General features: G+C 45.1%; 16 protein-coding genes and 3 long non-coding RNA genes across 26 annotated transcripts; 10 read left to right on the top strand and 9 right to left on the bottom strand.

Moving 5' to 3' along the window:
• Positions 1-483: 483 nt before the first annotated feature.
• Positions 484-5713, top strand: LOC100826740 (probable UDP-N-acetylglucosamine--peptide N-acetylglucosaminyltransferase SPINDLY). Of its 4 annotated transcripts, none has more exons than XM_024458955.1 (12): positions 484-764; positions 1295-1365; positions 1449-1513; positions 1705-1797; positions 1876-1977; positions 2127-2291; positions 2422-2481; positions 2539-2674; positions 2774-2958; positions 4092-4370; positions 4492-4639; positions 4958-5713. In XM_024458955.1, exons 1-12 carry the CDS (start codon positions 586-588, stop codon positions 5296-5298), a joined length of 1824 nt encoding a protein of 607 aa, XP_024314723.1. In that variant the 5' UTR covers positions 484-585; the 3' UTR covers positions 5299-5713. The 4 variants fall into 4 exon arrangements, with proteins under 4 accessions (XP_024314723.1, XP_014754703.1, XP_010232710.1 ...); XM_014899217.2 differs by having other exon boundaries at positions 485-764; positions 1298-1365; positions 2393-2481; positions 2553-2674; XM_010234408.3 differs by having other exon boundaries at positions 485-764; positions 2393-2481; positions 2553-2674; positions 2777-2958.
• Positions 5714-6344: 631 nt separating this feature from the next.
• LOC100826427 (vacuolar protein sorting-associated protein 53 A) lies at positions 6345-15474 on the top strand. The gene is made up of 24 exons (XM_003564825.4): positions 6345-6675; positions 6826-6920; positions 7200-7256; positions 7443-7593; positions 7712-7782; positions 8068-8192; positions 8628-8788; positions 8896-9037; positions 9215-9278; positions 9631-9819; positions 9902-9943; positions 10044-10148; positions 10231-10290; positions 10586-10663; positions 11201-11308; positions 11396-11461; positions 12822-12899; positions 12989-13122; positions 13678-13771; positions 13924-14001; positions 14072-14134; positions 14418-14486; positions 14594-14689; positions 14784-15474. Exons 1-24 carry the CDS (start codon positions 6627-6629, stop codon positions 15108-15110), a joined length of 2502 nt encoding a protein of 833 aa, XP_003564873.1. The 5' UTR covers positions 6345-6626; the 3' UTR covers positions 15111-15474.
• Positions 15475-20162: 4688 nt separating this feature from the next.
• LOC100825278 lies at positions 20163-25298 on the top strand. The gene is made up of 14 exons (XM_003564822.4): positions 20163-20464; positions 21088-21143; positions 21258-21432; positions 21514-21615; positions 21726-21797; positions 22508-22624; positions 22701-22778; positions 23365-23427; positions 23534-23630; positions 23725-23803; positions 23917-24125; positions 24332-24477; positions 24576-24698; positions 24837-25298. The coding sequence occupies exons 1-14, from the start codon at positions 20378-20380 to the stop codon at positions 24984-24986; spliced, it is 1554 nt and encodes a 517-aa protein (XP_003564870.1). The 5' UTR covers positions 20163-20377; the 3' UTR covers positions 24987-25298.
• Positions 25299-31112: 5814 nt separating this feature from the next.
• Positions 31113-33441, top strand: LOC100825584 (fructose-bisphosphate aldolase 1, cytoplasmic). Its single transcript, XM_003564823.4, has 2 exons — positions 31113-31273; positions 32119-33441. The coding sequence occupies exons 1-2, from the start codon at positions 31246-31248 to the stop codon at positions 33165-33167; spliced, it is 1077 nt and encodes a 358-aa protein (XP_003564871.1). The 5' UTR covers positions 31113-31245; the 3' UTR covers positions 33168-33441.
• A 639-nt stretch (positions 33442-34080) lies between these two features.
• On the bottom strand, positions 34081-37147 carry LOC100824973 (E3 ubiquitin-protein ligase AIRP2). Its single transcript, XM_003564821.4, has 5 exons — positions 36861-37147; positions 36471-36639; positions 36285-36351; positions 35962-36187; positions 34081-34585 (listed from the first exon to the last, which is right to left on the bottom strand). The coding sequence occupies exons 1-5, from the start codon at positions 36938-36940 to the stop codon at positions 34375-34377; spliced, it is 753 nt and encodes a 250-aa protein (XP_003564869.1). The 5' UTR covers positions 36941-37147; the 3' UTR covers positions 34081-34374.
• Positions 37148-42238: 5091 nt separating this feature from the next.
• On the top strand, positions 42239-45104 carry LOC104582923 (B3 domain-containing protein Os01g0905400). Of its 3 annotated transcripts, none has more exons than XM_024458469.1 (7): positions 42259-42319; positions 42447-42599; positions 42705-43075; positions 43197-44169; positions 44237-44371; positions 44479-44576; positions 44694-45104. In XM_024458469.1, the coding sequence occupies exons 3-7, from the start codon at positions 42773-42775 to the stop codon at positions 44952-44954; spliced, it is 1770 nt and encodes a 589-aa protein (XP_024314237.1). In that variant the 5' UTR covers positions 42259-42319; positions 42447-42599; positions 42705-42772; the 3' UTR covers positions 44955-45104. The 3 variants fall into 3 exon arrangements, with proteins under 3 accessions (XP_010232708.2, XP_024314237.1, XP_024314236.1); XM_024458468.1 differs by having other exon boundaries at positions 42261-42319; positions 42443-42599; XM_010234406.3 differs by having other exon boundaries at positions 42239-42599.
• A 3792-nt stretch (positions 45105-48896) lies between these two features.
• Positions 48897-50251, bottom strand: LOC112270608. The gene is made up of 2 exons (XR_002962893.1): positions 49924-50251; positions 48897-49404 (listed from the first exon to the last, which is right to left on the bottom strand). It is a non-coding gene; the product is annotated as an uncharacterized LOC112270608 (long non-coding RNA).
• A 3024-nt stretch (positions 50252-53275) lies between these two features.
• LOC100824670 (two-component response regulator ORR26) lies at positions 53276-57218 on the top strand. 2 transcript variants are annotated; one of them, XM_010234405.3, is made up of 5 exons: positions 53276-53515; positions 54427-54579; positions 54695-55081; positions 55187-55260; positions 56007-57218. In XM_010234405.3, exons 1-5 carry the CDS (start codon positions 53404-53406, stop codon positions 57009-57011), a joined length of 1731 nt encoding a protein of 576 aa, XP_010232707.1. In that variant the 5' UTR covers positions 53276-53403; the 3' UTR covers positions 57012-57218. The 2 variants fall into 2 exon arrangements, with proteins under 2 accessions (XP_010232707.1, XP_003564868.1); XM_003564820.4 differs by having other exon boundaries at positions 53278-53515; positions 55184-55260.
• LOC112270828 lies at positions 56997-60232 on the bottom strand. Its single transcript, XR_002963321.1, has 2 exons — positions 58046-60232; positions 56997-57713 (listed from the first exon to the last, which is right to left on the bottom strand). It is a non-coding gene; the product is annotated as an uncharacterized LOC112270828 (long non-coding RNA).
• A 1135-nt stretch (positions 60233-61367) lies between these two features.
• Positions 61368-64264, bottom strand: LOC100824369. The gene is made up of 9 exons (XM_010234404.3): positions 64011-64264; positions 63716-63919; positions 63493-63616; positions 62751-62821; positions 62621-62669; positions 62412-62485; positions 62243-62328; positions 61876-61978; positions 61368-61788 (listed from the first exon to the last, which is right to left on the bottom strand). Exons 1-9 carry the CDS (start codon positions 64120-64122, stop codon positions 61682-61684), a joined length of 930 nt encoding a protein of 309 aa, XP_010232706.1. The 5' UTR covers positions 64123-64264; the 3' UTR covers positions 61368-61681.
• A 1419-nt stretch (positions 64265-65683) lies between these two features.
• Positions 65684-66361, bottom strand: LOC100835325. The gene is made up of 3 exons (XM_010235271.1): positions 66250-66361; positions 65953-66156; positions 65684-65853 (listed from the first exon to the last, which is right to left on the bottom strand). Exons 1-3 carry the CDS (start codon positions 66359-66361, stop codon positions 65684-65686), a joined length of 486 nt encoding a protein of 161 aa, XP_010233573.1.
• Positions 66362-66739: 378 nt separating this feature from the next.
• LOC104583361 (actin cytoskeleton-regulatory complex protein PAN1) lies at positions 66740-71320 on the bottom strand. Of its 2 annotated transcripts, none has more exons than XM_024458470.1 (6): positions 69231-71320; positions 68919-69015; positions 68495-68557; positions 68182-68244; positions 67979-68062; positions 66740-67704 (listed from the first exon to the last, which is right to left on the bottom strand). In XM_024458470.1, exons 1-6 carry the CDS (start codon positions 70775-70777, stop codon positions 67045-67047), a joined length of 2514 nt encoding a protein of 837 aa, XP_024314238.1. In that variant the 5' UTR covers positions 70778-71320; the 3' UTR covers positions 66740-67044. The 2 variants fall into 2 exon arrangements, with proteins under 2 accessions (XP_024314238.1, XP_014753959.1); XM_014898473.2 differs by having other exon boundaries at positions 66740-67737; positions 69231-71259.
• Positions 71321-71787: 467 nt separating this feature from the next.
• On the bottom strand, positions 71788-78230 carry LOC100824058. The gene is made up of 15 exons (XM_003564819.3): positions 77982-78230; positions 77278-77435; positions 76733-76797; positions 76542-76653; positions 76339-76421; positions 76078-76243; positions 75810-76003; positions 74723-74922; positions 74529-74624; positions 73986-74101; positions 73358-73459; positions 73156-73265; positions 72981-73068; positions 72512-72714; positions 71788-72420 (listed from the first exon to the last, which is right to left on the bottom strand). The coding sequence occupies exons 2-15, from the start codon at positions 77377-77379 to the stop codon at positions 72201-72203; spliced, it is 1857 nt and encodes a 618-aa protein (XP_003564867.1). The 5' UTR covers positions 77380-77435; positions 77982-78230; the 3' UTR covers positions 71788-72200.
• Positions 78231-79328: 1098 nt separating this feature from the next.
• On the top strand, positions 79329-83869 carry LOC100835016 (peptidyl serine alpha-galactosyltransferase). The gene is made up of 8 exons (XM_003567323.4): positions 79329-79633; positions 80210-80380; positions 80780-81023; positions 81145-81345; positions 81437-81903; positions 81985-82149; positions 82395-82638; positions 82952-83869. The coding sequence occupies exons 1-8, from the start codon at positions 79329-79331 to the stop codon at positions 83549-83551; spliced, it is 2397 nt and encodes a 798-aa protein (XP_003567371.3). The 3' UTR covers positions 83552-83869.
• A 298-nt stretch (positions 83870-84167) lies between these two features.
• LOC100823747 (structural maintenance of chromosomes protein 2-1) lies at positions 84168-93296 on the top strand. The gene is made up of 21 exons (XM_003564818.4): positions 84168-84624; positions 85758-86438; positions 86543-86686; positions 86773-87063; positions 87189-87374; positions 87690-87854; positions 87942-88001; positions 88223-88285; positions 88404-88495; positions 88944-89040; positions 89487-89603; positions 89686-89904; positions 90269-90409; positions 90511-90678; positions 90756-90940; positions 91073-91166; positions 91251-91339; positions 91451-91676; positions 92458-92532; positions 92650-92795; positions 92882-93296. Exons 1-20 carry the CDS (start codon positions 84307-84309, stop codon positions 92764-92766), a joined length of 3528 nt encoding a protein of 1175 aa, XP_003564866.1. The 5' UTR covers positions 84168-84306; the 3' UTR covers positions 92767-92795; positions 92882-93296.
• Positions 93297-94802: 1506 nt separating this feature from the next.
• On the bottom strand, positions 94803-97069 carry LOC100834708. The gene is made up of 4 exons (XM_003567322.4): positions 96758-97069; positions 95829-95936; positions 95519-95583; positions 94803-95376 (listed from the first exon to the last, which is right to left on the bottom strand). The coding sequence occupies exons 1-4, from the start codon at positions 96875-96877 to the stop codon at positions 95229-95231; spliced, it is 441 nt and encodes a 146-aa protein (XP_003567370.1). The 5' UTR covers positions 96878-97069; the 3' UTR covers positions 94803-95228.
• Positions 97070-97073: 4 nt separating this feature from the next.
• LOC100823448 (uncharacterized protein slr0889) lies at positions 97074-101784 on the top strand. The gene is made up of 12 exons (XM_003564817.4): positions 97074-97341; positions 97457-97585; positions 97742-97936; positions 98124-98171; positions 98263-98391; positions 99142-99266; positions 99894-100004; positions 100261-100369; positions 100466-100584; positions 100844-100997; positions 101169-101313; positions 101458-101784. Exons 1-12 carry the CDS (start codon positions 97222-97224, stop codon positions 101505-101507), a joined length of 1434 nt encoding a protein of 477 aa, XP_003564865.1. The 5' UTR covers positions 97074-97221; the 3' UTR covers positions 101508-101784.
• A 6674-nt stretch (positions 101785-108458) lies between these two features.
• LOC100823143 lies at positions 108459-110493 on the top strand. The gene is made up of 5 exons (XM_003564816.4): positions 108459-108528; positions 109316-109401; positions 109487-109733; positions 109824-109985; positions 110220-110493. The coding sequence occupies exons 2-5, from the start codon at positions 109325-109327 to the stop codon at positions 110328-110330; spliced, it is 597 nt and encodes a 198-aa protein (XP_003564864.1). The 5' UTR covers positions 108459-108528; positions 109316-109324; the 3' UTR covers positions 110331-110493.
• Positions 110494-116254: 5761 nt separating this feature from the next.
• On the bottom strand, positions 116255-119397 carry LOC104582922. The gene is made up of 2 exons (XR_002963979.1): positions 116787-119397; positions 116255-116677 (listed from the first exon to the last, which is right to left on the bottom strand). It is a non-coding gene; the product is annotated as an uncharacterized LOC104582922 (long non-coding RNA).
• Between the last annotated feature and the right edge of the window lie 1319 nt (positions 119398-120716).

Raw genomic sequence — 120716 nt, 5'->3', positions numbered from 1 at the left:
GAAAACCAAACTTAAAAATAATAAAAAAGTAAAAATAAATAATCAAAAAGAAACAATTGTTTTTAGGGGAGAAAAGAAACAAATAAGAAAGGGGCATATCAGAAAAAAAAACCTCTATTCAATGAAAATTTAAAAACTTTCAGTCCTATACCTGATCTTAGATAGCTGGATCTATGAAAAGTGAAACATTTAATCACATAAATCTATTTTATGAAAAAACCCTTAGATTAATCATGAAATAAGTTTTCATATAATTCGTTTGAGTGATTAGAGTTTTCACCTTTTATCTGATTCGCTGAGAGAGACTGTACGTTTCATTTTTTAAACTTTAACAATTTTTTAGGGGATTTTCAAACTTTAACTGAATCACCCACCGATACCCTGCCGACAAAAAGAAGCTAAAAAAAAATGTTATACTAATACATTGGGCCGGCCCAGTTGAACCCACGCACAAAGAGGCTTCAATCTAATAGGCGGCCAACAGGAGAGGACAGCTCGTTGCCACTTCTCCAGTACACAGCAGCGAATCCGGAGGCCGGAGCTCACAAAACCCCCACAGGCTCGCCGGAGACCCGGAAGGAGATTATGCCGGAGGCCCAGCCTACGCCGCCGCCGAGGGCGATGATGCTCGCTGACCTCAACGTCGACCCGCCGGAGAGCGACGGCGAGGATGACCCGCCGACCCCCAAACCCAACCCCGCCATCGCCGCCGCCGTAGCCGTCGCTGCCGCAGTTCCGGTGGTCGCCGGGGACTCCTCCACTAGGTACGTGTACGAAGTTGATATCCGATCTGACTCTGCTGGACTTCTGCTACTCGTGCACCCATGACCCCGCAAATAGTTTGGAATTGGGCGTTCGGTCCTCGCGGGCTCATGGTGGTTAATCTTAGGTTGTAACCCTAGGACGCGATTTTTTTTGCATTTGTTGTGAGGGTGTCTCTGCCATAACTTCTCCAGCGAATTGTGCCGAATTCAACACGAGGTCCGTAGTCGTACATAGGGTGCTGAATTGATTGCTCATGCTCATCCAATGAAGTCCGAAGCTTACTTACCAATTACCAATCTTAGAAGTAGCACACATTTCTACACCAGATAACCTTTAATACTACTTAATTTTGGTACTCACTCCGTTCCATAATTCTTGTCGAAATCTTACATGTATCTAGACACCTTTTAGGAATAGATACATCCATTTTTGGACAAATTTGAGACAAGAATTATGGAACGGAGGGAGTAGTTTCACTGGGTCTCCGTTGAATTCGTAGACATCGATAATTTATAAGTTTTACTTGCAGAAGTTTTATTGAGGGTGGTTTGCCAAAAAACATCATTGCAACGAAGGACCCTGATGCCGTTGAATGTGAAGGTGAGGCATGCTAGTTGACATGCGAAGTAGTGGAGGGAAAGGTTTTTGTTGTGAATTGGTTACTTATGGTTCTTTGTGAACAGATGCTGAGCAACATTGTCAAGGGGCTTCTGTTTCACGTGAGGAGAAAGTTAGCAACCTGAAAGCTGTGAGTTCTTGGTCCTAAGCTCCTAGTGCCAGTGGACAATGAATATAAAACTTGCATACTATATATAAAAACGTGAAATTGTATTAAAAGACCATTTAATATTGTATGAATCACAGTACCTTGATGTGTAAGTTGCTGATTTGAATTTAAATGGTCAATATAAATGTGGTTAAGAGCATAATATTTTGCAGGCTTTGGTCCATGTTGCCAGAAAGATGCCTAAAAATGCTCATGCCCATTTTATGTTAGGTTTGATGTACCAAAGGCTTGGTCAGCCACAGAAGGTAAATGTTCTTCCCCATTGAAATTTTGAACTTATTTAGCATTTGTATATATTTTAATCACTTTCATAAATCTCATAGGCAATAATAGCATATGAAAAGTCGTCTGAAATTTTGTTACAAGACGAACAAGAAGTGCGGAGGCCTGATTTACTCTCTTCAGTGAGGATTCATCATGCTCAGGTTCTTCACTTACCAAATGAAACTTGCCTCATTTGCAATTTGATTTCCATTTAAGTTTTTCTTGCAGCTCTTGGTTGTAGTTGCTTATGTAATAACAATAAACTATCACCCCTCCAACCGAGCCCTGAGACAGCTAGTTTCTCATGCAGTGTATTTTGCAAGCAAGCATGGGTGATAGTTTTGATGAAGAGCTTGACGCTAGTGAATTGGAGGATATCCTTGTTAAGCTGAAGAGTTCAGTTGAATTGGACCCCAGGCAGGCAGCAGTTTGGAACATTCTTGGTTTAGTTCTTCTAAGAGGTAGTCAACTTCAGGTACCAACATTCTGATCCGGTTGCACTTCTTTCCTTTCATCACGAAGCAGTGCCTAAAGTGAAACATCTTGGAGTCCTACCTAACTGTTCACCCTGTCCAGAGTGCTATCTCAGTCTTTTCCACTCTCAGGACTGTTGCTCCAGATTATCTGGACTCGCTTGCGAATCTTGGTGTTGCATATATTCAAAGGTGTGAACTGTGAAATGCCATTTAAATTTTTATTTCCTCATGTTACACTATTAATAGTTCTCAATTTCCAGTGGGAATCTAGAGCTGGCCTCAAAGTGCTTTCAAGAGCTAGTTTTGAAAGATCAAAATCACCCAGCTGCTCTAGTGAACTATGGAGCTCTCCTTCTCTGTAAATATGGATCTCTTGCTGCAGGTACACTAGTAACTTATTTTCCATACTCTTCTCTGCTTTAGTTCTTAATGTCTTATTTCAATGTGCAGTTTTGACTTCTTTTTATACGTTGTCACATAGCAGGGGCAGGTGATACTGTAAGTGCAGGGTCTTATCTGCATCAGAAAGAAGGCTTAGTTGTTGCAAAAGAATGCTTACTTGCAGCTGTGAGGTCTGATCCTAAAGCTGCATCTGTATGGGTTAACCTTGCAAATGCATATCACATGGCTGGTGAACATAGAAATTCGAAGAGGTGTTTGGAGCAGGTAAAAACTGTTCTTATTTTTCCTTTAATTAACATGTCAGTCAGACAGTTAATGTTGCTCAAATTATAGCTGTCATATATACATATTTAGGTTGATAAATCTTGTCAACACAGAGAAATTCAATTTCTAATGACAACCCCCAATTGGCTATACAGCCAGTAATTGTTTGATGACGTTTGCATGCCATTTCTCTATTCTTTTAAGTGAGTGGGGGAAGCAGACTTAAATTCAGAGTTAGCCGTAGCTTAGATCAATATAGAAGCTTGTTCTTGGCCTCCTGGGAGATTGTGTTATGAACAGAAACTGCATGCGTATCAGAATCTGACCATTGATCGAATGAGTCTGAAGTGCAGTTTGCCGGTGCACTGCTGGCTGGTGGTTCTTGGTTCAAAAACTAATACTTTGAATTCCAGAATATTTTAAAGACACGAGGAACTATCCATTCCCAATGGTTTAAATTAACGTTTCAATGACACAGTGTTTACCAGAATCCTCTTCTAAGTTACAACTGACCTGGGCAAGCTCTGTGGGTTCACTAGTTAACAGATCAAATACAATCAGCTTACCATTGCTTTATGTAAATGGTTTTCTCGTGTTAAAATATTAAATTTGTCTACACACTTCCTCAGTTCTATACTACTCTAGCTGTTGAATAAACTTTGTGTAGAAAGGCCGCGGTAAGCTAAAACGGTTCAGCCAAAATTGTTTGGCAATATGGCAGAAAGAATGCGGTCTGTTTAGAAGCTGTGCTTGTGCTGTCAATTGGAGATTCGATGTTAATAGCTAGATTTTTTGTGCTTGCCCTGCCCAATACCTCAAACTGTACCAGGCTCAGAGCCTCAAACTGGTTTAAACCATGGATTCTATCTGCTTGTTATCACTATGAGTTTGTGGTCTAGAAACTTTGATGAAAACCATAGTAGTCAACTTGAAAAGAGCTTGTCAACCAGCCAATTTCCCTAAAGCTCCACCATTGTCAATCACTGAAGCTACTTCCTTTTTGTTCTGGTGCTCTATTTTTGCGAGGATTTTGTTCTGGTGGTGCCAATGTTGCTTTTCTTTTTGACAAAGTTGCGGAGTGTACAAGATGAAAAGGAGATGACATAAACTTTTTTGTTTACTATGCTTCGCAGGCGGCAAAATTTGAACCCAATCATATGCCTGCTCGGTATGCTATTGCAGTTCACCGTATCAGAGAGGCTGTAAGGTCACAGTGTTCTGATGATCAGCTTCTCTGGGCTGCAAATGAAATGTCAACGGTTGTAAAAGAAGGAGACCCAGTTGATGTCCCAATCGCATGGGCAGGTTTGGCAATGGCTCACAGGGCGCAACATGAAATTGCAGCTGCTTATGATGTTGAGCAGATCAGTCTAAATGAGGCAGAAGAGCGTACTCTTTATACACTAAAACAGGTGATGTTCGCTAACTATCACCAAAACAAAGCCATTCACTTCAACCTGATCTCACAAGTGCATAATATGGGTACTGGAAAGCAGTGAAATAAACATTCGTATCTTGACATCTTATCTGCAGGCAATCCAAGAAGACCCAGATGATGCTGTTCAATGGCACCAACTTGGTTTATACAATATGTGCACAACTCAGTTTAGTCGATCTGTAAATTTTCTCAAAGCTGCAATAGCTCGCTTCCCAGATTGCAGCTATGCTTGGTCTAATCTTGGTAAGTTCTGAGCTCGGTTCAGTCAGTAAACAAGTCAGCAATCTGGTGATTATTCTTTTCTGTTTGTCAATGATCATGATATTATATGCTTCAAGTGAATGGTCTATCTTGTCAATATGCTATGCTTACCTGGTTCAAGTTCCAGCAATCCTCTCATTTTACCAATTCATCTAATCAGTTCAGAAATGCTCCAAGTCATTCCTATGAGCAAAAGAACTTAATCACCGTATTGTTGACTTACTGGAGTGTCCCAATTATTTTTCTGTAATCTAACTCCTTGACTAATGAGTATGCACCTTATGATGGCTATTCACACAGGTATTGCATTGCAGTTATCAGATGACCCATCCTCTGAAACTGTGTATAAACGGGCGCTGGTGCTATCTTCAAGTCAGCAGTCGCATGCAATCCTCTCTAATCTTGGAATTCTTTACCGGCAGCACAGGATGTATGAACTTGCAAGAAAGATGTTATCAAGGTCTTTGGAACTTTGTCCTGGATATGCACCTGCCAACAACAACCTAGGACTTGTATTTGTCGCAGAGGGCCGATGGGAGGATGCTATAAGCTGTTTTGAGAACGCAGTGAAATCTGATGACTTGCTTGATGCTGCCAAATCGAACTTGGCGAAAGTTCTTGCATTGGCCAAGAAACATTAGAGCAATAGAAGATGAATGATGACAACCTTTCAGCCTCTGGAGCTACAAACAAAGATGGACTCGTTGCACAATTCTCTAATCTGGAATGTCTCAACTCTTGGGGGACCAACTCAGAAACGATGCTTCGGAGGCATTGGGCTGCTCAGAATGCTGTGGACGCCTGGAAGGTGTAAAGAAGAACGGCTTCTAAGGTTAGGCCTGATATCGAGGGAGCTGCTGCCCTCAGTGTGCCGAATATCAGCGCTCAGTATCTTCAGCGGCCTGTCATCACTCTGGAAAGGGCCCAAATTTGAAGTACAATTGGGTAGCAAATTGCACTGAAACATGCATGTATTATGTGAACATTTCTGACTGCAACTCGACATAGCCTTAGCCTCGTCGCCTTACAAGTTTAGCCTCATACCTTCGCTGCTGATTTGTCTTTTCCGTCTCGTTTGATCTGATAGCCGTGGTCTTCGGCTACTGCAGAGCTTCATGCTCTAACCAACGCAACCAAAAGACCGATCTGATGGAAGGAGCTAGGCTCACGTGTCTCCCGCAGGCCTAAACGTGGATCGTAAGTGCGCTGCAATTTAATTGCGGCAACCGGGTCTTGAACCTCTTGGCTCTGATACCAGAGCTTCATGCGTTAGCCAACGCAACCGGAAGACCGATCTGATGGAAGGGGCTAGACAATCCACTTATACTTCAACAGTTATAAAGCTCTGAAACCGGTATTCACCACACATTTATCACCTCGGTATTGTGTTTGTTTTCCGCTGAAGATGTTATGCAATGCAAACCGTTCGATTCTTGTTACGTACATCATGCGTTTATCACCTTGGTGCTTGTAATTATTTTCTGATGAAAATGTTCTGTTTATAACTCAATTTTTTTTTAAGTTTGGCCATATTTATTGTTACAAATACTAGCATCAACAAATACTAATGTGTTGACAATGAAATATTTTGCGCAAAAAAAGACAATGAAATATAACCTCATAGTGTTTTTTTTTTTCAGTATAACACTTGCAACTTGCAAGTGAAGTGGGGTTCCTAGCTGGAAAAGCGGGAATTGGGGGTCCACCTGCAGCAACCGACTCATAACTCGCCACTACCGGTGAACACAAATCCGGCGAGTAGACGACGCCGACGACGATCCCCCTCCTCTTCCGTTAACTGCCCCGCGCACACGAGGGGAAGCTCGGCGCCGCCACTCTCCCCAGCGCCCGAGTCCCGCCGGATCGGCTCCCTCCTCGTCGCGTTCCCCTTCTTCCAGATCCTCCTGGACCCCTCCAGATCCTCCGGCAGTGGGCGCTCGTGGGGGGGGGACAGAGATCTCCGGGAGAGATGGACAAGTCCAGCGCTCTCGAGTACATCAACCAGATGTTCCCCACCGGTACGCGCGCCGCTCGAATCGATTCCGCTCCTCGCTCGTGTTGCTTGCTGCGGCAATGCGCTCGTTTAAGCTCGATGTTCCGAGATTTAGCAGCGGTTGTTCGAGGCGCGTAGGGTTACAGTTTGCGTTTGGTTTTTTGCTACTTTGCAGAGGCGTCGCTGTCGGGAGTCGAGCCCCTGATGCAGAAGATACAGAGCGAGATTCGCCGGGTGGACGCCAGCATCCTCGCCGCCGTCCGGCAGCAGGTTCGGCCCCGTGTTGTGGTTTCATGTTTTGTTTTGCGTGACACTGTGGTTTGCAATATCAACGCTCTTTGCATTATGACTGATTAATGTGACCGAACTGAGGAATAGTAGTGTTGTATTACGGCGATGCAATATCAGTGAATTCACTTTGGATTTGCACTTGGTGAAAATGTGCGGCCGGAAACTCCAGACTTAAATATACCGAATCACTTGATATGTTCTTATTATTGCCTATTGCTGTGTTATATCTGATCATGCAAAGCTATTGTTACTCCACAGAGTAACTCGGGAACTAAGGCCAAGGAAGAACTTGCTGCTGCAACAAATGCTGTTCAGGTCATATTTTCCCCTTTCGGTGTACTGTGCATTTTACACCCGATGAACTTGCTTGACCAATTCATTGATCGGCATCTTTACTAAGCTATACTTATATTAGCTCTGGGAAGGGCAGGATGTTCATCAGGTACTGGAGTGACCACTTAATGGTATGAATTGGAGTTTAACTCTGCTGCATACTCACAGGAACTGATGTACAAGATTCATGAAATAAAAACAAAGGCCGAACAAAGTGAAACAATGGTTCAAGAAATCTGCCGTGATATAAAGAAGTTGGATTGTGCCAAGAGGCATATAACAACTACAATAACCGCTCTTCACCGTCTTACAATGCTTGGTTAGTTTCTGTACCGTATCTCTATTTGGAATATGTGCTATTATACTCTAAAAGACATGTGCAATATCAAATATACATCCAGCCAAGCTAATTCATACTGTGCATACATCATGTGCAGTTTCTGCTGTCGAGCAACTTCAGGTCATGTCCTCAAAACGTCAGTATAAAGAAGCAGCTGCACAGCTAGAGGTAAGACACATTGTTAGTTGATACACCTATAAACCTTCTACTTCCTCTGTCCAACAAAGGATGTCTCAACTTTGACTAAATTTGAATGCATCTATACACCAAGTCATGTCTAGATACATCCAAATTTTGACAAACTTGAGACATCTTTTGTTGGACAGAGGGAGTAGCATTGATCTTGACGCTTACAGTATTTTACCACTTGCCGCTTAGTGTGACCATTTGGCATCATTCGCATGCGGGTGCTTGTAATTGTGAGCAAATTCCCAACATATTTTCTTTCTCCAGGCAGTAAACCAGTTGTGCAGTCATTTTGAAGCCTACAGGGACGTCCCAAAAATATCAGAGCTCAGAGAGAAACTCAAGAACATCAAGAAAATCCTCAAGTCTCACGTATATTCAGATTTTACAAGGTACACAACTGAACTTTTATTGTTTTGGAAAGCCCCAAACTTGGAGAAGTGAATTTGTCAAGTACTGCAAGTAAGACCTTGGCAAACAGGTGGCCAAACTTGGGAAGTGGCAACCTTTTCATTTCTTTGTCAGTTTTCAAGTGATATCACTAAATAAGTTGGATATCAGCCAGTATAATTGAAGTCCAGTGTACTAGCAGATAACTTGATGGGAACAACAATCCGCTTTATCAATACTGGTCCCTGCTGGACCGACAGTTTGGCCTGACTTGTGTTCCGTGCATGAGAAGTGCGGATACATGGGATTGCAAAGTTGTAATTAGTAGGGAATTGTTTGCATGCTATATATCTTGTACTTTGTGTTGTGAAACAGATCCGCAAATTAGTATACCTCAGTACGTGAACCAGATCCACAAAATTAGTATATCCTTGCAGCTTAGGAACCGGGAAGGAAACAGAAGATGCCAATCTACTGCAGCAGCTATCCGATGCTTGCTTGGTGGTTGATGCTTTGGAGCCGTCTGTGAGGGAAGAACTAGTAAAGAACTTCTGCAACAAGGAGCTTATCTCATATAAGCAGATCTTTGAAGGAGCAGGTCAAACCTTGCATATGCTATTTACACCAGTTTTCTGTTTCATTTTATTGCAAATGTACATACTTGTCTGCGCTATTATTATTCTGAAACTTCTTGGGTGGAAACAGAACTTGCCAAGTTAGACAAGACTGAAAGGAGATATGCATGGATTAAGCGCCGGTTACGGTCAAATGAGGATACCTGGAAAATATTTCCACCTTCCTGGCATGTTGACTATCTGTTGTGTATCCAGTTCTGCAAGATTACAAGGTCTGATTTCGCTTCTCCAGTTTTGCATTTTATGAACTTCCTCCTTGTTTTGAACCTTGTGTGAACTTTCTCCTTCAAACTGAGATTTATATGGAACTAAAGCAACCATTGGTCAACTTGATTTTACATCTTCTTTTATGCATTATACTTCACACTAACAGATTACTCTTTTTCCAGGACCCAGCTTGTCGATATCCTGAATAATCTCAAAGAAAAGCCAGATGTTGCAACTTTGTTATTGGTAAGTTTTCTTGTTTGTTTTTGGAAATATGGATGACAGATGGAAATGACCATTTTGCCCTTTGTCTTGCCATCTTATGCAAATGAATGATGGTCATCATTATATTAATTTGTCTGGTTTTGGGGAGACTTCTCTAGTAGTGGTTGCATCTTGCTTCTGGTCTTCTGTTTGCTTTAATGCATCAAATATCTAGAAAAAACAAAATTATGTACGTCATAATACATTAATGCTGTAGCAGCATAAGCCTTTGAGTGCTAGAGATATTTGTCTAATGTTTGAACTTTTGGTGTAAGTTTATTCATTTGCGATATAAAACTTCTGTACTGAACACTCTGAGATTCTTTATATGTAGGCGTTGCAGAGAACCCTTGAATTTGAGGAAGAACTGGCAGAGAAATTCAGTGGAGGAACTGCAACTGCTCGGAATAAAGAGCTGGAAAGCGATGATGAAAATGAGGGTGTGGAACAGAATAAAATTGTTTCAGATATTCGGAAGAAATACGAGAAGAAACTGACAGTACCCAATGATGAAGCTGAAAAAGTATCTACTGTTTAGTCTCTTTAACTTTTTTCTTCTTCTGTCCATATACATTTCCAATGCTTATGCAATTCACTACTGGCAGGACAAAGACAAACAGAAAGATTTATCAGTTCCTGGTGCTGGGGTTAGCAGTCTATCAGCTATTGTGCAGTGCATGTTTCTTATTTTGATTATGACCCATGCCATATACTCACATATGATATTTATTCTCCGTGTGCTTGCAGTTCAACTTTCATGGAATTATATCATCTTGTTTTGAACCATATATGGCTGTGTACATAGAACTTGAGGAGAAATCTTTGGTGGAACAATTAGATAAACTTATCCAGGTACACTAGAGTACTAGACATTACTTACAACTTAGGTGTCTTTAGATCCGTTTAGCTTCACCTCACCCTTCTATTTTGGCAGGAAGAAAAATGGGAAACGGAGGAAGGGAGTCAGACAAACATTCTAGCAAGCAGCATGCAGGTATAGGAAATAATTCAAACTAGTTCAAATCTTGTTTTTTTGGAACTTTTTGTAAACATTGCAACAATCATGCAATTTCCTGTTTAAATTGGTCAAAAAGTGCTTAATTCTGTTTCCTCGACTTTTGTTGCAAGAATTTATTAACAGTTTGCTTTCTTGAATGGTATGAACTGGTAAACTAGATTAGGTTTCCCCAAAGCTGGCCCTAGAGATCTTATGTGCTAGTCTGCATTTTATGCGTCACAGTATATATGAATGTACTATGTTAATCTTCTTCGCAACTTCACTTGTGCAGGTGTTCTTGGTAATTAGGAGAAGCTTAAAGAGGTGCAGTGCATTAACAAAGAACCAAACATTGTTCAACTTGTTTCAGGTAGATAGTTCTGTATTCCAAATTTTGCTGAGTTTTACTTTTTGTAGACAATCCCACGTTGTTCGTTCCAAATCTTATTCCTGTGAGGAAATATGCAACTTGCATTTCCTGGAAGCTAAGCGTTAGTATATATACACTTACAGGTATGGAAAATATGCAGGAAACCCCTTATACAACAGAGAAAAACACAACAAATATATGGAAAACATATACAGCTCTAGCAATTCCATGGTGCATCATTTTTTGTCGATTCTATTGCCAAAATTGATGCATGAATAATTTATGTTTTTTTTGCAATGTGTGATATTGATTTTATGCGGTGTTCAATTGGTGAAAGAATAATGTGCCTCGAAATAACCTTGAATAATTGACCATATGATTCATCCTACAGATGTTTATCAGTTCAGTAAATATCGAAACAGACTGTTTAAGATTTGGTTACTATTTGAGCATTGACTATGGTTGTGTCTGCCATTTATAAGTCGTCAAAGCTAATGAATTCAAACAGTTCATTACTGATAGCTCATTTATTGTTAGGTATTTCAAAGAATACTTAAAGCCTATGCAGCAAAGTTATATGCCAGGTTACCAAAAGGGGGTACTGGCATTGTTGCAGCTGCTACTGGTACCGATGGCCAGATCAGGGTATGAAAGTCATCATTGCATTGATTTTTTAATCTCTTTTTTCATCAACTGGTAACATCATTTTATATCTTGTGGGAATTACTGCAGATCTCTGACAGGGACGAGAAAATGATATGTTACATTGTTAACACTGCAGAATATTGTCACCAAACAGTAAGTTTAATCTCTCTGAAATTGTATCCGGTAACTGTAGAAGAAAATAGAAGGAAACTATGGTATTGTATTCGGACTAAATTCTGGATCCATGCATTCAAGTAGTGGCATTCTATTCTTAAGTAAAGGTTTACAGCTTTACCGTTCAACAATACATTTATTCCATTTCTGGGGAAAGTTAGCTATTTACGATTGCATTGCTGGTGCACTTGCAAAATGCCACTGCAAGCAAGTATGTAACATTTGCTACAAACATCGGTTACTTTGCAGAAGTCCATGTGGGCTTTCAAACAATTATAGAAAAGGCCCCTTGCATATTTTCAGCCATCTAGCCCCTCTCCACAGTTCTCCATCTCTACCATGTTGTGATGCCCATAACATATCACTTGGCTCTTTCTCAGTCCCTTGTCATAAGATCTCACCGACCATGCCATTTTACAACTGAAAACTGGCATTGGATGCGTGCGGCACTAGAGATAAGCAACACGGTGCTCCCTGGTTAGAAATCTCATCAAGTGCTTAAGTTTCTTGATTATAAGCCGGGACACTCATATTCTGAGGGTCAGCGTACGGAAAGGTCACAGGCTCGCGGCGAGCCTGGGAGAGAGATGGGTCCCGACGTTCGGTTGCGAGGCCATCGAACGGGGATGCCGGGATGCAGTGAGGCTCGCGCGAGAGAAATACGTCGGCCCAGCTTGGACCAGGCAGCCCACCAGGCCCGATTAACGACAGGCATTTGATTTTTCTCTGGGAGCAGCTGCTATTTAGGACGAAGCCCACAAATCAATGGCCAGATTTCGCCCAGATGGTAGATCCGACGACTGAAAGTGCAGGCGGCGTGAGAGGTCTGGAAAGGGGCTCAGTTTTACTGTGCTAAATTAAGCCAGAAAAGGGTATTTATATACTCCCTCCGTCCAGAAAAGTTGAGACATCCTTTGTTGGACGGAGGGAGTATGATGTTTTGTCATCATTGTTCACCAAGCTCTCTTCAGTGATGGCATTTAGCGAGCTGGGAGTGATAGGAGTTGCCACTAGGAGTCTCCGATGGTGTGGTTCATGTTGAGAAGATCTCCACAAATTGGACCTTGCATCATACCTGCTCAGAGGGGGTGATGGGGGGTGGGGGACAGATGAGAGGAGGGAGTGAGGCTGACTGAGGTGCCACATTGTCCTTCTGGGTGCAAAGTTAGGGGGGAATGTCTTGGTACTCCAATGTTTGTGGTGGCAATTTGCAAACCTAGCACAGAGCAGGATGTATCTATTTTTCTTTTATGTGTATGTGCTTGCTTGTGTCTTGTGTGTGACTGAAGTACCTCCCTATGTTCTTTTCTTGTGACTACTTTCTCTGTGTAAATTTCAGTCTGGTGAGCTAGCAGAGAATGTCACTAAGATGATTAATTCTCAGTTTTCTGACAAGGTGGACATGTCTGAAGTTCAGGTGACTGATCATTATGTTTTTTTATTCTACCTTATAAGAATATTATTAGTGGATTTCTAGGGGATGCCTTAATACTTCAATGCTCGCAGGATGAATTTTCAGCTGTGATCACAAAAGCATTGATGACACTTGTGCATGGTGTTGAAACGAAATTTGATGCTGAAATGGCTGCAATGACTCGTGTTCCATGGGCGACCCTTGAAAGTGTCGGCGACCAATCGGAGTAGGATTTTGTTAAATTACATCTTCCATTGATATTTCTTTTTATGTGACAGCTTTATTATGGACAAATAACAAGTCCCATAGCGATCTGATGGTTAATTGAAAAAATTAGTTTGTTCCATATCATCGCAATGATGCCACGTATCTTACAGTTGACGTAGTTAATTTTACTTGACTAGCAAGCAGAGAAGATATGATGCATCCTTAGCTGCTAATTGGGTTCCATCTTGTCAGAAGCTGCATCTTATAACCTGTAAAGAAATGCAAACAAACTAACTCCCATGGTGGAAGCATGGATTGATGATCTGAATGTAACCCCCTAAAAATGAAAACTATGATCTGTCTAGTTTGTGTATCTAAATGCCCATCCAGGGGCACATTTTGAAATTAGCATATCACACAAATATGGATTTGCACTAAAATATACACTGAAAACAGATCTTTGAAATTCTGAAACACTGTTCATCAGTTTATTTCAGGTATATAAATAACTGAGTGGATTTACCAAGTTTTCCCCTGCTTTATTTAAACTAAGTTCTACATTGTTCCGTTACAGGTATGTGAATGGCATCAGCTCTATTTTGTCCAGCAGTGTTCCTGCGCTTGGTAGCCTTCTTTCGCCTACCTACTTCCAGTATTTCCTCGACAAAGTGAGTTTCACCAATCTTCTTTATTATGGATATAAAACCTTGTAGATCCTTATCATCTTGTTGTTGACAGTTAAAACAATTTCATCTATTACATAAAGCATATAAATATTGGTTATCAGTATGGTTTATCCTCATTCATTGTTCTGATGCAGCTGGCAGCCTCGCTTGGTCCTCGGTTTTATCTCAATATATACAAGTGCAAGCATATATCGGAAACTGGTGCACAGCAGGTACATATGAATTTAGTGGTCCTTCTGTCCTATTTAGCCCATTTCTTATCACTTCTCATTGTTTCTTCAGATGCTTTTGGACACTCAAGCTGTTAAGACTATTCTATTAGACATCCCAGCTCTCGGTAAACAGGTAGGTAACCTTGTTTTGTCAGTACAAAATTATTCTGGCATAAATGAGTAGCCTATGTATCTTCAGTTAGCAGTGGAGCATTCGTTGTACTATTTTGGATGAAATTTGGGCCATGAGAATAGTTTTATTAAAATATGTTCAGAATCGATCAGATTCTTTTGTTACTCAAAGAACGCTGTTGAAAGACAGCAGATTCGTAGTTTCTACTTAGTTACAAGATGACAGCTTTTACAGTTATTTTCCAATGCTTCATAGTTTGGTTTATTTGTATTGTATGTAACAGACTACAGTTGCGGCTAGCTACTCAAAGTTCGTAAGCCGGGAAATGAGTAAAGCTGAGGCACTCCTCAAGGTAAATTTGGAAATGGACTTGTGATTTGCTAGTCTACATGAGTACTGGCGGAAGTCACATTGCATGGCCTCCAGATACGATCAAGCTAATAACAATGCTCGATGCAGGTTATTTTGTCACCAGTTGATTCTGTTGCTAATACCTACCGTGCTCTCTTACCGGAAGGCACACCTCTCGAATTTCAGCGGATACTTGAGCTCAAGGTTTCTTCTTAAAAATCTTGACTATTCTATTCCAGGTGCAATTTCCCATCAGTTCGGTTGATCTGATGGTCTTTTGTTCTTTGCTTTGTCACAGGGCTTGAAGAAAGCGGACCAACAAACTATACTGGAAGATTTCAATAAGCATAGCCCCAGCATCAAACACCCTACCATCACTCCGACAGTTGCACCACCAGTTGCTACTGCATCTGTCCCTATTGCACCAGTTGCAACTCAAGCCGTTTCAGTAACACCGAGCATGTCCGCTTTGACGGGTGCTCTGGCCAACCGAGAGGATGTGCTCGCCCGTGCTGCAGCACTTGGACGAGGCGCTGCCACGACAGGGTTCAAGAGGTTCCTTGCATTGACAGAGGCAGCCAAAGATCGGAAGGACGGGCCGTTCCGCAAGCTTTTCAATGCATAAATTTTTGCCATTGTTTGTTTATAGTTCGCGTCTCCCCGGTGCACATAGCTATAGGAAATTCTTCCCACACCATGTTCCTTACCATCAGTGTACAATGGTTAGATATTTTTGACACTCCCCATTTTGTGGAGAACTGATAGCTCAGCTGTACGCCTGTAGTCCCTCTGTCCAACAAAGGATGTCTTAAATTTGACTAAATTTGAATGCATTTATATACTAAGTCATGTCTAGATACATTCAAATTTTGACAAACTTGAGACATCTTTTATTGAACGGAGGGAGTGCTAAAGACATTTGATCGTAGGAATAAGATTCCAGTGTCTGTTCTTTTTATATGTGACGCCTAGAGGTCGCCCGTTTATTTGAGGTCCCTGAGTGCCTTGTCTGCTTGCATAGGAATTCCCTTGGTACAGCACCCTTACATTTGAACTCGTCCTTGTCTATTTAACGTTAATGCGTTCGTACGTAAGGACGACTCCTTATTCTGATTCTTCTTTGGTACGCTTCTGTACCCTACCAACTAGAATAGTTTCAAAAACAATACACTCCCTCCATTCTCTTCTGGAAGGCGTTTTGGCAAGAAAATCGAAGAAAAGGGGATGTAAAATAAACAACGATCAACCATCGAGAACAAATAGTACAGACCACGCCACTGTTATTGGCTGATACCCCATTCTGACATCGTACAGAATCAACAGTGTATAAGGTGCCAAACTCAAGGCAGAAACCTGCTCTGACTGGCCCATTATGTCGTGAACTTCCACGCATGAGAAGCTCAGCACCCCATTTTTTGTATTCTTTTAGCAAAGGCCCGGCACCTAGGAATGGGATATGCTCATATTCACCCTGCTAAGACGGATATTCTCCTCGCAATCATCGAACGAGACGGGCAGTCCACTCGGCACATCGTCACTTCAATCTGTCACGAAGCCTGCAAGCTGGACGCAATCAATCAACAGACCGCGCTGTTTCTTTCTTCGCTGAACAATTGTTCTCAAGGCCGTTTCAGAGTTGAGGACAGAGGATTTGCAGGTAAACATCAGTCGCCATCCACACAGATCTGCAGATCCACATCTCCAATTCTTCTCTCCTTCTCTCGCCAGTCCATGCCCATCAATGCATTTGCGACGTGTCAGTTGGTCGCCCGGAGCCCCAGTGTAGGAGTGTATGCGTACTGTTTTTTTTTCCATCAATCCAAGATCACTCGTTAAATACCAGCACCATCATCTTCTGAAGTTCTCCAAATAAAAAAAAAATCGAGACCCTTTACCAACAAGTTGGCATGGAGAATCGCAGCAGTGCACGCAACTTGAGGGACGAAAAGCAGTTCGTCGTCAGTACTGAAAAAAGGATCGTCTGACAGAAAGGAAGTTCTGGAAAAGAGCCCTTTCTGCGGCACGGAATCGGTTCTATCGTAGCTGGTCGCTCACTCGATATGCAAAGGAATCCACTCAATCCATGTGTGTTTTCCGGTGCTCTGATGGTGACCCGGGCGTCGTGCGCTTGCCTGCCTCTTTTCCATTTCTTTTTCTTTCCTTTCCAAGACAGAGGCCATTGTGAGATTGTTCGGTTCCTCGTTGCCAGAAGAGAAGAAACCGGGCGCACATGGAGGCATGATCCGGCCACATGCGATGCGAGAGACAGCCCGGCTGGCTGGCTGGCTCCTCTGGTTCGTGAATCGCGTGCGCGGGCAGAGCAGGGCCGCAGGGTACGCCTACACGGATCCTACGGCCTTCCCAAACGCAGAGCTTGACATCAATACACACAGAGCTAACTCGAACATAGCTGGCCGGGACAACCGGAGAATTTTAGAATCACTAACGGCATGAATATGTGAGATCTGGGTACAGGTACCAAGTACCAACCTGTGCCGCGTCGTACCTTAAGCCCTGACGTACGGCACTGTGCATGACGCATGGGGCCAGGCCCACCTGTCAGCCACCCCTCACGGCAGCAGCGAGCTGCGTCCATAGTTCACTCGCCAAGACCGAAACGGGGCCCACCGTACAATGAAAATATCGCCAACTCCTCGGAATTGAAAAGGAGAGACTGAGAGAGAAATAACGGAACTAAGGGCTATCATATTTATCTTTGGATTTTCTTAGTGAAAACGAATATGAAAACGATACCATCAAAAATTGAACATAATATGGAAAACAGAAGTCATGGAGCGTAGGGCATCACAGGGTTGGAGGACGGTGGGCAGACTAAGGGTATGTTTAGATTGTTTTCAAAGTGTGCCGAGCCAAATTTTTGGTCATGATCAAAATTTTGAAGTTCGTTTGGATGGTATCCAACTTTTTGACATGTCAATGCTACTTTGCCAACTCTAGTTAATTTTTGCAAAACCTTGACCAATTTGGCAACCAAGTTTTTTATAAGATAACACTAGGCTCAAACCAAACAGGCCCTAAGACCACAAGCACTGCTGCTACGCTGCGAAAGAGGTGTATGTGCTAGTTGGCTCTTGGTGTAGTCACTTAGAAAGGGGGAAGGAGGTTGGTTGACAACACCGTTTTAGAGAACTTCTTTGAGAATCCCTATTTTTCAAAGCTTTTCATATATGTGCCATCGAATCTAAGAAGTACACTTACAACTCGTTTGACAGCCTTCTTTTCATTTGGTAGAAATGAAACGGAATTTTTAACAGGATTTCATTCAGTTGAATTTGAATATGAAATTAAAAGGAATCATGTTTGTATGACACATGGATTTATAGAATGAGAGACAAATCCAAGACAATGATGCCTTTTAGAATGAAATTGAGGATACGTATATGTATGATTACATAAAAAATTGAGATTGATTTTCAATATGTGCCAGCCAAATAAGTTGTTTTGTGAATCCAAAATATATTCCAGTCATAAATGATATTCCTTCCGTTTCAAAATTCTTGTCGTGGTTTTAATTTGCACTAAAACCACGTCGAGAATTTAGGAACGAAAGAATAACTTGTATATTGGATCTCAATATCGCCATTTTGCTACTGTAAGAATCCTCGGCTCGGGTCCAAGTTATTCCTCTCTTTTTTATCCCGTTCACGTCTGATCGAGAGAGAACTGTGCAGCTGTTCTGGCCGGGTTGAGAGAAGTGGGACCAAGTTGCAGCATGATTCCATCTGTCAATCCAGCCATAATTAAACTTTTTTCAACGGTTAAATCATGGCCGCGCACAACCCGAGGGCGATTCCGGCGTATGGCACGGGCACAGCTTCCATCTGCCACGTTCTTTTTTGTTGCCATCAGGCCCGTCCCATGCCCCGGCCCGACGAACACGATTACCTTAATCACGACACATGCTGCCGCCAATTTTCCACCGCACACGTCGCCACGTGACTGCCAAACCACTCGTCGATTTGCTCTCGCGTTAAAGAATTCGAGATGTGTCATAGTTGGGACGGGACGGGAACGCGACTCCTGCACCGGTGCACCCACTCCGTTGGACGTAACCACAACTTCTTTTTTAATCACACGCGACGCGACCGGAACCTCTCTGCACGCAACGGTTATTCCAGGTCCCATGAACAAGAGGGGCTGCGCGTGCATGATGCGCGAGCCTATTTTTCCCGAAAATGGAGAAACACCTGCATACACTGCTGGCGTTTCGGCACGCTGAGATAAGTCCTACTCCCTATGATCAATATTAATTGTCTCAAATTTGTCAAAATATGAACGTATTTATGTCTAAAAAATGTCTAAATACATGTAATATTTTGATAATTAAAATGAATGGGGAGAGTAGTGACGGCCACGCACACTGTGATGATATTGCTCGACGAAGACTCCTCTCCTCGATGAACAAGTGCCCGCGATTCAGCGCTCGTGTTGTACTACAAGACAATGTTTTGCTTTGTTTTCTTAAACTTCAGAATATGATGGTAATATTCTGAATGCAATTGCCTGACGTTGCCCTCATACACAGCTGTCAGTCCAGTACAGCACACGCCCCTTGGCCTGGCACGCAGCTTTCAAAATTCACCCAGAGAATATGGTCATCCGCCGCTCACGCTTCGGGAACCGATGTTGTATTCAGGAAGGAAGGACAAAAGAACACCTGAGACTCCAGTACGCAATTGGCCAGTAGCCCAGTAGTACAGCAGCCAAGCCAAGAACAGAACGGCGACCGAATGCTTACTACAGCACAGCCACGTACAGGTCAATTCTGGCGTCCATTTGGACGATGGAATGTCTGTATTTATAGACAAGCGTTGGTCGTGGGTGCGTTTCTTCTTTCTGAAGGAGGAGCTGCTGGGTCTGGTCTGGAGTGGGGGCAGATCCAGGCGAACGCGACTGGGCAACAGGCTGTAGTGACACCGGAATCAGATAGACTGTTTTGTTTCTTTTCTGAGGACGAAGAGTTTTGGACGGTTCACAAGTAGAGCAAGAGGATTGATTGGGCAGCGCCGGGGATGGAACAGATGCGCATCTACTCTACTGGCATCTCCTTGTCCCACTCCCTGCCTGGAGATTTGAAACCGACGTTTTGCTACGTGCACACATTTATTTGCACATTTGATGCAAAGTTAAGGCCAGAGATACTGTATTTATGGGTGTGCATTAACAGGGAAAAATATTGTTACCCGTAAGACCGCATACGGGGACCCACTTGGCCCGCATTTGTGGAACTCACAATGGATGCCGTTGTTTTTAGAACCTTCTGCATATGTCGAACTCACAATGGCTGCCTTTGTTTTCAGAACCTCAAATTTATACTCTCACAACATCGTACCCTCCGTCTCATATTAAGTGCCGAAATATTACATGTATCTAGATGTTTTTTAAGTGTATATATGCATCCATATTTGAGCAAATTTGAGTCACTTAATATGGCACAGAGGTAGTATTATTTTGAAGAAGTTTTGGAAAAGTTGGTACACAGATTCCGGCGTGTGGGTTACGCGGTGTGTGCCTGTAGCAGTTCCAATTCAAAACGGCGGAACAGCGTGGGGCCAGAGCGCAGAAGCAATTTGGGGAGGCGGGCCAGGGAGGGCCCTGATCTCAAAGACCACCGAGGCCCAAATCAAAACCCGGAACTCCACATGCGTGGAGGCCGAAGCACACATACAAATTTCGGACGGCACGGCACACCCTAGCTTCTTCGATTTCTTACCGCTCAAGAGATCCAGCGAGAGAGCCCTCGTCTCGTCCCCCACGCGGCCTCTCTCTCGCTCCTCCTCCTCCTCCAGACCCCCACAGGGTTCGCCTCGGAGCGTCGTCTAGCAGCTTCCGGCCGCGGCGGAGAGGGGTTTGGGTACGCCGGCCGCGCCAATGGCGGCAATGGCCGCCGCCGACGCGATGCTCGCCGCCGCCAGCCGCGCCGTCTGCAGCTCCGTCGCCGTTTTCTTCCAGATCCAGGTCAGCGCCGCCTCCCTCGAGGTCCCGCTTCCCTCTCCCACGCTCCGCATTTCGGTGGGTTTCGCGGCGGCGGCGCGGAATTGCGTCGGAGCCGCGAAAACTGCGGATTTTTTTTTTCAAACGTTTTATTACTGCTGGTGCCTTTCGAGGAGTAATTTTCTGCGGAGAATTTTCTTCTCCGTACCGATTGGAGCTTTAGCTTGGGGTTTTACCGTCGACTGTGTACGGTAAGGGCGCAATTGTTATGTATGTGGAAGGAAGTTGCAAGGTTTCACAGTGGTAAACTTCTGTGGTGTGCTTCTGGAGTGTTGTAACCTGGAGATGGTGATTTGATTCCTGTGTCTCAAGCTGGCGAGTATGTAATACTTGATGTATATCTGTCTAGGCACATAGGCTTTAACGTCTTGTCGGTTTCGTTCCGACAAGCAATGTCGATCTCGACCTTTCTCACTCGTTTCGTATGCGTGATGTGTTGCCATTTGGCTAACTGACCTTCGTTTGACTCTTGTTGAGTGTCCATGAGAATATAACATGGAACATATATTTTAGTCTAGGTTTAGATTACCTTCTGACATTAAGTGCTTGATCCTTGTTTCTAATGCAATTCCCCATAATTTATTCAGGGGTGTTGTATCTGCTTATTACTTGCTCTTGGTTGGACTGTTGCTTCATTTGTCAGGTATTGTGGACCTTCACGAAAGCACTTTCGTAAAAAGTAAATTGTGGCTATGTTTTCAAGGCCATAAATCCAGCAGCAACTGATTTTATATTGCAATTGATGCTTTCTTACCAGAAAAAAGGAGATACGTAAGATGAGGCGCAAAATGATAGATGGAAATAGTTTTGCCTTTCTTTGTGATGACGTAGATGAGCTTGAGCACTCTGTTCAGGAGAAATTACCTAGGGTCTCTGTAATCATGCCCTTGAAGGGCTTTGGGGAACACAATTTACAAAATTGGAGAACTCAGGTATGGTCAGACTGTAATATATTTTTTACCATTATGAATTATAGTATTAATTATTTTTATAACGCCCATTTAAAAATACAGATTACCTCTCTTTATGGGGGACCAGTAGAATTCTTGTTTGTAGTAGAAAGCAAAGATGATCCAGCTTATCGTGCTGTCTCCTGTTTGATCGTAGATTACAAGGTAAGTAAAAGCCCTGATAGTAGAGTGATCTTATTCTCCAAAGTAGCATATCCAATCTGTCTATAGTTTTCTTCATTTGTTTCAACCCTTTGAATTATATAAATTTTCAGGACAAGTTGGAGGCAAAGGTGGTTGTTGCTGGGTTCTCAACAACGTGTAGCCAGAAAATTCATAATCAGTTGGTACGTAAATGACTTCCCTCCCACATTTGATGTGTATTCTATATTATGCTATCCTTTTATACTTCACGAAGTTGACTCTTCTGTTTAGCTGATGCATCTGGATGCACCATTAATAGTAATCAGAAATAGTGAGCCCCCTATCTGATGGGAAAATACCCGTCAATAACATTTCTGTAATTTTGCTCAAAATTTAGGATGAGTCTGATCTTGTTGAAACATGGATACGAATGTACGATCCAGATTAGGCCCTTTCTTTAGCTCGATAATGAAAGGTGTTATTAACATGAAGTCAATTTCAGGGAAGGGGGCGGGCTGGCAGCTGGTAGAATTTGTCTGGGGACTTGTTGATACTTGATATGCACATATACAGACCCCCCCCCCCCCTGTTTTTTACAATGCATGTGAATGTAGTTGTTACCGATGGTATTTGCGCGTTAGCCGTTTATACATATTTCTTTTTCATTCTTATGTTGTTCGCTTTCACTTTACCTAAAAACGTAAATAATTGTACTTTGTTACTGCTTGTGGGCCCATACCTCCATGATGGTGATATTGAGATCACAGGGTAATGGGCTTGGAAAACTCAAATTTGCTGCAGCCATTAGGCTTATATTTCCCTTATGGTTTAAATATTTTGGTTTGTTGTGTATTTTCCCTACAAGCCCATTGAGATCACAGGGTAATTGGCTTCTATTCGTGCATTGAAACAGATTGGCGTCGAAAAGATGCATAAGGACAGCAAATATGTTCTGTTTCTGGATGATGATGTCAGACTGCATCCTGGGACAATAGGTGCTCTCACGAAAGAAATGGTGAAGAATCCTGAGGTCTGTTTTTATGGCACTCTTCCCTTCCCCTTTACCTCTCGCCTTCCTAACAGGGTGTTTTTCTTGCATCTGGCAGATATTTATCCAAACTGGATACCCCCTTGACTTACCTTCTGGCAGCTTGGGAAGCTATTGCATATATGAATATCACATGGTATGTTGGTTTCATATGAGAACAAATTATCCTGCGAAGTTATTTATTATAGAATGGAGGTCACTTTAGTGCAAAATGCCCAGCTAGAATTGACATCCTCTTGTAGATAATCATTCTGGATCCTGAATAGTACAAACACGCTAGCTTGTGCATAAAAAGCTTCCATAGTGCCGTTCTTTTCACCATTTTTTGCATAATTTTTCTACAGTTTGTATGATTGATATTTGATCGCCTCTGTTGTAAGTTTTGAGATGTTTGACTTCTGTAGATTTGTCTATCAAAGAAAATGCATCGGTTATTTAAAAAATGCCAATAAGGAAGTAATGTAATTTTATCCGAAATTTCTGGGCTTTGTATTTACATTGGCCACTTGGGTGATAGATGGGATTGCTCATGTATTAGATTTAAAGTTTCCTTAACAAGAGTGCCGATATTGTTAGCTGCATCAAATATTTCTTTTGTAAACACACCCAATCATGTCAATCTAGTCTTGAGTATTCGTTAACTAACTATTTTAGTTATGTATGTAATTGATTTTTTTCATTTACTCCCCTTGAAGTTTTACTGATAAACAGCCATATTGCAGCCTTGTTCAATTGGATTTGCAACTGGTGGGAGGACTTTCTTTTTGTGGGGTGGCTGTATGATGGTAGGGTCTACTTTACCCTTCTCCAAAAGGAAAATAAAAATCTCAGCTCTTGCGCTGTATAACTTTAATTTTATCCTTTACTGTTGCTAAGACAAGTTTATTTTAGATGCATGCCGATGATTTTCGACAAGACCTGTATGGTTTAGTCACTGGATTAAGAAATGGTGGTTACTCAGATGACATGACCCTGGCTGCTATAGCTGGTAATGTTCTGAGCAAGGAATTAAATTTGTGCTATGCTTGGTGAATGCATTTTGGCCACACAACCCACAAGTAACACGAGTCCATGGTTTACAGGGCAACATAAAAGGCTGATAACTTCACCACCTGTTGCTGTGTTCCCACACCCCCTTGCAAGTGATCTCAGCTTCTCCAGGTGCTGCAAATTTTATAATGGAAACATATGCATCTCATCCGCATTCAATCAAAACGAATTTATGCATCTCGAATCTGGACTAATGTCACTTTTTCTATGTTTTTCCCATGCAGATACTGGAATTATTTGAGGAAACAAACTTTTGTTCTTGAATCATATGTGTCGAAGGTCAACTGGATGATGAACCGTGCACTATTTGCAACACACTGCTATTTGTCATGGGGTTTTATTTGTCCATACGCTATGGCTTTGGTGCATGTTGCGGCTTTTGTTAGAGCACCATACAGCGCAATTGTAAAGGAAGCATCTGACTCTTCTTTTGGTCAGTGCCCTGTCTCTCCCTCCAATATTCATCGCTGCAGATACAGTGTTATTTTGTGGAAAGTCAATACAATGAACTGTGTTTAATTACCGAGTGTTCTACTCTGGCATATTTCTCTATTCTATTTATAATATCAAATACCCTCCACCTGCCTGTGGTAAAAATTTCTCACCCATCTTCTATCATGCTGTACCATTCCCTTTCAGGTCTGAAACTAGTGAGCTTTTTGTTTATATGCACTCTCACTGAGCTTGTTTCAATGTGGAATTTGACGAGAGTGGAAATTCAACTCTGCAACATGTTGTCTCCGGAAGGACCAAAAGACTCCCTTCGTTCATATAACTGGGGGCTTGTGAGTGTCTCTTCCAATGCCCAAACTTATTTCTGGGACCTCGGGGTTTCTGTGGTCATGAATTACTAAACTCTGTTTTGGTTTGACCTCAATTTCAGGTGTTCATTGCTGTGTTAGTAGACAATTTCCTCTACCCTATATCTGCATTCCGGTCCCATTTCTCCCAATCAATTAATTGGTCTGGCATCAGGTACTACCTGAGAGATGGGAAAATAAGCAAGGTATGCAGCATATTCTGAACACTTTTCTACGACGTCTACTATATAACGATTCTTTTGCAACACTGTAAATTCGCCTGGTAAAATGGTATTTTTTCCAGTTCCTCTATGTGTCTTATTTTGGTTATTATGGTTATGCAGATTGAAAGGGAGAATAGGTCGAAGTACACCGATCTTGGAGGGAAGCATCTATATAGCAAGAGGACATACCCTCCTGGAAAGTCTTTGTTTGGTTGCTCATTCTTAATGAGTTTAGTGCAATGGCACCAGCCAAAGAAGTATGATGTCTAAGAAGGGCAGCCCAAATTATGTCCTCGATTTTGTGGGGCATCTTGTTGTACAACTCCTTTTTTCTTCTCTTCTTCTTCTTCTTCTTCTTTTCTTCTTTTGATTGTTTATTGATTCTTAGGCTCTCATTCTTATTGAATTTGGTGTTCAGGCAGCGTCACATCAAAAGGTTTGCACCTCATAGTTCTTGTAACATTATAGATATATATGTAAGGGGCTGATTGAGGAAGCGAAATGTTCCATATTGGTTCCTTGCTTCCTGTTTATTAACATTATTCTATCTAATTTAGATAATGGAGACAAACTTCAATTTGACGGGCAACTTCTGTGAATGGAATTCAACCCTTCGTGGTTGCAGTTTTGTAAACATTATTAGGTTCATCATTTGGGGGCTGACGGAGTATGCACTCGATATTTTAGTCCTACTGAAATGCATATAAGATCAAGAGGCAGCTTTCAAGTTTTTCTTGTCTTCCAGCTGACATGCTGACAGCCATGGGATGTAGACTGGAAAAAGTATAGACGGCCGTCCTGTATACCATTTTTCAAACCAACTGGACACTTTGGAGTTCAATTGGGCAAAACTCAAACCAATGCTCGGACACGTACCGTGACTATTAAATGTATCTAGACGTTTTTTAAGCATAGTTACATTTTGAGTCACTTAATATGAGAATATGAGACGGAGGGAGTATATTATTTCCTACACAGTCATCTTGAAGTTGCGAAATTCCCGACCGCAGCAGCTTCTATTTAAAGGCACGAGTGCCAAATTGACAATTGATTACCCTTGATTACGTCCCCCGAGTCTATTCTCATCAGAAACATCTATTCGTTCAGATATTAAAAACGCACTATCTTTACTATTCTTTAATTCACAGTTACGTTAGTCCCTCGTACGTCAAATTCACACAAATTGCAATCCCTGCCACCGCCAACGTTCGTGCCTCTCTTCCCCACCTCCGAAGAAAGAAAAAAAAAACCTCGCACCCGATCCAATCCCTCCTCCTCACCGAGCCGCCGCCGCCACCCAACCCTCCTCCTCAACGAGCCGCCGGCCCTATGCCCCTCCCACAGCGGCGGCGGCCCTCTCCGACTCTCCCTCCTCCACACCTCGCCGCCGCCCCTCTGTCCCTCTCCCCATCCGCATTCTTCGTGCGCCCACCGCCGAGACGTCATGGAGGCTCGGCCTCCTCTCCCACTCCACACCTCGATGGGTGCCGTGATTCGCGTCGAGGGATGCCTCCGCCGCCGCCACCTCCTCCGACGAGCATGGCCCCTCAAATGCGGAGCGCAGCGGAGACAAGCACGGCGCGGGCATTGGCGGGAGTCGACGACGGAACCGCGGCGGCGTGTGGTAGCCCGAGGAGGCGCACGACGGGAGCAGCGGCGCGCGATCGCAATTTGGCTGGGTTTGACGTACTCGGGACGGACAAGGCGGCGGCAGCGTTGAATCCTAACTTCTTCCCCGGCGGCATGGGCGTGGGCGTGCCCAAAATAGCTCGCCTTCGACGACTTCCGCGGCCACGTCGCAGTCCGCCACGCCGCTGCTAGCCATGGCGGAAGCAGGGTCTCACACGTGTCAGACGGGGAAGCCTCTACACTTCAGGCAGCCTCAAGAGCTGCACCGTGCTGGTGAGATGAACGACACTGACATCTATGTCTCAATGCACACTCCCATCACGTTTGATACCATGTGTTTGTTGATATCTCTAAGTCTCGTCTCTGTTTGATGTTCTCCACTAATCCCACACAAATCTTGGCGTGCCTCCAGGCTCCGGCCATGCGGCTTTGATTGGCGCAGGTGCTAGATGGAGGCAAGCTACTGGCCGGCATCCCCGATTAGTCGCTCCTCTCCATATATCTCGCTTGCTGGTTAGAAGCGCAATTCGGAGGAGGTATTGGAACTCAGAAACCTGTTGAAAGAGGTCTCATGTAGACTATATTTTCCTAAACATTGCTGAAGAAATGATTTGTTGGCACTTCCATTTTTCACCATGTTCAGATTTTGGGAGTGCTCCGGGACTTGTCGTTCCATCTCCAGATGTGGGGCGCCCCATCCTGCACTCTGCACCATGGTTATGTTTGGTATCTGTTTGAAGAAATGGACATAGCTGAAAACCCATAATTAAGCTGGCTTATAGCTGAAATGGTGGATTATTCACAAACTATCTACATTGTTGCCTGCTAAAGTGGAAAGGGGTGTTCTTTATTCATCTTCGTCTGTGTAATCAATTTGAACTAAAACCACGACTAGAATTTAGGAACGGATGAAGTATTTCTCAAGTTGCAATGCTTTCTTTTTCAACTGTGCAGACGTCAGATTTTGGTTTTAATGCTAGGCAATTCGTAGTAACTCGGTTCTCTTGCCTAGCTTATATCAAGCCTCGTTTTCTGATTTGTAAGTTCAGATTCAGCTTTCAAGAGTTCAGGAAAGAAAATAACAAAGAAAAATATTTGTAGTTGTCCTGAATTCTCATATATTCTTTGTACAGTCTGATGACTCTTTCAACTCGGCATCTTTGTTATTGCTAACTCGAACTAAATTACATTAGAATTACTATTCCTTCTCAATGCAGTGCTCTCTTGGAGTTATTTCTCTTTCCTGCTATGTTCTTTATTCAGGACTTACGAGTTGCTTCTACTTATTGTTGACAAACGAAGCTGAGGTAGATGGACTCAAGGTACGCAGTCTACTAGACTAGCACTGTTGTTGTTGGTCAGGATTCTCTCAATATTCTGTTTGTCCAGCATTTTGCACAAATAGATGCTATCAGATAACCAAGCACTTCCATATCGTATTTAACGGTTTACACTACTCTTGTGTTGTAAAACTTCATTCAAATAGAAAAACAAAGGGCAAATGAACTACGCAGTAGAAAAGAAATGCTCTCAAGAAGCACAAGCAAATTAAAAAAAGAAGACCAGAAGAGACTGAAGTAAAAATACATCAATTTCCGGACTTTCTGAGAAGGTTAGGTCTTACATATGTTGCTTGTTAAGCCATTTTCACCAATATTCCATGTTGTTTTTCAATTGAGCATGATGCATGTGCAAATCAAATGCTTCTTTTGATTTAAATTTTCAGACTACATTGATATAGAGAAACTATAAAAGACATTCTAATTGTATGTTCTACCATTTGCTCATGTGACATTGTCATCTCCATGTAACCGGGCGGTGCCAATGCCACCACCTAGATAAGTTTAGCATGTGTCGCCGTGTGCTAAACTTCTACAGTTTACTGAACCAAAGGACATTGTCACCTCATTATCATTATTTAAGTACCTCGTCAAGACACTGCCACTAACTACCGTTGCAGGTGATGGGTGATATAGCTAAGTTCGAAGCATTGCTGATGTAGGTTATCGGAGTGTGGGTAGGGGAGAGTTGGCTACAAAGCCGAGGAAGCTCGCTTGAGTGTGGAACAAGAAGTGTTGGGTGATCTGTGTTGTGTTTAGGAAAGATGGCAAGTTGAAGTTGTAGAATCTGGATGTAGGTTGAACGGGAGGTGTAGGACGTCACCACGGTTGTATCAGAGAGATGCAACAAGAAACATGTATTGATTCATTGTATTGTTGAAAATCGTTACTAAGAGGAGATATCCATTGCAAGAAATTTATTCTCAGTATTTTTTTCTTTAAAATATTTTTGATTCCGTTAACGCACGGACAACTTACTAGCTATTCATACAATTTTCAACTGGTAGTCTCCGCCGGCATTGTTCATCTAGAAAAAATACACATCATTCGTAATATTTTGAGCTAGAAGTCTCCGTCAAATTAATCTGCTGCGCCCGTGCCTGCTGACACCGTGTGACCAGCATCTATTTCAAGAAGGCTGGCACCACAGATGTTTACCCCTTGGAGCGATCGAAATGCCAGCATGCCACCACCAGCCATATGCTGCTTGTCTTGTTGTGCCAGGTTTTTTTTGGGTCCTCCACACAGTGAGGCATGAATGACAATATTACAGGGAAAGCAATTCGCCGATTGTTAACTCTCCCGGCTTTTTGGCTGTGACGGCGATTGGTGAAACTGTGAACATGACCGACTGTGTGACGCTACGTTACCGAACAACTCTCCTGGCATGTACTGTAGTACTATACTACGAAGAGCTCGCTGTCCGGAGAAGTTCCTTTTTTCCGGTCCCGGTCGGCTCCAGCGATGCCATCACCAGTTGGAGTACCTGGACTTCAACTTGTAAAGGTTCTCTTCTCCGGTGAAATTTGAATTCCACCATCTTACACAAGCCCACAAAAGTGGAACGTCCCCGGATCCCCGTGTTGCCCATGCAAACCATCCACGTCCACGGCGGTCACGTCGTCACGAGGAGAACGGCCGATCGAGCACATGAATGCGGTGAGGCGAGAGGGGAAATGCACGCGTACAAGGGAGCAAAGCGAGCGGAGCAGAGGGAACCGTGGGTGCACGTCCGTGGGCGCAATCTGCAACCCGCAACGCAATGCGGTGGACGAAAAGGAGAGGACCCGTGTCGTACGTGCGAGAACGCACAAATCTTACAACCGGCGGGCCAAAACGGGGAGAGGCGTCGTTCCAGGTTTAGGCCGTCTCCGGAAACCGCTTGCGTCCGCCCGACGGTTCTGGCTTTTTTGGTTTCCCCCTCTACGCCGTTCTTTCTTCCCCCGGTCCACGCGGGTCCCGGAACCGCGACGCGCGGCGGAGACATAGGGGGCGGGCGCGCTGGGCCGTCCCGTCGCGTCGCGTTTGCGGGGTGGGTGGGGAAGCGGAACCCGTGCACTGGTTGCGGTCGCTCGGGTTCGTTCGGCGTGAGTCTGGATTTTTTTGCGTGGGGGGCCTCGGGAGAGCCAGGAATTGCAGGACGATGTTCCCGAGGAGAAAAAACGTCGACGGACCCCGGGAGGGACTGCAATATTGAAAATGCAACCAACCAACCAGCCCCTCGAGAAAGCAAACTAGAAACGCGCTTCTGGTTATTGCTTGCCGAAGAGAGCTTCTTCTTTTGCACATTAGCCGCTCTAGTTTGAATTGAACCGAGTAATCATTGATGTGCTTGGTTTGATAAGAGCCGGATCGATCACATTGAATATATCTCTTTCGTGCTAGTTTAGTAGTTTAAAAAGTTGAGGCATATGCTTCTTTTATCTTTTGGAGTAGATAAATTGAGAGGTCGAGACTGCTGTTTTGAATAGATGCACGTATTATTATTCCCCAATCGATGATTCATCTTTAAAGGTAAACAGTTGGTTGGTTTGATATGCATGCACCGTGTGCAAACACCACTGTGGAGCATGGACTTTAATAGTCAAGTGCACACCTAACACCGTTCTTATAGTAACAAGCGATCATGTTGTGACTAGTAGGTGGTCCACTTTTTCATTTTTGAAGTATATCCCATGGTGTTAATGACACAATAATCTTAACATTGGCGAAGGTGTTTTTGACGAAACAAAAAAAAACTAGGTTGTGCTTGAGTTGTTTCTAGGTTTTCTGACATGAGAGCTCTTATAACAAGCGATACTAGAAATTATAAATAGATGGATGTATGGTCGAGGGATGATGATAAATCAAGACATAACTAGACTTTCATTTTGTATGTACTTACGTTCCTTCACGAAGACGATAAGTGAAAGATATGTATAAACCATTAGCCTATATCGAAATACTCCCTGTCTCATATTAAGTGACTCAAATTTGTCCAAATATGAATACATCTATTCCAAAAAAAATGTTTAGATACATGTAATATGTCATCACTTAATATGCGACCGAGGGAGTACATTGGATAGTAAATACGTGGTGCTTCATATTCGAAGTTTGTTTTTGCTATGTACTGAGCATCTTCCACGCACACGGGCGAAGAAGAGTTAAGTGTGAAAATTAAAATAGGCATGATCTTCAGATCATGTACCAAGTATATATGTATGTAAAACTACATGAAAATTTGATGAAAATACCATATATAGACAAATTAAAATTATTTTTAAGATACAGGAAATGTATTGTCAATTTAAGGAAAGAAAAACACCCTCCAAAATCCAAATAAAGCCACCGCTGAGGACCATTTTGCCATTGCGCAAGAAACCAAGGGCGGCACGAGGACAGCTCATGGTTTCTGCGGAGGCGCACCCAGATCGGATCCCCATTTTCTTTCCCCTCGTCCAAGCCTCGGCCTCTTTATAAGACCTACCCGCTATCATCCCCTCACCTCCAAAGCCGCCTCTCCTGCCAACCCCAAATCTCCCTTTGCAACTCTCGAATCTCCCCCCCAAGCATCGACCATGTCGGCCTACTGCGGCAAGTACAAGGGTATGATCCGTCTCCCTCCTCCTCGTTGTTCCCGTTAATTGTGATTTGATGATCTTGCCAGCGTGCAGATCTGTTAGGTGTTTGCTGTTTGGTATGCTTAGATCTAGTTATGCTCGCAAATCCGCATGCTATTTTTTTCACATGATTTGTTAGATCCGCACTTTTTGGTTCGATCCGTACACCCTGTGCGTCCCTGGTGGTTAATATTTGCTTGGTTTAGCGGTTAGATTGTTTTCGAATGGGTTTTGAACACGAACAATTAGATCGGGTGTTTAGGAAACACGAATTGCATCAGATCATGCATTGCGTGCTGATAATTGCGTTGAATATACAGTACTACTTCTGTTGGCAGTAGTGATCGCTGATTAGTACTTTTAGTCAAGTTGTCGTATCAGTATATCGCGTCCCTGCATCTATATGTATATATATTTCTGGATTTGCCGTAGTTATATTCTGGCTTTCAGTTATTTTAGGTTGATACTAGATATGTGCAGTACTTTGTGCTCTTGCTAAGCCATATAGTCTGGATTTGTTGTAGTTCTATTCTGGCTTTTAGTAATTGAAGGTTCAAACTAGATATGTCCAAAGCCTTGTGCTCTTGCTAAGCAGTATGGTCTCTCTGGTGATATTATTCTATTGTAGTTTACCTGCACACGAAGTTTGCCAGTTTGGAAAATAATTATATTTTCGTAAATCAAATTGTGACAATGAAGCATGTGCTTGGCTGTGTTGGTTACACAAGTTTTCTGTTGATATTTAAATTATGAGCTCTATGTACCAGATGATACGAATAATTATTTTAGTTCATTGTTTTCTGAGTAATAGTCATCTTGGTTATCCTGCAGATGAGCTCATCAAGAACGCTGCCTACATTGGCACCCCTGGCAAGGGTATCCTCGCTGCTGACGAGTCCACCGGCACCATTGGCAAGCGCTTTGCCAGCATCAACGTTGAGAACGTCGAGGACAACCGCCGTGCTCTCCGTGAGCTCCTCTTCTGCACCCCTGGTGCCCTCCAGTACATCAGCGGTGTGATCCTCTTTGAGGAGACCCTGTACCAGAGCACCAAGGCTGGCAAGCCCTTCGTTGATGTCCTCAAGGAGAACAATGTCCTCCCTGGGATCAAGGTTGACAAGGGTACCATTGAGATTGCTGGAACTGACAAGGAGACCACCACCCAGGGCCATGATGACCTTGGCAAGCGCTGTGCCAAGTACTACGAGGCTGGTGCCCGCTTTGCCAAGTGGCGTGCAGTCCTCAAGATTGGCCCCAATGAGCCATCACAGCTTTCCATTGACCTGAATGCTCAGGGTCTGGCTCGTTATGCCATCATCTGCCAGGAGAACGGTCTGGTGCCCATTGTTGAGCCTGAGATCCTTGTTGATGGACCTCATGACATTGATCGTTGTGCTCATGTGACGGAGGTGGTCCTTGCTGCCTGCTACAAGGCACTCAATGAGCACCATGTCCTCCTCGAGGGTACCCTTCTGAAGCCTAACATGGTCACCCCTGGTTCTGACTCCAAGAAGGTGGCTCCTGAGGTCATTGCTGAGTACACTGTTCGCACTCTCCAGAGGACCGTCCCGCCCGCCGTTCCTGCCATCGTCTTCCTTTCTGGAGGACAGAGTGAGGAGGAGGCGACCCTGAACCTGAACGCCATGAACAAGCTCCAGACAAAGAAGCCGTGGTTCCTGTCCTTCTCCTTTGGGCGTGCCCTCCAGCAGAGCACCCTCAAGGCCTGGGCTGGCAAGGAGGAGAACATCGAGAAGGCCAGGCAGGCCTTCCTGGTGAGGTGCAAGTCCAACTCTGAGGCCACTCTCGGCACATACAAGGGTGATGCTACTCTTGCTGAGGGCGCTTCTGAGAGCCTTCACGTCAAGGACTACAAGTACTGATCTGCCTTCTGGTGCTGATCCGTCTGGCCTTCTGCCTATGAGTATTGTTTGGTTTTCAGAGTCCTATCTTCGGATATCGAACCTCTTTTTAATAATATGCAACTTGCAACTTTCATGTTACCCTAGTAGGTTTTTGGTGCTGAATCCCCTGTAATTCAGGTGCTGCGTATGGTAAATTGGAGCAGCAGGTTTTTGTTCTACCGTCCTGTAATTTTGCTGCTTTATGCTACAATGGTGAAACCTTTTATATGCTGAGTAGATGTGTGTTCAGTAAGCTTTTGCTCTTTTTAGCTTGTGTTTTGCGGTGAATCAACGATCGACTAGTTAGTTCATCCCGTTAAATTCCCTCTGCTGATGCATAAACGATTGATTAGTGTTGATCAGTTATTCGCGAAAATGTGTTTATCAAGTCGGGTCAGGTTGTGGAAGAGCCCATGTACGGACTGAAGTAGAGTGGATCTAACACCTGACAGGCTGACACGCATCTGCGTAAATTATTCGGTAAGCGTCCTCCGGCCTCTGGACAATGCCGCGGTCAGAAGTTTAACTTCTGGATGGTCGTGAGCAATCTGGCAGATTACGAGCCCGAAGCGGAAGGATTCTCTTTCTCGATCTTCTGGCTTCTGGTGCACTGCATGACCCAGATGTGGATTCACGTGTCAACCGATGGATCATAATAATTGGGTGTATTTTTTTCTAGAATACATAATTGGGTGTATTTCAATCTGTGATGATGTCAATTCTTGAACTGGAACCACGAAAACTGTATATTGACATGATGACAATTGCCAGAGCCTGCAAGTTGTTGCATATGGTAACTCCGTCCCAAAAGAAGTAGGAAGGCAACCATCTTGTGTTGCCCATGGCAACATATTCATGGAGGCTTCAGAATCAGAACCGCACATATTGGCTATTGCTGCAGCAAAGTACTACCAAATGCCTGTTCTTCTTTAATAACTTGGCAATTTGCCATGGCAGAGATGCCAAACAGGTGGTAAAAACCTTTATCGGTGATCCATCAACATCTTTTTCTGTACAATTATTATTACCACAATGATGCGATTACGCAAAGCCACTGTAACAAATAATGGTGCTTCGCAACGGACGGCTTCGGCTTCACTTGCCAGACTCGATCCCCCGAGGATGGTCGGCTTGACTGCCGGGGAACCCTTGTACAACGCTCTCCCCTCTTTTTAGAGGGGCTTCGTTAGACTAGGTAGTCGTAGTAGACTAGCAGGACATTGTCGGGGATGATCAGAGGCAGGCTGTCGATGAAGCTGTGGAAGTGCCTCACGTTCTCCTTCTCCAGGGTCACTGTGTCGATCACGTCGTCGTCACCGGTGAGCACCCAGAGGTCCCTGGATCGGACCCTCTTCAGGCTTCCGCGGCAGAAAGGGCATGACTGAGATCTTGTATACCTGTAACCCATGATGCACATTAGAGTTGATGCTTGATGGCACTTGCGGCAGAAGGAAAAGAACACAGAAGACAGTTATTTGATGCTCAATGCAAAACTTTAGATGGTGGATTTTCATGCTAAAATGGAAGCCAGTACAATGATTGCCGATTTTCAGTAACTATCAGTAATAACCATAACCCAGTTACCAAAGGTATGTACGGCTCGTGTCAAAGAAAAAAGGTATCTACTGCTAAAATGGCAATAAGCTAATCTGGTTGCCCAGATGAAGAAGAAAACTACATCTAGACTGAAGCAACATTGGAGAATCTATTAACTGCCACCAAAATTCTACTAGTGAAGTAGCCGGTTTATTATCATTATAACGTCAAGTTTGAGATAAGCTTAATCTATGAGATGCAGGATGACTTGCAGATGACACTTGCCTTCGTACATAAGAAAGATCTGCCAGCTAAGGAATGATCATTAGGATTAGAATACCAGATGTAAATGAGCTGCACGCGCCCTTCCGCTTATCTCTTCAAATTGGTTTTGTTATTTGGCAATTGCCACTAATAATGCAGTACTGCTTTTTATTTATGGCTGCATCTCTCCAAGTTGTCTCATTTCCATACCACTGATGAAATATAATCAATTGTTTTTAGTATGACAAAGTGCAGGGCTGTTAACAGTGGCATGAAGTAGCATAATTTGTCCATTAAATTCTGACAAATGTAGTAAACAGAATGCATCCCTTGAACATGGCACATGATAATGTTGCAATTGTTGGATTGTATGAAACTCCTCCTAATTGACAAATAGAAGGCTGATAAGAAATGCTGCAAGTTGTAGGCAACCAACTATTTGGTATTGACAAATCAAAACAATCTTAGCAGGATGCAGTGTTGCAAACTAAAGCATATCACAGAATCAGCAATGACAGAAATGTAAGATTTCGATCTCTGGAGAGAATGTAGCTTAAGTTGGACTAAATGGAGTTTGGAGAGCAAGAAAATGCAGAACTGCGTGGGTCAAGAGTCAGGATTTTTGGGTTGTTGAACTACTCTCTTCCAACACCTACCAACATTGAATTGAGTAGGAGTAGCTCACAAATAGCACCATGGTTGAAAAAAGCACTGAACAATAAATCCTTTGCGCAGTACAAATGCATTGTTAGAACCCGTGATTTCAAATCCGGTTGCTGCTTGAATGATTCCCCACATCGTATCCCTTAAAATAATTAACCTTGCCTTGGAGTTAGTCAAGCCACTAGCAATTTTTTAAGCTAGCATGCGACATGGGACCTAATAATTGATAATATCCTGGCTCAGGCATAATCCTACTAGTTAAATCAAATGGACCTCAAACGGATAAGCAAGGGCAACCAGGAGCAATTACCAATCTCGGTAACAGTTGATGCACATGGCGTGGTTGCAGTTGGGAAGGACCATCTTGGTGCAAGTCTCCAGGCAAATGCCGCACTCATCTTCTCTCTCGGCATCCTTATCATCGGCGTAAAGCTTCCGGCCACCAGCGTCGGCTCCCCCCTTGCCCCACCCTTTCTCCTTGCAGTCTTTCTCCATGACGTTTCCCTCAAGTTGTTGCAAGAATGGATATATGATAGCTGCATTACATTTCCCCAAAATTACATGGTGTCAGTGCCAAGACAACCTAAAAACTGAAGAACCTCCTAACTAGTGCTATGTGCTATCTATTCATACCATAGAATTCTTTAAGGCTTGCTCGCCTTTCAATTGTGGATATAGATGCGTCCTCATCAACATAGACCTGCAGTTGAGGCAAAGGCCAGGTAAACATTATTATCAAGGAACCAAAAAATATCTGGAAATTAGGCCCAGCTTGCTCATAAATTTCAGAAGCTGAAACAACATAGTATAATGCAATACCTTGTACACAAGAACCTCAAGAAGGCCTAGATAGCTAGGGAGGGTGTATGAAAGGGAGCAGCTGCAGTCCATCCACTGGATAAGGTTGAGGATGATTGGAGCCATGGAGCTGTAGGACAGCCTCATCTGCACACAGGTGCCCCCGTAGGCCCTGTGTATAGCATGCGCCCTGAAACAAAAACAACCATCGATTCATCACTACATGGCTACAGGCATCGATTTAATACCCCACAAATTCCAGCAAACATGTCAAACTAAACCCAAAATAATCAGAGATGAAAGGGTTATCCTCCCCCTTTCTACCTCTTATCCTGAAAAATCAAGTACTAAAAAGACAGCATCAAGAAGAATAGAAAGGATGAGGGGAGAAGGGGGAGAAGGTACGCATACAGGGTGTTGGCATGGTGGATATCGGCTTCAAGGGCCTTGAGAGAGCCCCTGAGGGAGAGAGGCCTACCACCATGAAACATGGCTGTTCTTCAGGAATCAAAACCAGCCTATGCTTCCCTTCCCCCGCTATGCTGAAACCAAACTTGAGCAAGGAGGAGAGGGGCTCAAAGAAGCAACAAGCAAGCAAGAAGAAGGCAACCAAGAAAGGAGAAGCAAGCTGCTCAGGTTTGGGTTTGAGGGAAAGTAGCTTTGGGGAAACTGTGAGAGGGGGCTTTTGTCCTGTGGCCTTGGTCCCCATGGTTTTATAACAAGAGAGCAGGGGATGTCTGCGCAATTTGCAATTGCTTTGCTTTTTGTTTTGTTTTTCCTTTGGTTGCTTAAGAGTTGAGAGGAAGATAAAAAAGCTTGGGAATATAGAAAGGGAGAGGAAAAGGCTACACAAATAAGGAAAGGAAGAAAATACTTGGGGGCATTCTGGAGCAGCATGAGACTAATCTATTTATTCCTATTCCTGTCTAAAACTCTGTTAATTTTCTAGACAGAATGTTTTTTGAAAAAAAAACTTACCCCTGCTGATTCTTGTGTTGAACTCTGAAAATTAACTATTGAATAGAAATATATCAATATATTCTCTTGTATAAAATAGACTGAAATATCAAAATGTGGAGAATAAATTAGTTGGGAAATAAAAAGAGGAGTAGTAGATAGATAGATTGATGATGGATGGTGATAATGAGGCCTGGCTGGAGGGCGCAGATGACAGGGTCTTGGTGGGGAGGTGGCTGCCTGGCCCTATCCACTACCAGCCCGCCGGGACCCACCCCATTTCAAGTGGGGCCCGCCTTCAATGTCAGCATGATTCACCGAGTCCACGGAGAGAGGTGTACATTATGTTACACTTGCAAATTATTAGTGCCTACTGGATACGCAATCGTATTAGCAGATTTCCTTCTCGGATTTCAACTCGAGAGAATCGTTTAAAAGGATACCAGTACATATTCTGATAAGCATCTCTAAATATTGTTGATGCTAGGATTAATGACTCAACTTATCAAAGGTACTAGTACTAGTTAAGCAAGGATCTGCTGTATCGTGTCAAAAAAAAAGACGGATCTGCCGTATCTCCCCAGCATCAGAGGTCAAAATTATGATGGTTTGTCAGCCTAAATGCATAAAGCAGGCACAGTACAGAAGATATTTGTTCTAGCTGCATACCGGCAGTATTATTTCCTGCCGCCGGCCATGGGACCGGTCAGTCAGCTGTGAGACCAGGGCATTTCCCCTGCCAGCCTCATCGTGTCATCCTACTTTATGACTTTATATCCTTTCAGATTCCATTTACCCCCTAGATCTCTGGCTCCTGTCCTCCCAAGATATTCATATGCATATGTCCCAAAAGGCGCAATTGTTCCGAGTAAAATTTGATGGAAAATATACTAAGCTGGGTGCTTGGCGCTTGGTCGTTGCTTCAGCGGTTCAGCCCCAGCCGCCGTCCCGTGACCGTGACTTGGATTCCAAGGAAGAAGAAAAGAAAATACTTTGGGTGAGGCAAGCTATGATCTCACATATTGATCCTATATGATAGTTTATATTTCTAGCGCCGATCGCCGTTGGAAGACCGTACAGAGAGAAAAGGGCTCTTTCCCCCCTTGATTTTATTCTTCTCTAATCAATATTGTAACATGATAATTCGCAAAACAAAACTTGTAATATGACGTGCTTAGGAGGAAACAGCTCGCAGCTGTACGTCTTTTGGTCGTCGTGGACAGTGGACTACAAGTATTCCATTCCATTTCATGGACGGTTCTTCTTAGGCTCGACCGACCTCACGCTGCAGAGTCCGGACATGCAAGCGGCACCGAAAGGGGTCTGGAGCATTCGTCTCTCGAAACTTTTTATTCTTCTTTTCCCGAAAGGTTGAGAACAGCTATGGTGATCAGATCATGAGAGTGCTCCATTGATTACCAATCAGACAACCAATCAGGGTTCTTAATTCTGTGGTGTTGTTTACTATATAGTGTTGTCACGTACGGCCACGGGAGACCGAGGATAAGGACGTTGATGAAATGATCCTTCCAATCGCGAACCACACGTTTTTTGCGGATACTCGGATCACGACCCCCCCAAATTAATGTCAGACCCGGCCCGGGGAGGAACAGCCAAAGCACACGCCGTCCGTCCCGCTAGGCTCGAAACTTCGGAATTGCTGGTTGCAGCAACCGGAACCGAACCAACAGATTACGCGGCGGCGCGCGCGGCGATAAGGATCCTCTGGAGGCCTCTCTCGCGTCAGGCTCAAGCCACGCGCCTCTGTTGTTCCGGACTCATCGCTGACTGGGCTAAGAGCTCCTCCGGGTCAACTTGGCCTTCAGACAGCGTGGCTCGGAGCTCGCAGTTACTGCCCCCGCCCCCACATGAGTGTGTGCGAGTGAGAGAGTCCACGCTTTCTCTAGATTAGCATGGGCATTGGCACACGGCCTCTCGTTTTCCTTCTTGTGCTCTCGTGTTCTGGCGTCTGTGGTTGTGTCCTAGTGTGTCTGTGTGTGGACTGCGATCAACTTATTATTGGTCGCTCTCGCAATTGACATATGCTGAGCATTTTTTTTTCCTTTTCGGATGGATGTTGATGGTGTTTAGTGGATGTGGTAGGAGGAAGCAATGGTGGGTGAGGTCGGCGACTCGGCGATCGAGCTCCGTGGCCGCCGCTAAGACGTGACACGTACGCCGTCGTGCTCCTTGTTAATTTGCCTCTTCTTTTGACTTAGCACTATACGAGCTCCTCTTCTTTCACGGCGGGATGACGCTAAACAAGTGCTCGTTCCATCGCTGCTGGGGCGAGGCGACAAAGTCAATGGCAGAAACGGACGTCCCAACCAAAAGGCAGAGCTTCACCTAATCCTCCTCGATCCCTACGCCTACAAGGCACCTTTTGCAACTTAAACAATTAGGCTGCTCATAGTGGAAGTAATTTTGATAGTAACATAAAATGCCAACTAGACATTTTGGTGACATGACATGGTATTAAATGAAAAAAGAAAGAGAGGTGTTAACTAAATATGTTACCATAACATCACACAAATCAAAACAAGATAAGTCTACAACTTAATAAATGAAACAATGCATGACACCACATATATGTTACTACCCACTGTGGAGATGGTAACTTAGACTAGTAACATACATGTTACTACTCTATGTTACTTCCCACTGTGACGACCAGCCTTGCTGCTAGAAGAGACTGAATATATATCGCGTTGCTGCAAGAATCTCATTGTTTGAATGTTGACAAATTCGCTGTGCGCTCGGACCAGGCGGATTCTTCATCATTATGTCTCTCTTCCGCTTGCCTTCGACTATTATGCGCTAATCGCATGGACCATCGTCGTCCATCGCTAGCTAAGAAGCTTGCTTAACACAGTATCTGATTTAAGGAATTTTCCGGGACCGTGGAAAACCGGCCGGCGGGGCGGCTTAATTCGAATGGACGATGGATTAGGTTAGGTGAAACGTTTACCATCGATCATGAGCAGTCCTATGCCTCGTATTAGCGCATCTCATTCTCTTGCCTTGCTGAATGAATGAATAAATAAATAACCGGTCTGGTTTGGGAGATTTATGTGCATCTCAACCAGATTCTTGCCTGTGCTGTGTGCTCCAGTATTTGTACGCCAGTGGTACGTGTGAGTTGGCTGTCTGTACTGCTCCAACACGTCTTCCGTACGGAACAATTTGCTGCGAGTTGTCACAAGCCATCGATCAATCACAGACGCGACGCCTGTCTGAACAAGAATACTGTACACATCTCGTACTGCTATCTCGTCGGGAGTAAATCATCATCATCATCCCAGTGCTTGACAAGTTGTAAAGGGGAAAACGTACGTGAAAAAGCTCCACTGTACTTTCAGTCTCGGAGCTGTGCTGTGCTCGATCACAGTGGCACCACTAAGCTTGAGGACTGCGCACCGCATCGCACTAGGCCTAAAGGCACGGGCGGCCTCGGATGAAATGATCAGAAGACTCATCTTTGCCAGCATCAACTTGCACGCGCGCGGAGGCAAAGGGAAATGGCCGGGCCGGCGCCGGAGCCCCTAGGCCGCAAAGCTTTGTTTGTTTGTTTGGAGCTTTGGAGCGGGCGCTAGCTAGCTAGAGTCCCGTGGCAAGAGGACAAATTTGACGGTGTTTACCACTACGCTAGAAATCCCTTTTCTTCTCCTACCACGATTAAACAACACGCTCACGGGAACCCGGCCTAGCTAGTCTGATTACGTCTAATCGGTCTATGCTGCTGACCGTTCGTTCCATACGGCCGGGTCTGGACATAGCTTGATTCTTGCGTTTGGTCGATGGATCCTAAAAGGTTGTTCAACAAAGGCGGGTAGCGAAATAATATCTCTACGAGTCCTGTCTTTGCTTCGTCCCATTTTTTTCTTTCTTTCTCCGGTGCCGCTTAGTCATTGGTAGTGCTATCGATTACCGGTAACACCACCATGAATGGACGGGCTTTTGATTTTTGGAGGCGACCTCTGGTGACTCGTGATGCTGATAAGCCCATGCCCTGAACACTGACCGCACGGCGGCGTCCACACCGTGACGTCGATCGTTACCATTATACATGGCTACACAATGCCGCGAACGGATGGAGATCGCCGCCCGTATGATTGGGGTAGCTCCAGGATCGGTTGGATAGCCGTCGATATGTTCCCCGGCACGGTCGATCGGATGGGATCGGAATTCGTAGGACGTGACGTATCGGTGTCGCCGCCGCTTGCTTGCTGTCTTGGCCGTGTTGGGAAGCCATGGGCTTGTGCTTGCTCACGTGGCGGGGTCGCGTCCGGTACTTGTCTTGATCGTGTCGTTGCAACGGGATCATACGGCTGACAGGCGGGCCGTGGAATGGAACGGGATCGAGCAGTAACCTGAGCAACGTTTTGGTTTCGTTTCTTTTTTGAGGGAAGGACACGTTTTAGATTATTTTGGTTCGGGGAGCAAAAAGCGGTGGAGATGGGATTATCTATGGGCCTCGGCCCATGCAGCTAGGCCAGCCCAAGAGAGACAACATCAGGAGAGAGAGAGAGAGAGAGAGCTTTTCCTATGTTCTGAACTTCTGAACATCAGTATGACACATTTCAGAAGAGAACGAAAACGCGAGTCGTGTACCGCGACCAGACGCCTGACCACAATGGCAGCATCCATGTACTAAAACCTGGGTATATCCTCAGACAAAAAAAGAAAATAGAGTTACACGCCAAGAACAGTAACCCTCAAGGCCTCAACATGCCAAGCGTGCGGCCAGCTTCAGCCTTTCAGGTCTCGAATCCTCGACGCTGGCTACTGGGACCCTTCTCACACGGCCAAATAAAACGTGGCGCCTCCACGTATGGATGCATGTAGCGGTGGCATCAGGCATCGGCGTGAGATGCCAACGAGGAACATCCAGGCCTCAATTCCCAACGCGCCAGGTGAGCATCCAGGTGTTCTGTTGCAACTTAGTGCTAGTGTATGAGACTACAAATCAAGTGGGCTACGGACAAGACATAGATAGAGGAACTGAAACATTGTTGGTTTCTCCTCTCTCAAAATAGCTAGCGCTGAATCAGTCATCAAAAGATCGCCCGTGCTTCGCTGCTTCTTTGGCTTAACTTGATGGCGCATGCATGCCCGATATCTGAATATGAAGGCAGGTGACAGCCTGACAAGAAGGTTGCACGTACTCGGTGATCGGATCGGAAGAAGCAGACGGTTCGTTAGTCATACGCGCATTTGATCATCACAAGGTAGCAATTTGTATCACTCTACTAGTAAACCATTAACTCTTGTTGTCTGCTCTGTTTATTTTGGTTCCAGACTTCCAGTTCGAGTGTCCTTCAGTGGTTCCTGGACTGGACATGCACATACACATCTGATACATCGCAATGCTAGAGATGGTAGGAGTGAAGAAAGAGCAAGACGAGAGCCAGGATGATGACGAGGAGGTAGGCGCCAAGATGATCAGCAGGCAAGAGAAGATCACATCTCAGAAGGGGGAGGAGAAGAAGAAGAGGAAGATGGCTTCCGACCCACACAGGAAGCGTGCTTGTGTGGACTGCACGAAGAGATGCGCCCGAGTTCACGGCCGCTCTGCCTCCCCAGACCCGGAGAACGCTCGGCGCCCGGCCGCGATGCCGACGCTGCCGTCCTTCTTCAAGGTCATGATGGGCTACTTCTCCGAAACCATGGTACCAAACTGCAGTTTACTCAGTTCAGAACCAAATGTAGTATATACACATATTCTACTCTGACGCAGAGATTTCTCGGCGAGAATGAGTATGTAATCAGCTTGTATTTGAACGCATGCAGGTCATACCGCCGCCATTTGCGAAGACGATAAAGGACCTGAAGGGCTCCAATGTTTACCTGGAAGACGCCTTCGGGCTACGCTGGCGAGTGCGCGTGTGCTCGGACGACGGCTTACTGTCATTCGGGCACGGATGGAAGAACTTTGTGCTGGACCATGCCATCGGCGCCGGGGAGTTCCTGGTGTTCAGGCAGATCGCCAGGACGGTCTTCGCGGTCCAGATTTTCGCTAGATCGGCCTGCGAAAGACTGTACTTCTGCGAGAAGAACCAGAGGCAGAGCCGGAAGAGGAAAAAGGCCCGGGAGAAAACAGGTAAAGAAATGGTGAAAGTAAGTCAGGATAATGGGGATAGACGCAGTGGAAAGAAGCAGCGTAGTAGTTACAATCAGCAGGATGATCTGGGCACGGTAACTCTGTTAGATGCAGAGACAGAGACAGCAGCAGACTGTACAATTCTTCATAGCGGAGGAGGAACTGAAACTGAGGACCGTGGGGGCTCTAATTTTCCGACAAGTCCAGAACTGGCAACACCTCTGGCCACGATGGATATTAACGATGAGATCACGGATGACATATTTTTGACAGCTGACGTGTACGAATTCGAGACTGATTTTTGTGACCCAGAAGCATTTTCTGTTGAAGTGGGTTTGGAAGAGCACGTTGCCCATGGACATAATTCAGGTTTCAGTTGTGGTGCTGAGATGAGCTCACGGAATTGTGACTCTTCCGTGGGAGTTTGCCTGGAAAATAGAGAGATGGCTGATGTACCGGTAACAAGTACTGCTGGTAATGACCCGGTGCTTGGTATAGGCATGGACATAAACGAGTTATCAGTAATCAGAGGCGAGAAATCTTATTCTGAGATTGATGCAGAAATGCCTTCTAGTGAATGTGCAATCGACACTTGTAAGAGGTTTGGAGAAAATCTTCTGTTGCCTCCTGATGGCAATCAAATCCAAGTTCAACGAAAGGAAGGTCAGTAGGCATGTTTTCTTACGTCGATTGTTGAGCAGCACTCATGTTCAGGATTTTTTTTTTTCAGAAGGTTCTTCTGAGAAGCAAGATAGTAACCTGCAACTGCAAGAGTGCCCAGGACAGATTGCTGGAGAAGTTATACCTGCGAATCCGAAGCCTCGTGAACGTCCTGGGCGCAGGCAAAAAAATCATATGCAATCTGGTACTAGTAACACGTAGCACACATGTTTTTCGGCCAGTACTCCACTCCCATATTTAGCGTGTACATTTACAGATAGATAACTCAATTTCGATTTTCGTTGAATGAAGTGGCAGGCAATAATCCTGAAGACCTCAAAACTCGGAGACCGAAAGCAAGCGACAGGAAGTTCGTCGTCGCAGTGCCTCCACCAGACCAAACATGGCTGGTGAGTACTACTAGTTTCCTTTGCAACGCAAGTGCGGCCGATCAACTCGCCGAGATCTAAGCTCGAGACCGGCCATTATTCTCAGACCATACTTTCTTTTTCCTCTATTCATCGCAGGATCTCCCTTGCCGGCTGCCGGCCGTCGTCCCGAGAGCGAAGAAGCAGGGGAGGAAGGTTCTGGTGCTGGAGGACCCACGCGCCAGGCGATGGCCCGTGCTGTACCAGTGCACGCCGCGGTTCAGTGGCTTCATCGCCGGCTGGGTCGACGTCTGCAGGGAGAACGGCCTCCGTGAAGGCGACGCCTGCGAGCTCGAGCTCCGCGGTAACTCCGAACTCGAGCTCCGAGTGCGCCCGCCCGGTTCTAGCACTGGTCCGTAGCCACACGCTCGCTCTGTATTTGCCTTGCAAGATGGCACAGGAGTAAGAACTGAAGATCGATCCTGCGAGTTATAGGCTCAAGTGTAAATGTTCCTGCAATCCCGCAGTCCTGCAAGAAGAAACTAAACTGTGCGCGTGTATTTTTTTGTTCGGTGTTTTTTTTTTAAAAGCTTTCTAGTATGTGCGGTTTTTCTTGGTCGTGCGGCTCCACTGCAGCCCAGCGGATGGAACGCAGGCATGCAGCCCGCACCACATGTGGGCCGGGCCGGAAAAGCGAATCAATTCTACAACGGGTTGGGCCGATGTGCAGCGACATCCTACGAAACCTTGGAAGTAAATACAGCCCTCGTGACAGCATGACTAGCCTGCAAGCCCACAAGTCAAGACGATCAGGAGTTTTTTTCCGTTCTGAAACAGATTCTTATGTACACTGGATCCGAGCGGCAGATTGCATCATAATTACCGGGATATCTCAGCAGTAGTTAACATTATCACGGAAGAAAGTGGAGGTGACAAGTAGCTCGTCCCTGGCATTCTGGCAAGGAAAGCCGATGAGCTAGCGATCTCGAGCGAGATTTCATTCCCTCCGAGTGCCGCCGGCCGGGAAAAATTTTATGCCCATCTGATGCTCGCTTCGAGTCTAAAATTTCCTGTAAACTAAAGCTCTTGCCGGTGGTGGAATTTGAGTAGGCGAGCGTGCATGGATTCTGCACGTGGGGCGGTTCCGCCGGCCTTCTCACCGACTAGAGTATTATCACAGGGTATAACGAAGAAGAATTGTAACCTGGAAGAGATCCTTACGTATCGTCAAACTGAAGTATCATAACCCTTGTTTTCCTGATCTAGTAGTCTAGGAGCACAACCAAAAATTTCAGAACTCTGTTAGCTAATCAAAGAGAGAATTCAGTACCTGCTTTGTATTACCTGCATTTTCAGTTCAGAATTCCAGCTGATCATTGATTCCTTCTCGTATACGGTGATTCTGCTGCCAATTTTCATGTTCAAAGGGCTTAATTAGCCCCCACAGGTTCAGTTAGCTTTGTGAGTTCTAGGTTTCTGCCGCTTCAGTTACAGATAGTTTTGCGTTCTTGGTTGACAGAGTAGATCGAGAGCTGCTAGCTAGGGTTGTCGGTTTTGGTGTCTGGACCGGCACTTCACAAAAGGAATTTTGCAGACAACAGATGCGAAGGCATCTAACAGCAGTCCAGCACTGCAGAGAAAAACATCCAGATTCCGTCTCCTCCTGATGCCCCTCTTTTTAAGACGACGTCTCCTTGTGATGTATCCGGGAAGAGATGTCCCCGGAATCTGCAATCGACACGAGAGGCTGCTGCTAGCGACGGCTGGAAGAAACACGCAGGTGGCTTCATCTTTCTGTCACGAGCATGTATACTGCACTGCACTCGGACATATACCATATAGTCCTATCTATTCTCTGCACACCAAGCTGGCCTGGCTTCAGTTCAGGCAGATGCCAGTGGGCTTCCTGTCTGCTGCGGTGAATCGATCGGAATGGCTCATCCATGCCTGGTGCGTGCAGTTTACGACTTCACGCTCTCTAGGAGAGAATAACGGAATAACGCCTATAGGAGCATATGTTCCATTTCTCACTCTGGCCCACAAATGCCTGCCCCCCTAGGGCAACATCCTAGGAGTGGGTAGTCAACATAAATGGAATGGCAGGGAGTGCCCAATTCTGATCAAGGATATGTAATCAAGCTACCATAAACTCTTCCATGTTTGAATGAAAAAGTTTCGCCACTTCTATTTCTTTTTAGAGATTTTTTTTCATATCTCAACTTGTCAAAAAAAATCGTTTTTCGTCTCTTAACAAAATTTCATGCTTCGTCCTTCAACTTTCGAAACAGGACACATTTTTGTCCCTATCCCAACCCAAAGCGTTAGTCTCCTGCCGGTCGACAATGGTGGGATAGCTAGAAAACCATCCACGGTGGCGGATTTGGGGAAAACTGTGTCAAGTGAACAAAAATCATGTTAACTTGGTTGTAGGTTTTACAACCGTCGCATTTCATTTTGAAACACGAGACATGACTAATGCTTATTTTTTCCAAGAAAAAATCGGAAAAAACTTAAGCATGAAGTATATGAATACTCTGTGCTGCAGTTGGCCCACGAGGCACTGATCGATTCTTGTGGTGACCACATGGAGCTAGCTAGGTAGCCGGCGCCCGGCGAGGTGAGTGACTGTGCTGTCCCTCCCCTCCGTTCGTGCTCTTGGCTGGATAGCCTTTGCAGCCGCTGCGAGAGTGGTCTCACCATGCACGATCCATCGTGAGCTTTGTTAGGTAAGCGCAAATCAAACTTTCTCGAAATGTCAAGACTTGACTCGTTTTCGACATGCCAGTAACAGTAGCCCCTCGCAGGATTTTTGTTTTTTACAGTATCATAGTCAAAAGAGCGTGGAGAGTGAGAGACGTTACAGGAGCAACATGTCACACGGAGGGGAAATAATTCTGCGTCGAGGAGAAGATGAAGCTGCTGCTGCTGCGTTGCGTTGCGTTGGGTTTTCAACGGGAATTAATGGGGCCTTGTCACACGGAGGGGAAATAAAGCGCAAAGCCGCAAAGCTTTAGGACTGGACCGATGGATTGCAGGACATTGCAACGGCAAGTCTTTTCCACGTAGAGTCCCCACGATCTGTCGGTTTTAATCTGTCATGGGGCGAGCTGAGGGCCGGCAGCGATGGCATGCATGAGCTTGACAGCGAAGCCTATTTAAGCTAGATTTTCAGCTGAAAGAATAGTCAGGTAGGTAGGTAAGTAAGTACGGCCGTGTAGCCAGCCAACGCCTGTGTGTGTGTGCGCGCGCGCTATTTACTTAAATCATGTCAACTCAACACGACCGGATCGAGTAGCCAATGTCAGGAAGTGCTGGCTAGATTGCTTTTTTTACGAGATAATGCGCAAATCAGGAAAGCGATCCAATGGAGTTGCTTTGCACCTAACCATTATTTTCTAGTAGTAACCACAGCAGTTTCAGAATGTATGTGTTCTTCTCTTCTAATCAATGTTGTATATGTGCTAGAAGAAGTGCTTATGTTGGATATTTAATTCGCACGCCAAGAGTTGGATACTTCTTTTTACTGTAAATTGGGCAAGTGACAAACTGACAGTCACCGGCTAATTGCTGCTGGCTGCTGCATGCACCTGCGAGGTTTCGACGGAATCGTGCATTAGAAAATTCAAGGGCCACCCTGCCACAAAAGGGGGGAAAAAGAAAGCTGAAGAAGGAAACCATCTGAAACATTATCCTTTACTTCAATGCTTTGAAATAAGGCAGAAATGAGAATGGTATCCAAAAAATATTTCCAGAACAACATAAGTGAGGCCAGACTCATAACCATTTGACTGCTTTTTTTTTCTGCTAGTCTACTGGCTCCTTGCCCATTACTTGACCCTTGGATCAGAGAGACTTCAGAGACCCTACAAGCACCAGGGAGTCAAATGGGGGCAGGCAGGACCAATCTGGCAAATTCTCGAGAGGGATATATTTCTTTTCCTGGAGGTGAAGGATATATTTGTTTATGATTTCTCCTTTCAAATACTAAGCCCAACTTGTCTATCCCATTGTGAGTTCGTGACTACCCAAAAAAGGCTTCAAAGTGCTGCATAATATAAACAATCATCTCAGTGCCACTTCAAAAGGCATGGAGAAGGGATGCAACCCATGTGAAAGTGAGTGCACTAAGAATTAATGTATGCCTTTTCTTGCTGCTAAAATGCATCCACTGGTTGTGTATGCCTTCAAGATAAGACACGCACAAATTAATTTTCTCATATCCCTAACAATGCTTTTGCACAATGCCAAGGCCCAAGGACAATTGTAAAATTGGGGGCATTTTGCCTTTTCGAGCCCCACATATCAGGGGAGAGAAGTCAGATACTGTTGCCTTGTCATTAGTGTACCCTCGTTTGGCATATCTGAACAGAAATCTCCAATGATTAAGCTCCTCGTTGGCCTCACATTGTGGGCTAGGTTCCCTTGTGTCTACTACTAACATAGTAGCATCAAGTTCAAGTGGTAGTATTCTGTTGTGCGAAAAGGAAAAAGTGCTAGTATTCCAAACAGAGTCTTTTGAGTCACTACTCTACGAACGTTAAAGAAAAACAAGAGGAGCTGAAACTTTATCTTGTAGAAGCCAGACACTTGCTGCTAGCTAGTAGTAGTTCATTAGTTTTTACTGCTGCCTTTCAGTTACACTTTCACATGGGGGTCAACTCAACCGGTAAATGCAGAATCTGCTTCTCTGATCAGTGATCAGTGTAATAGTCACTCCTTGATGCGTCGATATGACAGCACAATAATTGCCACCGCAACCTTATCATTATATAACAGGTGGTCGTACGTTTAGATAGATTTCAGAAGCACTGGCTGCCGAGAAAAGCAGCCATGGAATGGAATGGCATGGGGTACTCCTTCAACTGAACACCTGTACCTCAGAAGGACGTCTCGCTCAGAGAGAGATTAGATAGTTAATGGCAGAATCTAATCATGCAACGAAACTCCCTCCTTAACTATTTGTTCCAAAGGAACAGCAAGTTTCACATGAGGTGGATCACACAAAACAACATGCAGATATATAGAAGGAGTAGCAATTCTTCTGCTGTGGCTACCAAGAAAAGAAAGCAGGCATGGAATGATGGAATGGACTACTCCTTCGACTCAACACATCGCACCTGTACATCAGAAGGACATCTCAAGTAGATAGTTAAATTTTTTTTGGCTTAAAGAATAAGAAGGCAGAATCTAATCATGCCACTAAATTCCCTCCTTAATTATTTGTTTAGCAGAGAAGAGACCAAGGGACATCAAGTTTCACATGAGGTGGATCACACAAAGAACACACGCCCCCCCTGCACCTGCAGCTAGCTACTCCAGCAAAGAAGAGAAGAGGATTGGATGCAGGTTGGGCAAGCAAGAAGAGAAGAGGAGATAGAGAGGAATCTACCGATCGAGCCCATTGGCCAGGAAGCAAAGGGGACGCGGGGGCGTAGGGCCGCCGCGGTGCGTGGCCTCTCCTCTCGCCGCTCCACTAATCTCAGCGCCCATAGGAGGGGCTAGCTCGATCCCCACTTAGTTAAGCCTCGCCATAACCTGTGGGAAGAAAGGCGGAGGAGGGCTTAAAGCCCCGGAGCTTTTCTGGCAATCGCACGATGTTTGACACGCACGCACGGGGCGGGCCGAGCGGCCTACCCCGAGCCAATGGCGTGGCCATGTACGTCCGTCCGTCCGTCCATCCATCCATCCAACGATAGCATACTAGCATTATTGCTTTGGAATTATAAGGGAATCCACCAACCGAGCAAGCGATGTAGTACTACAAGATGTTTACATATTTTAAGGTTTAACAATTTTGATTATTATTAGTTGTCAATAATATCTAGGTCATGTGCTAAAATTATGTCATAAAAAACTTTGCCAAAATACAAAATTAATTATGTAATTATTTTAGTACTGATCCAAATATTATTGACTTAATTGTTGATCAAAATCTTAAATTGTGTATGCATACTTGCACGTGCATTGGTACGGTATTCTTGTTATTTTGCACAAGTTACTTAAATCGTTTTGGATTTATGTTCGCAAAATTGGTGTTAAATAACAATTACCTTAAAACATATATCAATCTAGACAACTATAGTAAAAGATCGGGTTACACATATATATTATAGTGCATTTATTTCCTAACAATATAGTGAATAATCCCAATAAAATGAACCAACAACTCAAATCTCTATAAAACTAGTTAAACACACGTGTGTTGCTATGGAATAAAAGATATATATTGCATATATGAGTTGTTTCAAATTTTCATGTGCTCGGATTTTCCAATTTGTGCTAAATAAAATTTCTCTCAAAATATTTATTTAAGAGAATAATTATCTCAAAAGTATCTGTCACGCCCCGCGCCGGGCACGGGCCTCTATTTCCCGCCCAAAAGCCCCGCCTGAAAGCACGTAAAAAGCCTGAAATCGATTAAAACATTTAAAAAAAATTAGGTATATAAAACTATTTTTATCGTGAGATTTTTATTTACACCAAAAAGGCAAAAAAATCGGGCTTTACGAAACACAACCGTGGTATGCCCTTGTCTTGTCAAACAAACCAACTACAACAAAAAAAGATGGCGATACATATAGGTACAGGTTGGAAGGGTGTCAATCAATTGATTGCCTATCAAGATATGAGTTGTCTAGTTGGGATGAACTATGAAAAAACGGCCACAACTCAAATCTGTAGTAATTAAGGATGTGGTTATATTTCACGCGCCTGATTTGCCAGCCATTGCGCAAAAATGCTCCTACGACGCCCGCCTTTGCCTTTCCACGTCGCGCGGCGGGGGCTCCGGCACCACACCCAGCTTTTCTTCCTGCTCAGTGCAATTCGATCGGCTACAAGCTTGTCCTGTGTCTACCTGCGGCTGGCTACCGCGTGCCGCGGGGTTCGGGATCGACGCTCTGTCTCTTGTGCATTGGCGCCCCTGCCCGCGCGCATCGGATGCCAAAAGGCTAAGCCTTCCTACTACTACGTGTTTGTTCTCGAACGTTCTGCGCCGCACAGCACAACCCCGCCGGTGCTGCCTTTGAGTTTTTTTACCCATACGGGACGATGGATGGATCCAAGTTCCAAGTGGTGAAACCTGAAGGGAGCTCCTGTCTGGACTCTGGCGCGGCGCCCTTTTGGGGTTACCAAATGAAGCAGAGCTGATCAATCGACCTAGCGAGTTTCTGCCTGGCGCGACTACTGCGGGCGGCTGGCTAGCTAGCTTGGAGGTGGTGACCACGAGGATTCGACCGACAATTCCCAATTCCTTCTGCTGAGGGAATCCCCATTTCGTTTCATGTGACAAGACTGCCACCACCAGGGCACCCAGGGGGAGGAGGGTTGATGGGCACATCGGGGGGAAAAGGATGTGGGGGAATGGCACCGGTGCTTTGCTCAAAGGGGTAAACTTTGACCCAAATTTCAACTTTCGTTGCGTCAAATAGTACTAGCCAGCAGTAGGCTACGTGTATGGATCGAAGGATGCCTACGTACGTTGATGCAGATTTCGGCGGAAAAAGCATGGATCGAAGAGCTCTCACGACTCTATTTCGAAATGCAACTTGTTTTTCGATGTTGAAATTTATGCTCTGATCAATAATTATTAAGCTTGCTACAATATCAAGTCGATACTTCAACACAAAAATAAATCTAGACCTCTGCATGACAAGAAGCATGCGGCACAACCGTAGCAAACAAGAGGAAGATAAAATTATATGACAAAACCAATCGCTATGTTCTGAACACATCTCGGGCCACCCGCTCCATGTGAGAGCACACTTCCAAAACCGCTTACTTGTCCATTTGTCGTCGAAGCATAAACCAAGTACGGAGCCATCGTGTACATGAATACATAATCTGCATTTGAGGCGGGGTTTTTCTCAACTACGGTATAATTTCTACATGCCCAAAGCGACCATAAAATGTAGCAGCCCCCACTTTAGTGACCAAATTTTAGAACTTAACCTCCCGAGCCAATTGCTAAACATATATTAGCAACACTTCAACGAGGAACTAAGTTAGCTGCCACCTGTATTATCAACCACACAGTACAGGTCATACCACAATGAAAAAACGCGTGTCAAGTGAAAATCTACATTTAATGGAAACTTTTAGTCTTAGATCCCAAATAAACTGATCAGATGAAACACAAAACCTCTAGTTACTTAAACTTATTTTACAAAAAAACCATAGACCTCTAGTCACACATTTTTTTTCATAAGGGTTAAAGTTTTGCGGTCATATACGTTGACATTAATAAATTTTGTATTATAAAAAAGAAGTACGAAAATACCTGTGAAAACATTCGGAATGTAACAAAATCCCACTAGAAACTTCTATTTCAAAACTGCGACACTTTAGTCGGCGACACTTACTTTGGATCGGAGGTAGTATTATATTTGAAGTGTAGTTTACCCACGTCTACAAATCAATCCTCACATGTGCATTAAGCAAGCCATCATCCACTAATTAAAAAGCACATTCTTTGGAAGTTTAAGTTTATTTATCAAAACCTAGGTTACCTAACAATAATTTTCCGGACCAAAGAGAGCAACCAAAACCAGCAGAAAAGCAACACGCCTCACTTCCCACTTGATCAAGACCGGTCACGACTCACTCCAGTTCTTATTCCAAAGCAAAATTAAGTAAAGCCATTTCACCTCGCATTCGCAAAAAGGCCTAAGCCGGAAGAATAAAGTTAGTTAAGCAGCAAAATGGGCGCCAATATTTATCAGGGCTGATCGTCCTCCTCCCCCTCCACTCCCCACCCTTTTTAACCGGCCGCCCCCCGCCTGCTGCTTGCTGCCTCCCACTCCACTGAGAGAGACCGACTGAGCCCCCCCGGCCGGCGCGCGCCGAGAGGGCGGAGAGCGGCACGGCTGCCATGGCCGCCGACGCCACCGTCTTCCCCTACGGGCTGCGCGTCCTCGTCGTCGACGACGACCCCACCTGGCTCAAGATACTCGAGAAGATGCTCAGGAAGTGTTCCTACGAAGGTTGGAATCTTTGCTTTCCTCTTCTGGTTTCCTTCTCGAGCTGTGTGTGCGGCCGTCGCCTATGCTATGCATGTTTACTGTTCGCTTAAATTACTCAGTGAAAGGATTTGAGAAGACTCGTTCATGTATGTTCTGGAAAGCAGTCTGCTTTTGTGAAGTACTATTGCCGATTAAAACTTGGTTTGGAACTTGTCGACTGAAATTTTGTTTGGGGTATTTCCTTTTAAATATTTGTTATGCCAGCAATTTTCCTGCCTTTTGACTTCTTTCTGTGTTCCTTCCTGCTTGTGGATGGAAGTAGTAACTGTTCGGTGTGAACTGTGACTCTGTGATTGGAAGCTACAGGCCTGGTCCATCAACTCCCTTTTTTGCTAAAATTTCCTATAGGGCAACATGAAAGAACATGTTCAATTGTTGTAATCACTATTAGGTGATGATTGTTCAATTATTTAGATGGATGGCTCCTTCTCCACAAAGCTGTTCATTTCATTGCTGCTAGTTTACTTTTGAGGCAACTCTGAACAATTTACTAGCAGCTAATCATTAAAGATCAGAAAACTTAGTTCCTGCCCTATCTTTGCAGTCTTGAATACCATTTAGGTATTTTCATGGCACCAACAACTGGTTTCTGACTCGGTAAAGTTTTCGGGCAATTAGCTAGCAAGCGTATCATATTTGGAATTTACGGAGTATGTAAATTTAATTTGAACACACTTACTGGTTCTTTTGGCTGACTTGGTGCCAATTATCACTACTGACTGGTCAGTGTTTTTAACTAACTTAACTGCCAATCTGATAATGTCATCTCTCTGTGTGATTCGTGTGCACGTGAAAACTGTTTTGTTTGTGTTCATATTTATGATTAATAGTCATGAGCTATCTGATATACTAAACTAGTTATCTACCTGCAGTCACCACATGTGGCCTAGCTAGAGTTGCTCTTGAAATTCTCCGGGAGAGGAAAAGCAAGTTTGACATTGTAATTAGTGATGTCAACATGCCCGACATGGATGGTTTCAAGCTTCTTGAACACATTGGACTTGAGATGGACCTACCTGTCATAAGTTAGTATTCAACACCAAACCTGTCTCCCTGCAAATTTGAAAGAAGAAACACTATATTCTATTCAGTTTGAATATATACTCAAAACTACCAAACTGCTCCATTCTGTTTTCACAGTGATGTCCATTGATGGAGAGACAAGTAGGGTGATGAAAGGAGTCCAGCATGGTGCTTGTGATTATCTCCTTAAGCCCGTTCGGATGAAGGAACTCCGGAACATTTGGCAACACGTTTATAGAAAGAGAATGCATGAAGTGAAAGAGATTGAAGGTCATGATAGCTGTGATGATCTCCAAATACTAAGATATGGTTTCGAAGGATTCGACGAGAAGGGCATATTTATAACAGCTGATTCTGATACAACGAGGAAGAGAAAAGATTTGGACAAGGACCATGCAGATCAGGACTCGAGTGATGGTGCTACTGCTAAAAAGGCTAGAGTAGTTTGGTCAGTTGATCTGCATCAGAAGTTTGTAAATGCTGTGAACCAAATTGGATTTGACAGTGAGTACTCTCTGAAAATTGACACGTTTACAGTTACCTTTCCTATACATATATAATTTGCAGGATTCTCATTTTAAAAGGGAAAATGTCGCTGTCTTGCAGAAGTTGGTCCAAAGAAAATATTGGACTTGATGAATGTCCCTGGCATAACCAGGGAGAATGTTGCTAGCCATCTTCAGGTATGACATGCTGTTCAAATGGTAAACTTCTATGTTCTCTTTTCTTGAAAAGGGAACTGAGTCCATAAATAGAGTGCTAGTTCAGTTTTAAAGTTAAAAAAAGGAGTCAATAAAGTTTATACATGACACCAATTTCAGATAATTGCACCATGAATTTTCTCCAAGTCACTGTACCTTGGGTGTCACAACAAATTTGTGCGACAGTCAGTGACCTTTTCTTTGGAACTCACAAATTAGGCACATGAAGAGCATAAAATTCGAATTTATAATCCGACACAGGTAGTTTCTTGTGCAATAAGGGTCACCTTTTCTTAATAAGATAAGGTCACCTTTGTCAGAGTTTTTCCTTGAAGTAAGTGAAAGAAGATTCTTGGTTCAGTAAAATGATAGGAAAAGCGGGTGTCATGGTGTAGCAAACTAGCAATGAGGTCGTGACATGACATCACATGGCATACTCTTTGCCTTAGCCACGTTCATGGCAAAAGTCCTCCTTGTAGGAATGTATTTACTGAGCATGTCCCTCTGATCCTGTAAAAAAAAGCTTGTTTATAATTTATATTAACCTGCATCCTACCTATCTTAAACCCTTAAATATCACAGTATTACAGTTTTCATAAAAAATCGACGTCAAGTTCGGACCATTTTGTTTTACCCAATACTTCAGAATTCTAGTTAGCATCATTGTATTCCTTTAAATTAAAAATGACGTTCTGGTATTCATAAGAAGAAAATTCATTGTTATGCAGAAATATCGCCTCTACTTGGGTAGGCTGCAAAAGCAAAACGAGGAAAGGATATTGGGCGCTGCTAGGCAAGATTTCAGCAATAAGGGAACATCAGAGAACCTTAACCTCCGAAGTTCCTTCCAAGATCAACCAAGCAACGTTTCTAGTGGATATCCTCATGCTTCCCAGAAGATACAAGGTCAGAGCAGCATGCTAGATTCTCAGTTAGAAGACACCAAGTGCACGGTGCCCTTACCAGCGTCAGATAAAAGCAGAAACTCAGTAAATGATGTTGCAGACTCGCAGAATGTCGCCGATGCTTCACCCTTAAGTGGGGTGTTGTCTTTCAAAGGTTTGCCAGTGAATCAGGACAATAATCCATCAGAAACCATGATAATGGAATGCCAGACCTGGAATGGAGGCGTGCCATCAAAGCAGTTCATGCAATATCCAAAGCATAACCATGCACGCTGTGACCTGTTAGGGGATTATGCATGCTTGCCAAAGCCAGACTTAGAGCACCCCGCTGCTCCTGGTAATTTTTTTACACCACCACCACTAATCTCAATGAGTTGCAGTATGGAGCTGGATGCTAGAAACTTCTCAGATGTGAAGCCAGCTCTTCTTGATTGCATCAAGTCGTTGTCTCCGGCGTTGACATGTACAGTTGATTCGGTTTCTGTTCAACTGAGTGACAGTGTTGTGACCTCAACCAGTTCTGACAGGAAGTTTTCCACTGTGGAAGGTTTGCCCTACTTTGATCAGACGAACAGCCAAGGCCCTTTGTTTCGTTCACAAGAACCAAGTACCACATGCGGCTTAGATTTGGCTTCTCTGCCCGAGGACCTACCGAGCTATCCACTTCAAGGTGTCCCCTTTGAGAATATAGGGCTCAGCAGCATTGACTTATTCCACTACAATGACACAATGTTATTAGCCGGACTACAAAGTAATTGGTACGACGACCAAGAATTCATCAGCGAAACTACTGACTACCCATTGATGGATGGGTGTCTCTTTGCATGATCCCCGGCTGTCCCCTTCTGTCGACCATATGCTGTTTTGCGAGAAAGGATGATGTTCTTTGGTGTGTTCCCATATAGCACCTCTTGTAGGGCTATAGTGTTCTAACTTGATCCTTTGGTGGAAGGATCTAATTGTAGTAACTCCACTTTTGATAAAATGTCTGTATTATATAGACTGTGCCATGGTAAAATATATACCCTTCGATAATCTCTCAAAAGTATATATGGAGGTTGTCGAATATTTGTTGGCAGAACTGTCTCTTGCTGTAAGCTTTTCTCTCTGATACAGCATTGCAAACTTTATGTGAGGCTGCCATTTCACATGACAGGAAAACTTTCCGGTTCCAGGTTCGTCAGACAGATAGTGTGGAGTCACTTGCTGATCTAGCCTGAATGAGTTTTGCAGCGGCGAAGCACAGTTCAGTACAGTCTGATCCAAAGCAAAATTGATCTTGCAGATGCAAAGATGAATTATCAGAGCTGCAGAGAGGAACATCCCTAGACAGTTTGCAGCACAGTTGCACAAGGACTCACTTGCCGCTGCACCAACTTATGATAACTGTTTTACTTCTAGCCGATGTGCTAAGATCATGGGAGATATGAGTTGCAATGACGAAGGACAGCAGTACCTTGGTTTGACTGTCTTGTGATGCTGAAGATATGACCACCCCGTGCGGGAACTCGATGCACATAGCTGAATTGCCTGAACCGACAATTTTGATAACTGGTTTTAGATTACTTTTTTTTTGCTTTGTTGTGCGATCAAAATTGGTCTTCAGATTTAAAAGCATTTTGCTAAAGTTTGATCAATTTTATATAAAAAAATAGTACTAGCATTTACAATATCAAATAAGTCACGATATATTACAAAATTTCTCACTATTTTTTACCAATTAAATCATAGACTGCATAGCAACATAATAAGCCATAGCTGGCCATGGTGACCATGGTCAGCAGAAAATTTCATTTTCCATATCCTTGTCGACGATCACAAAAATTGAACAGGTGGGGTGAGCAATCGATTTTTTTTTTTACCTTTGGCCTTCGCTGCCGAACTGCCGGCCTCCTCTGCTAAACTGCTCTCCGCCGGCCTCCTCTCCCCTAGCCGGCCTCCTCTTCTCCCCGCCGAACTTCTCCTGTGCCGAATCCCAACGCCGGCCTCCTCTTCCCCCACCGCCGACCTCCTCTCCCGCCGCCGACCCGGATCTTCCTGCCTCCGCCCCGGTCTACTGAAGAACGGCCGGGATCTCGCCGGGGATGGAAGGGATCCGGTGGGGAAGGGAAGCCATGGAGAGAGCTCATGGAGAAGAAGAAGTGATTTTTCGGGGCTAGCTTTTTTGGGTGGGGGTGAGGATAGAGCAGAGAAGAGAGAGGTGGGAGGTTATGCGAGGTCTGATTTCTCGCCCGGGCCCACGCATTCCGCTCGGAACGCCCTCATTCCTTCATTTCGCTGTTATGTGTTGGTTCCGCATCTGAGAGGAATATTCCCATCTGAGGAACCACCTGGTTCCATTCTACTTTTGTGTATTCCAGAAGGCAAAACGAGGAACGGTTCCATTACATTGCACTGTATTCCAAAAGGCAAAACGTGGGGATGAAGGCAAAACGAGGAATGGTTCCATTACATTCCACTGTATTCCAGAATCCAAACACAGCCTAAGGGATCACGAATAGTATTTGCTGGTGTCCAGCTGTTTTGTTTCGAATTGGGCCAGATTTATATGTCTAGATGCTTGATGTTGTTCCCCTAAAAAAACATATTGAGCCTGAATATGAGGGATGGATATCGGCTTAAGAGATGTATTATCACAAAGGAGTGTGGAATGTAATGGAACGGCTCTAGTTCTGCTTTTGAAAAATGGGATGGTTAAGCATATTAGTAGAAAGTATTCTAGCTCTTTTGAGGTTCCATCCCACTTTTCTACTCCCTCCGTCCCATATATTAAGTGATTAAATATTTATGTATCGAAACGTTTTTGGGTATAGATACATTCATATTCGTGCAAATTTGAGTCATTTAATATGAGACGGGGGATTACTGCATCTTATAGAAACAAGAATCAAATCCAAAATAAGAACCATTTCCATTATGTTCCCCTCCATTCTCTCAACCAAACACTAATTCACTTTGCCTCTGCTATCCGGTCAGGAACACATGCACATACAACTCCTTGGGGCCGGGCACGGTGTAGCTAGTATTTTGTTTTCCTGATATGGGTGTACCTCACATTCTCACAACATCGTCCCTGCCTTTTCATTGGTTGGCAGTGTGCCGGTAGGTCACTGGTAAACGAGAGTTTCGCCGGATTGCCTTTGCCTGCATCTGCATGAACTATCATCGATCCCATCGATTAGCTACATGTATCTGGTAGCTCAAATAAAGGAACTATTAAAAAAAAAGACTCATTAGTGACGGTCGAAAAAGAGTAACGGGCGTCGCTAACTTCCTGTCACATCAGCTACACGCCCGACACTGATATGGATTAGAAGGAAAAAAAAAGAGGCCGGCCCCAAGCCGCCCCGAATCCACACAGCCCACATAATCACATCCACAGATGTGAACAATTTGATCTACAGTTTTGGAAGGGATCAAAACAAACCCGATCTACAAAAAGAATTAAACAACAAATTTGATCTACAGTTTTGGAAGGGATCAAAAGAACCAGAAATTGAAAAAAAAGAACGGATCCGGCCTACACAAACCCGTCCGTCACCTCCTCCTAGCCGCCGGCGGAACTCCAGCGTTGGCTACCTCCTCCTTTTTGCGGCCGAGAACGCGCCAGCCCCAAGGCGTCACCCTCCTCATCTCTCCTCCTCTGGCGGCGTGAATCTGCAAGGAGAGAAAGAGAAAGTGAGAGAGGGAGAGAGAGATTGAGAGAGGGAGAGAAACCTGCAGGAAAAGGCGGTGGACGGCCAGATGCGGCAGCGGCCAAGCCGAGGGCGGCCGGATCCGGCGGTTAGTCGGAGCAGGGCCGCAGATCGGAGAGCGGCCGGATCTTTGGCGGTCGTGGCCGGTGCGGGGTGGTGGGAGCCAGATACAGTGCTCAGCGTCGGCTCCTTGGCAGGACAGGCGGACCTCCATGGTGGCTTGACCTTGGGAGATGGAGGGCCAGAGGAAAGAGATGGACGGCCAGAGGGGAAGAGGAGACAAGAACGAGAACGAGAAGGAGCCAGGATGGGGAGGAGTCTCTTGGTGGGGATAGAGTGGAGATAAGAAAGAAATAAGAGAGGAGAGAGAACCCTCCACGTCATCGATCCATGAATCTGACTCTCCCCCAATCGCGTGCATGCACAGGATTTTTGGGTTTCTTTGGCACACGCAGGAGCGCATAACTGGCGGGCTTCTCCTGCAAGGCCGACAATGATGATTCTAATACTTTTTTATTAGTTTATCTTTGCTATGTCTCTTTTTTATTTCAATTAACAAGGTTAATGGCTTCTATGATTTATTCCAATTGTATGTATCTACAATATGTCTCAATTCAACCATTATTAGTTTTTGACAAAACTAGTTTGTTGCTTCAAGCCGAGAGGTTTAACCTCAATGTTGAGAAACTTCAACGACGGTACTCAATTTTGTGAAGCATGTATCATTTTAAATCGTCGGCACATCATTCCATAGCAAAGGATTGAATATTTTAACAACATTTTTTATCATTTTAGATAGATGCCATTTAGACCCATATTAAGTGTACTTGCTTCACAAAATACCTCATTTTTTGCATTTGGAAAATAAAAAATCATTTTTTATAGTCAAAGCATTGTAAACCTCTTTGGAAATATTGTTTGTCATGACAAGAGGCACAAATGAATACATTATCATGAACTATGGCATAGAAATGGACAAAAGTTTGGTCATTTGGATTAAAACCATAAACTTCAACTATGGGAGTAACAAGTTTGTACTATATAGGTCATCTTTAAAATGTTAACATCTGATATTATTGTTCCACTATGTTAAGAAAAAAAAGAAATTAGCAAAAAAATTCACATTTTTCTGATTTTATATGAATTAGTTATGATTTTTCAATCTTCAATGGTCTCCAGGATCATCAGTGGCGGGCTTTACATGTAAGAACACACAGATGTGTTTTTTTTTGTTTTTTTTCATATTTGGCCGTTAGGGACGGGCCTCGTGCGCCCGCCAGTGACGGACATGGAAGGCCCGTCATAGCTGCTGGCTAACCAGAAGCAGCTGGTGGTTAATTTGAGGTTTTTGCAGAAGAGAAGAATGAGATAGCTAGTAGAGAAATGGCGCGAGGTAGAGGTGGAGCGTGAGGAAGAAGACGCCGGCGATTAAAGAATCTTAGCCATTCTTCAGTTTCCCATGTTGATGATTCCATACTTTCTCAGCATCTGCATAAGTGAAATAAGCACAGAGCTATCCCACGATTTCTCATTATAAAAAATATTCACTTTGCTTCAGTTCATACAGCCACATAGGCTAAAACACAGCTGTGGAGCTTCAAACACTCCATGTTTGAGTCTACAGCAATCATCAAACCCTAGCTCTTCACCAGATTACCTACATTACAACACGCTATTCTAAAAACAGGCAGCGATTAAACACATTGCACACGTTATTATATAAATATAAATATAGCTATTACAATACAGTATAGTAGTATCAGCTATTCCCTTCGTTTTTGCCCGGTTTTCTGGAAAATTTGCTTAGGAGTCGCTCTTGCGTAGAGTGTAGAAGATCGAGCCTTCAATTGTCTGCATAGTGAGTTGATTCAACCGCAGAAGAATCAACAAGTAGGATCTTCCTTTGCGCCCTACAAGAAGAAATTTGTTTTGTGTGGCATTTGACAATTATGCCCCGCAACCACGGAATGGTAATGATACATAAGATTATAACATACCCAGACCGATTGATCCAACATCATCCTGATTCAGTGCAACGCTTTCCTCTGATTTGGCACCGCCAAAGAATGAATTTAGTTTTGAAACCGCGTCGTGCAATTCCTGATCCAAAGAGAAGTCGATAAATATAAGTTAGAATTACAGTAGATTGCTTTCAGGTTTCATAACTAAGAAACACTGTCATCATCATGAAACCAGCATACCAATTCATGATAGAATGCAGAGATAAGACAGAAAAAAGTTTGTAGCAAGAGGCAAGAAATATAATGCACAATTTCCCCCTTCAAGTGAACATACTGTGAAATAGACAACATGCAGAAAATACTATGAGAAGCATTCCCAGGTAGTTTAAGAGAGAACTCAGACCTCCCATGAAGCGAGAGTCTTCATATAAGGAGGAAGTTGTTCATACTGCTCCTTTGATGCCCTTATCATTCCTTGGGAAGAATCACCTTCAAGGATTCAACAGAGAAACAAATCATAAATTTAATCAATCTTCAAAATCTTTTAAACGCATTTTTTTGTTGTTGCTGACCATCTTGCCCATCTGTTTCTTTTTCGGGAGGTATGAATTCTTCAGCCTCTGTGATTTCTTGGGCGTCATCAACACTGAACAGTACAAATACATGGGTCATTTTCAAGAAATATAAATAATTAAAGAACCATGGCGAACAAAACAAAGGAACTGCAAGGAAAGGAGATAGTGAGAGATATCTCATATATGTCTGTATTTTGTCAAGTTACCTTTCAGGTTTCCTGTCAGAAATCTTTGGGCTTGCCGAAAAATCATTATCTGCGACACCCGAACTACTATTATGTACATAATGCGTATAAATAGCTGATGTAGCAAAGACAAGTTGCAAGTGTGACGTACCTTGAGAGGACAGAGTGGCTAGACAAGCATCAGAAAACCCAAGATTCTTTAATGACATGGAATCATCAAATCTTACATATAGTCAAGAAAGAACTCGATACTCTGTATCTTCAACATACAAACCACTAACAGAAATACAAAAGCACAAATTAATGATGAACATAGCAACGAAGTACCGTGGATCGTATGGCATCAGAATCATATATACCCGACTTGGATGAAGCTAGATCTCTCTAAGAAGAATTGCCCTTATTACATGTAATTTACAGAATAAGAAAAGGCCCGTCAAAGATCAAAGTCCACACTTGGCGCATTCTAATTTTGTTAGGATCATCCGATATAACGAGTCCCCAACTATGTACCCAACCAATCTTAACCTCTAACGCCTGCTGGTCCCAAATAATGGTATAGCAGTAGTAAAGGTTAACAGCTAACAATGGAGTTGGGCAAAGTGTGTTGCTTGAATAAATATGATTTGAACTCCTCAATGCACAACTTTCCAAATTCTGAGTTACAAGTTTAAAACTAGAAGGAACGAACATGTGCATCAACATTGGCAAAGCTACAATTCAAACCCTTACACTAGCCAACTAGGCTCAGATTAACTTGTGCTATTTCAAGCCTATGCATCTCGAAATGCAGCATATATCTATCGGACCATTCAATCACTTCGGTCATATATGACACCCAGCACAATCATAAAATGCATCTGTCCAAAATTATCAGACTGATGTAAGGATACAACGCATCATCGTCATCAAAGCGCTCCCGCCCGGACCTGAGCACCGAACTAGACCCTCCAAAGCACCCATTCTCAGGGACCTCAAGCTCCCCCTCATTTCCATCCTCCGCCTCATCCTCCACCTCTACACCAACAATAGAAACCCATTGGTCCTGAGCCAAACCCGACGAACTGATGGGGGTTCTGAACTAGGTAACGCGGGATCGAGAAGCGTTAACGTTACCGGGGGCGACGTAGCCGAAGGAGGTGAGACGGGACTCGACGGCGTCGGCGTGGCGGGAGACGATCCCGAGCGCCTCGCGGAAGTGGCCGAGGAGCTCCTCGACGGAGACGGTGTCGAAGGCCATGGACTCGAGGCGCGCCAGGTCGGCGCCAGCCGCCTCCACCCGCCGGTCCAGCCCCTGCAGGAACGCGCTCGTCGCCGACTCTGCACCGAACACACACACACCAAACGGCCGTGGGTTAAGCAGAAAGCGGATCAACTAAACCCTAGCGCACACAGGGGACGAAGAGGGTACCGAGGGGAATTGGGCGGCGGGAGAGCGCGTCGGAGAGCGCGCGGGAGGAGGAGTCCGCGTGGGCGAGCACGTCGGACAGGGCGCCGCATAACGACGAGATCGACGCCTCCATGTCCGGCGGCGGCGGCGGCGAGTCGCCGGAGTCGGGGAATTGGGGAATGGAGTTTTCTCTCTCTCCCCTTCTAAACTACATAGTTCAGCCTTTGCTCATGTAATCGATAAATGCAGTTCCTACCTAGCTGGTTGGCGTGCAAGAATGTGTATGTCCGTTTTCGACTTGAATTTAGTCTCCACTGAACGTTTAGACAGAGACGCAGATCTTTCTTCTGGACTGAAGAGGACACTTGCAACGGCTCACAATGCTTGGTAGCATGAGACTCTATTTCAAAACCAAAAAACATGGGTGGTCTTGGCGTAAAATTTTTGCAGATTCAAAATTCGTGTTTACTTTTGAAATTTGCGTACAGATACTTTCATGGGGGAAATCTGCCATGGACATCATGGATTAACCCAGACACCACCTCTGACCTTGAATCAAACACCTCATGCCTTTCCTACCTCAAAAACATTATTAGACACCACCTCCCACTTCTGCGCCAAATATCCACTATCATTGTAGGTAATGGTAAATCTTGTTTCTTTTGATTAGATAGATGGTTGCTCCCTGAACCACTCTCCATCACATACCCTGTCCTCTTTTCACACTGTACACTATCCTTTTCTCGAGTGCATGCTGTAATATATAATGGTCTGGATCTTAGCCTGCGAAACCGACTAATTGCGGGTGCGGAAGATGAGCTCGCCTCGCTTTGTTCACTTTTGCAGGACTTCAGCCTAGCGGAGAACGACGACTCGAGAATGCTAATCTCTGGAGACACATTCTCAACCAAACAAGCCTACCGCCTGCTCTGCCCGGGAGTAAAGGACCCAACCGCGGAGCTAATCTGGGGCTGCCATCTTCCGGCCAAAGTCAAGATATTTGGATGGCTGTTCTGTCGTGACCGCCTAAACACCCGATGCAACCTCTTCAAGAAGACCATCGTCCGCTCTGATATTTGCCCCCGCTGCAACCTCCTTGCTGAATCCAGGGACCATCTATTCTATCTTTGTCCCTCAAGCCAAGCTGTCTGGCGCCGCTTGGGTATCAGCCACCCCATGTCAGGAACTACAACTTGGTCAGCCGCAATGCCTTCGGGAGGACAGGAACCCAAGTTATGGCCGGCTTTGCTCTTGGTGGTGCTGTGGAAAATTTGGGACTCGCGTAACAGTGTTGTTTTCCGTAATATATCATTACCCCCTGTTGTAATTGTTAGGAACATATTAGATGACTTTACATTATGGTCTCATCGGCTGCGGAAAGCCGATTTAAAGGCAGCGGCCGAGTCATGGCGAGACTACCTATCATCGCGTCTCGCGATTCATGTAACACAACCCCTTTGAGTAATGGTATTCAGGTGTAACACAACCCCTTTGAGTAATGGTATTCAGGTGGGGATCTATTCCCCCCGTTGATCTCTCAAAATAAAAACATTGGCAAAGCTACAATGCAAACCCTTACACTAGCTAACTAGGCTCAAATTAACTTGTGCTATTTCAAGCCTATGCATCTCGAAATGCAGCATATATCTATCGGACCATTCCATCACTTCGGTCATATATGACACCCAGCACAATCATAAAATGCATCTGTCCAAAATTATCAGACTGATGTAAGGATACAACGCATCATCGTCATCAAAGCGCTCCCGCCCGGACCTGAGCACCGAACTAGACCCTCCAAAGCACCCATTCTCAGGGACCTCAAGCTCCCCCTCATTTCTATCCTCCGCCTCATCCTCCACCTCTACACCAACAATAGAAACCCATTGGTCCTGAGCCAAACCTGACGAGCTGATGGAGGTTTTGAACTAGGTAACGCGGGATCGAGAAGCGTTAACGTTACCGGGGACGACGTAGCCGAAGGAGGTGAGACGGGACTCGACGGCGTCGGCGTGGCGGGAGACAATCCCGAGCGCCTCGCGGAAGTGGCCGAGGAGCTCCTCGACGGAGACGGTGTCGAAGGCCATGAACTCGAGGCGCGCCAGGTCGGCGCCTGCCGCCTCCACCCGCCGGTCCAGCCCTTGCAGGAACGCGCTCGTTGCCGACTCTGCACCGAACACACACACACACCAAACGGCCGTGGGTTAAGCAGAAAGCGGATCAACTAAACCCTAGCGCACACAGGGGGTGAAGAGGGTACCGAGGGGGATTGAGCGGCGGGAGAGCGCGTCGGAGAGCACGCGGGAGGAGGAGTCCGCGTGGGTGAGCACGTCGGACAGGGCGCGGCATAACGACGAGATCGACGCCTCCATGTCCGGCGCCGTTGGCGGCGAGTCGCCGGAGTTGAGAAATTGGGGAATGGAGTTCTCTCTCTCTCGTTCAAATTTGGGTGGAGATGGGCGGGGAGAGAAATAGGCGGCTTTCTGGCAGATGGGCCCAGCATGTCATTTGGCCGAGCTCCGGAGCGACTTAGGGCTTCCAATGTTAACCTGGACCGAATACGCAGGCCAATTAGCGCAAGCAAAACATGTTGTCAGGAATTTAGAAAAATATGTGGAAGTAAAATCGACTATTTCCCTTTGTTTCTAACCCAGATAGAAATTTAGCGGCTTAAGGAAAAATTTAATGGCACAATTGAGGAATCACAAAGAGAAGACACATGCAATTGACAAAGATCACTGGAGAATCACAAGATTTAATGGACTAAAACAGCAAAATTAGGTCTCCAGTTTCTGCGATTTCTGCAGAGAGATTAACAATTAACGAGCAACAGGCTACAAAACTTCGACCTCAAAAGTCTGAAAGAGTCGGTAGTAAATGGAGAAAGCAAACGCCTAATTAACTGACTGGTGGATTAGCCGTAATCTATCATTTTCCTTCTTCTTCTTCTTCTTCTTCTTCTTCTTCTTCTTCTTCTATCCTGTGTTGTCTTGTTACGATTGCTGTCGTTAATGGTGATGGATGGTACGGGAAGAAGCAAAAACTTGGACGGGAGTCAGTGGGAGGGGTGGGCCAGGGCCAGCTCGTTGCCCACGCCCCCGGCCTCCAGCGCCGTCTTCTTCGACTCCGGCAGCCCGGCGGTGGCGCCGCAGGGCCGCGACGACGGCTGCCGGAGCTGCAGGTCATGGCCGGAGCCAGGCTGTACTGCTGCTGCTGCTGCCTGGAGGTCGACGTCTCCGGTGCCGGTGGCCGATGGCGTTGGCGGCGAGGCAGGGGCCGGCAGGAGCAGGAGCTTGGCGGAGGCGGCGTTGGTGGAGGACGCCGACGGCGGCGTGGGCGGGAGCTCGAGACCGCCGCCGCCGTCCATGGCCGCCGCCGCCGCCGCCGTGGGGGTGAGCGGCGAAGAGGGCTGCGCGTCCGGCCACTGGAACGCCCCCTGCGGCCGGCAGATCCGCACGCTGCACTTCCTCGACGTCCTCTTCCCGCCGCCGCCGCTGCTGGTAGCCGCGCCATCGCCGGCGCCGACGGCCAGGGCAGCAGCGTCTGGCGCCTCGCCGCCGTCATTGCTCTCTTCCTTGTCAGCTTCGCGAGACTCCAGATGATCTCCTGGTGCTTGTTCTGGTCCCATCAGTAGCAGCTGCTGCGGCTGATCTCCATTGTCATTCAGCAAGAGCAGGCCTTCCTGTTCATCACCATTCTGCAAGAGCAGGTGTTCCTGTTCATGATCATTGTGCAAGAGCAGGTGTTCCTGTTCGTCATACGTACAGTTTCAGAATTCAGATCGACTAATTAAGGAGCACCAATTTTTACATCAGAGTAAATTAAGGAGTAGTAATCATTACTAGACAGTAAACTGATGATAAAAGCAAAAGTTTAATTAGAAGCAAAGGAACAGAAAAAAAAAAGATAACATATCACAGAGACATTCAAATGCAACTGAATGACAGACTAATGATGATGCATTTGAGTTGGGGGCAATTAATTCTAACCTTGAGGGACAGGAAAGAAGCGGATAGAGCAGCCATCTGTGACTCCAGCCTGGTGTTCTTCTCAAGCACAGCCTCATACTTCTCCTGAACAGAAGATTCAGGATCAACTCACACAGATCAAAAGGACATACTTTGATCATCATGGAAATGCAGCTACCTAGTGATGTGAATGAGAACAGGTTTGGTTCAAATTTCAGATGTACCTTCAGGGATAACACCTCCTGCTCCAGCTTACCATTCAACCGTGACGTGGTTGCATACTTCTCCTGGAAAAAAATGTGCAAAGGAAATGGCTTAAGCATGATCAAGTGGAGAAAACAGTTCAGTCAGGAAGACAGAATATTGATTGAACAGATTTTAATCTTGAGAAGCATTGCAGATTGTTAGATAAGTATGATGATGAACTAGATAAGCTAGACAGACATGGCTAGCTAGATAAGTAAGGAACTGCTGTACTGAATTTAAGTTGAGAAGGAGCTGCCCAAATTAGTGGACTGTAGGACAGGATAGGTGTACCTCCAAGGACAGAACCTTCTTTTCCAGATTGACATTGGCCTTCGTCATACATTCGTACTTCTCCTGCAAACAAGATCATCGTGGTGAGTTCATGATCAGCTATCAGCCTGCAGTAAAATAAATACACCTTGGAACACCAACAACAACATAAAAACAAAAAACAAAAAGTAAATTTTGCATTCTTCCAGTTTATTGCAGTACTACTGGAAACAGATGTGTATGCAGAGATAGTATGTTAATTGTTCTTCCATTCTTTTGTTTTGAAACTGAAACTTGAACATAATTTCCACAAAACAAGGGAATAGAAATGTGCAGAGTTCCATATATGCATGGATGACCCAATGTCGTCCTTCATGTTTAGTACAAGTATGCAGGCTTGATGCAAGGACTAAGAGATGTGTATATCTCAGTTCAGTGTGGTCACCTGATAAGGCTTATGAGAAATGTAGGCTTTGGCTGCCTCAGATTTCACTTCAATGCTCAGTGTGCCTTGATTTGCCTTCATCAGCTGCTCCATGTGCCTTCATACACAAATTCAGAGCAAGACAGTTTAGCATCAGCATTGCAAGAATCTTACCAATGCAGTATCAGCAATACATCACAAGTAATGAAATTTTAGATCAAGCATTGCTGCTTAATGGCTACCTGCAACAATCTTAGCAATATAGTATACACAATGGAGTTCAAGGTAGACCAAAAAAATATGCAAGAACGAAAAGAAGTTTAAAAAGGAGACCTTTTTACTCCGGCGAGCTCGGCGGAGAGGGCCTCCACCTGCCTCTTGGCCTGCAGCGCGCAGGCGTCCGGCGACAAGGGGTCTCCGGGCTTCCAGCCGGGCGGTGGCACCCAGTAGGGGTCGGCGACGCCGGCCTCCCGCCGCAGTGCCAGGAGCTCGGCCGGCTCGAGCCAGTACTCCATGGCGCCGTCGGCGTTGTGCCGGCGGCGGAGCCGGTCGCCACCGCCGGGGAGCACGGTGCCGGTGGCGTGCTTGAGGAGGTGGTCGAGGAGGCCCGTGTCGCCGATGCGCTTGCGCAGCTCCGCCCGCAGCTCGCCGCGCTGCACGGGCTCGGCGGCCGAGGCGCCCATGGCGCGCGCCACGGCGAGTAGCGACGCCGACGCCGACGCGTACCGCTGCTCCGTCCACCGGTGGTCCGCCATGGCGGCCGCCTTGGGCTTGGGCGCGGCGGGCTTCTTCGTCTTCCTCTCGGCCGCCGGCTCCTCCTCCTCCTCCTCCTCCTTCGCCCGCCGGCTCTTCTTGCGGCGGTGAGTGGTGGCACGGCCATGGCGATCGGCGGCCGTCTTCTTCTTCTCCGTCTTGGTGGCGACCACCTTGCGCTCGTCTTCGTCTTCGTCTTGGCCGCTCTCCTCCGGCTCGGGCTCGGGCTCCGGCCGGGTCCTCTTGTTCAGCGCCGACATGAGCGCCACCTTGGAGTCCCCCAGGCTGCTCTCCTCATCCTCTGCCTCCTCCGGAGGGTTCATCAAGATCCTCCCTGCCGGCAGGATCTCCTCGAGACGCTTAATGAGACGACAGCCACGGCGAGCCTTGCCCTTCCTCCTCTGCTCCGCGTCCGCCTTGACAGCCACAACCACCTTGCGCTCCTCTTCTTCCTCCTCCTGCTGCTTCTCGCTCTCTTCTTCCTTGGCCACGGCGACCGGCGCCGCCGCCTCGAGGACCTCGGCCTTGGCAGCAGAAGCCCGCCGGACCCTCTTCTTGGGGCGCAGGCTGAAGCCACGCCCACGGCCGGGCTTCCTCCTCCTCCTCTTCTTCTTCGTCTCCGTCCCGGCCACCGCCGCCGCCAACGCCGCCTCGGGGAGTGCCGCGCCGGCGCCGGCGTCGTTCTTGGCGTTGCTCGAGCTCTCCTCGTCGCCCTGCACAACCACCGGCGCCGCCATGACCGCCGCGCTCTGGACGACGGCGGCCGGCGCGGGAGGGTCGGGCCGGCGATCATCTCCGGCTTGCGCCTCGACGCTGCGGCGGGGGACGCGGCCGACGTAGTGGACCCGCTTCCGGACGCCCCAGCTGACGCCGGTGCCCTGCAGCGCCAGCAGGCAGAGGTGGCCACACGGCTCCTGCGCCGGCACCGGAGAAGAAGGAGACGACGGCGAAGCGGGAGGCGATGGGGGAGGCGGGGAAGGGTCGAGCTTGAGGCGGTCGTGGGTGGAGAAGTCGTAGAGGCGCGGCGCGGCGGACCAGTACGCGTCGTCGCCGGCCATGTGGCTGTCCTCCTCCTCCTTGGCGCGGCGGCGGAGGACGGCCGAGGCGTGGATGGTGGCGGCGCTCATGGCTGCTGCTCGCTACCGCGGCTTCTCTCTGGCCAAGCAGCTAGGTTTGTGTTGCAAGAAGGATAAAAGAGGAGGCCAAGCTTTGCTTTGGTGTTACCGTGGAATGGGACGGAATGGAAGGAGAAGAGAAAAGGGAAGAAGAAGACAGAGGAAGAGGAAGGGGGGTCAGAGAAAGGAAGAAAGAAAGGAGGCAGCTTTGCTGTTGCCGCAGGGAACAACAGCAGCAAGGACGACCGCCTCGCTCTCCTCTCATCCTCTGTTGCTGGTCATGGACAGAGACTGCTTCTTGCATGATTCGTCGTGATACTGACAACATTGCCACTTTAGAGGGGATCAATCTTGGATCAGGCAAAAGCACAGCAGAGACGGGAGGAAGGGGAAGAAAAAAAAATTCGTTTCTTTCCCGCCAAACCCAATGCCGGCTAAACGACAACAGACGAGAGCAGTAATCGTATTCATCCATAATCCATTTTCCCTAATTCATTTTTGTTCTGCTCTTGAGTCTTGAGTAGAGTAATAATCAGTATTCTCGCCAAAAAAGAAGAAAAGAACCTCTGGCTAATCTAGGGAAAAAGGCAGCTTTGCTTTGCTGTTGCCGCAGGCAGCAGCAGCAGCAGCAGGCTGCAAAGAAGACCGCCTGGTTCCCCTCCTCCTCTGTTGCGTGGTTGGTCGTGTGAGGAATCACTCTTGGATCAACCAAAAGCAGAGCAGAGAGAAGCAGAGACAGAGGAAGGGGAAAAAAGTTTGTTTCTTTCCCTCCAAAACTGATGCGGCTAAACGACACCAGAGGAGCTGTAATTGTATTCATCCGTTCCTCCTAATCTGCTTTTCGCTCTGCTCTTGGCTAATCATGGCCAAGCGAAGACCGGAACTGACGAGAAAAGAAGATGCCTTTCTCTAATCAGGGCTCTCTTCTGGCCGTGGTCAAAGCAAAGCACCAGCACAACCGCCAAAAATTGGAAGAAAAGAAACCAACAAAACGACACCTTGAACTCTGCCCTCGAGTGATCTCACAACGGTAAATATAACATGCACATAGATAAAGCCCAAGGGAAAACAGATCAATCCTTTAACAAACATCTGCTGCTCACCCTTTTTCCAGAACCAGAACAGCTGAATTTAAGTTACCAGTCAAGGGTTTGCTAGAAAGACAAATCCTTCCGACTTACAATCCTCCCAGATGGTAAAAGTTACAAAATGCTCCACATGTAAACAAACAGGTTCCACCAAAAACTGATGTGGAGGCGTGGGATACCAACAAACTTGATTTGATGCCCTTCTTCTGTATATGGCTTCTATGCATCATTGGGGAATTTGGGATGGTGCTCAGGAACAAGCTGCTTCCATCCCACGGAGCATTCCCTCCTCCCAAAAACGACAAAAGACCGGCTTGACGTCGCTCCTAGAGACGTTGCTGAGGAGCTCACACGGTGGTGTGAGCCACGTAAGCACCATCGCTGTACCCGAGGCGCCGCAGAGATGCGGAGCGCAGCGAGGGGACCAGGACGGTGTCGGGGATGCCCAGAGACTCGCAGCCACTTTCTTCGGCAGGGGACGACTCCAAAGGCGCCTTCGATTCAGTGTTTCCGCCTATGGAGGCAAGGGCGGCGTTTAGGCCCATGGACGAGGGCTCCGTCGCGATTCTGCAAGAAATAAGGAGATCTCTTGCGTTTAGCGGCATGCAGGAAGGATTTGAACAGGCATCTTCACGGGAAGTGAACAGTTTGTCCTTACGTCAGGTCAAAGCGATCCGCATCTGTACTCATTGCGGCGCAGACTCCAGATACGACCCACGGTGGAAGGGCCGCGTCCTTAATTTCCAAGCTGTAGCAGATGTTGGCCGCTGCAGGAGCAAACGCTGATCCAGGTTCTTCTGCACCAGACACACTGGAGGAGGCCAGGCCAGCATCTGCTTTCCGCATCTCCCTGCATATGACCTGCAAAAGCATGTATTCAGGAGGTCAGTTTTTCGAACCAGGCAGTTGGATATTCGGAAGTAGCCCATGTAACTTCACAATTGCTCAAACAAAATGACATGATGTAGCAGGTTCAGATTTGAGTAGATGTTTTACAACTTAGACTAATAGTTGTCAAATAGTAACAACACACGGTTAATGATAATTGGATGTCAATATGAGTACGCAAACCATCCAGTCACCTAAGATAGCATAGTGAAAAACAGAGTCTACAGAAATGAAATGACCTCTGGAATATGGAGGCAGCCATTTTGAAATGGCACTGGTGAATATAACGCTGGGACATCTGTGGCAGATAACGAATTCAACAAGGACCTGCAAAATCACAAAATTAGACTATGTAAGAGGAAGTTCTGGGGGATTATAAGGAACAAAGCAATTACTTTAGGTTAAGCAGCCTACTTGTAGTTCAACAACACATCATATAAGCCATGAACACTCTTATTGCCAGTAAATGAAAGGAGCGACTGTGTGGTGTTGTCAACCTCAGACAAAGCATCTATATGAAGTGTCTGCAAATTCAGCATAGAAATTCCCAGCCAGTCAGTACCTGGAGCCTGAATAAAGAAGAGAAGGGACAGGTTGATGAAGCAAGTGTAATAACCTGGCCTAGATTGAGTTTTTGGATTTCCGAAAGTTCAATCAGGTCATCGTCAGTAGTCTGCTCCATTTCAGCATTGCAGAGAGGCATAGAAAAGCGAACACCCTGCAACAATGCAGTCATATGGTCACACAATCATGGTCCCGATAAACAGAATGCTAAGCCAATACCAATCTCACAAATAACTCAGCTTGGATTATCTCATGCATTCTGATATCTTAGTGAGGTTGACAAAGCATCTATGTGAACCAACATACCAGGATTCACATGAGATCTATTACAACATCATAAATTTTCAGAATAAAAAAAAGGACGAAGAAGAAACTGGGAAAGCGATGGTACCGAATAAGTTGATCTACTTCATAAGAGTATCATTTGCAAATTGCAAGCATGAACACAATAACAATAATGGCTGGTCAGAAAGAGAAATACTCCCTCCGTTCCATAATTGTTGTCTCAAATTTGCCCAAATATGGATGTATCTATTCCTAAAAAGCGTCTAGATACATGTAATATTTCGACAAGAATTATGGAACGGAGGGAGTATGTCATAGTAATTTGTAGGCAGATAGGTACTTTCTAAAATGTAGAAATGATACCAAATAGGAAAGGAACAGAATATAAAACTCACATTTTTTCGTAGCAGTGACCGAATGCCACGTGTAGATTGTGATAAGTAGGCACTGCAGGACTGCTTCTCCAAACAGTTTCCACGAATGAATAGGGCAACAAATTGTGCCGTATAAACTAGAACAAAAGTGATGGTCAGTACAGAGGAGAATATAGCCAGAGTAACAGTCCAATAGAATCTTAAAACTCAACACTACCATTGCCAAGGCATACGAAATGAAACTAAAAATGAAGGTGGTCTGAGCAAAAGGGAGCAGATATTCAAAACTCTCATTGTCAAAGCATATACATGTATTCATATTCTATACTGCTGGAAATGCATTCTCCCCTCGACATGGAACTGTTTAGTGTTTACATAGATAAATGATATTTCACATCAACTTTCATGAGCTATTGCACTTTTAAAACAAAACGAACAAACACCATTGTGTGTGCATGTACAAATGAGGACATTATGGAAAATAAGAAAGTTATATATCCCATATATATATATATGGCTTATCAAGTTTTATGAATCATTGAGGTCAGAGGAGCAAGAACATACCATAAAAGATATTCAAGAGATTCTTCCGGAGCATGAAGTAAAGATTCTTAATTGAATCTTCCCAGTCCTGATGCCTTTTGTTAAGGAACTCGTTCTCTACATGCCAGAATGGGGGGAAAGTAATGAGTTTCATCCACATAAATTACAAGGATAATTTCTTTTATGATTCAAGAATAATTCAGGTCAGTGATTACCTCCTCGTGCAGTTGATGAGAGCATAGCAGATACGAAGGAAGCAGGTAACAGGGATTGTGGATATACCCATGATTGCAGTGCCCTCGAGAACAAGAATTCCTTGTTCCTTTTTGGCCTTGTAGACCGTGAATGTTGAGACACATCATGATAATTCTGAGCAATATGTCCAGCAATACTGCCCATACATAAATTGTGACACCTGTTACATGCAGAAGTTATTAGCAGGGGTATTTAATAATTTGGGCCTTTAACAGGCAAAAAAACATAACAAAGACAATACAATTCAGCTTGTAGGTACTTTTGATTTTCCTTTCCCTAGTGACCATATATGTTGGTATGTTGGGGAATGTAGTACTATACTAATATCACTTGAAGCACTGGACACCAAAAAAATATATTGAAATGTGCGTAAACATTTGCAGGTACAGTTAAGCATCATGTGAGGTCGCGGGATGACACTGAGGTTGAGGTAGGGGATGTTCTCTCTACTGCAGAGGCTCGTCATGTCAGCACCCGTCGTTGGCAGCAGGGGGTCACAAGACTAGGCGCAGCGCCAGGGTCACAGGAGCAGGTGCCAGGAACCAGGAGAAGGCAGAGGAGCAGACGGGGGCCATGGCGCACCTCGCAAACCCTAGCCGCTCTCTTGTTCTCGTGCAGGGGTCTGGTTAGGGGAGAACGCCGATAGGGGTGGGAGAAGACAGGGCTTCCTGGGAATATATAAGCGGAGCCAAAATGGTTGTAATTTGTGTGAGTTGTAAGGGTATTTCGATGAGGGAGGCTGGAGAAGTTGTTACTACACATGCTCCTGACCTAAGCTTTAAGCGTGCCATTTACTTATTTATGTGTTTGTGTTTGACATGCAGAAAAATAAAAAATACCACATATGTAAGCATTTGCAGGTACAATAAATCATCCTAAGACAGTTGCGAATATAACTTTTGCATATATAATTTTCAGAGTGCTAATTTAAGATATGCAGTGGTTCAACAAAGAGGAACATGAGGTTCATCGGGAAAGAATGCACTTTCTAACTAAACAATTTTAGAACACGAGAAAGAAATGCAGGAGAAACTAATGCACACCCACCACTTCACAGAAGATGATGAAACAAACTGCAGAGTAGTCTTCAAAGTGAGATCCAGAGGAGCCCTTTTCCCTGGAATTGTGATCTTGGAAGGGCATGCCTCTGAAGACTTCAAAGGAACATCACTGCCTTGTACATTAGGGACATACGAAGCTCCTGAAGCATCACGGGCTCCAAACCCTTTCATCATTTTTTCCTATCACAAGGCACTATAAAGATTAGTGGATGACATAAAGTATACTGTAGTGCACTATGATAGATGCTCCTTACCATATCAAATTTGTTTGAGCCAGCCTGCTTCTCATCACCAACATGAAGCTCAGATACACTCCGAAGAGCATTTTCACTGCATTTCTCAGCTTTTCTAAAACCTGGTTTTTCTGCCTCGGAGAGTGATGGAACAGAAGAGTCCAACTTAGCAGAGTCACCATGATCACTGAATTATGATAAACAATCCACATAAGAGCATGAACTGTTTTTAAAACAAATGAGATATAAAACATGATGCACCTCCTCTAGTCAAATGATTACCTTCGGACTGAAGATGGTACAAAAGGTGAAGTCGCTTCAGCATCAGCTGATTTGGGAGCCTTCTCGTTATTCAGTAAAGCATCCTGCTTCCAAGATGTTACATTTATAACAAAATTATCACTCCAGCATGATGCTGTAAAAGACTTGCAGGGCAATGACCATCATTCCGTGCATCAAAATGACTAGCGTCTCAAATGTCTAACCTTGCAATTTTCCTTTCCAACGTTTCTGGATTTCTTGACTTGGAATACCTCTGTAACACGAGTGTATTTGGATATTTTTTGCTGTTCCGTATTCCGAAGCCCATTGGTTGACCTACACCCGCAGGATAGATATCAAATTTGTCATCAAAGCACAGGAGGAACATCACCATGTTGAATTGCAGCAGACTTACCTATCAGAATGGAATAACTGATCATTGGCTATCTTTTCAGAAGTGCGTCGTTTCAACTGCTCTCCCTGCAAGAATTAATCATCAGAACACTTTCAGTGTTCATCCGCAAGCATATACCATATGATCCTTACAAGTTAGAACAGGATGTGCTTACTTAGTGTGGAGATAAAACATGGAAGGGAAACATGATTACATAAGGATGTGCCTGTAACCATAATGTAGCATGGTTCTCCAGAACGTGTGCAAAGTGACATACAGAAAATGTGGTTGATTTTCTGCATACTTCACTATACATAACCAAACACAACAAATGTCACTAAGTAAGTGGGTTACAACATGGTCATGCATTAAGGGTTTCTTTGGACTAGTCAAGTGTTGTGTAATAAAGCTTGTTCGCTAGCATCATCTATACAACCTTCCAGGTCAAAACACATGGTGGCACACACATTCCACATAGCATTTCGGTGAATGTAGCATTTACAACACATAGTATAAGCAAGCACTGAATGGAGCTACAGATCCAGGGGAACAGACAGAGGCATTACCCGCAGTTCGGATGGGGTCTTCCGCTTCATCGTCAGGACCTCCGCAGCCCTCCCAATCAAGGGGCCACCACTCGCCGCAGATTCGACAGCAACTTGCGCCATTATACTACCCTCTACCTCCACATCCTCAACCCCCTTGCCCCTTTCGCTCCCTCCGCCTGCAAACCGAAGAGCAGCAGAAACATAAGAGATCATGATTGCTTGCTTGCAACAACGCATTAGAACTTAGTTCCGCCTCGGAAGGTGGTAATGCGGTGCCCTAAAAAAAATCTACATCGGAAAGGCTACATTTTTTTTTGGGGGGGGGGGGGGGGGGGTTAAACAGGCACAACAGGAGGGGCCGGATCTGACAGATGAACCCGCGGAGATACAACCCCAACGCACGAAAAAAAAAACTCACGCGGTCGGATCAAATCGCGTGCGGGGAAAGCTGAGGGGGCGCGGGGAGGGGATGGGCGACGGCAGCATCCTCGCTGCATCCGGTAATAATCTCAGCGCGGCATCGATGCACCTCCGCCCCGCCACGCCCGGTGGGCAGAAGGCGGCGGCGAGGACGGGGGTGGAGTTAGGTTTTGGTGCCCCCGGCGGCGGGAGCCGGGTAAGGGGTAGGGCGGGCGATTGGGGTCGTCGTCGGACGAGGCGCGGGCGGGGGGTCAAGGCACGCGGAGCTGGGATAAGGACGAGGATGAGGGGAGGGCTCTCACCTGGACCAGGAGGTCAGTGTCGCCGCCCGCTGGAACCTGCTCCTCCCTCCGTCCTCTCCCTCCTCAGCGGCGGCGGCAGGAGCCGGGCAGGCGAGCGGCAGCGCGGAGGAGTGAGGGATTCGGATCGGCGGGGAGGAGGGAGGAAGACGACGTCGAGGAGCAGCCGCGGTCGAAACTGGGGAGCGGAAGGGACAAGACCCGCTTGGATAGAGACTAGAGAAGGGGAACGAACGAAGCCAAGGAGCCCAAAAATTTCCGGGGAAATTTCGGAAGTTTGAACCGAAATTTTTTCCGCGACCCGCCCGCGCTGCGTTCCCTGAACCCTATACACACCGCACGCGGGCGGAGTGGGCCGTCGGGCCGTCAGATCCAATCGGGATCGGCCCACTTAGGGTGTCTGTGGTTGGTGAGTGCATAAAGGGGGAATAGCAGAGGTTAGGGGTCTTAGAAGTGGACTAGGGTCTAACGGAGGGGGACGGCGAAGTTCTTACCTCCGTGGCGGCGACGAATCCCCGTGGCGGCGGAATCACTTGGAGGGACGTACTCGAGGGCGAGGGCGGGCGAGCGAGGGAGGGCTCGCGGGAGAACGAGGGCGGGATCACCGGAGAACGAGGTCGGGCTCGCCGGAGATGGATCCCTACTAGAGCGCCGGAGATGCGCGCGGCGGCTAGTAAGCTAGGGTTGGAATCGAGTCGTCATGGGAGAGCTCCTGTCGATGGATGCGAGGGAGGTGAGGAGGTGTCGGGCCTGGGCTGAGGAGATAACGGTTCCGAGATCACTAATGGCATTGGTGGTAAATTACTCCAAGTTTAGATGAAGTGGAACAGGTGAAGCACCTCTTTCTTAATTCTAGTAAAATGAACTAGAGAGGTATACTGTTTCACTTCACATAGGACGTGGAGTTTAGAGCGTTTGGGACAACTTCACCTGCTTCGGTGGTAAAGCTGTGAAGTGGAGCAGTACCAAACATGTCCTAATAGTAAAATTAATTTAGAGTTGTAGACGTTGATTTATTTTTAAACTGATAAACTTTAAAGTTCCGATAGAGCTAACGCATCTTATAAAAACAGCTGAAGAACTGCATTTTTGTTTTAAGCGGAGGATTTGCACAGAACAATAGAGGAGTCCTTTGTGCCTTTGATTTTGTATAGTACTGGAGTACTCCGTACCGCACTACACATGTAAGAATACGTAAACCGGCCTAGCTGGCGTATTCCTGAGCTGAGCACCCTTAGCTGTCAGTCACTCTCGGGAATCCTCAGACTCAGAGTCAGCGGCTCGGAGCCTCGGGCACAAAACCAGCGAGAAAACTGAAGGATCCAGGTGCGAGATCCGCCACCAGGACCAATGGCGGGGGCGATCGCCGGCGCAGTGGCGGCTACGCTCCTGCTGCTGCTGCCTGCCATGGTACCGGCCGGGGCCGCCGCGGAGGAGGGGCGGCGGCTGCACACGCTCTTCTCGGTGGAGTGCGGCGACTACTTCGACTGGCAGGCGGTGGGGCTCCTCCACAGCCTGCGCAAGGCGGGCCATCCCGGCGGCGTCACCCGCCTCCTCAGCTGCGCCCCCGACCAGCTCCCCTCCTACCGCGGCCTCCGCATCGGCCACACTCTCCAGGTCCCCTCCTACAGCCGCCACCCCCGCACCGGCGACTGGTAACTCTCGTCGCCGCACGCACATAAACACCACTCTCCTCGCTTTCTACGTGACTTGTTTGTAAGAAGTACCAGTAATTATGATAGTAGTCACTTGTTTGTAAGAAGCATCAGTAATTATGATGCCCTTCACAATGCTGTCAAATATAAAGTAAAATTGATGCCCTTCACAATTTCATGACTGTTCTCTGCTTGTAGTTAATGGTGCATTGAATTTTCTTGCGCCTGAACAAAAATTTCGTTTCACAGACCAATACTATATAACAATTCCCTGAGCGACATGTTTTGAGGTAGAATTTGGGACATATTAGGAAATGAATCATGACCATAATGGACTGTTTCTGCATTGGGAGTTTATAGTGCTGGTTGTTTTGGTTGAGGTGATTAATTTGGCAGGATCTTATTGAATTGAACAAATTACTGTAGTTATGCAGTACAGTGGCGATTGGGGGATAAACTGGATTGTCAGATGTTAGTTGTAAGATTTATCTAGTGGAAAATGTTGCGATTGGAATATGAAATCCTTCATATGAAAAACGTGATCTTAGTGTGATTTGTGTCCTTTTTCATGTGCAGGTACCCAGCCATCAATAAGCCTGCAGGGGTGGTACATTGGTTGGAGCATAGTCCCGAGGCCAATAATGTTGATTGGGTCGTCATCTTGGATGCAGACCAGATTGTTAGAGGTCCTATTATTCCTTGGGAACTCGGAGCAGAAAAAGGCAAGCCTGTTGCAGCTTATTATGGGTACGGTTTTTGTCAGCAATTCAGCATCAATGACCTTTGTGTCCTTTTGTTGCCTAGTATGGCCATCCTTAATCGGAAAGGGTGAAAGTCCAGTAATTACTGGACTGTATTGTGCCAATTGGACACTCATACCTTGTTTAGAGTTCACTCATTTACTCAGGTTCTGTTTGCCCTTGGTACCGAGTGCGCCATTCTTGTTCTCCATCCTTATTTCCAAACATGTTAGAGCAACAAGAAAATTTCTTGTGTAAAGTTGAATTGTAGCACAGAAGCAATTCTATATTACACATTACCTATGCAATATTGCCTCTGGGTCCTCACTTGATAGCTAGGTTCCTTATCATTTTCTGATTTGGACTTAGCTTCCAATCAATCTTAGCTATGTTTTCTGTTGAGTAGGTATTTGAAGGGTTGTGATAACATCCTTGCGCAGTTGCACACTGCACATCCAGAATTTTGTGACAAAGTTGGCGGAATTCTGGTCATGCATATCGATGACTTAAGGGCTCTAGCCCCTCTCTGGCTTTCAAAGACTGAAGAAGTGAGGCAGGATAAGTCCCACTGGTCAACTAATATTACTGGTGATATATATGGCATGGGTTGGATCAGTGAGATGTATGGGTACTCATTTGGTGCTGCAGAAGTAAGCTCGATTGCTCTGCTTCTTTATGCATTGTTGTCAAAGGCTCAAAGCAAATATTTCCGCAATATGTATATTATATGGCCTTGCATATATACCTTGATTGTGTAATCCTTTTCAACAGGTAGGTCTACGTCACAAGATAAATGATGATATAATGATCTACCCAGGTTATACTCCAAGAATTGGCACTGAGCCACTTATCCTGCATTATGGTTTGCCATTTAAAGTTGGAAACTGGTCTTTCAGTAAGTTAGAACACCATGAGGATGGTATAGTTTATGACTGCAACCGCTTATTTCCTCCACCTCCATTCCCTAGAGAGGTAAACAGTCTTCCTAAGCATATTTTGTGACATTCTCATATGCTGTAGCTACCAATGCTGTATGTGACTTTTAATGTTACCAACTTTATAGGTTGAGATGATGGAACCTGATCAAAATGTGAAGCATGGCTTATATCTAAGCATTGAGTGCATTAACACATTGAATGAAGGTCTTCTGTTGCATCATGCATCTGCTGGGTGCCCGAAACCACAGTGGTCAAAATACTTGAGCTTCCTTAAAAGCAAAAGGTTCTCAGAGCTTACAAAACCAAAGTACTGGAACAGTCTAAAGGCTGAAAACAAAGTGACTGTGCAACATGTTGCATTGTCCGAAAGCAAGCATCCAAAAATACACACCCTTTTCTCTACCGAATGTTCGACGTATTTTGACTGGCAAACTGTTGGCTTCATGCACAGCTTTCGTTTAAGCGGACAGCCTGGTAACGTTACACGCTTATTGAGTTGTACAGATGAGGAATTGAAGAATTATAAGGGCCATGACCTGGCTCCCACACATTATGTTCCATCTATGAACAGACACCCATTGACAGGGGACTGGTATAAACTTCTGAGTTCTGACTTAATATTGCGTTCAAAAGTATTGTTCAAGACATAACCTACTCACTTTATTCTTCTTAGGTACCCTGCAATCAATAAACCAGCAGCAGTTCTCCATTGGATTAACCATGTGCAGACTGATGCTGAGTTCATTGTTATCTTGGATGCTGATATGATCATGCGAGGTCCCCTCACTCCATGGGAGTATGGTGCAAAACTTGGCCATCCTGTTTCAACTCCTTACGAGTAAGATTTTTCTGTGCTATTATGGAATTTGCAGCATGCACTTTTCTGTTTAGTGATAATGCATTTCCTGTTTATCAGAATGCACTATTCTTGGTGCACAGTTAAGGGTTCATTGAACCAACCTACCTCTTTGGTGCTTAAAGATTTGTGCAAGTCTCCATAGCAGGGTGTGGGTGTTGCACTGATGCATTGAATCACTGCATATGTGAGAGCCTTGTAGTAATATTATCCGATCTGTCTGACAGATATCTCATTGGCTGCGATAATATACTTGCAAAGATACACACTCGCAATCCATCTGCCTGTGACAAGGTTGGTGGTGTCATTATCATGCATATTGAGGATCTCCGACGTTTTGCTATGCTGTGGCTGCACAAATCAGAAGAGGTCCGTGCAGACAAAGCTCACTACGCAACAAACATTACTGGTGACATATATGCATCTGGCTGGATAAGTGAGATGTACGGTTACTCTTTTGCAGCAGCCGAGGTATGTGTCGTTGTGATTTATCTTTTCACCTTTTGTTCTTCCGACTGCAAGCCTGTGGATGCACTACATTGGAAGTTACAAGCTATATTGATGCATGTGTAATGCATCCATTCGAAAACTCATATCTGTTAACACCAATGCAATTGCTTTCATAACTTCTAGAGAGCTTGTGCTCATAAGTTCTAGAATGTTATGTATGATTAACACCAGCTGGCAGTTACCTCTCTCATTCCAACTAATAGAATTTCCTTGCCAGTCCCTGCAAATTATTTTATCTTGCTGCTTGACGCTTTCATCTTCACTTGGCATGCAGCTTAACCTGCGGCACATCATAAGGAGTGACATATTGATATATCCAGGCTATGTTCCTCTATCTGGAGCAAAATACAAGGTTTTCCATTATGGGCTGAGATTTGGCGTTGGTGATTGGAGCTTTGACAAGGCCAACTGGAGAAGTGTTGATATGGTAAACAGATGCTGGGCCAAGTTCCCTGAACCGCCTGACCCATCCGCTATCACGAAAGACGGTCAAAATGCAAATGCTCTGGAGAGAGATCTTCTGAGTATTGAATGTGGGAGGGCTTTGAACAAAGCCCTATACTTGCACCACAAACGCCGAAATTGCACTCGGCGGAGCAGGAGGACCACCATAGGCAACATCTCAAAGAAAATCGAGAAAGTCTCGACCTCCAATATGGATGTGAAGAGGCATCAGATCGTTAAAAGAGCTGCAGACACTATACCACATGTACATAGATCAAGGAGATTAGCCAGATCATCAAAGATGTGGATTATTGCTGTCTGGGCAGTATCGGTGGTCGTTTTCTTGGTGGTAATCTCAATGTTTTTCGGGGATAAAAGGAGAACTGTTTCGAGATCCCGGTCTTCTAGAAGCCAGAAGGCCCATGTTTGACTATAGAAATAACAATATGATCATAAGTTTATTCCTGTGCCATACAACACATAAAAGGGGGTACAGTAGCAGGACCCTAGAGACTAACAACAGCTAGTTGAGCTATCAGAAGAAGTCGGGGGTGATTGAGTATTTTGTTCCTGTTTTTACAAGTCTCTTTGAGTAGCCAGTAGCAGATTTGTTGCTACTGCGGCTACGCTGTTGTATTTAGTTTTTTAAGTGTTCTTTTTAGCATGGTGTAATTGTTTTCTCATTGTGTAGAAAGATGTATGTGATTAACTAGCATACCAATACAGTAAGCGATTTTTGTTTCTAACTGAGTTTCCTCTATTCCTCATAAAAATAAACCGAAGCCACATTTCTTTTTTTTGGAGCGAAATCGGAAGCCACATTTCTAATTGATAAACATGTGACCACGAAACAGCAAATTTTTTGAATGAATAAAAGGCCAGAAATCTTCTAAGGAGCAAAGGAGCAGCAAAAAAAAGTCAAGAAGAGGTAAAAGGAAAACGAAAAGCCTTTAAAACACTGTTAGATGAAGCCCGAAGGCCCATCTTATCATCTCAGCCCAAGAGTATATAAACCCCCTCCATCACCATCTCCACTCGGCTACTCACCACTCTAGTTCGCTTCATACGGCCGAAACATTTCGAAATCCCAACCCGGAAAATCCCCACGCCTCGAAAATTTTCCCGCCCAGACCAGCCAAACCCTAGTCCGATCTCCGGCCGGCGACGCCTCCGGCGGCCGGCGGGATGCACATCAAGGAGGTATGTCTGGAGGGGTTCAAGTCGTATGCGGGGCGGACGGTGGTGCCGGGGTTCGACCCGCTGTTCAACGCCATCACCGGGCTAAATGGTTCCGGCAAGTCCAACATCCTCGACTCCATCTGCTTCGTGCTCGGCATCACCGACCTCCGCCAGGTGCGCGCCGCCTCGCTCCAGGAGCTCGTCTACAAGCAGGGCCAGGCCGGCGTCACCAAGGCCACCGTCTCCATCGTCTTCGACAACTCCGACCGCTCCCGTTCCCCGCTCGGCTACGAGGACTCGGCCGAAATCACTGTCACGCGCCAGGTTACACCTCCTCGCTGCTCTCTCGTTTACCTGCCTGCCTGGGTTCTGTGGGTGAATTTGGAGCTGAAGTTTTGAGGGGAACTTTAGGAATTTGGTTGATGGATACGGTCCTGACTTAGGTCGTTGTGGAGTTTGGGGACATGGCTTACATTTGGTGAATTCTTTTATTCCAGGGTTTAAGTGGATATATGTTGTGTTGTCTTCTGTGGAGTGAAAGAGCTATTGGATGGTTTTGGACTCCAGGGGATGGATATATAGTTGTATTTGTGTTAAGCATTCCTCTATTTGAAGCTTAGAGCTCATGGTCACGTTGGTTCAAGATTTGAACTGTGTATATATTTTAGGTTTTGTGGATTATAATACTTAGGTAGTTTTTATGCTGCAATTGAATGGGTATTGTACTGTATGGAGCTGGATCTACTATGATCTAATTTCTGAGCCCACTTTCTAGCTTCTCACTGATTGATCTATTGGGAACAAGTGTAAATGTGCAATGCATGCGTTAGTTTCCTCATCCAATTTGCTTCATCCTTGTTTACCCTAAAGTTGACTCCTAATGAAGCAACCATACCAAGCCATGTCGCCTTTCAAATTGTAGCTATTGGACTTATCTTAATTACTCCCTCCGATCGGTATTACTTGTCTCAAATTTGCCCAAATACGGATGTATCTATGTGTAAAAAGCGTCTAGATACATGTAATGTTTCGACAAGTAATTCCGGCCGGAGGGAGTATAAATATTAACCATCAAGTCATAAATTGATATAGATTCATTGGGTCGATGAAAAGACTGAACGCTGTTTGAGAAAGGGTGGAGTTTTTTTTATGTAGAACTTAATTTGCATGAAAATACATCTTTGCATATGGCACCATATAGAAATCGTAACTATAGATAGTAGGATAATCTTTTATTCATACACATTCATAGTGGAAGAAAATACCAGTAATTAACCCTTACTATTGCACAGACAATTCTTCCAATAAATTCATGTAACCATGCATTCATATCTGAATCCATTATATCTGCAATTTTATTTCCCTGATCAGATTCTTGATCTTTCTAGTGTTTTGGACCGACCAGTAGTGCCTCCAGTTCTATTGGATATTGATAAACTGCTCTCTTGTGTTTGTAGATTGTAGTTGGTGGGCGAAACAAATACCTTATCAATGGCCATCTTGCACAGCCTTCCCGGGTGCAGACTCTTTTCCACTCTGTGCAGCTTAATGTGAACAATCCCCATTTTCTAATTATGCAAGGACGCATTACAAAAGTGCTGAACATGAAGCCTCCAGAAATTCTTTCCATGTTGGAAGAGGCTGCAGGTACAAGAATGTATGAAATGAAGAAGGAATCTGCTCTTAAAACTCTCGAGAAAAAGCAAAATAAAGTTCATGAGATCAACAAACTGCTCGATGATGAAATCCTTCCTGCATTAGAGAAACTTAGAAAAGAGAGGTGTCAGTACATGAAATGGGCCAATGGTAATGCTGAACTAGACCGGCTTAAAAGATTCTGTATTGCTTATGAGTTTGTTCAAGCTGAGGGAGTGCGAGATGGTGCAGTTAGTGGGGTGAAACAAATCAGGGGAAAGATTGTTGAACTGGATGAGAGCACAGAAAAGCTAAAAGCACAGATAAATGAAATGGACAAAAACATATCTACCTTAGCTGCTGAAAAAGAAGCCAAATTAGGTGGTGAGATGAAGGTATTGTCGGAGAAAGTGGATAAGCTCTCACATGCTCTTGTTAAGGAAACTTCTGCGATGGATAATCAAGAGGAAACTCTAAGGTCAGAGGAAAAAGCTGCTGAAAAGGTAAATATATTTTGTATATATATTCATGGCACTCAATTGATATCTGTTCACACATATTTATCCTGAGTTACTTACAAGGTGTCCTATACATTATTTGTGCATAGATTCTCAAGAACATTGAGGACATCAAGAGATCTATAATTGAGAGAGATGCTGCTGTAAAAAATGCAGAGGATGGCGCATCTGATATGAAAAAGAGAGCAGAGGATCTGACAAAGGAGTTGGATGAGAGTGAGAGAGAATACCAGGCATGCAAACTCTTACACATCATAGAATGAATCAATTGACAACCTCTTAACTTTATTCTGGGATAATAAATTTCTACTTTGCACAGGGTGTGCTTGCAGGAAAAAGCAGTGCAAATGAGAAGAAGTGCCTAGAAGATCAACTTAGAGATGCAAGAGGTGCTGTGGGAGAGGCAGAATCTGGACTAAAGCAGCTGACGACAAAAATAAGCCTTTCTGAGAAGGAGCTGAAAGAGAAGAAAGCCCAGATGGTATCCAAGCGTGATGAAGCTACTGCAGCTGAGAAAGAGCTGAAAGCTAGGACAAAAGACTTGGAAGCTATCAAGGCATCCATGGGATCTATAGATTATGAAGAGGGACAGATGGAAGCTTTGCAAAAGGTATGGAAAAAAATCAGCTAAAAAAGCATTCCTGTGGGATGATTCATAATACAAGTCTACTATAGAAAGCCAAGCAATGTTAATGAACTTTTTCTCACTTTCCTTTGTTTTTTTATCATTCCCAGGATCGATCTACAGAGTTAGATGTGGTTCAGAAATTGAAGGACAAAGTTCGTGCGCTTTCTGGTGAGCTGGCAAATGTTCACTTCAGCTATCGAGATCCTGTTAGGAGCTTTGACAGATCAAAAGTGAAAGGGGTAGTTGCACGACTTATTAAGATAAAGGACAGCACAACAGCAACGGCATTGGAGGTTTGTTGTAGCAAACCTATCATTTTGGTCATATTTTTTTTAGAAAATGGAAGCTTTATTACCTCTGCCCTCTGCATCTAGGATGCATATGGCCTAAAGTCTTACTCCCTCCGTCCAACAAAGGATGTCTCAACTTTTACTAAATTTGAATGCATCTATACACTAAGTCATGTCTAGATACATCCAAATTTTGACAAACTTGAGACATCTTTTGTTGGACGGAGGGAGTACATCATTTTGGTCATAAAGCTGAATTTTCCTTTAGTTGAAAGAGCTGCTCTAGTCGCATCAGTTTAAGTCAGTCAAATTATGCAGGTTGCAGCTGGAGGAAGGCTATATAATGTGGTTGTTGACTCAGAAACCACTGGAAAGCAGCTCCTACAAAATGGAGATCTCAAAAGGAGGGTAACCATAATACCGTTGAATAAAATCAAAGCAGGTACGATACCTGATAGAGTTCAGCAGGCAGCTCGTAGAATGGTTAGTGCATGCTTTGTTTACACTGATTGGATATAATCTTTTGGCTGAGGTGACTTGTCTCAATGAAAACTGTATATTGATTGGTAGGTTGGAGCTGAAAATGTAACATTAGCTCTCGAACTGGTTGGCTATTCCGAAGAAGTAAAGGTTAGTATGTCATCCTAATATTGTACTACTTGTCTTTTTTTTTACAACAGTCTATTGGATTTTTGGTCTTGTAGGTTCAAACTTGTCCCTGATTTTAGTAACTTCCTGTATTTTTTTCTGATGCAAAAACATTCCGCGTTGTGCTTACCCTGTCATTCCTATTAGTTAATCTCCAAAAGATAAGTCTCTGGTTGCTGTTTTAAGATATTTTCTTACTGCAGAATGCTATGGCTTATGTGTTTGGTTCAACATTTGTGTGCAGAAATATGGATGCAGCAAAGGAGGTAATGTAGCATTTTTTAGAAATAAGTTCAGTTACTCTATTTTAAGTGAACGTTGTCTATTCAAGTATAATATGGATGCAGTATTAATTCTTATTGTTATGCAATTCTCTTGTTACAGATCGCGTTTAATAGAGAAGTTGGCAGTACAAGTGTGACTCTTGAAGGTGACATTTTTCAGCCTAGTGGCCTATTGACTGGAGGTAGTCGCAGGTAACGTTTCATTTTTCATGTTTCACCTAGTGTTAATGATTGGGCCCGATTATTTTTAGCTTAATTTGGTAATGGATGTTCCTGTACTTTGATGTTCCTGTTGTTTGGGCTATATCAAATACTCCCTCTGATCCATACTTATTATGTATCGGACGGAGTACTTTCTTTTAAAAACAGTGGTTTGCCAGTCTCGGCATTCACAGCAGACTCTAGCAAGCGTGTGCATCACATGCTCTTTTTCTTTTGGCATTGATTAGTAATAGTCACAACGTCGAATATGTACAACATTGGTCATCTTTGACTTCTTATATTGTATTGTTGTTGTATATCCTCGAGATAAGTTTGATTGCAATTAGAAAGTAAATCAAGTTTCCTGGATTTATACTTTGTAGTGATTTCATCTAATAACCACATGCAATGTTTACCTTTGCAACGGTTATCTATGCAGAGGTGGTGGGGATTTGCTAAGGCAACTTCATGAATTAGCTAAAGCGGAGGCTGATCTCTCTGATCACGAGGACAGGCTCTCTGTTATTGAACAGAAGGTATTCACTGAATGCAAGTGCCTATAGATGCTGCCATGTTCTGTTTTGAATTCATATGTATTTATAGTACTCTCTGTACCTCAGGGTCCCGTTGTGTGATCTGATACCACAACACACTCTACAAACCACATTTCGCCCTTAAATATCTCTTATTATCTGTTAACTGAAAACTTGTAAACATATACTTCTGTTTTGCCACATAAGAAAGATATGGTGACCATTCTAGAAGGATAATGAATTTGTGGTGCTACCAATTAAATTATGATTCGTCATATATCCTGGATTTTTAAGCATGTGTTTGTTTTGTTTGTTTAGTATTGATTGTCTCTCTTATTTGGTACTGAACATGTTATGTATTGGCATTATAACATCTGGTAGATTGAATTTTTAAGTGGAGTGCTTTACAATTGTTTGATATAGATATTTTAATTTACTTTGTTTTCCAGATTGCTGTGCTTCTACCTCTTCAGAAAAAGTACGCTGAGTTGAAATCTCAATTTGAACTCAAATCATATGATCTCTCATTATTTCAAAACAGAGTTGAGCAAAATGAGCATCACAAGGTATTATTTTGTGGCATAAATACGGTTATCTTCTCTTTTCCAGATTCAAATTGGATAAATAATTGTTCTATTTGTATTTTAGTTAGGTGAACTTGTGAAGAAACTTGAGCAGGAGCTCCAGGAGTCAAGGACAGAGCTGACAGAAAAGAAAGTGCAGTATGAAAAATGTGTGTCCACTGTTTCTGAGTTAGAAAAGACGATTAAGACTTATGGTACTGAACGGGAAGGTATGCTCAAAGCTCTGGAAGGAAAGATCAAGTCGTTGAAATCAGAAATGCAGTCCATGTCGAAGCAGTTAAAGGTTAGCTTTCTGATCAGTTGTCGCCACACATCATTCACATTTGTCATTTACAAAAAAAATTCTGGGGTATTAGTGTATTTCATAATATTTCCTCTTTTTCTGTTATTTTGTAGCTAACTTCTAGGTCTAATGACTTTTTCTATAGTTAGTCTTGTTCCATTATAGGATAATACAGTTGTTTCATGCCATGCATATTCTGTTGGGTATAGATAGCTGGGCTGCTTTCATTAGGCTCGCCTATTGTTGAAGATTGTGAATTACTGTGACTGCCATTAATCAATTTTATTCTTATATTTTTACTTCAGTCTTGAACTATTAAATGAATGACGTATCTGTTGTTTCTCTTATTGCTTATTCGGAATAGGCTCATGAAAGTGAGAGGGAGAGGCTGATTATGGAGAAAGATGCAGTTGCTAATGAGCTTGCTATTCTTGAAGATCAACTAGTAACCTCGAAAGCTCAGATTACTGCTCTGTCAGAAGCCTGGGCCACAAATAAGAGCAAGGTAGTGCAAGATGCCATCTGCTGATTTATTTGTACTATAACTGACGAGCTTCACATTTCGCTCACTAAATTATACTCCTTTGTTTTACTTGTTTCATGCAGGTTGCTTCCATTAAGCTAGACTATGACCAAGCTGAATCTGAGCTCAACACTGAGCGGTCCAAACTGAAGGACTGTGATTCTCAGATAAACTGCATAGCCAAGGAGCAGCAAAAACTTCAGCAGCTACTAAGTGATTCAAATGTTGAAAGGAAGAAAATGGAAAACGAGGTACTTATTTGGCTCCAATCTGTGCTGCATATTTCTGCTTTATACATACTTCTAAAATCTCTTAATATAACATGTAGGTTAAGAGAATGGAGATAGAGCAGAAGGATTGCTCTTTGAAGGTTGATAAGCTAGTGGAGAAGTACAGTTGGATTACAACTGAGAAACAGTTGTTTGGAAGAAGTGGTACAGATTATGACTTTGCATCATGTGAACCACATAAAGCACGGGAAGAATTTGAACAGCTCCAAGCTCAACAATCTGGGTACACCTTTCATCTAAAAACATGAAATAATAACTAAATCCAAGTATATCGGATGTTTCTAGGTAGTTGTGCTGATATCAGCTGGTTAATTTGCAACTCAAGCACCACTTAACAGTTTCCTGTCAAATGCAGTCTTGAGAAGAGGGTCAATAAGAAAGTTATGGCAATGTTTGAGAAGGCAGAGGATGAGTACAATGATTTGATATCGAAGAAAAATATCATCGAGGTAGGTCTTGCTATGTATAAATTTCTTGATAACCTGGGTTTATTTTGGAAGCAGCTGCAATATACCTTTTGTTGTCATCTTCAGAATGACAAGGCAAAAATCAAGAAAGTGATAGAAGAGTTGGATGAGAAGAAGAAAGAAACCTTGAAAGTCACATGGCTCAAAGTAAACAAGTAAGTATCACAAATGCACCACTTGATGAAATATTGTTCGTACTCAGTATGATTGTACTCTCTTTACTCACAAATATACAAGTTATAACCTCTCCTTTCTATTTCCTGTAGAGATTTTGGGTCTATATTCAGTACTCTTCTACCTGGTACAATGGCAAAACTTGATCCTCCTGAAGGCGGTACCTTCTTGGATGGTCTTGAAGTTCGGGTGGCATTTGGAACAGTCTGGAAACAATCGTTATCTGAACTTAGTGGAGGCCAGCGGTCTCTTCTTGCTCTTAGTCTTATCCTGGCTTTACTTCTGTTCAAACCTGCACCACTTTACATCTTAGATGAGGTATGTGCATGCCATTTTCCATTTAAATTCCTTAAGATTGCCACTGTCTCTAATCTGTCTGATCATATATTAATATTACAAACCAGCACGGCCTAGTAAAATTAGCAAGACTGCGATGCAGTGTTGCAGAAAATATGTTTGATTTTACAGAAGATGTTTGTAATCGAACCAGCTTCAAAGTTGGCTGGAACTTACTCCTATTTGAGACCAGGCACTTACGATGTTTAGAATTTGGAAATAATCAGTAAATAATTAAAAGTTAAGACTTCAGCAACAACTCAACACTAACATCTGAGCATGATTCCGTCTCACCTGGCTGCAGACATTAGGTTGGCGGTTTTTCTAGACAGCGGTGAGAAGTAGGCCGTGGTATAGATTGGGAAGGATTGATAGTTTGATACTAAATGGACTCAGTATCGCACCACTGCATGTTGTGATGTTTGATCTCCATTGCTTGATAGAGTGGTTTGGATCCAAACATATTTTTTGAACTGAAAAGACCTAATAGTTTGGCTGTGAGCAGAACTAGTTAGCAAAAAGAAACAGGCAAGAATTATTCATCTCCTGCTAATATGGACAGAATGGTTTGTGTGCAAGTCCTGCTTCTGTCTAATTGGGACTTCTGTTCCTTTCATGCATCATGCTATGTTTGGTTGTAGTACATCCTTGATTTTTGGATTTCATGTTTCTTCTTAGTACATCCTTGATTGGTTTGACGAAACAGGCTGAAGTTAAAAAAGAATAATACTTTTCAGCTGATCTGGATGTTCCTGCATTGTAGGTTGACGCTGCCCTTGATCTGAGCCATACCCAAAACATTGGTAGAATGATAAAGGCACATTTTCCACAGTCCCAGGTAAGCTCGTGCCTCTAAACAGTGCGCTTAGCAACAATACATGTTCATGCATACATAGAAAATAAACATTGTTTCATCCCTTCAGTTGACAATTCTGAAAGTACTATGTCTTCGCAGTTCATTGTTGTCTCTCTAAAAGAGGGTATGTTCAACAATGCCAATGTGATATTCCGGACGAAATTTGTTGATGGAGTGTCCGCTGTGACCCGTACAGTCCCTTCGAAACAGAGATGATTGAAATATGTGACGTACAGTATGTGAAGGTATACTCCACTTGACATCAGATTGCAGATTTTTTATGGTGAATTCTCATATTTTTTTCCTGTTTGTTTGGAAATTCGTAATGCAGGAAGAATGTGTGGAGCTGAACTTTTTGGTCACGGTAATCACAAATTTAAGGTTGCCAAACGATTTGTGAGCTTCGACAACGGTTCTGCGCTGGTGCGATTGTGCTGTCGCTACAAAATGTCTCAAGCCCCTCGCTTGTCACTTGACTGGCCATTAACATCAGAATAGGCTGTGCAAACCTATGTAACTCAGTATTAGAAGATATTGTTGTGTCCATATATCTTGCATATTTGTTCGGACCGACTGTAAGTAGAGTAGGGACTTGGAAACCTATTTTCCTTTGAGCTCTGAACGTTCTTGCCTAGTATAGTATGTAGCGGCAGTGTATTATGGTGCCATATTACCATGTGTATGGAATACGTAAGTTTCACCGTTTGGTTCAAGCAATCTAGTCATATTCATATCCGTACCTTTTATTCACTCCGTACTTTCTCTCTACTCAAATTAAGGTTATATCTGTATGTGATGTGAAAAGAAAACTGGATGTCGCTACGTCTCGCTGCATCAACCAATAAATGAAAGAAAGAGAAGCTTACCATACCAGGTCAGCAACACACCCTTTGTGTAAGCTCACTGCTTCGAGTGTGCGTTCGTTGTGAACCTACGACGACATGCTCCACGTGTGGCCGCAGGCGCATGAATTAAGCAGCCCCTCATCGTCGTCGGCTCCAGCCGCAACTTTCGCCCAGGCAATTGGTGGCACTAGACGAGCCTCGCCGAGCTTCCCTTTTTCCTTTAGATTCATCAGCCTGTTCTTGGGCAGGCTGCTTCTTACTGCATTTTGTTATTTGTTTTTTTTTTTTCGATACGGAAGTGCGAACCTGAACCTTCCGGACCAAACATCGTGAAATGCATGCAACCATGATATCGAGGATTTGAGCACATCGAGCAGAGCTACCGACCAATCAGGTCTACCGCGCTTCATTTTCGTGTCAGCTAGTAGCGCAGAGACCTGATGCGTAGCTTCACAAGTCCTGCAGTTTTGGAACACCAGAGGATAGTAATGATATGTCCCCATCGTCCCATGACGCCTCCTGCATGATTGATCCATCAAATGTGCATGATCTGCGGTCTGGTAATCACACCATTTAGATGGTCAGGTAGTATAAATGGGACGTACTTGCTATCTCCGGGAGTCTAGGTTCTAGTTCTTTTGAGAGAAGTGAGATGTATTTGAAATTTTTGTATCTTGCATTAGTGCTGGTGGACCGAGATACTGGAGTAAACCTAACAAGCCTAGGGTACACCTTTTCGAGTCGGTGCCCACTGCTCTCACTGCTTGACTTCGTTAAATGCAACTAAGTTCTACATAAACCTGCTTAGAATAACTACCCATACATCTTCCGTGATTCCTATTTCTCATTCCATATTGATGATTTCATGTACCTTGCGTGATTCCTATTTCACATGCCATATTGCTGATTGCCTGTATAAATTTCTAAGCCTCAATATAGTTTCCTTTACAAAGAGAAGAACTAAAGCCAAGTTCCTGTAGTTGGATGAGTTAGATTAGTTCTAATTGTATGTATTTGACGGGTTTATCCAAGTTGAACGAGCTGGATTAGTTCCAAGTTTCTCCGTTGGACGGGTTAAGGCTTGCGATGCATGCCAAGATTATTGAGATGCTATCCATATGAAATGTTTTGTGGTCTCTCTTCCTATTAGCTAAACCTTCTATTAGCTAAAGAGTTAGCTCGATGTGCCAAGTTGTCTTTGGAATCTCTGATTACTCAAGTTGACCTTTTTGCTATCATATGTCATCTTTCTAGTTTTTTTTAATGTTCCAAAACTTGTATGGCCTCTTTCAAGTGAAACAGTGAGGGTTATGTTCCTTAGCCAAATCTCATGTCTTCGATCTTTCTGTCATGAGGAGTACTAAATTGACAGTACTAATTCAGGGATTAAAAGAGAAGTCTTATATGTTGACTCATTAAATTTCTTTAATAAAATAGTTATCCTCTACGAGAAGTACAGGGAGGGATGTTCCAACGAGGCCCCGTAATGGAAAAGGACAATAATTCTACCATCAGAACTCAATCAATTCAAGGTACTCCCTCCATTCCGAAATAAGTGACTTGGATTTGTATAAATAAAAGTCACTTATTTCCGGACGGAGGGATGACAAATTTTATCAGATCATCATACCTTAGGATTGTACAAAAGAAAATCACTGTCACTCAGTCATAAGTTATCTGGTTTGACACATTCTGTGCTCACATCTAGAAGCTTCATCCACCCCAATCATGGCAGCAGTTCTTCTGAATTCTTAGGCGTGGTAAGAAAATCCTATTTGAGTTCCCTTGGACCTACGGAGTACATATTTAACTTGTGCAAATCCTTTGATTCCGTCATTTCCTTCTCTGAGGATCCCGAGTAAGACCGTGTCTCCTCAACATTTTGATATAATTTCGCATCAGACTGAATTTGTTAGAACCCAGATGGTACAAGAAATCCCAGGTGAAGATCCCAGTCTTGTGTAAGTCATCAAACAATATCCTATGGTGCCAAAAAAAGGATGAGACTTGTAGATAAAAACAACTTATTCCTTTCCAAGAGATAGAGATATCACAAGTTCACAACAGACATTTTTCTTCACGAGGCATATTTTTATCATGAAATAGATGTATGTGACCCTCACCGGACTCCATAGTTCCCTATTGATTCAGCTGACATTATTCCGACATGCCGCCGCGCAAATATAACCTGACATAATTTCAGCCACAAATAGTTAGCAAACAGAACAACTTTAGAGGAAATACATGCCAACAGAATATGCTGATATTCTGAAAGGCCAGTGTTCAAGACTTGAAGTTTTGTATGACAGATCAACATCCAGAGTTAGCACATAGCTCTAAACTTTCCATATTACGTAGGTTTTCAAAACTGAAAACACGGTTTTCCCACTTCAAGTGGCGTCAATGAATACAGAAAATGCATTAGGTGGTTACCTTCTCACCAGCTATAGATCGGATTTTGCTGTCAGCTGCAGGACTATAAACTCTGAGAAACTCAGCTGACAGATGGAATGAACTGCCATCTGCAAATTCAACTTCTACCTGAGAACAACCAGAAATATAGCTCAGTTGACCAATATTTGCTGTTTGCAGCAAGTTAGCATTGGTCAGAAAAAAGTTCCTTATGGACTGATGGTATCACATTCAGACAACGTGAGATGTTCATAATAATTTTTTGTGTATAAGTTATATTTTAGTCATGGCAGATGCCTGATAGTGACCGTGTCAGGTTGCAGAGATTTACAACAAAGCAGTATCAAGATTCTCTAATGCCAGGATATAATTCTTAATTCTCATTCATCGGCAGATAACTAAATAACTACTATCATGGAACTGTTTTGGTATGGATATTGAACTGTCATTCTGTCAAGCAATTGGGCAGTATGCAGTAGGTTCTGTGTACTAGACACGCTGTCTCAATTGAGGATAAGCCCATTAACAATCTGAAATGCATTGTAGACCTAAAAATAGGCATACGTCCAAAACGGGATAATCGACCAAGGCCAGAGCCCTCAACACGGACGGCACAATGCGGGAGACGGCGAGAGGCATGTATCACTTTCCTCTACCACTGAGTGGGAGCTCGGCATGGACCGCACGGCAAGATTTCACATCAGTTTCAGTGGCCATAGGGGTCTCGACATCTCGTGTCACATTGCCATCACGCCGAATGTTTTATTTTCCTGTGCTGCTGCGAACTTGACATTTCAGCTGAAATTGGCCACACCAAATAGAACAGCTACCACCAAGGCACCAACGAAAAGTACAGACCGCGCAGGAGTAAAAGATTCAGGTAATAACGCCGGTGGGATCTGAGGAGGAGGGGAACGTTGCTGCGGGGAGGGGAGGGCGGAGCAACTCACGGATTTGGGCGGGTGCAGCGCGAGCTTCTTCAGGCGCGGGGGCTGCCCAGCCGCCGCCGCCGCCGCGTGGTGCAGCCGCCGGGCCGCCGCACCCATCATCGCCGCCGCCGCCGCCGCCATGGAGTAGCAGCAGCCAGCAGCACCGTAGCCAGCCGGCGGAGAGCGAGAGACTACCTGCCGCCCCACGAGTCCACGACGCGATCACAGCCGTCCATTCCACCACACGAGACTACGAGGGGCCCCCACCACGTCACGTTTCTGTGGAGTACAAGCCTGAGCCGAAAGCCCGACACGCCTTCTCCACTGGACTTCCCTCCCCCCCGCTACGAGCCACGGATCGGATGGCCCGGCGCGCGTAGTTGAGGGCAGGACAGGAGAAGGATCTAATCCATCCGTTTATCTTTCTTGTCCCCTTTCTCTCTCGATCGCCCGTGCGCGCCGGCGGACTCTCCCACGCCGGCACAATGCCGCTGCCGCTCGCGCAGATGCAGGAGCTGCGGGACCGCCTGTCCGACCGGTTCCGCCCGTGGAGCCGCTCCGCGCAGTTCTGGGTCCGCGCCGTCGACATCTACGGCAGCTACAAGGTCAGCGGACGGGGAGAGAGAACTCCTGCCCTGTTCCATTGGCGCCCGCCAGGTGTTTGGTGATATGCCTGTGAGCTCAGGGTGGTTTCTTTATTTTGGTGGCTGGTCGGTGCAGGTGTGCCAGCTGCGCGCGGGGTTCGTCAAGGATGAGGACGAGAGGGAGGCCATGTGGGAGCAGCAGCACGAGATCGGCGCCCAGAAGCTCTACTCGCTCTGCTCCGAGCTCGGCGGCTTCTTCCTCAAGGTGCCTGTTGCCCCGATCGTTTGGCTTGTTCTGTTCTGTTAAATAAAGGCTTGATGAATCGGGGGACGAGTTTTTCAAGCTCAAGTGAAATCAACATATGCCGTTAATGTATGTATGGTTCTGCCGTAGTTACACTCTTTCAATCTTTCTGAGCAGGCTGCTCAAATTGTGGGCAAGCCAGATTTGGCGCCGACAGCTTGGGTCAAAAGGCTTGTCACATTGTGTGATAAGGCTCCATCCACGCCGATTGAAGTTGTTAGAGAAGTTGTGGAGAAACAGTTCAACAAGAGCTTCGACGAGATATTCGATTTCTTTGATGTTGAGCCTGTTGGATCTGCTTCTATTGCCCAGGTTTGTGTTTAGGTACTTCTCTTAACTGTAGCATCGGATGAATTGTAACAATTGGTGCTTTGCATGATTCCCTTTGAAGTCCTGGCATATCCGCATATGCATACCCCTTTTGCCTCTATGTGCCATTATTCCTTAATAGAATATTAGTTGGGACAACCTCTCACTTTGTAAGCTTCATATTTGCTAGGTGCATCGAGCAAGGCTTAAATCATCAAAGACAGATGTTGCTGTCAAGGTAGGACTTAGGATTACATACATGTGTTCCATATATAGCTGTTCATTATGTGACATGCTCTGATGTTTCAGAGTGGGTCTGTACTACCCAGGTTCAACACCCAGGAGCTGAAAAATTGATGATGGTTGATATCCAGAACATGCAAGCATTTGCCTTGTTCTTACAGAAGCATGACATCAACTTTGATCTGTTCTCTGCCACCAAGGAGATGGAAAAGCAGGTGTATATTCAGTCCAATAGTACTGTTTTTTTTTTGTTTCTCCTAGTATACTTCTTCGAACCTGTTCTAAAACATCAATGAATACTGGCCCTCTTGTGGTTTTTATTATTATCTCGATGTAAACTAAGGAAGACTGATCTGTTTGTCCGAATGTAATTAGTTATGCACTGATAAAACGAAATGCCATCTAAGGTTAATAGAGATTTCAGTTATAAAATGATAGATAATATCCACCCATCCAAAAGTGAACTAAACTGAGCCACAAAGACTATTTTTTTACTGGGAGAATAAGAAATGAAATTCCAGGATCCACATTTGAACCATTAGAGCAGTGGCAGAGCCACCGCCCAGCGACCCGGGCAGCTGCCCGGGCTCGACGAAATTTTTTATGCTAATTACTATGATTATCTGAACGCTAATTGGTAGTTGTTCATAAGCCAAATTCTAATATATGTTTTGTCCGGGCTGTGGGAACGGGCTGGCTCCGCCCATTAAAGACCTGAAAATATAAACTATTTGCTAGGTCCTTATTTGTGATACTTGTGTACAAAATTAGTTTGAGTGTAGCAGACCAGATCTCCCTATATATTTCTATGTTATAAAGTTGTGTCTCCTATACAAGGATATCTTTTTTTTACCGGGAACAAGGATATCTTATGTGACTACCAATTTGGTTCTTATTTGGTAAAAGAAACTATTCAAGTGTTTTTCTTCTAATTATTGATCTTTTGGCCTTCATTGTTCCTGTAGATATGCTATGAGTTTGATTTTGTGCGAGAAGCGAGAGCAATGGAAAGAATACGGGAATTCTTGCGTGTCACTAATAAGAAACCTCCGGTTATGGTGCCTCGTGTGATTCCTGGAATGATTAGCAGGTACATTGTCATATATACTAAATTAACCAAACTGCTTTTTCAGGTTCTTTTACCGAATCCTACTTCTGCACAATAGCTACAGGTAGATGAAAGTTTGCTTTTAGTCGGAAAGGTTGAGCAGAGGAGTTATAAATTAGTCATTTGGTAATTGCTGAAAACTTGAAATGAATGGGGTTTGCTTCTATTCGCTAATCGAAACTATCCTCCTTGAGATACTTCTTTTGAATACTTTGCATTTTCTAGTCTTTTTTTATCCAACATGCATTTAATGAGTAATTGATTTATCCTTTATGTTAATGCATGTTCAACATATCATTTTAGCTGATCTACCTGCCCCTTTAGTTCCTGTATCTGCCCTTCCTGTGGCAAAAATCACGAACAAATGGCTATCCATCATGGGTGTATTTTGCATTTTGCCAATTTATCACATGAAAACTCTGTTACTAATTTCATATCACGTCTTGCCATTCTTTATTCTTGTAAAACATGTTAACTGAAACACAGCAATATTGAGTTATGACTTCATTTTTGTTTAGCTACAACTCCCTTTTCTGTTTCCCTGTAGAATCAGTATACAGACTTATTCTGCCTTGCTTATGAATTAAGTGAGCCTTTTTTCTTTCTTAGGGAGGTCTTGGTTATGGAATTCGTACAAGGGACCCCTATAATGAATCTTGGCAATGAAATGTCCAAACGGGGCATTGATCCTGGTGGTAAGCTTGGAGCAATGGCAAAGCAGTAAGCCCCTTCATCTCAAAAGAGTATGATTCTCATTTGCTTGGGTACGAGTACATTAGTTTTCTCTCCTGAAATATCCTTTTAAGCATCAGCATTACTATTAGAATGAGTGTAACGAAATTTCACTGTTCTGGTTTTGGTGAGACCTAATAAAGTACTTAGCTATATCCCTCCTTAATTTGGTGCAGAGCATGTCCTTTCTTCAATTGTTTAGAGTTCTTACTCATCTAAAAAGATGCATTCGCCTTTATTGCAGGAAGATTCTAACAGATCTTACACTTGCTTATGGCCAAATGATCTTGAAGGATGGCTTTTTTCATGCAGATCCACACCCAGGAAACATCCTTATCTGCAACAACACAGAGGCAAGTGACCTGTATTCAGAAAAAAAGTTCAAACCCTTCCTTAGATGGTAATGGTAAATTCCAGATGAATATTATTTTATGATGGCCGTCTATTAGGTAGCTTTACTTGATTATGGACAAGTGAAAGAAATGCCAGAGGACTTACGGCTGGCTTACGCAAATCTTGTAATTGCAATGGCTGATGATGACCATATAAGGGCTCAAGAAAGTCTCAGGTAAACCTAATTCTTGCCATGTTAGGTGCTATTTCATGCAAATAACTACATCTGTACAATTCAGTAAATTTAAGTCTGTTGATGTATTATTTTGTAACAGAACAATTCTGTGATAGCATAAAACTTAATGCCCGGATGCATTTATGGTTTTAAAAATGAAACGAGGGAGCATAGTCAAGGGCAGGATGGGCTGATGATTCCCGGTGAATACTTGTCGGTATATTACTTATTGTTCTTCTGAATTGATGAAATATTTCAGGGAATTTGGTTTTAAAACATGGAGTATAGCTGACAATGAGCTAGAAGAACTGTTTGAGTTATCCCTTAGAATGTTTGATACAAGATTACCACCTGGAGTAACTGTGCTCTCACCCTTCGCTGATGATTCTTCACTGAATAAAGTTGGAGTAGAGGTATGCTGACTGTGTATCTACACCATTTTTAAAAACATGGAAGACAAATGGCATATTTTGTTTTTCCTCCATATGTTACTGGCATACGAAAATGATTTCGGTATTGGTGAAGTTTAACTTTCATAAATGCCTCCTAAGATGTCTTCTTTCTATTTGCTTTCCTACTTGAAGAGTTTCCCAGAGGAGCTATTTTCGGTGCTTCGAACAATACAACTGTTGCGTGGGCTGACTGTAGGGATGGGTCTCCGTTTCTCATGTGCTCAGCAATGGAGACCAATTGCCGAGGAAGCTTTGCTAAAGGCTGGGAGAATAAAAGGTAAACTGTTGTTTTGATCAGCATATTAGTTATATCTATCAATCTAATCGTCATGCATGTTTTCATTGCGCTGCTCGCTGCATCTGTTTATGTTGGTCGTGTGCATGCAGGTTGACTAACCTGAACTAAGTCTTGTTGATGCAGATGTAAAATCAAGAAGGTCGAGGAGAAGTTTTCTTAGAAGGCTGTTTTAGGTAACTGGAGATAACGATAGCCAAAGAACGGATGTATGAAACATTTTGCAACGAACTGGCGCTGGCGGTAGCCAGAGGCAAAAGACCTCGATTCAACCGCATCTGTAGGTCTTACTATTTATTTTTGGAGGTTGTGGTGGGAGTATTTGATATTGATTCTTCCTTGTATTCATTTGATCACAGATTCGCAGTCGTTTATACACTTTGACAAAGAAATGTACTTTTCAAGAAGAAAGAAAGAAAACAAACATGTATGATCTGTTTGACATTTACCAAACACAGTTTTACCACAAGTCTGAAACGTACAGCAGTCACGTTGGGTGATTTTGGATTTTGGAGGCAGTGTTGTGAAAATGTTTGCAAATAAGGCGGTGTTGCCTATAGAAACTTCATGGCAACATTGCAACTTGTAGAGTTACCCGGCAATTTGAATTAAGATAGTACTACATCCGTTCCTAAATATAAGATGATCTAACTTTATCTTAAGTCAAACTTACGAAATTTGTAAAATAATATGTTAATATATACAATATCAAATAAGTATACTATGTAGATATATACATGATGGATTAAATGAAACTAATTTAGAGACCTTAGGACAAGTAGAACATTTATTTATCTTTATAAGAAAGGATGGAGTATTACGCTGTTGCCCTATATATGTTACAGTATCATAGTAGGCACAAAAGGTGTACGGTGAAAGCATTTATTTCTGGGTTACATATCTATGCAACATTTTTTGTTTTTTTTCTCCCGACGGAATACCACGTATCATCAGCTACTACTGCACCACCTCATTCAACGGTCGAGGAGGCCAGGCCAGGCACGCGGCAGCGTGAAGCACCCGTGTTTGCAATGACGCAGACCTGGCCACGCCCGACGACGCGCGCATATATAGAGAGAGAGCTGGGCGCACCGATGACAATTGTTGTTTCTCGCTCCCACGCCTTACTTTTGCCTAATCCATCGATCGTCCCCAGCCGCCGCGCGCTATCGATCTCCTCCGACGATCTCAAGTCTCAACCCGCAGCTAGCTAGCCCGGCATCACTTGATCTCGTTTCACTTCCATCTGTCCTGGTCTGCGCCGCATGGATCTTCCAGGGCATCTACCTGGCAATGGTTTCTGCTGTCTTCGTCTATAGCCTGTTTCAGATGCCCTCCCTCGGCATCGAGTCCCTACAGCTACAACTTCGTGTCGGCCTTCTACAGCGTCCACTACATGCCCTTCATTGCCTTTCGTACGAAACCTGGGCGCCATGCCTTTTGGCCGTCGCCTGCATCCTCGTCAACAGCCCTCCAGCCGTGCTCATCATCGTCCACCCAGTGAACTATCTGGGAATGTATTTCGGAGATCTCCACGTCGCCACCTGCATCTGCTGGGTCTTCACCGTGTTGTTCGTCGCTTTCCTTTATTGGTGCCTCTCCATCCACAGCGCTCTTCCCCTGGCCGTTCGCCGCGCCACTGTCCCGTTGAAAGGCCGCAAACCATGCGCAATCTACGAACTGTTGGACTCTTGGAATAATCAGAACGTGTTTCTTAGGTACTACACCGGGCTTCACTTATTAGCTATGTATATTAGTGCTTATATCGATGCGCGCCAGTTTCTCCTATTACGGATTGTTAATGTGCTTATCAGATGAATGAATCGTCGGGCTTCCAGTGAAATATGTGTCTAGTCAATTATTGCTACTTGATTGAATTGTTTGCAAGTTCTAAATATGCAAGCATAAAATATGTTCCAGCTCTTTTTGCGGGTAAAAGTATTTTCCAGTTGATTACTAAAAAATCTTGATGTTTTGATTTTATCGGGTAGACGGTTTACTCACCAGCGATGATCAAACTTATTGAAATCCTCAGAAAGGTCTCGCTCGCACGTGACCGCCCACTTGCATATGCGCGGGCGAAGGGCCCTCAAAGAGGAGCCTCTTCCTCCAGGAGGAATCCTCTTCCCCGCGCCCCCCTCCCCCCACCCCCCGCGCAGGCACTGCCCCCTCCCCCTCCACATCACCGCACCCCACGCCTCCGGAGCCAAAGGCAAAGGTAAGTTTTCCTTTTTATTTTATTTTTCTGCAAAATAAAAAGGTTTAAAATATAAAGATAAAATGAAATGTAAAAAAATTAAAACCTTCGAATAAAAAGTAAAAGTTCAAAACATTAAAAGTATTAAAAAGGACAATTAAAAGCCAACAAGAAAAAAAATAAAAAGTTGCCAAAAATGGCAAAAAAAACTGACAACTGAAAAAAGGGTTGTTAGAAATCATCCGTCGGGACTATTTATCGGTCGTCCGCCAAATAGTTGGTCCCGAAACAAAGCTCGAGCCTCACCGGTGTCTCCCTGGCCGCCGCCGGAGCCGAAGGCAGAGGTAAGTTTTTCTTTTTATTTTATTTTTCTGCAAAATAAAAAGTTTAAAATATAAAGATAAAAATGAAAAGTAAAAAAAATAAAAGTTGAAAATTAAAACCTTCGAATAAAAAGTAAAACTTCAAAACACTACAAGTTTAAAAATAAAAATTTAAAGACGACAAGCAAAAAAATGAAAAGTTGCCAAATAGTTGGACCGAAACAAAGCTACTCACTCCGGCCGGAATTACTTGTTGAAATATTACATGTATTTAGACGGTTTTTAAAAATAGATACATCCACATTTGGACAAATTTAAGACAAGCAGTATGGGTTAAGAGAGTACTAGCTTATTACAATACAAAGACAAGGAAATTCGCCGCTTCCGTTATCTGCGTGGCAGTACTACGTTTGGGTTTCCTTGCAAGAGGACGTGGTACGTACGTAGGTAGTAGACCAAGTTCGAAATCCTAGTTCGATTCTCTCTCGCCAAGGACGCAATTGATGGAGCTGGCCGCGCACACACGTACACAACCTAAAGACGGGATTACAACGCGCGCACTCGGCATGCGACGCACATATATGCTTCGGTCGGTCGTGGTGCATTGCACCGCTCCGTGCCACGATCGAGGCACCATTTTCCCTTCCTGTACAACTACGACGTGCCAGGTCGGCCGGGTCGATCGTGGCTGGCCGGGCTGGGAAGAAAAGGAGGCGATCGCTCGCGCGGCAAGCTATGCAATGCACAGCGCAAAGCGTCCAAGAAAACACAGCTGCCTCTGCCGCAGAGGGTGGGGTGGGGAAAGCAAAAGGTAAAAAATGGCTAGCACAGCACTACCGTGTGGAGCGTGCCAAAGTGCTCTCTGCTCTGCGTACCATGGAAACACGCGCATACCTCCGGATGGCAATGGGTACCCGAAACCTGATTACCCGACGGGTCTAGATCCGATTAGATGCGGGTTTGAGGAAACATGAAACATGTGGGTCTGGAAAAAAAACGGGAAAATCTCGGACCCGTCGGGTCTGACGGGTCCGGGTCTGGTAGTACCCTACCCGAACCCGGAAACCCGGTTCGTCACAAAAAATCTGGTCCAGCCCACCAGCGAACTCAAAGCCTGTGCTTAACTCTTCCTATATTCTCCCAAGGCCCAAGCCACCGAGGCCCAATACCTCGTTCCTCCTCCCGTCCTCCTCTCGTTCTCTCTTCTCGTGCGATTCCCGTTCCCCAATCCCTCTCGATCTTTCGTTCTCCCGTGCACCGCCATGCGGCCACCCTCTGTCGGCACATCCCCTCCGCTCCTCTCCCTATCCCAGTCTCCCTCTCCTCCCCTCCCTCCGCCTCTCTTCCCTCTCTCTCTGGCCATCTGCCCCTGCTCCTCCTCTCTGACGCAGCAGGGCAGCGCCGGCGCGGCAGCCAACCAGCCAAAAGGCATGGCGGCCTGCTGTGTCCGCCTCCTCGCCGCAGCCGATGCGCCCAGCAGCAGCCGCGCCGAGTTCCGCCGTGCACCACAGCAGCAGGAGCAGCCGCTCAGTCTGCCTCCTCGTCGCTCCGTCCGCCTCCTTCCTCTCGTTTCTACCCGGTGGCCGCCACAGCCACGGCCAGTCATCCATTCGCGCCAACCTCTCCTCCATCTCCCTACCCTCCTCCGCGCCTTTCAACCTCCTCCCGCCGGACTATGACCCCTTCATCCAGTGGGAACCGCCGGCCCCGCAGGACTTGTGCTCCTCCTCCCGGTATACTCACGGGTCGAGTATACCCGCGGGTCCCCGAGACCCGAGTCGAAGCCGGGTCTGGTAAATTTTCAGACCTGGTACCGGATCCAGATACGGGTGTCAGGTCGGGGGCAGGTGGCCGGGTCCGGGTCTGGTATGACCGAACCCGGCCCCAAACCGGGCGGGTGCCATCCATACGCATACCAGAGAGGCCTATCCATCCTTGGCGGCCAAGAAAGAAAGCAGTCTGCCTGCGTGGCCCGGAGTGGAGCCCATGGGAACAGCATCCTGACTGCGCACAGCCCATGAAAATGTTTGCAAATCAGCTTTGGGGGCCACAGGCACCCCTGCGCGCGCTGCCGCGTGGAGACAACACCGGAGTCTGTTTCGTTGGCTTGCATGCATGCGTCCCAACTGACTTGGACATTTTTTCTTTTTGCAATTTCTTTCCAGAGAAGTACTCCACGTCTCCACCAGCTGAAAGCAGCTTTGGACCTTGGGATCGGGGGCATGCTTTTGGTTTGAACCAGAGACCAGGCTGCCCTTTTTTTTTACGGAGCCCTTTTTATCATGTCTTTGTTTTTTTACTGCCCTCTTTTGTCTGTTGCTCCTTTTAGAGCAACTCTTCCGCCAGGTACCGCTGGTACCGGCGTTCCGCTTCATCACTGAGGTGCGGGTGCAGCAGGCTTGCGGGCGTTGTGCCGATGGACTGACAGCACCTCGCCTCTTCGTCGTCCCCTCCACCTCGTCCGTCGCTAAGGTTTGCCCGGCCCGCGGGGAAGCGGCACGACGACCTGATAGCACCATCTCGGCTCTGCTAGATTGCGGTGGCGGAAGGGGCGGCGGCGAGTTCGGAGCGCCCTCCGGAGCTGTACGTATAGGGAAGATATTTGGCCGGTTCGAAGAACCGAATTAGATTTTCGGTTCTTGGGCTGTTTTCGGTTTCTGGTCTGTCCCATTTTTCGGTCCAAAACCGAAAAGAGTTCGTATAGCTAGTTTTCGGTAACTGATAGAGTTGCTCTCTTTTTTTCTTGATTTTTCCTCTCGCGGAGTGGGATTGGCAATGGTCACGTACGGTGCACCATGGTTCATACAGAGTCATGTCTAGGTACATCCAAAATTTGACAAACTTGAGACATCTTTTATTGGACGGAGAAAGTGGTATCCTCGGTATGTAATTAATGCAAGAGAAATTCGGATTCATTCAAAATGTGGCTTTTTTTATACAGTACAGGTCACTTTGATTCATATGATATTTCAAGACCGTAGGAATATAATAAGGAATACTTGTAAAACTGAGGATTGGAAAACACATACTTCATCAGGCCAAAATTACTTGTCGAGATACTACATGTATGTAGACTCTTTTTAAACATAAATACATTCATAATTAGACAAATTTGAAACAATTAATAATTCATATGCATGTAAAAAATTTAATAGACCGAGATCGAGACATTTCTGCAGCGCATCAGAGCAACATGGCAGAGAGCCAGGGAGAACGACAAGCAGTTTGTGGGTCCCCCTCCATGCATGCCCAATCCGTCCTGCATGCTGAGAACCGTTCTGACCTCCGTGTCGGTCCCTTGTACCTGTCGTCCGGAAAAAGCGCAGGCCACTTTTCCCACTATGCCAAGATCAACATGGGAGACAACGGTGGCATCATGATTTGTGAGGACTGGTGCCCCACCGATCAGCCAGCCTGATCAGCCTGCGAACTGCTCTTTCACGAGCCAGCGGTACAAAGCGTGGAAAGCAGTCTCCGCCCGCAGAGAGGGCAGATTCCGTTCGTCTCCCAAGTGCCATGCAAGGATGTCGTGGTCAATTAATGACTAGCGTGCATCAAACTGTTTGGAAGTTCAAATTTATATATGCCTTGTGTTTGCATGGACTGTGGATGGATCGACGATTCTTCGACAAAACACAGGTCCAAAACTCATCAGGCGGCGTCACCTAGATATGCACGCTTGATGAACGTACGTGAATTAAGTGATTGCGCGACGTACTTGGTCTTGACCGACGTCGACCAACTTAGAAGTGTATGACACGAGGCTGCCAGTATGGATGGCAATATGTGCCCAATACACACATATCCGACGGTTATTTACCCGTTTAAGATACGGGTACGATAAGAAAAAGTAACCGCGGGTATGTAAATGGTAAAATCTTTTACCGATAGGTTTGGCGAATATGATATTAGAGTATCCGAACCCGTGTACCGTTTTTGCACCTAGCCCAAAACAAGAGTCACATTAAGTCTTGCCTAAGGCCCAGCCCAACATCTTTTTATATATAACTTGGCCCAACCAAACATTTTTCATATATAACTTGGTACTAGTGAGTTGGGTAAAAATACCCACGGGTAACCCGTACCCGTGGCGGGTACGGGTATGGTAAAATTTCATACCCAACCACGGATACGGGTAGCGGTTGAGGGTCGGGTCGTCGGGTACGGGTATGGTTGAACAGTAGCCGAACCCAACTGGTGCCATCTGAAGGCTGCCTCCAAGTACATCGGCCGCACAACTCCAAATATAATGGGAAAATATGGTATCACGTACCGACATGCACGTTTGGACAAATTTGAGACAACTAATATGGGTCGGCGGGAGTATCATTCTTCTTACACAAGTAACTTAGCGTTGTCATTGTATCCAGCCTTCGCGCATATCTGTGTCCCGAGGGACACTCCACCGTACCACTGCGATAGGAGAGAAATCATGCTTATTTAGCATTTAAAATGTAATTGACGCTAGAAAAAAAATGGAATTCAACGTTTTGAATTATAAATTTGCACAATAGCATTTCGGTAAATTTGCAGGTGGTAAACTGCGTTTACCGGTCCATCATGGTAAAAATAACACAAATGCACCACATAAATGCCTCTCTCTCCCAAGGCAACCTCTCTCCGTCTCTCTCCAGTGAGCACTGAGCAGGCCTTCCTGCGGAGCAGCGACCAGCCAAGGTACCTCCTCCCCTTCCCTTGTTCCTCCTCCCCTTCCCGTCTTCCTCTTCCTCCTCCCTTATTCGTCTCGCATCCTCCCCTTCTTCCATAGCGCCGTTGCCGGCCGTGTTTGTGGGTTCGGGCGTCCAGCCGCACGCGCGGGCCATAGTTCGAGGGACGAGCAGAAAGGGGCGCCGCCGCGTAGTCGTCTAGCAGCGGCAGCGCCGTGGTCGTAGACCAGCGCGCACGCGTGGCGTAGGTCGTAGTGGCGTAGGGCGTAAGGCAGGTCGCCGTCTTGCTCTAGCGCAGGATGCGAGAGGAGGCGTTTCCCGGCTCGCGCGTCGAGCAGCAGGGGAGCACGTTAGGGGGTCGAGCAGCAGGGGCCGCCGCCGCTCGTGGGTGGAGCAGCGCGCGTGGCGTAGCCGTGGAGTCCTCGACGTCGACCGGAAACGTCGTGGGGATTGGCGTGGCGCGTCTACCAGCGCTCGCTCCGCGGCATCGTTGGTGACCGCGCCGTGGTTCCGATCGGCGGCTAGGTCGAGGGAGACGGCGCGGAAGCGTAGGGAAGAGGATGGAGTCAGAGAGCAGCGCGAGCAGTCGGGGCGCATGTGCAATCGCTCTGCTCCACGCGCGTCGCGCGCTCGCATCCGACCTCGTCGCGTGCCGGGCGGCGTCGAAGAATGCCAGGGCGTTGCCGGTCGTCGACCCGCACGCACGGGGATTAGGGCAGCTGGGACTATGAGACGAAAGGAGGCCGTCGAACGCGTGACATCGATTTGGACTCTGACTTATTTGTCTTGTGTTTCAGGTTTTGAACATGGAGCCGATGGCCAGTATGACTGGTGTTGCTTGTGTCTTTAACATCCTCTCGGTCATTATCGATGTCATGCCACTGTAGGTCATGGAATTTATTTATTTTCATGTGTTTTAGAGGAGCTATACGAGCATCTAATATTGTGTATACCTAACTGTTTTTCAGGTTTGTGATTTGCTTTGTGACGACATGGGACTCCATTCTCGAGTATTTCTCACTTCGATCGTTTTTGCTTGGCGCGTTATCCAATTTAGTTCTGGCTTGTCATGTTCTATTTATACTTGAGGAAGCTCATCATCAGGATGTGCTGTACATCAGTGTAGTTGGCCTCTGCTTCGGTACCATGTTCTCTCTTTTGTGCCTGCTCCACAAGGTTGTTCTTCACAAGGATAGTCATCATGTCCGATATTGGGTAAAATGGCAGTTCCATTAAAAAAATCATCAAAATATCCAAAGTATATGTACACAAAAATAATTTTGAGCTTCTTTCTTTCAATTTCAGATGTTAGGGCTACTAGTGATCTTGTTGATTGGTTCATCCATTATCCTCTATGGCATTGATGGACATCTTCACATAAGCGAAGTCAGCGTGTTTGGCAAGTTTATCTATGCGTCAGCTATTGCAACGGTTACTCTGTTGAATGGGTTACCAATACTCGTTGCTGTACGTTTTTTAAACTACCCCAACCAGCTAACTCTTGGTTTGATTTCCCTTCTTCTTGCGTTATCATACCCTCCGATTCATAATAAGTGCCTTGATTTTAGTATAAAATTGGGGGTCTAAATTTTGTATACCGGAAAGGAGGTAGTATCTCTCTTAATTGAAGATGTAACCCTTATTTCGAAGTAATATGAGATATTTTGCTTGAACCTAACTTTGCATTTTTAACTTGCGCAGATAGTGAGCTTGATTAACACCCCCTTCGGTGCCATCCAGTTGGTTGTTTTTCTACACAAGATGTTTTCATCCTCTTCCGGGACATGCCAGCACACGGGCCGGAGTGAGTGATCCGAATGATGAGGAGATGTGATGAGGATGAGACTTTTCTTTTGTGTGTGTGTTACTAAGTCTAAACTTGCACGTGGTGTTGTTTTGTGAAGACAGTTCGTATCGGTTTTTTCCTTTGCAAATTTTCAACATTAATCAAGTTTTGTCTTCACTTATTATTTCATTTGGACTTATTCTTCTGTCTCCATGCGTATGGCGACACGCAGCAAGCGCACTGAAAAATTAACTTAACACTCTACTGCCTCCGTTTTGGTATATGAGACCCCAACGCATCCCTAGAAGTATATAGGCATATGCATGCACGAGCATAGAAGTAGATCAACTTTGCACTATGATTTAAGACATTGTAATTCACTAAATAAAGAAACACCGTCTTAATGTACTCGCTCCGATCCATATTAATTGTTGAAATATTGCATGTGCCTAGACGCTTTTTAGGCATAGATACATCCATATTTTGGCAAATTTGAGACAATTAATATGGATCAGAGGAGTACTTCATAAGCGTGTACTTGCATAAATATATTTCAAACTTCACTGGTGAGTAACTCGCCGAAATTTAATACAACATCAGCTCCCATACACGTCAATGAATTTAATCCACATAAGCTTCCCCACACACCTCGCCGAAATTAAATTATTTTTTCTGATATCTTTCTAAAGGCCCTCGTATAATCTCCGATTTATGAGCCAGACTAGTCAATACCCACACTAACCTGAACTTGAAGACACCATTGACGAGCAACTAGCTGGAATTCAGTCCACACCAACCTCAACACGTTGGTATTCAATCCACATCTTCGCGCACACAATTTCAATTAAAAAAACTGCATATACTGTACAAACCACGAAGTAAAAATGGGAAATTTGTAAGTGATGCAAATTATCACAAGTTTGACACCTTAAGGTTGTAGCGAAAAGGACAAATCAGAACCAACTACTCCAACCGCTCGTGACATCCTGTCATGCCACAACCATGGCTCATAAGCTATGTTCGGCAAGGGGTCGATTTTTTTTAAGAAACATAAATGGAAACAGTGTGTCTTACATGATAGATGCTATGCTCTAGGATGAAAATACATGGTTACCAAACACCTTCGGCTTCTATCCATCCATAGATGAAATGTCGAATCCATGACTGCAGTAACAACACCCTCACAACAAAAACGCTTGCCGGAAACTGATCGACCATAAGTGCACGAAAATCGACAAACAAAACCGCAACCGGACACCTGAAGTGAAACACCACTCCATCATGCTCTTGATGTCGGACGCCGAAAGCAGTAAGGTCACCTCCAGCGGGGTGACCCATTTGGGCCGGAACGGTACGTTTGCGGGGAACGGACCAAAAGCATGGTCCAGTGGGGCGACGCATTTGGGCGGGCGTCCGCATTTTCGTCCGGATTGACCCATTTTCGTCCCAAATTTGGGCGGGTTTGCGTCTACCGAGACCGCGGACGGAGCGTTGTCTCGTCCGCCCTAGAATCATAGTGGCCCGCCCGTCAGCCACAGAGCACATTCCCACGCCCCATCCCCATTTCCATCCCCAGACCCTTGCTCTCGACCCTGTCACCGCCGCCCTCGTTGCTGCCTGTCACCGCCGCCCGATTTCTCCGCCGCAACCATCTCTCTCGCCGCCCTTCGATGAGCAACGAGGACATCAGTCGCCGTTGCCGGCCGCCGCGACGCTATGGCCGACAGCGACTCCGAGTTCTTCTTCAAGCACTTCATGGACAGCGACGACGAGGACTCCGACGGCAACACCGAGTTGCTGGTGAGTGATGCTCTCTGGTACCGTCAGCATAATCAGATCGGGCGTCCAATTCGTCGGGGGTCGATTAGGGGTCATGCTTACGCGCTGGCCCGCAACAGACAAGCCGTCATCTTCTTCTTTTCAATGATTATTTTCATCGCACAAATCCTGTATTTCCTGCCCACCTGTTCCGACGCCGGTACCGGATGGGGCGGACGTTGTTCAAGCGTATCATGCAAGGCGTGGCCGGATACGATGATTACTTCATTTGCAAGCCGGATGCCTGCGGTGGGATTGGGTTTTCCAGTTATCAAAAATGAACGGCGGCAATTCGGATGCTGTCATATGGGGTGGCTGGCGACAGTCTCGATGAGTATTTGCGCATGAGCGAGACCACCTGCTTTGAATCAATGAATAGATTCGGATGCTGACATATGGGGTTGCTGGTGACAGTCTCGATGAGTATTTGTGTCGCCGTCGGAGCTCTCGCCGTCGCTGTCCATGAAGTGTTTGAAGAAGAACTCGGAGTCCCTGTTGGCCATGGCGTCGCGGTGGCCGGCGGCTGCTCTCCTCGTTGCCCGCCGAAGGACGGCGAGAGAGATGGTTGCGGCGGAGAAATCGGGCGGCGGCGACGGGGTCGAGAGAAGGGGTCTGGGGATGGAAATGGGGATGGGGCATGGGAATGTGCTCTGTGGCTGACGGGCGGGTCACTATGACGCTAGGGCGGACGAGACGACGCTCCATCCCCGGTTTGGGTCGACGCAAACCCGGCCCAAATTTGGGATGGAAATGGGTCAATCCGGACGAAAACGCGGACGCCTGCCCAAATGCGTCGCCCCGCTGGACCACGCTTTTGGTCCGTTTCCCGCAAACGGATTGTGCCGGCCCAAATGGGTCGCCCCGCTGGAGGTGACCTCACTCCTTCACATGTAGGTATGGGTCCTTCGACTCACCCTAGTTTTGTTGTCCCTCTATAGCATCATGACTCATATTACAACACACAGGATCGAGTAAAAAGGATACTTCATAATGCATAAGTAGAGTAATGTCTAAAGACATACTCCAATTTAATGCATACTCCGTCTGTCCACAAATAAGTCAAACTAAGAGTACAATTTTAAATTTGGGGGATCTCATTGAAGATGCATTATATTGAGTTGTATCCAAAGGCCAATTTAATGTTTTTTTTAGGGCAAGACCAATTTAATGTTATTGCCTTAATGGAATGCATAGGGTTTGTTGACTCCTCTGCCAACCAATCTACTCTCTCCTTTCCAAAATTATGGCACATAATTTTGTCTTCAGTCAACACACTAAAACTTTGACCATTGTTATACAACAAAGTATGTAAGTTGAGCATATGAGAGTAAGATTGTAGTACGGAGTTTTTTTTTTTGCACTGACATATTTATTTCACTAACTTTATAAATACTAGCAAGTGTGCCCGCGCGTTGCTGCCGGTCAACAAAATCACAAATTATTTATTTTTATTTTCTGTGTAGGCAACTCATGGCGCCGTCGAGGTCGGCATGCGGGTGTGGTGACGTCGGTTGTAAAACAGAGTAGGAGAAATCGTGAAAAAAACTGGAAGAAAAAAAAACGGACAATGACATATTGGTTGTAATTTTAACAAAGTTAACCTACGGTGGCGACCGTACCATCACCACCAACTTCAATTTAATATATTGATATAAATGTACAAGCTAAAATTATAGTCAATGTTTTAAAACTTGACTACACGTAAAATTACGTGTCTATTATTTTGAAGGGGAGGGTATACTAGTATGAAGAGTATTTCATACCAAACACAATAAGCAATTAAGCACAATAATAAGTAAGTTGTCCTTGAATCTAGGAGAAACCAACCATACATGCTACAATTCATCGGACAATTACAATCCCATTGCATATATATAGCAGTATATATATAGCTAGCTAACAGACTGATGCTAACCTGTTAAACTTAGCATCAGTTTCGCATAATTTGCCACGATCAAGTGTGAGATGAGCTAATGAGTTGTTGTGGTGAGCCCTGTTGAGAGAGATGCACCACCATAGGAAGACCGTCTGCACCACTATGAAAATCCACGAGAAGCAGGCGACGATTTGGACATCATCATCGTCATAGAACATCGCCCACAATATTATTAGTAGGATGTGAGCGAGCATCATGCTGCAGGGGCAGTAAACGAAGCAGTAGACAGCAGCTCTTGGAATTCCGTGGAAGCTTCTCAGCAGCCGCCAGCGGGCGTAGTAGGAGAAGAGCGCCATGTAGACGGCGCCGTTCGAGCCAATCAAAGCGGCGTAGCCCCACGGGAAATCTGACGGGAATTTCAACATACAGAGGTGTTGAATAAATCCAAATAGGAGCGCGACGGACCCAACCAGCAGCCAGAAGTCTAGGAAGATCCATGCGTTATCTGGCAGGTCGCCACCCGATAATGGCGGCCATGACGCCGCCGGCTTCGTGGCCGCCGCCTCTGTTCCAGTGTATCCATCTGCTGCTTATTTGGTTGGCTCCGCCATGCTGCTCATGACCACGAGAGATGGTAGCGGAAACGCATGGTCGGCGATCGATCGTTAGCTATTAGCTATATAGGGCACGGGCGGAGGACCCGGTAGGGCAAGGTTGATTATTGTTGGAACTGACTATGCAGCGACCGTGCCCACCGCCGATGTTACCGTGCGGCGCCCGCCTGGTTCCTTCGTACTGTCCTGATTATCTCGCGCGTACAGCCTAGCTGGGCCGACTGCCCTGTTCCCACGGTGGTCAGACTCTACTTCTGTAGTCCAAGCAGCCCCGTTGCCTGTTGCCACGTTTCAGCCCACGGTGGTCCCCACCAGCTCACGCGGCCCAGCCACGTTTTCTCTCATGCACAATATTTCAACAGTGGTATTACGGTACCTCGGTGATTGGCCGCAATGTTGGACATAATTACACAACGATTTTTCCTTAGACCGGGTATTGTGCCTACTTGTGTTTTTCCAGTGTTGGACATAACTAAACAATGACTTTAAACAAAAATACAGTTATTTGTGCATAATTGTCAGATTATTTACACCTACTTATAAGGTGATATAATAGCAATATTCTCATGCCGTTAACATTAGAGGCAGAACATCATTTCCTAGGCACATGCGAGAAAATAAACTACATATGATCGTGGTTATCAGGTCCTATTACAAATCTCATGGTTATCGGGTTATTTATGTCTACCAATTTCAAACTACTTCGAACTTACGAGGTTATTTGGCGTCTACTTTCTGAGACCTATAAAAAGCACAAGTCTCAGGGTAAGTACAACTCTCATAGTTACCAGATTATGTGTGTCTAGATTATTTGCTCATAGTTACCAGGTTATTATCCATGTCTATTAGGACCTATAAAGTACAAGTTTCATGATTACTAGATTATTTGTGTCTGCTTGCGAAATTATTTGTTTGTGCTTACCAGGTTATAGTGCAAAGACCTATAAAAAGTACATGTCTCATGGTTATCAGGTTATTTGTGTCTATTTACCAGATTATTTGTTTATGCTTATCGAATTATCCGCCTAAGACATATAAAAAGTACAAGTCTCATGATTACCAGGTTATTTGTGTTGCTTTATCAGATTATTTGTTCGTGCTTACCAGGTTACCGACCTAAGACCTAAAAAAAGTCTCATGGTTACCAGGATATTTGTGTGTATTTACCTGATTATTTGTTTATGCTTATCGGGATTATCCGCCTAAGACATATAAAAAGTACAAGTCTCATGATTAATAGGTTATCTGTGTCTATTTACCAAATTATTTGTTCGTACTCACCGGATTATCCGCCTAAGACATAAAAAGTACAAGTCTCATGATTACCAGATTATTTGTGTATATTTACCAAATTATTTATTCGTACTTATCAGATTATCCACTTAAGACATACGAATAAGTCTCGTGGTTACCAAGTTGTTTGTATCTACCTACCAGATTATTTATGCGTGCTTACCAGGTTATCATCACCTATTCACCAATACATATAAAAAGTACAAGTCTAATGTGGTTACCAGGTTACCTAGTTACCATAATATCCCCGCCTACTTATCTGGGTAACTATGAAGTCATAGTTGATAATGGTCAACGAATCAAGTCGAGCTCGCTAATTCTTTTTCATCTATGTTTATCCCCGTCAACATGAGCAAGAATTAGAGAATATTTGATATTGGCCAGATTGGTTGCAAAATACATGTATGATGAGATCCATATATATTGAACTACTTCATAACATAACTAACTATTGTACTATACCAAAATATACTACTCCCTACCACTATTAGTTGTCTCAAATTTGCCCAGATACGGATGTATCTATGTGTAAAAATTGTCTAGATACATGTAATATTTCGACAAGTAATTCCGACCGGAGTACTTGATCATACCAATCAGTCTCCAAAAATACTACTCCTAGTAGTACTGTCTTCCTGTATCAGCCTCTGTTCTTTGTCTTCTGAAGTACAAATCAGTGTTGACCTTTTTAGCCATTTTCAGCCTAATCGCAAGTTCTAGCACCACTGATCTCTCTTATCCCCCGGTTAAAGCAACTGCTGATTGGACAAATCTACAGTTCAAACAACAAGAAAAATCCCCAATTGAGAATTTGGATTGAGATTTGAGGAGAATGAGCTCACGTGATTGTACAGGAAAATCCAAACTAGAATACCACTTACCGAGATTCACAGAGGGAGACAACAGTCAGTAGTACTCGGGGAGGGTTCGACCGATTCTTGCGAGTCGTCGTAGGGTTGCTGTTGTAGTGCTGCTGGTTGCCATCCGTCGGGCCGCTGCTGTGGTACTGGTCGCCGGCCGCCGGGTCGAAGGTCGCCAGGTCGAGGGAGAGAGGAGACGAAGGGGAATCCCAGGGCCGGTCACCAGAATTCCGTTGCGCCGCCACGCAGGCAGTTGCGCCCGCCCAGGTCGCCAGGTCAGGGGAACGGGAGAGCCGGAGAGGGGATCGGGCCGAGGGGATCAGGGAAGACTCCGAGACCTCAGGAGGCCTTCGCCGACGCCGCCTTCTACCTTCTCCTCTGCATGCTGGCGTCCCACACGCTGTAAGGAAGGACATGTCGGGAGAGATGACCGCCGGGGGTGGCGGTTGCTGGCGGCAGCAGCATTAGCAGAGAGAGGGAGAGGGACATGGCGGGACTCCGTCGTCCGGTGGTCGCTGGCAGCGGCGGCGCTAGCGGGAGAGAGAGAGAGAGAAGGTCAGAAGGACGTGGCGGGGGAGAGGACCATCGGCCACAGAGATGAACTGGGGTTGGGAACAAGGTCGGAAGTGGGAAACGAAGAAAGAGACGGCAGTGGATAAGGAGAGAGCTGGCCTTTGAACGGACGGAAACGTACAAGAGTGATCAAACGGATGTGGAGACACGCCGCACGGCAAGACAACCGTGGGAACGTTTGCTCGTTAGATTGGCAGATTATTGTTTGGTTCACAGGGTTGGGCCGCCCCGCGCAGTGCCGACTGGCCCAAAACAGTTTTTGCTCGTGTTTGGCTTCGGGGCGTGGCTGGCTTGGAACGAAAAAAGTTCCGAAACGCTGGTCCGCGTGAGCCGGCCAAATCGGTCGACTCACGCGGCTCACGAGCGGGGCGGCCTCTTACGAGTCTTCTTCGTCAGGCGAAGCGCTCTCTCGCTCGCCCGTCTGCTTCCTCACGCGAGCCCGTCCCTCTCTCGCCCGTCTCTACCTCATGCCGTCGCTGCTCCGACCTCGCGCAGATGCTGCTCCGACCTTGCGCTGTCGCCTACGAGCCCCGTCGACGCCACCGTCGCCTGCGAGGAGCCTGCCGTCGCGCGCCCCGCCGCCGGCCGCTGAACCCTCGCTGCCAGAGAAGGGGCGGCTGGTGGAGGCCGGGGGACGGCAGTCCTGCTGCTCGCCGCCGCCGACCTCGACTTCCTCTGCCCCTCCTTCTTCTTCCTCTGCCCCCTCCCACTTCGATCCCGACATGGACGCTTCTGGTCCTTCCTCCGGCCAACCACCGGCGCAGGCCGGCCTTGCTGCTCGCCTCCGGCCCTTGCTCTGGCCGCCTCCGCGGCTACCCCGTCCGTCTTCTTCCTCTGCGCCCTTCCTCTCGACATGTACACGGGGAGAAGACCCAACGTAGGAAGTTTTTGACCTGATAAACTATCCATTTTGATCTGAAATTAAGAAAGATTTAGGAGATAACAGGCAAAAATCGATTCATACAGTGAAGGAGAATAATTCCTTTTTTTGCAGAGAAGGAGAACAATTCCAGTTCTTCAATTTGTGGAAAAACTGCCGGAAGTGAGAGAATCGAAGGGGAGATCAAGCGGCGGTGGTGGAGCTTGGGTTAACGGAGTCTAACCACAGAGGTGGAAGAAGAGCCGGATGAAAAAACCAACAACCAAACATGAAACTGGGCTGACCCATTCAGTCCGACTAGGCAACCAAACATGAATTTGGGTTCGCCCCACCCACACAACCAAACACTCAGGTGGTTGGCCCCAACCAGAAAAATGTGGTTGGCCCCAACCCACCCAACTTGGCCGTCCAAGTTGAGCGGCCCAACCAAACATGAAAAATCCCCGTATTCACCTTCCCCGAATTTGCCCATTACTCATTTTACCCATATGCATTGCATATTTGGGCAATATTGGATCAATCAGAACAAATTCAGATTTCATACCAAATAATACAAACCATGCTACCACCGAAACGATGGCAAATTCCAGACACAAAATCAGTTAATTATCTGCAGGTAGATCCGCCACCGCAGCAGCACCACCTACCCGCGCCCACAGGTCTGCCGCCGTGGCGTCGAGGCACGTCGCCGTCGATGAGGATGGGGATCGAATGAGTCGAGGGCCGGAGAGAAGGCGGAGGAGAGTACGAACCGCCGTGGCCGCCTCCCGCGCTGCCTTCGGCGGTTGGCAGCCGCCCACGCGCTCGTCGGTGTTGGCCGCTGCTCATCGCGCGCTCCCTTCAGCGGTTGGCCACCACCCGCGCGCTCGTCGGCGCTGGCGGCCGCCCGTCGCACGCCCCCTGCCTCCGGCCGCCGCCCGCACGCCCGTCGGCACTGGCCGCCGCCCGCCGCCCCACTACCTCCAGCCGCCGCCCACGATCTCCTCGAACGATTAGGAAATTTGGGATAAGGAAGATTGGGATCCATCCACATACGAGATTCCTTTTTTATCTTTCTTGCCTTCTTGGGCTGAGGCTTGGCTCCAGTACCCATTTACCCGTTTCCTTTGGAAAATTCCCCACACTCGACCCATCTGGTTTGGGCAAAATATTTTCTACCCATACCCGACCCAATTCGATGGGTAATGGATGGGGAACGAGCATTGGTTATCCAACGGCATCCCGAGCCCGGCAGCGGGATGGGGAGGGAGGGGTGGCGGCGCTCGTGCGAGGAGGAAGATGAGGGACGGAGCGCGGGGGGCGTGGCGCTCGACACCCAGATGGGCCAAAATATAGATGGCCAACGGCCCAGCAGGCCCCTCAGGCCTAAGGTAGAAAAAAATAAAAATGTTACTCCCTCCAACCTACGGATCTATGTTTGGTCAAATATGAATGTATCTATGTTTAAAAAGCGTCTAGATAAATGTAATATTTTGACAAGTAATATGGATCGGAGGGAGTAGATTTGGGCCAAAACTGGTTGAGTTCACTGGCCAAATGTAAAAATGAGTTGAGTTTGGCCAGAATTGAGAAGGTTAATGGCCAAATGTATTAATCCTAAAAAAGAAAAATAGATAAACGGTTCGTGCCCGGCCCGGCCCAAGGGCCTGAGGTTGAAGCGCAGACACGGCACAGGTGGGGCCTCGGGCCAGCCCGGCCCAATTATTTTATACACAATACATTTATAATGTTATTCTTTTTATACTATTGTTAATGTAACAATATCTTTGCTGAGAATAGTCTCGTTTGCTATGTCACGTATCTACTTGATCTTTGTTTTTGTGTAAGTACGGAGATGTTTTTAGAATAAAACATATAACTACAGATTAACAATTATAAAAATCTGAGTTGACAATCCATACATATTTGTTATAGCCTTGTATGAAACATTAGATTACCAAAAATACGTAGCACAAAGATCATCACCAACATGCATTCAGATTTTAGTGATATATTTAAAAAAATATAACTATATATTTGCTAGTGATCTGTATTTCTATGAGACTTATTGTAGCCGCCTTATTATGAGCACTCATAAATATTAAACTGATTCCTAAAATCAATACAAATTCACCTATTCAAATATTAAATATTGAAAATACAATGTCATACTAATTATTAAAAAATAAAAAAATACATCAAAATACACTGTTGCAAACATAAATAAATATTAAATGTTATGTGTATGGATATTAGTTCGGCCTATCTCAAAAATAATAATTGTCCTTCGGCCATGACATAGGGCAAAATACTGGCGATAGTAATACAAGGAGAGAGCATATGAATCGAGTTTCCGGAGAGATATGCCATTGGGAGTATAAATAACATACGGAATTTGCAGCCTGCAGATCAGGTCCACGTCCAGTGTCTAGACATAAGGCTGAGGCGATCCATCCAACGTACGTACGGTCGACGACGGGCCTGAACTAACTCGACCTCATATGTATCTGAACCGAGAA

The sequence above is a fragment of the Brachypodium distachyon genome, chromosome 2 (assembly GCF_000005505.3).
Source record: "Brachypodium distachyon strain Bd21 chromosome 2, Brachypodium_distachyon_v3.0, whole genome shotgun sequence".
Classification (NCBI taxonomy): domain Eukaryota; kingdom Viridiplantae; phylum Streptophyta; class Magnoliopsida; order Poales; family Poaceae; genus Brachypodium; species Brachypodium distachyon.
The sequence above is the reverse complement of the archived record's forward strand: the minus strand, read 5'-3'. Positions and strand labels throughout refer to the sequence as shown.

Coding starts and splice junctions, on each gene's coding strand:
- LOC104582923 (XM_010234406.3), top strand. CDS start 42,773: ATGCTAGAGATGGTAGGAGTGAAGAAAGAGCAAGACGAGAGCCAGGAT. Junction 43,076..43,196: donor GCTACTTCTCCGAAACCATG/GTACCAAACTGC, acceptor GAACGCATGCAG/GTCATACCGCCGCCATTTGC. Junction 44,372..44,478: donor AAAAAATCATATGCAATCTG/GTACTAGTAACA, acceptor CGTTGAATGAAG/TGGCAGGCAATAATCCTGAA.
- LOC100823448 (XM_003564817.4), top strand. CDS start 97,222: ATGCCGCTGCCGCTCGCGCAGATGCAGGAGCTGCGGGACCGCCTGTCC. Junction 97,342..97,456: donor ACATCTACGGCAGCTACAAG/GTCAGCGGACGG, acceptor TGGTCGGTGCAG/GTGTGCCAGCTGCGCGCGGG. Junction 100,585..100,843: donor AGGGCTCAAGAAAGTCTCAG/GTAAACCTAATT, acceptor GAAATATTTCAG/GGAATTTGGTTTTAAAACAT.
- LOC100835016 (XM_003567323.4), top strand. CDS start 79,329: ATGGCGGGGGCGATCGCCGGCGCAGTGGCGGCTACGCTCCTGCTGCTG. Junction 79,634..80,209: donor CACCCCCGCACCGGCGACTG/GTAACTCTCGTC, acceptor TTTCATGTGCAG/GTACCCAGCCATCAATAAGC. Junction 81,024..81,144: donor ACTCATTTGGTGCTGCAGAA/GTAAGCTCGATT, acceptor CCTTTTCAACAG/GTAGGTCTACGTCACAAGAT.
- LOC100825278 (XM_003564822.4), top strand. CDS start 20,378: ATGGCGGCAATGGCCGCCGCCGACGCGATGCTCGCCGCCGCCAGCCGC. Junction 20,465..21,087: donor CCGTTTTCTTCCAGATCCAG/GTCAGCGCCGCC, acceptor TAATTTATTCAG/GGGTGTTGTATCTGCTTATT. Junction 23,631..23,724: donor GACCCTGGCTGCTATAGCTG/GTAATGTTCTGA, acceptor CATGGTTTACAG/GGCAACATAAAAGGCTGATA.
- LOC100824973 (XM_003564821.4), bottom strand. CDS start 36,940: ATGTTTCATGGTGGTAGGCCTCTCTCCCTCAGGGGCTCTCTCAAGGCC. Junction 36,352..36,470: donor TTGAGGTTCTTGTGTACAAG/GTATTGCATTAT, acceptor CCTCAACTGCAG/GTCTATGTTGATGAGGACGC. Junction 34,586..35,961: donor ATCAACTGTTACCGAGATTG/GTAATTGCTCCT, acceptor CATGGGTTACAG/GTATACAAGATCTCAGTCAT.
- LOC100823143 (XM_003564816.4), top strand. CDS start 109,325: ATGGAGCCGATGGCCAGTATGACTGGTGTTGCTTGTGTCTTTAACATC. Junction 109,402..109,486: donor ATTATCGATGTCATGCCACT/GTAGGTCATGGA, acceptor ACTGTTTTTCAG/GTTTGTGATTTGCTTTGTGA. Junction 109,734..109,823: donor GTCATCATGTCCGATATTGG/GTAAAATGGCAG, acceptor TTTCAATTTCAG/ATGTTAGGGCTACTAGTGAT.
- LOC100834708 (XM_003567322.4), bottom strand. CDS start 96,877: ATGGCGGCGGCGGCGGCGGCGATGATGGGTGCGGCGGCCCGGCGGCTG. Junction 95,937..96,757: donor CGCTGCACCCGCCCAAATCC/GTGAGTTGCTCC, acceptor GGTTGTTCTCAG/GTAGAAGTTGAATTTGCAGA. Junction 95,377..95,518: donor ATAGGGAACTATGGAGTCCG/GTGAGGGTCACA, acceptor TTGGCACCATAG/GATATTGTTTGATGACTTAC.
- LOC100825584 (XM_003564823.4), top strand. CDS start 31,246: ATGTCGGCCTACTGCGGCAAGTACAAGG. Junction 31,274..32,118: donor CTACTGCGGCAAGTACAAGG/GTATGATCCGTC, acceptor GTTATCCTGCAG/ATGAGCTCATCAAGAACGCT.
- LOC100823747 (XM_003564818.4), top strand. CDS start 84,307: ATGCACATCAAGGAGGTATGTCTGGAGGGGTTCAAGTCGTATGCGGGG. Junction 87,855..87,941: donor AGCAGGCAGCTCGTAGAATG/GTTAGTGCATGC, acceptor ATTGATTGGTAG/GTTGGAGCTGAAAATGTAAC. Junction 88,286..88,403: donor ATATGGATGCAGCAAAGGAG/GTAATGTAGCAT, acceptor CTCTTGTTACAG/ATCGCGTTTAATAGAGAAGT.
- LOC100824058 (XM_003564819.3), bottom strand. CDS start 77,379: ATGGCGCAAGTTGCTGTCGAATCTGCGGCGAGTGGTGGCCCCTTGATT. Junction 76,422..76,541: donor TTGGAAAGGAAAATTGCAAG/GTTAGACATTTG, acceptor TCTTGGAAGCAG/GATGCTTTACTGAATAACGA. Junction 74,102..74,528: donor TCTCTTGAATATCTTTTATG/GTATGTTCTTGC, acceptor CTTTTGTTCTAG/TTTATACGGCACAATTTGTT.
- LOC104583361 (XM_014898473.2), bottom strand. CDS start 70,777: ATGAGCGCCGCCACCATCCACGCCTCGGCCGTCCTCCGCCGCCGCGCC. Junction 69,016..69,230: donor GAGCTCGCCGGAGTAAAAAG/GTCTCCTTTTTA, acceptor TTGTGTATGAAG/GCACATGGAGCAGCTGATGA. Junction 68,063..68,181: donor AGGAGGTGTTATCCCTGAAG/GTACATCTGAAA, acceptor TCTTCTGTTCAG/GAGAAGTATGAGGCTGTGCT.
- LOC100826427 (XM_003564825.4), top strand. CDS start 6,627: ATGGACAAGTCCAGCGCTCTCGAGTACATCAACCAGATGTTCCCCACC. Junction 7,257..7,442: donor CTGCAACAAATGCTGTTCAG/GTCATATTTTCC, acceptor GCATACTCACAG/GAACTGATGTACAAGATTCA. Junction 11,309..11,395: donor GTACCGATGGCCAGATCAGG/GTATGAAAGTCA, acceptor GAATTACTGCAG/ATCTCTGACAGGGACGAGAA.
- LOC100824369 (XM_010234404.3), bottom strand. CDS start 64,122: ATGGAGGCGTCGATCTCGTCGTTATGCGGCGCCCTGTCCGACGTGCTC. Junction 63,920..64,010: donor CCGCCGCCCAATTCCCCTCG/GTACCCTCTTCG, acceptor TGTTCGGTGCAG/AGTCGGCGACGAGCGCGTTC. Junction 62,486..62,620: donor TCTGACAGGAAACCTGAAAG/GTAACTTGACAA, acceptor TGTACTGTTCAG/TGTTGATGACGCCCAAGAAA.
- LOC100826740 (XM_010234407.3), top strand. CDS start 586: ATGCCGGAGGCCCAGCCTACGCCGCCGCCGAGGGCGATGATGCTCGCT. Junction 1,366..1,448: donor TGATGCCGTTGAATGTGAAG/GTGAGGCATGCT, acceptor CTTTGTGAACAG/ATGCTGAGCAACATTGTCAA. Junction 4,640..4,957: donor CTATGCTTGGTCTAATCTTG/GTAAGTTCTGAG, acceptor CTATTCACACAG/GTATTGCATTGCAGTTATCA.
- LOC100835325 (XM_010235271.1), bottom strand. CDS start 66,361: ATGGAGGCGTCGATCTCGTCGTTATGCCGCGCCCTGTCCGACGTGCTC. Junction 66,157..66,249: donor CCGCCGCTCAATCCCCCTCG/GTACCCTCTTCA, acceptor TGTTCGGTGCAG/AGTCGGCAACGAGCGCGTTC. Junction 65,854..65,952: donor CTTCGGCTACGTCGTCCCCG/GTAACGTTAACG, acceptor TTGTTGGTGTAG/AGGTGGAGGATGAGGCGGAG.
- LOC100824670 (XM_003564820.4), top strand. CDS start 53,404: ATGGCCGCCGACGCCACCGTCTTCCCCTACGGGCTGCGCGTCCTCGTC. Junction 53,516..54,426: donor CAGGAAGTGTTCCTACGAAG/GTTGGAATCTTT, acceptor ATCTACCTGCAG/TCACCACATGTGGCCTAGCT. Junction 54,580..54,694: donor GATGGACCTACCTGTCATAA/GTTAGTATTCAA, acceptor CTGTTTTCACAG/TGATGTCCATTGATGGAGAG.